Source organism: Notolepis coatsorum (assembly GCF_963971535.1).
Source record: "Notolepis coatsorum genome assembly, chromosome: 8".
Classification (NCBI taxonomy): Eukaryota; Metazoa; Chordata; class Actinopteri; order Aulopiformes; family Paralepididae; genus Notolepis; species Notolepis coatsorum.
Genome location: NC_140172.1, coordinates 128383834 through 128518546, shown reverse-complemented (window position 1 = coordinate 128518546; position 134713 = coordinate 128383834). Strand labels below are relative to the sequence as shown.

Here is a 134713-nt window from a genome sequence, read left to right as displayed (position 1 = left end):
GACAAGGACCGGCAACGTCACAGGACAGTGGGTAAAGAAGACTCTTGTGGAAAATCTTATCTTATGATCAAGTCCGGTGAGCGTGTACTGTAGACATTGAGATAGAGTCAAGGCTATTTCCAAAGAAAATTGTTTATTTCTGTGATCACTAGAGGTTTCCTCCGTTCCAAAGTCAGAGAGCAGACATGTACATCATATGAGCGTCTGACCAGAAATGAGACATCATTTCTGGTCATCACACCCACTATTATACACAATATACACAAGACCAAAGCAGACTACAAAGAGTGACACGTTCAGCCGAACGCACAATTGGAGGGGGGCTCCCCACCCTCCAGAACATTTACTACAAGCGTTGCAAGGGCAAGGCTAAGAGAATCATTAAAGACTCCAGTCACCCGAACAACTGCCTCTTTGAACTGCTGCGGTCAGGCAAGCGATACCGGAGTCTCAAGGCAAGCACAGAAAGACTCAGAAGAAGCTTCTATCCCCAGGCCATCAGGCTGCTAAACGAACAATGAATGAACACTACACAACAACAACCACCAAACGCACATAGCACACACATCCACACGCACACACTCACTTTAAACAAACACACTGTAGCACCCACTCCACACACTTATAGCACACACCCACTTTAAACAAACACACTGTAGCACCCACTCCCCACACTTTATATTTATGGATGAAGGATTGCACTACAACTCGTACACCTTACTGTAAATTGTACCTAAAATTGTACCTCATCCCATTTCTGCTTTGCACTAGATAGTACTGTACATTAGTACACTGCATAGTATTGTGTATTGTATATTATATGGTAACTCAGAACATTGTACATATGTCTATACCGAACACTGACCTCATTTTCTTCTTCTAAATTCATGCTATATTATGTTATTATGTTATTTGATACTATCTTGTCTAGCACAGTCTCTGGAGCGTAACAGTAAGAAGCATTTTGTATGAAAGTATCCTGTACTTCTGTATGACAACTATTAAAGAACTTGAACTTAAAGAACTTGAACTTGAGCTTCCCCCACCTCTACAAACACAGAATCACAGAATCCCTGTTGCTATTATCTTTTTTTCCTGCCTGTACCTCCCCTCCCCCCTCCCCCATTCTGCTATGACACCTGAAATGGGGATGAATAAAGGAACAGTCGACTTGACACCTGACTCGAGAACCTTTTCTGCTGTGTCTCCGTGAACTCGTATCCCTCGCTAACCTGCATCAACCTGATTATTCCTACCGTCTCTCAATACAGAAAGAAATCCCAGAGGAGACAAGACGTCCCTACTCTCTAAGAAATACAAATGTATCATGCTGTGTGATACAGACATAAGCTTAAATGTGTGACAAAACCAAATGTTTTAAAAACCAAATCAGTATCCAACATTTTAACAAGACATCCGCAGGTACTTATGAGCACAGATCTGAAGTTGCCGCCATAATCTTGTGACACAGAATAATCAAATGTATGCAGTGCAGAATTTCCTCTACATTCATTCTGCCGTCGTGGTGGACCAGAAGCGGAAGAGCACTACCTCCACAACTAGATGAAAGAGGAAATTAACAACACATTATGATCCAGATCAATTTATCTCATAAGGCACTTACAATTACAGGCCCAGTGTTTTAGAAGTAACGCTTTAATCATAATCAAGTATCCCAATATGGACTGTATTAACGCTACAACCTGCCAAGTCAGAGCAACAGGGATGGATGTAGAACAAGCACCACTGCTATAAAACAATTGACCGGTCTCAAACCCTGCCCCCTTTTCTTGATCCTCCAATCACAACTGTTGTTTTCCTGTCCGAGGAAAGCAACGTTTGTGATTGGAGGGTCGAGAAAAGAGGGCGGGGTTTGAGACAGGTCAATTATTCTACCGTAATTGTCTGCCTGTTAATGTCGGCACCAAACGACCAAATCAAATTCCTTGTGTGTGTAAACTACTTGGCAATAAAGACCTTTCTGATTCTGATTACAGAGGAAAACACTAAACAACCTTATTAATATGACCTCTATTCTCTACAACACAGAAGGAGCAGACATCAGTGGTCTCTCTCTCTCTCACCGTAAGACTCTCGCACTCCGATGACGAGCTGGGAGTCGAAGGCCTCGCCCAGCCTCTCGGCGTGGAGCAGCTTCATGGCGCTGTCCTGCAACCGGCTCTTGATGTTGGAGAAGATGGACTCGTTCCATGTGTCCAGCATCAGCTATACAGGCACAGCAGAGGGGGGACAGAGAGGAGACGGCATCAGCTATACAGGCACAGCAGAGGGGGGACAGATAGAGGACAGCATCAGCTATACAGGCACAGCAGAGGGGGGACAGAGAGAGGATGGCATCAGCTATACAGGCACAGCAGAGGGGGGACAGAGAGAGGACAGCATCAGCTACACAGGCACAGCAGAGGGGGGACAGAGAGAGGACAGCATCAGCTATACAGGCACAGCAGAGGGGGGACAGAGAGAGGACAGCATCAGCTATACAGGCACAGCAGAGGGGGGACAGAGAGAGGATGGCATCAGCTATACAGGCACAGCAGAGGGGGGACAGAGAGAGGACAGCATCAGCTATACAGGCACAGCAGAGGGGGGACAGAGAGAGGATGGCATCAGCTATACAGGCACAGCAGAGGGGGGACAGAGAGAGGACAGCATCAGCTACACAGGCACAGCAGAGGGGGGACAGAGAGAGGACAGCATCAGCTATACAGGCACAGCAGAGGGGGGACAGAGAGAGGACAGCATCAGCTATACAGGCACAGCAGAGGGGGGACAGAGAGAGGATGGCATCAGCTATACAGGCACAGCAGAGGGGGGACAGAGAGAGGACAGCATGACAACAGGGCTATTAGGGATGGGTACCTTTCACATTTGAACCGATACCGGTACCGGTACCTGTGAATCGATACCGGTACCCAACGGTACCTTTTTCGGTACTTTAGTCTCAAGAAATTTAATTTACCTACCTCAGCCGTAAAAAAAAAATCCAAACTTCAAATAACTACAATTTCGACAGTTTTCGGCTTGTCATTGCTCCGACTGCTTTGTTGTTGAATCAAGTCAAATCCTAGGTAAGCATATATTGTGCGTGTGAACGTTGACATTTTATTTTTTTTTTGGTTTCTCACTTGATTCGATACTCTGTAGTACCGACGTGTTTCGGTTCGGTACCTCGAAAGTACCGAATTCGGTACCGATCCCTACTATTCACAAGTCGGCAGGGCGACGCAGCGGTCAGCACTGCTGCCTCGCAGCGAGAAGGTTCCGAGTTGGAACCCCGACGTGAGGGCTTTGCGATGTTCTCCGTGTCCTCTAGGGGTGGGGGGAAAATTCGATACAATTTGCAAAAAGACATTTGCTTGACAATCCAATTTTACTGCAATATAGATTATTGAAATGAGGTGAACAGACGTTATCTTATTAGATAATACAGATGAGTGGGTGATGGGTTGCAATGCTATACTCTCACCCCACTGCATCAGTCCTGACCAACTGCAATAAATCACCAGCCTTTGCCCTTCACCGTAGTACACGCCAAGGCTGCCCATTATCTCCTTTACTCTTTGCCATTGCAATCGAACCCTTCGCCATTAGCATTAGAAACCACTAGGGCTGTCTTAAATACTTCGAAGCTTCGTTTGATGGGCATGGGATTCGAATATGAAAATAAAATTCGATTATAAAATATATATATATATATATATATTTTTTTTTGCTAAATCAACTCTGCCTCTCTTTGTTAACTACAACAAGCAATGCTGTTTGTTATTTAAGATGAGGTCGGACTCGGCACTGACAGATTTGTGTTCATTGTGCTGCTTTTATAAAGCCTCAAATGACGGCTTACAATATTTCATGAAAGCAAAGTGTTTTGTTTGTCTAAGATTTAAAAAGGCTTAAACTTTACAGCACTGACAAAGTTGAACAAAGTGCTGTACAAGTCCCACAACATAAAAAAAAAAGTATTAAAAAAATGTATACAACGGCATGCAAATTTCTCGATTCTGATTGGCCATTCACACGTCTTTATTGGTAACAATCCACGGTCCTGGGCTCAGGACCCGCCCACAACCAAATCACATAACCCTCCCCGGCTCACTCCGGGAGAAAACAGGATCGCGGAGAACAAATGGTTATGTTGAAAGCACCATAACGACTAAATATGAAGCGATTCTGTCAAGGGGAATGTGTTAGTATTTTAAACAATGTTGGATGATGTAATTGATGGGTCTTGACTCAATCTAGAACAAAAGAAAAATCGCGGATTGATTGATAGATTAATTGATTGATTTAAATTTCTTCCTTCCTACTTTCCGACTGCAGCGTTCTCTCTCACACTGTCCGACGCTGGCGTACCCACAAACACACACATACACACACACACACACACACACACACACACACACATACACACACACACACACACACGCACACACACACTGTGACACACACACACACACACACACACACGCACACACACACACACACACACTCCTGTCTGCAACAGCGGGGGAGTCAGACTGAGAGAGAAGCAGCGCTGTTTTAAGTGAGCATGGTCTATTGAATTGATTGATTGGTTGATTGCTAATTTTATTACTGTACCCCTGGTTTCCAACTGGTTAAGTTTAGGCTAAAAGAAATAAATAAAAAAATAGGGCGAAGAAAACGTTTTTTTCCTATAGGGCAAAGAAAACGTCTTAATAAATTTTCAATCAATCATTCCAATAATACACAGTTGGATGTGTTAGTTGGTTGGATGCACTTCAAGCTGCTTCCACATGAGGCAACTTCTCTCAATCATTCCAATAATACACAGTTGGATGTGTTAGTTTGGTTGGATGCACTTCAAGCTGCTTCCACATGGAGTTGTGGGAACTACTTTTTCTGGCGGATGGTTTTTTCAATAAATCTTCGATTAATGTGTGTTTATTGTATAGAAATAAGGTTGGATGAATCTGGCAGTTGTATAAAAGCTTTACACCACGTGCAGTCGTGATTTGTGACCAATAAACCATGCCTAGGGGGGTCTAACGACCCTCGGCTGCGCCTCGGGCCTAACAACCACCCCTAGGCATGGTTTATTGGTCACAAACCACTCCTGCGTGTGATGTAATGCTTAAATAAAAGATTTTTTTTTTATTAATTTTTCTTTTCCCATCTCGAAACTTCAAGCTCGAATCTCTGCACTGAAGCTTCGAATTCCAAAAAAAATCGAAGGTCAGCCCTAGAAACCACCCTCCATTACACCCGTGAAACTAGGTGTAATTCAGCACTACATTTCTTTATACGCAGACGATGCGATTGTTTACCTGTCACTCCCAGAAGAATCTCTACCGCCTTTATTAGACCTTGTTGAAAGATTTGGCAGACTCTCTGGATACACTATAAACTGGCAAAAGAGTGAATTTATGCCACTTACTGACGGCCTGAATTCAGGATTCCTCCTGAACCTGCCCTTTAGAATTACAGATAAAATTTACTATCTTGGAGTCGTTATTCCTAGGAATCACAAACTCCTGTATAAATTAAACTATGAACCAATGTTAGAGAAATTGAAATGTAGTGTAGAATTCTCCCATTGTCTATGATAGGCCGTATTAATGCAATAAAAATAGTCACTTTACCCAGGTTTTTATATCTGTTCCAGAACCTGCCAATTCTTTTAACAAAAGCATTTTTTAAGACCCTTGACACTCTTATTATGTCTTTCATTTGGGGATACAAAACACAAAGTATTTCCAAAAATCACCTGTGCAAGGCTGCAAGCCTTCAAATATGGGAGGCCTTGCCTTACCCATGTTTCAACACTACTACTGGGCAGCCAATGCAAGAGCTCTGGTCTACTGGCAGGACTCATACCCTGGTGAGACCACCACTACCACCCCTGCATGGCTGGCCATAGAACAGAATGCTAGCAATATCTCTCTCCCAGCACTTCTCTTTGCAACAAAAAGGTCCCTTGGGGCCGCTATAAGAGACAACTTTATGATAAAGAACTTGTTGAAAATATTAGTTCCTTGGACACATTGGAACGCGTCCATGGCCCCTCGATGCATGTGTTGTGCCGGATTATGTCGGGGGCCCGATGGACACCAATACTGGAAATCGCAATCGGATCAGACAATTGGAATATTCTTTTTGGAATACCCCCGATCAAAGGTAAGGACTATCTGACGTCAATTCCACCTTGATCCTACAATGATTTCATATCGATCCAGCTGATCAGCGTGTGTGGTGTTCAAAACTAATGCCGTTGATGATGATCAGAGCATCAAAAAACGACCCCCCCCCCCCACCCCCCCCCCCCCCCCCATTGATGCATTCATGATGAAACATAATACCTATTATATACATTTGATTTGGAAATGGTAATGTGTCCAGGCGAGAAACGCCAACGACTTTAGCTAAATTCACATAGTGCCCTATAACTCAGCTTTTCATGAATTACCCCAGATCACTCCTAAACTATACAATATTTACCACGGGATAACGAGCAAACGTATACATGAAAAGATTATCTCTTTTTTGCATGTTCGATGGGAGAAAGTGACTGTCAAATGACCATAGTATTGTCTCCATAGCTATAATATAGAATATAGATACATCTCTCCAAACATAGTGACGCACAGTGAAAATAGGCTATGGAAAACTGGCGCATTAGCTACAGGGATAAGGGTAATGGCTGGTGCTGAAAGTGTTAAAGTAGGGTGGATTAAACGCAGAACACATTCCAAGGTATATTTTTTATTTCTCATATTCAGATTTAATTATATTGTTTACACTGTTTATTTTTATCTTTACTATGATTTTATTGCCTATATTTATGTCATTTTACTATTACCCTGCCATACCTGTACCTCCCCCATGCTGCTATGAAGCTCGAATTTCCCCAAGGGGATCAATAAAGGGATATGTTATTTTAATCTAAAATTCCCCGCTGAGGATGTTTAGGCATAGGACGGTGATTTATTAGATAGGCAATTTCTGTATGGCAAGTGACAACCTGTATAAGAACGATGCAATTGTCTTTTTATTATTGGTTTCTTTTTTCTTTTTGTTTACTGTATTTTTCATGTATTTTAGGTTATATTTTTGTGTGGTTATATGTAGTCATGTATTGTATGTATGTTTGTATGTATGTATATAATGTTGTTATCTTATCTTATATGTAATGTACTTGGCAAATAAAGAGTTTCCTTTCCCTTCCTATCACTGACAAAGTGACCCTGCACAAAACAAGACTGGATCTGCATCCACACAGAGGAGAATCTGGTCCCATAAACTGCTTGCTCTCCGACCCAGTGAGGTATCAGACACCACCACTGCTCCCACTTTCACTATACTTGGGATAACGATGTATCCCGTCCCAGTTTTGAGGCATTTACCATGTCATACTGACTGTCCTAAGAGGGGCGGACGGGTGCAACATTGTCTCACATGAGACACTACACACTACTGGTCCCAATTTTTAACGACACTTCTGGGGAATGATGTCCATCCACTGCATTCCGTCATTTACAACATTGAATTGGTTGGACAAAATGTGGACGCTAACTTTGTCAGCGAGTAGTGCATCTAATGCCCTACAGGGGGCGCTACTGCGACACAATCTGTTTGCTCATCCCTCATAGACAATATTACAGACACCATGGTCCAACATTTGGGAGAATAATGCATCTTGCCGCTGTGTTCCTGCCAGGCATGCGTTGTTCATGGGACGGGGTAGCACGGTGTGGGACCTCACTCACTATTTGCATATCAATAGCTCCGGTCGTCAGGTGTGTTAAATACGTTCTCAGACACATTCACACCTAACCTTGTTGTGAAGACGTGTTACATTCCATTCGTAGAGGCAATTAGGCCTGTCTTTAGTCTGTGCCCAAGCGAGGGGACATTAAATGCGCATTCGCGGGAGCGCGCGCACGCGCAGGGAGCGCGCGTGCACGTGGTGCGTGTCACCCCAGATGATTTCAATAACGCACCACTGGTTCCTGCATTTAGAAAAGTATACTCATTGGCCAGAAGGGGGGGGGGGGGGGGGGTCAAGGTGGGAACAGGGTGGAAAGGAATCCCAACCCGAGCATGACATAATAGCAAAATGGTAAATTCCTCCTCACCTTGCGCACGATGCTGTCCTCCACACTTGACTTCTTGTTGCTGCCCTGCTTGCCCATGATGGTCATCTCCAGCTGGCAGAAGGGTTTGGGTAGGATGTCGCATTGGGTAAAGAACTTCCTCCATTCCACGACGTAGGCCTTCAGCAGGGCCGTGTCGTCCTGGTGACTCAGTACCTGCTTCAGGGGAGGGATACAGGGTATTGAATAGTCTAAAAGCAAGGAGATAACCGCAGCGATAACAAAATGTGTTGTGGCTGAACAGAAGGTTCTATATCAGACCCTTGATTAAGCCAACTCTGATTATTATGACCCTAGCCTTACTGCTTGTGCTTGTTTGATGAAATCAAGGATGTCCTCTTTCAGGGCTTGGTAGATCTTAGATGGTCCTTTGTCGTCCCACAAACATACTGCATGGACGTCTCTATGGCAACAAGAAAGAGAATCAATCAATCAATAAATCAATGCATATTAATCCCCATCGGCCCCTAAAAGCAGAGCAATGAGAGGCCATAGTTGAATGCATTGCTTTGTAAAAGGGATAGTCCCAATCAATCTGCCAATGAACAACCTGGCCAATATTCATTATGAATCATCAAATCAGTGGTCAACAAGATGGCAACGCATCCTTAGACGAATATATTTTATTTAATGAAATATGTTAACTGTAACAACTGTATTTAGCAAACTTACTTTTGGGCAGTTTTCAATAACATAGCCTGGGAGAGGCCTTGCACGGAATGTTTGTGTAGTTATTTCTTCCAGTATGGCTGTCTGTAACTATTGATAACCACTTTCAAAAGACAATGCCTAATTTCTGTGTAGTGATAGAGTGGGTAAAACGCTGGGAAAGCAAGATATTACTGTTCCACTGTGAATTGTCTACAAGATGAAGATCCAGTAATAAGACACCAAATTATGATGTTTTTGTCCTCATATATCAACACATAGCAACTGTCATTTGCACATAGCAACCGTTGACTCTTCCATTGACACGTACAAAACGATGTTACAGGCAGGCAGCCATGCTGGAAGAAAGAGAACCACACAAACATTTCCGTGCGAGCCCTCTATTCCCGATGCATGACGTCACCCAAAGGCAAAGCACACAAAACACAATTCAGAGACTCTGCCGACATGGTGGCATTCTAGACCTTGACATACAGATGCACATTAGATCGGTGTCAGACTCTGGCTCAGATATTGCTCGCATGCGACCGGTGACTGGAGTCTGCCCGAAGGAGGACGCCTACTCTCCAGGCGTTAGGAGAACAAGAAGAGCTGACTCATGGGGGCGGCTGGGTAGCGCAGCGGACTAAGCGCCTGCCTACCACCACAGAGACACTGGTATCGAATCCAGCTGTCAGCCGGTACCGCCGGCTTGGTCGGTCGTCCATACTAACCAATTGGCAGTGTTAGCGGGTGGGAAGCCGGCGGGGTGTGTATCCTGGTCGTTGTAAACAGCGACTCCTACAGGTCAGTCGGGGCGCCTGCTCAGCGAGGAAGGGAACTGGGGGAAGTAGTGTGAGCCCTCCACGAGTTACGCTCCCCCAGTGAGAGTCCTCGCTGTCAGGTGAAAAGAAGCGGCTGGTTGACTCCACAGGTATCGGAGGGGACAAGTGATCGTATCTATCAATCCTCCCTAGACCGGCAAGTGGGGGAAAATGTGCGCAACGACCAGGAAGGGAGGGAAGGGAATTGGCATAACGACTAAATTGGGATGGAAGAAAAATACAGAAAAAGGGGGAGAAAAAGTAGATAAAAAAAAGAAGAGCGGACTCACGAGAAGAGGTCGAACCACTGCTGCTTGGTGACGGACTCCTGGCGCAGCAGCTTCAACACTATGGGACGCATCAGCTCCCATTTGTCCTCAAACTGGAGGGACCCTTTTTTCTGGGAGAGGAGAATACATTAAAAGGTGCTGTAAGTGGTCTACAACATGTTAAAATAATAGCTCTACATTAATAATAATAATCAGCCATCACTGATATAGCCTATAGTTTGGTCAGTAACATGGGTCTCCTAGTCCCTCCGCTCTGCGGTAAGCACAACATACACTTCATCGAATCAGGAGAGAGAACGCCACACTGAAATAAAACTGTCTGACAAAATTAGGAAATAAGAAGAAATATAAACTAGTTTTAAGCAAATATGTGCTTTAAACAGGTAAAAATAATCTGCCAGTGCAGTAAGCAAATCTGGCCTGGCAAGATTTCTTTAAATAACAAAAAATATCTAGAGTTCTCTCTCCTGGTTGGATAAAGTAGAATGATACCAGAAAAGGATGTCCGTTTACTGCAGAGCTGAGATGTTACTGACCAAACACTATAATTCACAAAAATATAGGCCACAGCACCTTTATATAACCTACTATCTAAGATAGAATATGTGGGGTATAGACTAACTAGGGGTCCAATCACTATGAAAATGTAGACTGTCACTACGGCATTTTCAACAATGTACTCTCTCACAAGTTTCCCGGCTTGGTTTTCACAGAAAAAAAAAACACAGATTTATTTAGTACATAATCTCACACATATCCCAAGGCTCTAAACTGTTTTGCACACATTCATGTAGTTTGACAGTTATTGAGAGTTATCACTATTGCAATCCTTGTCTCTATTCTATTTATCTACCTCATTTAATTTAGCTGTAATTAACACAACATAAGGATTCAGTGTCCTCTGATGACATCACTGGAGGAGATATTCAAAAATATAATCATTAACTCTCAATAACTGTTAAACTAAATTAATGTGTGCAAAAGAGCTATAAATAAATCAGTGTTGTTTTTCGGTGAAGTGCCCCTTTAAAGGTGCCATAGATAACATTCAGCCACTAGATGTCGCACTAGCATGTAATTTATCCAATCAGGTGCATTCCACGTGGGAAATTGGAAGTAGGGAGGGGATACAGATAATAGTGCAACATGTAAACAACAACATTCATTTTGGACCCGCAAAAGGTTTTTTCAATGATAAATTCATTAATAAATCATCTTACGGGGGGAAAGCAATACTTGTATTCCACACTCTGTGGATGTTTTTTTTTTTTTTTTTTATAAATGATTACTCTACATAAACATTTGTATCTATAGCACTTATAAGTTATCTACATTTTAGCCTATATGCACCTCCTCCATGCAACCATAATTTTTCAAAGCAATTTAGTCTTAAATCAGAACCTGACTCTTCCTCTGACAGAATCTTTGTTAACTTCCTCTGAGAATGAGCGTATCGACAGCAATACAGACAACATTACTGTATTTCAGAGGTTGTAGCGAACTCAACTCTAATGCTAGAGCCAAGACTGAGCTAGCATCTGACACTAGAGATCTTGAGTCTATATCAGCCATTTCATGCTAACCTGCCAGGAGATGCTACATGCTAACCAGTAGCCATTTCAATGTGGTGACATTTTGTATACTTTTATTTTTGTATGTACTTGACCTCACTAAATTAAAGTACTTCACTTAGTTGTCTACTTTCATTTGTAGGGATCTTTGTACTTGTATACCCTACATTTAGAATTAAATATCCTACTTTTGACTACACAACATTTAGTCTAGCTGCCTGAACCTTGCCATTTGTGGTTACAAAAAGGTTTGGCAGAATTTAGAAGAGCCAGCCCACTTATCAGGGAATAATTCTACAGTGTGAAAAATAAACGACTCCCAGTGCACACAACGACATGTCTTGTCATCAGTTATCTGAAAAGGTACCAGAACTGTGTGTGTGTGTGTGTGTGTGTGTGTGAGTGTGAGTGTGAGTGTGAGTGTGTGTGTGTGTGTGTGTGTGTGTGTCGAGGAATGTGGGTTATGGTTCAAGGGGGGTATGAGTTTTGATTGATTGATTGAACATTTTATTAACAGATTGCAGAATGGGACAATACAGCTCAATACACACAATTGTTAAGGGGATGCAGACCAGAGAAAGACTTTCGTCTGGTTTACATCAGGGTCCCCGATTTTCAATTCATCATACATATCATCATCATACATACAGTCCGTGAGTCCGTATGACTGAAAAGGCTTGAGCACCTGGTATTATCAATGCATAACAATTAGCTACAGTGGAGTGGAGAGTTCACATAGGCCTGTCTAACATTATGCTGCCTTCAGCATTGCCTGACTGCTGCAGTTACTAAATCGTCCCTACAAAAACACGTAATAATGCCTAATGTTGTGATTGCAGTGCCTAACATATTCAATAATAGCCTGGGCCCAGGAGTTCAAAACTTGTAATCCCTATCTGATTGGATCAGATTTGTATTCATTCATTTCAACTCATTATGAATTGAAAATGGGGGACCCTGATGTAAACAAGACGAAAGTATTTCTCTGGTCTGCATCCCCTTAACAATTGTGTGTATTGAGCTGTACTGTATTGTACCCATTCTGCAATCTGTTAATTCAAATCAATCAATCAATCAATCAATCAATGGGGATTCAATGTTTTTAACTCCTGCCCTGGGCCCTGGTGTGTATGTATCCCTTATCTTATCTAACCTCTGTTACCTACTATAACGTCAGTCGCTGTGCACCACATCATTGATTGTGGCATTGAGCTGTAACCAGGGTAGCTACCTAACAACCAAGCTAACCGCCCAGCAGTCAGCCGTGGCTCATCATTTTAATAATAGGACATATATGACTGTCTTTCTTTCAGTTCAAAACAAGTCGGCAGCAGACCGTTTGTGGCGACATTGAAATGAAGCTAGGACGCTGGTGAAGACCAAAGTTAACATTACACCTCTGTCTCTCGTCTCTACCGTAGTATCTCCACTACTATATCTAGCCATGCTATCACGGTGAGCTAACGTTAGACTAACCAGATAACAACATAATTGAATAGTGGCTACTGTGTGTTAGCTGCTGTGACGTTTGTGTTGGCAAGCTTAGAGGCAATCCCTAAAAACACTGCAAAGTGAAAGACATCTGTGGGACAACAATGCTATTTTCATTCAGGTTAGACATAACGTTACATGATAACGTCAGATTTGGACATCGTCGCTTTGTCAAATGTTACCGGAATCATTGAATTGAATCGAAGTGAACCCTACCTTAAGCAAATTAGACGTCGCCATATTCCCTGAACTTATTCTCTCGCACAATCTCGCGCGAACGGTTATCTCTCTCTGGCCAGCCGGGACACGCCCACAAAACGACACATCCTTTTTCTTCTTGTTGGGTTGGGTCCAATAGTATCCAGCTGCAGCCGGGGCTTGTATGTGCGTCCAATAGTACCCAGCTGCAGCTCCGGAGACCAGCGCTTACAAGCCCCGCACATACAAGCCCGCACATAGCAACCCCTCGCTTCCATTGGCTGATTTTGGTCACGTGATTTTGGGTCACGTTGCACGTTGCACTGCGGGATTGATTGATTGATTGATTGAAAACTTTATTAACAGATTGCCGTATGATTTGGGTCACGTTGCACTGCGGGATTGATTGATTGATTGATTGATTGATTGATTCATTGATTGATTGATTGAAAACTTTATTAACAGATTGATTGATTGATTGAAAACTTTATTAACAGATTGCCGAATGGGTACACGTGACCACAGGCCCTGATTGATTGATTGAAAACTTTATTAACAGATTGTAGAATGGGTACACGTGACCTGACCGATTGATTGATTGATTGATTGATTGATTGAAAACTTTATTAACAGATTGCAGAATGGGTACAGTGACCGATTGATTGATTGATTGATTGATTGATTGATTGATTGATTGATTGATTGATTGAAAACTTTATTAACAGATTGCAGAATGCAGTACAGCTCAATACACACAATTGTTAAGGGGATGCAGACCATGCAGTACTGTTACATTTGTGACATACAGTAAATATATACAAGGGGGAGGGAACTGTACATTTATGATGAATTGAAAATGGGGGACCCTGATGTAAACAAGACGGAAGTCTTTCTCTGGTCTGCATCCCCTTAACAATTGTGTGTATTGAGCTGTACTGCAGATATATTTCAATTGCCTTACTTATTTACATAAGTATTATAGGCCTACAGCAGTATTGTACAGACAGTCTGTGTGAAGTCTGTGTGGTTCTCCAGCTGCACAAAGGCAGAGCAAGAGGCTCTACAGAGGGTGGTGATGATAAAGCCATAATAAAGACCTTCAATCAGCTGAAGGGGAATCCCTCCAAGCTGCTGTCAGCGCTACACACCTTCGGCCGCTCTGGTATCAGCCATGCATCAAAACGTGCACACGCACTCAGGCGAGTCGCTAACCGTGCTGGGCCAAGTATAGCGGCTCAACCCACCTCTGTTGCCCGTCGTAAAATGAAGCTCGGGGGTCGACGACGGCTCGCTGCGGGGAGGCCGAAGAAAAGTGTGGTGAGCACAGACCATCGCTATAGTTTCCCAACAGGAGTAAAGTCTGGAACGCACCACAGCCTGTCACAAGCAGTAGAGATGTGTCGTAGCAATCCGAAGTGACATTGACCACCAATATAGCATGTACATAAAGACCCAGTGCCTCATCCGTAGCTAATATTGCACTACCACAGGACCTAGCATGTCCTACCATGCTCTGTAAATAACTTATGTACATATACCGATATGCCCTACTCTGTTTACTTGTTTTATTGCACAATGTCGTTCTATTGGATTCTATTATATGTTATTACTATTGTATTATGCACATCTTTGCGGGCACGACCACCCGCATTTAATTTTTTTTTTTTTTTTTGATATTTTTTGCACAAATCTCTCCAATATTCAAAACATCTCTTTCCACATCACCATATGCAACTTCCAAGATTTGCCTTTTTCTTTTTTGTAAGAACATACAAAACATGTAAAGGACTCATACAAATACATTAACAACTCAAGTTCAAGTTCAAGTTCTTTAATAGTTGTCATACAGAAGTACAGAATACTTTCATACAAAATGCTTCTTACTGTTACGCTCCAGAGACTGTGCTAGACAAGATAGTATCAAATAACATAATAACATAATATAGCATGAATTTAGAAGAAGAAAATGAGGTCACAGTGTTCGGTAAGCGTCCCAGACACATGTAGGTGTGCATGATAGCATGCATGCATGTGTGTCTCCAACATATGTATGTGGGTACGTGTATTGATTGATTGATTGATTGAATTGATTGATTGATTGATTGATTGAAAAGTTTATTAACAGATTGCAGAATGGGTACAACTGACATGGAAAATAAAAAAGACTTACGAAAAAAAGAAAAATACTATACTATACATTGTGCGTATACATCCCTGATATATATACTTTGCATGTAGACCGATCTACCTGCGAGCAGGTATGTGCTGCATCCTCTATCGGGATGCCACCCTTCTCCATATTGCATGTGAGAGAAAGCGTCCCAGACACATGTAGGTGTGCATGATAGCATGCATGCATGTGTGTCTCCAACATATGTATGTGGGTACGTGTATTGATTGATTGATTGAATTGATTGATTGATTGATTGAAAAGTTTATTAACAGATTGCAGAATGGGTACAGTACAGTACATCTCAATACATACAATTGTTAAGGGGATGCAGACCAGAGAAAGACTTTCATCTTGTTTACATCAGGGTCCCCCATTTTCAATTCATCATAACATATATGACATACATGACATACAGATAGACAGTACTGCTACATCTATACATTTATGACATATCAGATTTGCAAATACAGTACTGTTTGTGATACAAAAGTGTCCAGAAAAGGAGTGTATATACATTTGGCGTAGAAACTGTACATTGGAGGAGGTTGGTGGGGTGGGGTTGGGTGGGTTGGGTGAGGGCTGTGTACGTAAGCATGTGTACATGCCTCACATGTGTGTGTGTGTGCATCTTCCAGGTATGCGACTGTACTCCTATCTCTTGTGTGTGTCTCGTATCCATGTGTGCCTCCGCCCCCTATGTGAGTGTATATCTCAGGTGTGCATATATATGTGCGTCTCAGCTACGTATGTGTGTGTCTCCTATGTACATGTATATCCCCCATATGTGTCAGTGAGAGCCTATACCTCAACTATGTGTATATGTAGGTGTGTGTATGCCTATTTCCTATAAGTGAGTATGTGCATGTATGTGTGCCCCTGACATGTATAACTTAGCCTTGTGCATATGAGTGTGTGTAAACCTATTATGTACACATACGAATATGTGTATCCTAGATACTTGTATGCGGCTAAACATGCACATATGAGAGTGTGATAGAGACAGTGACCATTCCATAGATATACCATCCGGACATAAAATCCATGTACATACATATATAACACATTATAAAGTACAAGTACCATCAGATCAGATCCCCTTTTTCATATTCATCCTTGATATCATTGTAACCCCACCTTAATCATTTGTCCCCAGACCGTTCAGTCAGGTGTAGAAAACTGTCCCATAAACGTGTATGCAAATAAACAACTTGTGACAAATAAAACTCTTGACTTGACCACCAGCCTCTCTATCTAAATGTTATATTGTTAACTGTCTAGTTAGGCATTAACTGTGTTAATCTAAATGTTATATTGTTAACTGTCTAGTTAAGGCATTAACTGGGTTAATTAATCTAAATGTTATATTGTTAACTGTCTAGTTAAGGCATTAACTGGGTTAAGTGGGGAGTGCGTCATGGTACAGTTTCAGTAAGTGGGGAGTGTAAACAAGTTGAACGCGTCACGTGAAATAACGTTACGTGAATAAACATATAACGTTACAATGTACAGTTTCTGACAGCTGGCTGTGTTGTGAAATGTGCATAACGTTATGAATAAACCGCGAAGTCACGCGAAATAACGTTATAAACGCGAATCTGGTAGTATATTTATTTGTATCTTCTTGAGATGATAACATTAACATCCACATTTTACCGCATGGCGAGCTAAACCAATCAGAGAGGGGCTTCGCTCAACCAATCAAAGAGGGGGCTGCAGAAATGGAGCCCAACCAATCAGAGAGGCGTCTGCAGAACTTCAGCCATTGGGTGGGACCCAAATCACGTGACCAAAATCAGCCAATGGAAGCGAGGGGTTGCTATGTGCGGGCTTGTATGTGCGGGGCTTGTAAGCGCTGGTCTCCGGAGCTGCAGCTGGAAGCATCTCCGGGGCTTGTAAGCGCTGGTCTGAACGGCTGCAGCTGGATACTATTGGTCCAGCCTGGCTCTGCGGCTCTGCAGATACCCCCTACTCGTCCTGTGATTGAAATTGATTGAATTGATTGAAAAGTTTATTAACATATTGCAGAATGGGTACAGTACAGTACAAGATAATTACAGAACCAGCCAACAGCAGAGTCAGAAGGGGATGCAGACCAGAGAAAGACTTTCGTCTTGTTTACATCAGGGTCCCCCGTGAGAGGGGCAAACTCAGTGGCAGTTAATGTAATTGTATGTATTGAGCTGTACTGTACTGTACCCATTCTGAAATCTGTTAATAAACTTTTCAATCAATCAATCAATCAAAACTAGGAACGCTCCTGGCAGCCTGGCCGAGGCATTACATGACAGCCGCACGTGGCTTAACAAATACAAGTCCGGACGTATGAATCCAGCAGCCGTGGCCCCTCCTAGTTCCTGAACCCGGTGGAGGAATTGTTTTGTTGACACAGATAAAAAGAAAAGAAAAACTCCCTCAGACAAACAACCGAAACCACTCAGACAAACCACGCCCTCACCTGAGCTGCGCGTCCCGGCGCACCCATGGTTTCCTGTGTCGGCGCGCATTAAAGGCTACAGACGGAGAAATGCCATCACAAGTTCCGAACAACACGCACAACAACAACACGCACGGCATGTCCTCGGCACGGAAGTAGACCGGTTGATTATCTCACGGCGCGACAGGAGAGAACATGACAGAAGACGGACAAGGCGTCGGTGGCAACATCTCTAAGGCTGAAAAGGACCAGGTGGGAGTTGTGTTAAACAGTTGTGTTAAACTGTGATTCCAGGTGGATTGGTGGACAGTGGTTATCCGTGTTTATCAGTTTAACACAGAGGGGCTGTTTAAATACTGGTACGGGTGGCAGATATTGAGATATGTGTACCGCGGGGTTTGCGGCTTGATCAACTGAATCACATGCTATTTGCGTACAGCGATTCCTGTTACCGACACAATGACACCGTGGTCTTGAAGCACAGAGCAGGTCGCCTACAGCTGATTCTCAGCCCCCCCGTGCTGTCTTGAACCACAGATCACAGTAGATTCTCAGCCCCCCCCTCAGTGCTGTCTTGAAGCACAGAGCAGGTCGCCTACAGTAGATTCTCAGCCCCCCCCCCCCCCAGTGCTGTCTTGATGCACAGAGCAGGTCGACTACAGTAGATTCTCAGCCCCCCCCCCCCTCAGTGCTGTCTTGAAGCACAGAGCAGGTCGACTACAGTAGATTCTCAGCCCCCCCCCCAGTGCTGTCTTGATGCACAGAGCAGGTCGACTACAGTAGATTCTCAGCCCCCCCCCCACCCAGTGCTGACTGCGCCAAAAGTCAACATGTTGTGTACATAGCAGTTGTGAAACCTGCAGCTATCCAAGTGAACTCTTGAAACAACCCCCCCCCCCCATGTCTTTCAATAACCCTACTACACATGGGGGACCCTGATGTAAACAAGACTAAAGTCTTTCTCTGGTCTGCATCCTGAGCAGTTGTTTGTATTGAGCCGTGCTGTATTGTACCCATTCTGCAATCTGTTAATAATCAATAATTCAATCAATCAATCAAACATATAGGCATATTTCAAATCAGAGTCAGAGATTTAATTCACCATGTATGGATGAATCCACATTGGAATACAGGTACAGAGCAAACACTGTGTGTCTACAACTAATCCAATACAGGAGCAGAGTAGAAACAGTACAGAAAAAAATATGTAAAAACACAGACAGTATAAAAGGACAAATGCTAAAGTTGATATCAACATCCCCTAAAAGTGCATATCATAGTAAAGTGCATAATGCATAGAGGCACAATTTATAGTAGAAGTGCATATCATCAAAGTGCATGATGCACAGACACACAAAAACAGCACTTCCACAACCTGACTAATAACACACCAAATAAAAATAGGATAATGTAAAAATCTAGTCTTTGGAGTTATTCAGGCTGTGCACAGCACTGGGGAAGAAACTCTTTGTAAACCGAGAGGTGGAGCATGTGATAGAGCGGTAGCGTCTGCCCGACGGGAGGGGGACAAAGAGGGTCGTTGTCGATAATGCCAGAGGCACAGGAAAGCAGCCTGGCACCATAGATCTCTTCTAGAGCTGGCAGGCTAACCCTGATTGTCTTGCGTGCGAGACGCACACAATTCTGTTCAGAGATTTCTTCTCCTGGTCTGTAATGTTACTAAACCATATAGTACAGGAGGAAGTAAGAACGCTCTGAATCACACAGCGGTAGAAGTTGTGTAGAATCACCCTGTTATTAGTGAACTCTTTCAGTTCACAAATTGTAGTTTAATCACCTGTACATATTACTGTTGCACTTCACTGTTACATTTGCACTCTGGTTGGATGCCAAACCTTTTTTGTTGTACTGTACTTGTGCTGCATGATGACTGACGATGCATTTGGATCTAATATGATCATCAACATTAGGCTAAATAGCCTAAGCCTAAAAAAAGTTTTACATTTGTTCAGATTCAGAGTTTTATTTGCCACATGGAATCAATACAATCAAAGTTTCTTCATACACAATCATAAATATCATACCATGGACAAAAGGAGCAGGAAGAAGAATAAATCTTATAGTTACCTGCCCCTTATTCCTAAACTAAACAAGTATTTACTTGATGGTTGGCGTACAACCTAATTTACACAAAATAATAATTTATACCATATACAAGAAACAAACAATCCACAGTTTAAACAAGACATTTTTTAATAATAATAATAATAATTAAAAAAAAAGAGATCTCACTATTCAGATCACATTTGACTTTCATACTGACTAAATTCTTATTTTTTTTATAATTCTTTTTGAATTGACAAACACTATTACATCCCTTAAGCTCGCTATGGAGAGAATTCCACAACTTTACACTGATAACTGAAGGACACATTTTACACATTTTAAATTTTTTCAGAGCTGGATCCCCAAAATCTTCAAGAAGAGAGTGTGCACCACCTTCGTGGAGGATTCCTTCAGGTAAGATAGTGTGCACAAGATGATGATGTTACATAATTTACATTTTTGTCATTTACCTGACACCTTTATCCAAAGAGACTTACAAGTTGTGTACGACAGGTCAGCAGCAATGGTACAACTCTGGCATCTAAGTGTCAGTAAGATTGTTCATCTAACAGTGTTGAATCTAAGTGCTACAGTCTTGAGTAGATAGTAGTCTAGACATATTGGCATAGTAGGTAGTAGTCTAGACATAATTATTAGCGTAGTAGGGGTGGGAATCACCAGTTTCATCACGATACGATACGATATTGATTCTTTGGACAACGATAATGATATTTGCCGATATCACAAAGTCTGCCACGATACGATACGATTCAGGTGCCTGCGATCGATATGAGACGATATTATGTGCCCATTTAACACAATCGGTAACATTTAGATCAACTCAAAAAAGACAACGGAAATATCATTTGACATTTTTATTTTTGAGCTCTTCCAGACATTTAAATGAAAAACAATATATTGTTTTTAATACAAATAGACCTCCTGTTCACTATAAAGTGCCACGTTTTGATATATTGAGCTTTAAACTTTAAGTAAATTTCTTTGGAACTCAACACGCAACCTAAAACCCCTTCCTCTCCCAAACCGTTCCTACAATTGTTTTATGTTGCATGATGATCATGAATACATTTATTATGTATTGTATTTTTTATGTTTAAATATCAACATTATCTGTCCACCCTGCGTGAATATTTTAGGCAACCAACTTGTGTTTAGCGTTTCTCTGATTGGCCACTACGCCCATGTGACCGCGAGAGAGCTGCAGCGCGGAAATAGGCTGTCTATTGCCATTCTCTAAGACAAACTCTAACCTTAACCAGCTCCGAAACAGCGCCTAAACTTAACCCTTCTAACCTTAACCAACTCCGAAACAATGCCTAACCTTAACCCTAACCTTAACCAACTCCGAAACAATGCTTAAAGTTAACATGCCTAAACGTAACCGGCGAAAGAATGCATGTTAAAAAAAAAAAAAAAAAAAATTTAAGGGAATCGAACTTGTCACCAACGGACCGCCGGATCCACAGCAAGGCAGCGCTACCAGTTGAGCTAGTTGTCGATGTTAAAAGAGGGGGGATTACTGCTACATAATGCTGCCGCGACAGAGCTCCGGGGGCGTGGCTAGACGCAAGTTGGGCGTGGCTAGACACAAGTTGGTTGCCTTTAATATTTAGGCGTCCACCCTCAGTACATTTACTATCAATATAATATACTCGTCTGACTTAATCTGATCTTTCCAAACGCACACACACAGAAAGGGAGAATGCCTGCCCCCCCCCCCCCCGCTAACGTAACGTTAATTTCGGTCTTTAACGCGGCATGGGCATAACGGAATGGCGAGGATTGCAAAGCATGTTAGATGCATTTGACCCGTTGCGGAATAAAACAGCAGGGACTTGTTTTGGGTCGCAAAATAGGCACACTATGTAGCCTTGCTCTGTTGTAATGTCCACGTTTCAGACGCTACTGCCGTGCTGTAGAGAGGATACGACTCTCCGCGGGATTTTCAAAATAAGAGTATCGCAATATGAATAGATCTTTTTACGTTGCATCGATCCTATTGGATCATTGATAATAGATAGGGATGCTCGATATTAGCTTTTTTACCTATATCGATATTGTCCAACTCTAATTTCCGATACCGATATCAACCGATACCGATATATGCAGGGTCCCCCCCCCCCCCCCCCCCCCCCCCCCCCAAAAACGGAATAATTTCAGGTAATTAACATTACATATCTCTTGTTGTGGAATTAACACAACATTATGCATACTTTTGACAATAAATAAAATCAGAATTAGTTCTTACTTGCTTGCCTGGTTAAATAAAGGTTATAGAAATGTAAAAAAATAAATATATATATATATATATATATATATATATATATTTTTTTTTTGAAAACTGAGACCGATATTTTTCTATATCACATTTGAATGCCAATATCGGCCGATAATATCGGTAGGCCGATAATATCGGACATCCCTAATAATAGATCGATATATCGATCTGGATCGATGTATCGTCCCACCCCTAGTAGGTAGTAGTATAGACATATATTAGCATAGTAGGTAGTAGTATGGGCAAGGTCGATTACTAGTAGCAAAGTGCATACTAGTAAAAGACATTTGGTACATATAGTAATATTTATGATAAAGCTGATGCTGTTGGAGATTAATGTCAAGCTGATAGTGATCTTACTGTCTTACCGTGTCTCAGTGATCTTACTGTCTTACCGTGTCTCAGTAATGGCAGGCTGTCTCAGTGATCTTACTGTCTTACCGTGTCTCAGTAATGGCAGGCTGTGTCAGTGTGGAGGTGCCCGGGATGCCCATGCCTCGGTGGCGCTGGGGGACTATTTCAGCACTGCGATGGTGAACCACTGGGACAGCGCGCAGCACTCCTCGGAGTACCCCACGGACGCCTTCGGAGAGCTGCAGTTTGCAGGAGCCAGCAAGAGACACAGCTACGTGAGTCTGACGGAGCCTTTCATCTGCTTCATAGAGCATCGATAAAGATGCTGGAAGTGCTTATTATTATTATGGAGTTTTATTTGTCACATACATACACAAGACATGTAGTGTAGTGAAATGTAGGTGGCCATGCCCGCCTAGATTGTGCAAAAATACAGATTAATAAATTTGTTCTTACATGATTGGATCAACAGGATTGACTAGCTACCATCTGTCCTTTCATGTGAGCTTTGAAAGTGTTTAGCAGCATAGCTCTACATTCTGACAGCCATCACTGATATAGAGTGTCTGGTCGGTAACATGGGTCCCTCAGTCCCTCTTGCTCTGCAGTAAACAGCCATCACTGATACAGAGTGTCTGGTCAGTAACATGGGTCTCCCAGTCCCTCCACTCTGCAGTAAACAGCCATCACTGATATAGTGTCTGGTCAGTAACATGGGTCTCCCAGTCCCTCTTGCTCTGCAGTAAACAGCCATCACTGATACAGAGTGTCTGGTCAGTAACATGGGTCTCCCAGTCCCTCCACTCTGCAGTAAACAGCCATCACTGATACAGAGTGTCTGGTCAGTAACATGGGTCTCCCAGTCCCTCCACTCTGCAGTAAACAGCCATCACTGATATAGTGTCTGGTCAGTAACATGGGTCTCCCAGTCCCTCTTGCTCTGCAGTAAATGGCCATCACTGATATATAGTGTCTGGTCAGTAACTTGAGTCTCCCAGTCCCTCCACTCTGCAGTAAACAGCCATCACTGATATATAGAGTGTCTGGTCAGTAACATGGGTCTCCCAGTCCCTCTTGCTCTGCAGTAAACAGCCATCACTGATATATAGTGTCTGGTCAGTAACATGGGTCTCCCAGTCCCTCCACTCTGCAGTAAACAGTCATCACTGATATAGAGTGTCTGGTCAGTAACTTGGGTCTCCCAGTCCCTCCACTCTGCAGTAAACAGCCATCACTGATACAGAGTGTCTGGTCAGTAACATGAGTCTCCCAGTCCCTCCACTCTGCAGTAAACCGTCATCACTGATATAGTGTCTGGTCAGTAACTTGGGTCTCCCAGTCCCTCTTGCTCTGCAGTAAACAGCCATCACTGATACAGAGTGTCTGGTCAGTAACATGGGTCTCCCAGTCCCTCCACTCTGCAGTAAACAGCCATCACTGATACAGAGTGTCTGGTCAGTAACATGAGTCTCCCAGTCCCTCCACTCTGCAGTAAACCGTCATCACTGATATAGTGTCTGGTCAGTAACTTGGGTCTCCCAGTCCCTCCACTCTGCAGTAAACGGCCATCACTGATACAGAGTGTCTGGTCAGTAACATGGGTCTCCCAGTCCCTCTTGCTCTGCAGTAAACTGGAAATACATGTTCTAGAATCCCTTCCCACTTTAACCAATACGGAGAGAGAATCCTGGACCCTAGGTATATTATTTAACTTATTTCAAGCACACATTTGTTTTTAAAACTAGTTTTTAGACAGAGTGGAGGTAATGTAATGTTAATTATTACAAATGGTAACTGACGTTTTTGATTGACAATAGGTATTAAGTGTCGAGTATAACGTTATTGCCATCGGGAACGGGAAGGATTGATTTGTTTTTAATCTTTATTTCGAACATGTAAATAAATACAAACTATAAAATCAAAACAAATCATTGATCTCAAGAAATTAAATGAGAAAAATAAACAAAAGCAAAACATAACTCAATTTACATGTTCGAAAAGGAGTAGGAAGAAGTATACACTTATACTTAAAACTACCCCTTTTCCACTACTAAAATGAGTGTACTAATTTAAAACCTTACAAAACAAATATATATATATATATATGCAAAACAAAAAAAAACTATAAACATGAAATAAATAAAATAAAAATGTAAACACCGGTGAATGTCAAAATCCCTTCCTCATCCCTGTACCTCGTGAACATCACTTCCTTATAATTCAGTTTGAATTGTCTCATGTTTGGACATTGCTTTAGCACCACATTCAGACTGTTCCACAGTTTCACTCCAGCTGCTCGCTGCCCTCCGTTTCAGGTTTACATTGCATGTTTTCTTATTAGCCAATAATGATATATATGATGGGCCAAAATGTATTTTTTCACAAACTAGTTTATTATATTTGAACGGCAGCGTGCAGCCCTACAAGAATATATCATGTGTATCATGACCACATGTAACCTGGCCCACCCAGCCCTACAAGAATATATCATGACCACATGTAACCTGGCCCGCCCAGCCCTACAAGAATATATCATGACCACATGTAACCTGGCCCGCCCAGCCCTACAAGAATATATCATGTGTATCATGACCACATGTAACCTGGCCCGCCCAGCCCTACAAGAATATATCATGTGTATCATGACCACATGTAACCTGGCCCACCCAGCCCTACAAGAATATATCATGACCACATGTAACCTGGCCCGCCCAGCCCTACAAGAATATATCATGACCACATGTAACCTGGCCCGCCCAGCCCTACAAGAATATATCATGACCACATGTAACCTGGCCCGCCCAGCCCTACAAGAATATATCATGACCACATGTAACCTGGCCCGCCCAGCCCTACAAGAATATATCATGTGTATCATGACCACATGTAACCTGGCCCGCCCAGCCCTACAAGAATATATCATGTGTATCATGACCACATGTAACCTGGCCCGCCCAGCTCAACCACTCACTACTAGAGGAATGCAAGTTAACTTGTTATCTCACTGCATTGTTTCCTCTGGGGTTTAATGAAAGTCTTTAACTCTGTTGCCTCTGACCTCGTCAGGTGTGGCTGGAAGTAGGGTTGGGGGCGATATGGCCTAAAAAGAAAATCTCCGATTTTTTCACACCACATCCGATTTACGATTTTAATCAAATCTTTTCTGTAAAAAACTAGAAACACCAAGGAAATCATTCAAATAAGCTTAAATAATATTAAGTGAATAAAATAATATATATATAATAAAAGGTTACTCTTGATCAAACAAAGATGATAATCCCTATTGGGATTAATAATAGTGCAATAACTTGCTTTTTCACCAAACTTCACTTAAAACAAATAAAAGGTGCCTCTTGATCATCAAACAAGAATGAATTTAATGAAGTGCAAATCTAACTTTCACCAAACATCACTTTTTGTAAAATAAAAGGTGACTAATAATAATTAAAAAAATGTATTTCTTTTTTTGAAATCGTCCTAAATCACGATTTAGAATTAATCGCCCAGCCCTAGCTGGATGTTACCAACATGTTCCTGTTTCTGATTGATGTTAGTGTGTAAAACAGTAGCTCTCCTGATTACCCTCTGTTTCTGATTGATGTTAGTGTGTAAGACAGTAACTCCTGATTACCCTCTGTTTCTGATTGATGTTAATGTGTAAGACAGTAACTCCTGATTACCCTCTGTTTCTGATTGATGTTAGTGTGTAAGACAGTAACTCCTGATTACCCTCTGTTTCTGATTGATGTTAATGTGTAAGACAGTAACTCCTGATTACCCTCTGTTTCTGATTGATGTTAATGTGTAAGACAGTAACTCCTGATTACCCTCTGTTTCTGATTGATGTTAATGTGTAAGACAGTAACTCCTGATTAACCTCTGTTTCTGATTGATGTTAGTGTGTAAGACAGTAACTCCTGATAACCCTCTGTTTCTGATTGATGTTAGTGTGTAAGACAGTAACTCCTGATTACCCTCTGTTTCTGATTGATGTTAATGTGTAAGACAGTAACTCCTGATTACCCTCTGTTTCTGATTGATGTTAGTGTGTAAGACAGTAACTCCTGATTACCCTCTGTTTCTGATTGATGTTAGTGTGTAAGACAGTAACTCCTGATTACCCTCTGTTTCTGATTGATGTTAATGTGTAAGACAGTAACTCCTGATTACCATCTGTTTCTGATTGATGTTAATGTGTAAGACAGTAACTCCTGATTACCCTCTGTTTCTGATTGATGTTAATGTGTAAGACAGTAACTCCTGATAACCCTCTGTTTCTGATTGATGTTAGTGTGTAAGACAGTAACTCCTGATTACCATCTGTTTCTGATTGATGTTAATGTGTAAGACAGTAACTCCTGATTACCCTCTGTTTCTGATTGATGTTAATGTGTAAGACAGTAACTCCTGATTACCCTCTGTTTCTGATTAATGTTAATGTGTAAGACAGTAACTCCTGATTACCATCTGTTTCTGATTGATGTTAATGTGTAAGACAGTAACTCCTGATAACCCTCTGTTTCTGATTGATGTTAGTGTGTAAGACAGTAACTCCTGATAACCCTCTGTTTCTGATTGATGTTAGTGTGTAAGACAGTAACTCCTGATTACCATCTGTTTCTGATTGATGTTAATGTGTAAGACAGTAACTCCTGATAACCCTCTGTTTCTGATTGATGTTAATGTGTAAGACAGTAACTCCTGATTACCATCTGTTTCTGATTGATGTTAATGTGTAAGACAGTAACTCCTGATTACCATCTGTTTCTGATTGATGTTAATGTGTAAGACAGTAACTCCTGATTACCATCTGTTTCTGATTGATGTTAATGTGTAAGACAGTAACTCCTGATTACCCTCTGTTTCTGATTGATGTTAATGTGTAAGACAGTAACTCCTGATTACCCTCTGTTTCTGATTGATGTTAGTGTGTAAGACAGTAACGCCTGATTACCCTCTGCTCCTTGATATCATTGTAACATAATTGATTGGTTGAGCAGCCCCCTACATAATGAACTCAGTTGTTATCTTGTGCTCTGAGGAGAGTGATGAACAGTACAGACTAGGGCCAGGCGGTTAATCCAGTTCCAATTACCATGGTATGGTGTCTTCTTCCCACCATCAGGAAAACAAGATAATCAAGAAATTCTGTCATTTTGTCTTGTGTTGTAAATGCAGCGCACCCATCCTTCACAATGGTGCACTCTGCCCCCCCTGTACTGTATGGCTGTACTGTATGGCTGTACCGAATGTCATTTTTTTTTTACTGATTACCCTCTTCGAATGTTTGTCATCATATTTTATGACGTAATCCAAAAAAATATGTATAATCCTCAACAAAATCTTCAATTTCAATAAAGTGATTAACCCATTCAGTGCCAACCACAAGTATAGTCAGGTTAACTCGCCATCGCTTGAGTGCCAATCGAGTATAGTCAGGTTTTAATCGTTATTTCTTTTATTAGCGATATCCATTCATTTTCATCCATCCAACCTGATGTTATCGTTGGGAATGGGTCTGAGCTCGCAAAAGGGCAAATACCGCCGCCTACCGTCTCCCGGATGGTATTGCACATCATTGGATTGGATTGGCTGGGACTGTGCATCAGGAAAAAAAAATCCCTTCTCGGGCAAGCAGTATCGTGTTACCACATTGACTGGGGAGGCTGGGAGCAGCGTCGATTATGTGTTTTGGACTATAACGTTGGATCAATAAATGCGATCAATATTTGGAATGGCGATCAGGAATTGGATTAATCTTTTTGCAGAACATCAGATGTGAGGTAAGGAATCTATGTTACCAGTATTGGGTTAATCAGATGTTTTTTTCACAGCGGTCACAACGTGTGTGTGTGTGTGCGTGCCGTTGACGCGGAGCAATGCACGGATAAGCGATTTTTCAGCCCGCTTCTCTAGCGTGCATAAGGACACATATACTATCGATAATCTAGCGTTTATTTGAAAACTATTCATAAATCAGCCGAAAAATGATATTCCACTAAAGGGGTATTATCGCGTCTTTCTCTGGAATTACTAGAAATCTCAAACTATACTCGTATTCAAAACGGTATAAAACGGAAATGTACAGATGAAAAAACTATCCGTTTCGTACATGTTGACTGTCCTTGATAAGCGACGGGTGTATTAGACCCATAGCCATAATTTAAGATATATTTTAAGCACTCGCAAATTTCCCCGTCCTCTCATTGATTAAAGTTCTGGCATCCAAGCCCTAATTTGGTCATATCCGGCCTGCTCTGAATGTGTTAATCTGATTAAATTAGTCTTTAAAAAAAATGTAATCTACTTTCTTTAATGAATATAACGTAACTAAGGTTATCCTATAACCCTAGTTATATGAGTATAGCGAGCGCTCTGCTCTATTTGGAACTATCCCTTTATCCACTCTAATAATGAATAAAACGTTCACATGCACACACCTATTACCTCCGCCTGGCCACACCCACATCCGCTCCTACATAAGCGGGGTCGTGGCCACACAATCGGCTCCTTCCCAAGTCTTTCACCACCGAAGGCGAAGACCACGGGGTCCTCAGTGAGTCAGAGCAGAGCGCTCGCTATACTCATATAACTAGGGTTATAGGATAACCTTACGTTTATAGATCGTATAGCTTCATGCTCTGCTCTATTTGGAACACAGGAGCTGAGCAGAGCGAGAAGCTCGACAGATGTACCCGCTGAGGCCCCCTACAACCATCAGAACAGGGGAGGACCCGAGCCCCCCGGTCCTCCCTAGGAACGCACAGGGTGAGCAGACCGTGGGATTTACCTTCGTTCAGAAGGACCACTCGGGCGCGCATCCCACACGCCACCAGGGAACGGACGGAAACAAAACACCCCAACATCACGGGGTGAAGGCCAAGAACCCAACCCCGTGGCAAGGCTGCAGCAGCGGAGCGCGGAGGAGGTCCCAGCCCTAGGACAACCTAAGGGCTAGGACCCCCTGAAAAAAGGGGCCTGGTGAGGCCAACAAGGCCGCAGCATCGGGACCCCACCAGACATCACTGGTGACATCACCCCCCACATCGCCAGCGTATCGGACAGGGCCCAAACCAAGAGCAGGCCCTTCCCCCCTTGGCACGCCGCTCTGAAGCACTCTTCAAGAGGCTACCCCCCCACAACACTGCGGGGCCAGCCGGCGTGCCGGGGAGACAACCCCCAAGGAGGTTGATCCCTCAATCCAGGCAACAGGCCCCAAGAGCAGAACTCGACCTGTGCCCGGAGCACTGTGGACTAGACAGGCGCCTAAAGGGACTACTGCGAAAAACAGTATCCCGGTGGAAGGGGTGTTCGGTATGCTGTGCACCATGTCATAACCTCCACAAACCCGATCCCCCAATCTAGCGGGGTCGAGGTTCAACATATGGTTATACATATAAAGTGAGAGATTAGGGGTTAAAGGCCAAGTTGAAGAGGTGGGTTTTGAGCAGGTTTTTGAATGAGTCCAAAGTTGGGGTGGTGCGGAGTTCTGCAGGGAGGGAGTTCCAGAGGGTGGGAGCTGCCACACTGAAAGCTCTGTCCCCGAAGGTCCGCAGTCTGGTTCGGGGGATGGAGAGCTGACCAGTGTCCGTGGATCGTAGGGACCGTGACTGAGTGTAGGGGTGGAGGAGGTCAGTGAGGTACTGAGGTGCCAGAGCGTGAAGGGATTTGTAGGTGAGCAGGAGGGTTTTGTAGGTGATGCGGGATTTGATGGGGAGCCAGTGGAGGTGGATGAGGGTGGGGGTGATGTGCTGCCAGGGTTTGGTGCGGGTTAGAACCCTGGCAGCTGAATTTTTAACATACTGGAGCCTGTCCAGGGTTTTGCTTGGGACCCCGGACAGGACCCCGTTGCAGTAGTCCAGGCGGGAAAGTACAAGTGTTTCAGGTCAGGACTTCCTGGAAGAAGAGATCTTGTATCTCAATGGGACATTCCTGGATAAATAAAGGATAAATAAAAAAATAAAAAATAAAAACACAGCGCAAGGTACAACACAGTATGGACCAAGCACGTCACTGTTAGGGGTAACTCGTAGTGGCATACACATGACACACATCCATGACATCAATCCCTGCGACGCCCGGGCCGACCAGACATTTTCCCCCCGGAAAAGCACAAAGTCCTTCAGGGTACCAAAACAGCAGATCTGCGCCCCGGCGGACAACGGGTTAACTGACCTGGTCCGGCGCGACCAGAACCAGTTTCGCGTCCCAGTCACGCCGCCATCCCCAGTCCTAAGAGGGGGGTAGGTGCGCGTGTCGATCCAAAACATCACAGAGGGCGCCACCAAGATGGTCCGTACGTGAATGCACTGCTCCTGGTGGCCCACCTCACGGGCGTGAGACCCCTCCGCCAATGTATTGATCTACTCCGTCATCTCCCGCCGGAGATGTACGTGAGCCGCCGAGTCTAACCTAGTGCACTGGCGCTTGGTAGAGACAAAATCTCTAAATCCTGTGACCCACCCATCCTAATATGGAGTGGAACCAGGGAACCCCTTCCCCCTCCCTGTGACGCGCTGACCCCACAGCTCGACAGGGAGACTGACTGACAGGAGGGCCAACCCCCTGGCCAATCAGTAAAGGGGGGAGGGGTTTATCAGTTCACCCCATATGACCCCTCACCCCTGATACGATGTAACAACAAGCAGCGCCATGACACCAGTCGTTAGCACGCTACATGAAAGCGCATATACCTGCTAGGGTAATAGCTTTACATACTGCACGCCAGCCACAGACTATAAACTCGTTTGTGTAAAAAACGGGTTTTATACAAGGCTTAGGCTCATGTGCGAAAACTTGCCACCTGCATTTTTATACCTTTACCCTAAAGTAAAGAAAAATAACAGACTCAAAGAGAGGGTCCAAGGACCTCGGTATAATAGCTATAATATATGTAGCCACTTCTGCAGGCTAACACTCAACCCAGCTGTGGACTCAATGCCACGTTTACCTAAACGTAGAACATGAACCACACAACCCCCTTCATACAATAAAAAAGGCAAAAAATTCACTCTTACTACTGCAAGAAGAATGTCGTCTTTTATGACGAGAGAAGACACAAGTCCTCGACCAAGTGTTAGCCACAGGCCTTGCTAAGCACATACACAATAGCGACCAAACAATTTTCAAAGAAAACTGCCCCACTCCCTAAGCAAGAACACAACCCCAACAGTAGTTGAGGGTTTACATCGTATCCCCAAATATATACTGAATAAACACGTTTTGTAACAAAAAACAGTCCCTCACCAGGAGGGACCCTTTATTTAATAACAAAAATCCTCCTCCTCCATCTCCCTGCAGACTGCCGTCATCTGCTGCATGGCCGATCCGAAAAGTCCAGCATCGGAGAGGGGGGCCGTGAGCAGTGGAATCCTCCTCTGGTCCGGCACCCGCGCCTGCTCCAGCCAAAGGTGGCGCTGGTTGAGAGTGGCCAGGGCGCGCTCCTTCCCGGCGGCTATCGCCTGCAGCTGGGTCAGATGCAGGATGGCTCCAGCCGCCTGGGCGTGGAGGTACCGTTGATGGTCATCCAGTACCGCCCCGCCCGCCATCAGCCCCGACATGTAGCGTGCCAGCTGCGCAATGTTGGAGGTTGCAGCCAGGCTCTGTGTCGAGGCGATGTACCCCTGGTCACTCCACGAAGCCAACTGCCTAGCCGACTTCCCCAGGGGAACTGGCTTTCTTAACGGCTCCCACACCATCTCGGGGCAAAGGATAGATGCCATCGGGTTATCAATTCGAGGCACCCCGTCCTTTAGCCCCTGGACCAAACCCACCACCCGCGTGACTGGCACGTAGGCGGGGGTAAGGCCAACGATGCGGGATATGCCACGTAAGCCTCCATTGCTGGGAAGAATGGGCAGACAACGCCGGTCTCTCACAGGACGACGTTGCCAGAGATGACCTATCATGTCATCGGGAACAGGTGCCGGCAGTGGCTGCGGCAACGCCACGGCATTGGCGGCTACGGCGGCCGCCATGAGCTCGGGGAACAAGGCAAGCAACTCCCCTTGCATACCTTCTTCCACGTCACTCGCATCCCTTGCGCACGTCCGACGCGGCAGATAGCTGGGTATCTCATCTCCGGGGTGGAGATCTTAACCCAGCCCCAGAGTACGAGGGTCCCCAGGGAGACTCGGCACTCCCTGCCACTCCCTGAAGGGGAGAGTGACACGTCTCCGCTGGGCCTTCGAACAAGAGAGCCCCCGCCCCCTCCATGTAATCCTCAGTTTCCATCGGATATGGAGAAGAGGCGAGAGAACCCTCGCTCGGCTCCAGCACAACACTACCACCAGGCCGTTCACCCCCGCTGCTCGCCGTCTTACGACGAGAGCGAGCCGAGGCGAAGAGTCTGCGACGCAAATCCCCAGCCCCCAGAGGAACTGTCTGCCTATCGGCCGACTGCCCTCTGGCGGGGGAACCAGGGCCGGAACTCGGCCACCTCACAGGAGATGGGAGCTCAACGGCCCCTCGGCTAAGCACACTCCTCCGGGCACCGACCGTGGAATCAGAGACGCCCCACGACGCACAGAGAACGCAGCGATAGTGAAGCGCTGGTGGAGGGTAGCGTTGTAGTCGTCTAGACCCTCCGACGGTGAAGACATTATCTCTTTGTTTTTTCGTAAAATAGCGAGAGAGAAAAAACAAAGATACAATGTCAACGAAACTCCTCTCCAACAAACTACTTCTGCACTAAACTTAAAGTGGTGTGTTACAGACACTTTCGGTGGTGAAAGTAGGGAAGGAGCTGATTGTGTGGCCACGACCCCGCTTATGTAGGAGCGGATGTGGGTGTGGCCAGGCGGAGGTAATAGGTGTGTGCATGTAGAGCTGCCGCGGTATTGATCTTTTCCTTACCGCACAAATTTGCGAAATATTTCGTACCGCGGCAATAACCACAAAAAAAAAAGTTTGAAAGCATTTTATTTTTTTTGTCTACTCTTTATAGCATATAGCCTGCCTCTAGTCTAATGGCGCTTTTCCACTGCATAGTACCTACTCGACTCAACCCGCTTTAGGTACCTGGTACTTCGTTCCTTTTCCACTGCAGGTACTACTCCGTTTGTCTCCGTGTGGGGATGCAGGCGGGGAAAGCTCCGTGAGCATAGCTCCGTGAGCATAGCTATGTCCGAGGGCTTGCAGCAAGCCAGAGTTTAACACAGTTTCAATCAATCAATCAATCAATCAATCAATAACAACATTAACCAGACTCTCGTTGTGTCTATTCTGCTAAAGCTAACGTTACCTCTCATTGTGTCTATTCTACCAAGCAACCCGGGTTTAACGTTACCTCTCGTGTATATCTGCTGACGTTAGTGTTAGTATTGGGCTAACAACAACAAGCTTAACACATCAGCGATCTTGTTGTGACACTAAACTCTCCGCTCTGTGGTAAATTGGGTTGATGTCGGTTTTGTTTCATCAATAAATGAGGCCGAATACACAGTGAATCCATCCTTTTTTGTTTATTGCACTTGGTGCTGTTGCAAACAAATCCTGAATGAAATGCATCCTTAGCGAGGCAGTAAAGATGGCGGCTTTCTGCTTTTGTGCAGGAGGCTCCAACGTGTGACGCGTCTCTCTTCTGACCAATCAGTGGTCTGCAGTGTTTCACGTGACTTTTCTGGTACCACTTCTACCCAATAGGGTCGCTTGGAACCGAGTAGGGTATATCTGCAGAGCCGCAAGCCCAACGTCTGGGCGCTACTTTATTATTATTATAAAAAACAGCTGTGATGCGGTATTCAGCCTAAAGGCCTCTGCATGCTACAGAAACTTCAAAGCAACTTCAACACAACATCGACAAAGCAACGGTGTTGCAGACACATTACCTTTATGCTTCTGCAAAATCAACGCGCAGCCTATGATATGATGCAACAAAATGTACCCCGGATGTGCGGCTCGAGCGCGCCCAGCCCGCCTGAATACTTTGGGCAGCCGAAGGTGCGCACTCTAGCAATTACAAACGGATTTCCCTTCTCAACCATACATCGTTAGTATAATAATAGCCCTGTTTATGTTTGTTTTCGCTTGTGTTCTTGTATATAGTGTAATATAGTTATATCGCCACATCAACCCAGTCCATCCCCATTGTTTCCCCAATCTCCTTCCACGGATTCATCGTCATAATGCTATCCTTGTAGTCTTTAGACCCGCTATTATATAAATGTTGGTACTTTCGGACCTCCTCTGCAATACGTTCCTGCATTTGATTCATTTTAAACAAACAATTAAACAAGTGTAATGAAACAATACACTAGCTATCGAGCTCCTGTCAGAAAGTTTTCTTTTGGTCTCGAGCTCCTGTCAGAAAGTTTTCTTTTGGTCTCGAGCCAGGAAAACACTAGAAGTGACAGACAGCCCCGCCCCCATTCACTACCAACCAATCACTGCTACGCAATACCAACGCAACGGGTCTTTAGATTAGATTTTGGAGACAGGTACGCAACGTCCTCGCAACACAGTCTACAAGACTGTCTGCAACAAGCGCGCTGAAATCGCGCCGATGTTGTGTTGAAGTTGCTTTGAATTTGCTGTAGCATGTAGAGGCCTTAACTCTGCGGTGGGCGTGATACAACAGTGATACCGCGGTAATGCGGTTATCGCAGCAGCTCTATGTGCATGTGGATAAAGGGATAGTTCCAAATAGAGCAGAGTGTGAAGCTATACGATCTATAACTCGTCAGTTTCGTCAACATGAATAATCCAATACGGGCACGGTTGGTACGAAAGTGATGGTGACGTCTTGATGGAGCGCCAAGCGGATGCAGATAGGCTACATCTATGATAAATGTTTTATTTTAATTTACTGTTTCTCTGTCTGTTAGTTCCTGTCTGTCTCTCAACATGCTCTCTCTCTCTCTCTCTCTCTCTCTCTCTTAGTTCCTGTCTTGTCACTCAACATGCTCTCTCTCTCTCCCTCTCTCTATGTTTGTTCCTGTCTGTCACTCAACATGCTCTCTCTCTCTCTCTCTCTCTCTCTCTCTCTGTTAGTTCCTGTCATGTCACTCAACATGCTCTCTCTCTCTCTCTCCCTCTCTCTATGTTAGTTCCTGTCTGTCACTCAACATGCTCTCTCTCTCTCTCTCTCTCTCTCTCTCTCTCTCTCTCTGTTAGTTCCTGTCATGTCACTCAACATGCTCTCTCTCTCTCTCTCCCTCTCTCTATGTTAGTTCCTGTCTGTCACTCAACATGCTCTCTCTCTCTCTCTCTCTCTCTCAGTTCCTGCGTCTCTCCTGGGACACCTCTGCCTCCATGGCCTACACCCTGATGACGACTCACTGGGGCTTGCCCACGCCCAACCTGGTGGTGTCTGTGGTGGGTGGAGAGGGCCGCGCCCCGGTCAAGACATGGGTCCGAGAGGTCCTCCGCCAGGGCCTGGTCAAGGCCTCGCAGAGCACAGGTGGGTGCATGACCTCCGACCTACAGGTGGAGCAGAGTAGAGCACTGCCTTTGCCGCACTGTAGCCTGGTAGTTACTGCGTTATAGCCTGGTAGTTACTGCGTTAACACTACTCAACCAGTAGGGGGCGCTCGGGTTCCACCAGGTTACTTTTGGTCTCTAGTAGGGATGGGAATTGATAAGATTTTATCGATACGATTCCATTATCGATTCTGCTTATCGATTCGATTCTTTATCGATTCCTGCTACATTTATAATTTAAAGAAATTGGAAATGCAACAGAACTAAGCTGGTTAGAATAACAACATGCAACTTGACATTTCTGATTGTCATTTATTGTTGAGCCCCCATGTCAGAAAAATACAAACTGTAAAAAAGAAATTAACTATACACTTAAATAAAATAATGTATTTGAGAACTAATTTAATCTATTGAACTGTAGTTGCATTCAATGCAATGAGCATGGCTATTTAGCTAGCTAGCGGCTAACGTTACATTACCATGTAAATTAATGACTAGGATGCAAAGCACCTTCAGTTTTCACTGCACACACAAAAAGGTCGCAATATCGAGCCCTTTAGGTTTTCCTAGTCAAGGAATCAAATAGTCTGCTATGGCTGCATGCGTGGCGCTAACGTTATTGTTTTTAAATGCGCAACTGTCGGAAAAACATGGCATCGATAGTCAGAGGCATGCGATTCCAGGAATCGGACAATTAGGAACCGGTTCCCAATGGATTCCGATTCTCGATTCCCGTCTCTAGTAAAGGGGAGTGGAGGAGGGGAGAAACAGCCAAGGGTTCTTACATTGCTCCGTTTGAATGGCGTTTGCTCACAAAATGCTTAAAATGTTAAATATATGATTTCGGATTTAGTTTTTGTCCTATCCACTATTGTTCATTAACTCTTTGATGGCCACCAGCTTTCGCCATCTGCACTGTTTGGCGCCAGCGTTATTGACCATGTTAGCGATGTTTGCAGACACATCGTGTGTTCTGTATTATAGCTATGGAGTCTATTACTGATTAAATAATTCATTTCTACACTAGGGCTGACCTTCGAAGCTTTTTTTGGCAATCGAAGCTTCGGGGCCGAGCTTCGATTTTAATTCGAAGCTTCGGGGGGAAATATATATATATATATATATATATATTAATTATAATATATATATTTTTTACATTTTTTTATCTTATGTTGTGGGACTTGTACAGCACTTTGGTAAACTTTGTTGTTTTAAATGTGCTCTATAAATAAAGTGGATTGGATTAATTAATTAAGTAGCCCCTTTCGTGACTGTGACGCAGCCAACAAGGTTTCACTCGGCTGCGTTGCCTGGGTGCAGTGGGGCTGCTCTCACAGCCAACGACATGACATTACATAATTATGTTGCAACCTTCGTCTATCAAGCAAACAATTATATTATTTATAATTTATAATTATATCAGACAATGCACCTACAAAAGCAGATGATTACAATTAAATTAGCCAACTTGGTAACACATTAGTCATAGCAGCATAGGCATAGCCTTATTAATGTTTTGTGTGGTGTCGCCGTCGTGTACAACGATACTTACGTTTTTTAGGTGATTTGACAAAGTTGTTGTAGAGTTGTGATATGCCATTTTCTTCTGGCATATCTGGCACTCGGCTTTTTGGGCATTGTCTTTGCATATTTTAAAGTGTAACCACACGTCTGATGACTTCTTCGTCGACATGTCTGCTGCACATGTCCTTGTTGTTTTCAACACGGATAATCATCCACATGCTTGTTGTAGAGAGGTGGAGTCGAGGCACCGCTTACTTTCGTTTCATTGGAATGGAGGCGGGAAGGCGCCGCTTACTTTCGTTTCATTAGAATGGAGGCAAAAGATTTTGGAGGCAAAAGAAAAAAGCTTCGAAGTATTTAAGACAGCCCTATTCTACACACTGTTGTGTTCATTCATAGTTAAAGACAGTAGAGGTTGAGTACTTTATTATCTAAAGATGGTAAGTTAGTGTTGTGTTCATTCATAGTTAAAGACTGTAGACCCTACCTGACTGACCTCCTTCTCCCCTACCGCCCCACCCGTTCCCTCCGGTCCTCTTCCACTCTTTCCCTCACTGTCCCGTCATCCAAACTCAAAAGTTTCGGTGACCGGGCATTCTCACGAGCTGCACCCCGACTCTGGAACTCCCTCCCTCAGACCATCAGAGACTCTCCCTCACTCTCCACCTTCAAATCCAGACTCAAAACCTACCTGTTCTCCCAAGCATTCAACCTTCCCTACCCATAACCACCCTCGCCACCATTTCCCCCTGCCCCACGTTCTCTCCTCTCCTGCCCCCCCCACCCCCCTTGGTTTTCCCTTACTCTCCTCCCGAATGTCTCCCCTACTCACTCCCGCATTTGTTATCCGTTACTCGTGGTTTTATGTTTCCTGTGTATTCTTATTGTCCTCCGTTTCCCTCTGGTTTTGTTTTCTTTTTTTTTTGATCCACTTTTTCTCCCATTTTCTATATTTTTCTCCCATCCCAATTTCGTATCATCCAATTCAACCCTCCCCTGTCACGAACGCTGTTTCTTGCCTCCCACAAGCCGGCTGCAGTGAGGACTAAGTCATACATAGCACAAGTCCCCTCCGGTACTTGAGGTAACAGCAGTCGCATCTTTTCACCTGCGCAGCTCGACCTCTCAGTGTCGAGGAGTAACGCGTGGGAGGCTCACGCTGCCCCCGACACTTCCTGATTCTACTGCGCAGGCGCACCAACCGACTTGTAGGAGTCGCTTGTTCACAACGTTCGATCCCCACCCTTCAGTTTTTCCCTCCCCGTAATACGGCCAATGTGTATTACTGCGGACGACCAGCCAAACTGAAAAACAATGTGGAGAGCTGGATTCGAACACGCGAATCCTAGCGTCTCCACACTGGTGGCGAGTGCCTTAGACCACTACACCACCTAGCCGCCCCCTCTGGTTTTGTTTTCTTTGTTTCTTTTTTGCCTATTGTCAGCGACTTTGGGTCTTTGAAAAGCGCTATACAAAATAAATGAATTATTATTATTATAGTTCTTCTGTGTAATTGTTACAAGACAAATAAATGAAAAATAATCTAATCTTAGACACTTTCAAGGAATTGCATGATCCTGCTAAAGGCTGTAAGTGTCTTGTTCCCGTGAGAAGCGGAGACATCAGGAAGCTGGTGTTGAGGGTTAGGGTTACAGCGGCTGTACCTCCTCACCTCTTGGGTGGAACCACAATGGACCGTTTCCTCCACACTGCTGTGCCAAGGCCAGGTGGTACAATACTGTCTGTGGTCACGCCAACCACCCACCTCTCCTCTCCCCTGCTCCACACGAAGAGAGATAGACTTGCATGCACACACACGCATACATACACATACATAGACATACACGTGAACGCACACACATAAACAAGTACTCGTTTTCATTTAATTTAATTTCTTAAACTCCTGTCTGTCACTCGAAAGGGTCAGGGTTAGAGGTTCAAGGGTTATTCCTGTAGGTCGACGTACAGGAATAAGCACAAGAGAAAATAAAATCATAACCGAGACAATAAGACGAGGCAAAGAGCAAGATCTATTAAAACACGTACAACATAACAAAGGTTGGAGATCAAGGTTTTCAACTCTGCAACGGAGGGGAGAATCTCGAGCTTTAAAGGGGAACTATCTTATAAATGGCCTTTTTGAGTGTTTAGCATTGTTTCCTAGCTATGTGAACTTATATTAATATGATCTATGTCTCAAAATTCTCATATTGGCGCATTCTTCCAATTCTCCTCTCACAATATTCACCCTCACTGAACTGAGTCGTTTGAAAATGTGCCTATATGTGATGTCATAAAGTCACTGCTGCATGTTAATGTTCAGGGGAACACGCCGCTCAGCAGGCACGGCGCAGTGGTTTAGGAGCCCAGGCTCAAAACAGCTCGAAATCTTGAGGTAGAAAAATGCTGTTTTTGAGGACTTGATTAGAAATACAAAACAATGAATAAAAAAAATATATATATTACAGAGGTGTTCCATAGACTCACAGGAATTGTGTAAAAGTGCCCAAATAGTGAAAGAAATAGTAAAATAGTTCCCCTTTAAGGACCGTTGGAGTTCATTCTATGAGCTAGAGGCGCATCGTAGTGAAATGCATATTTACCCTGTTCAGAGCAAACTGGATCTTAACCTTCTGTAGTGTGGTAGTGAAAGGTTAACCTTCTGTAGTGTGGCAGTGAAAGGTTAACCTTCTGTAGTGTGGCAGTGAAAGGGTTAAGAACTCATCATCACTGTAGTGAGTTCACACACGCTGGGCGTCTGCTTCACTAGCGAGATTCATGGCTGTTGCGCAAGGGGGCGGGCAGTCCCGGCGCCATGGGCGGGCATTAGGGGGCCGGGCCCGCCCACTGAGTCAGCTGTGCCCACCCTGGTAAATTTTTTTTTTTAGTTTTTTGTTAATCAAAGTCAACTATCCAAATCCTTAGTCGGGGACAGCCCTAGTGGGCACTGGTGTCAACAACAACACTACTGAAGCTAGCACGGCACTCTGTGAGAATTCATTTTCTACCCTCAAGAACGTCTTTACAGAACATCGCCTTAGTATATGCTTCATCGACGCAACTAAGGCCAATTTAATTCAGTTGGCATTTGAGAAGGACTTAACAAAAAAGTTCAGGAATGAGTGGAGGGGCAGTGTTTTAAGAAGATTTCACTCTGTCCCCAAACGCTGCTTGCCGCTCTACTAATGATGGTGAGTAGCCTGTGGAGGAATTTTGTTTGCTTTTTTATGCACCTTATTTTTGTCAGTTCAGTTCAGTTTGTCAGTGAATTCAGAAGTGTTGAATAAATGGAGACTTTTCAAAGATATAGAATAGAATAGAAATGTATTATCCTGAGGGAAATTTGACACTGCAAATCACTCAACATTAAACATTTAGACAGAACAAGTCACGAATAAGAATAACAAAACAAATGGCCTAAGAATAGAATAAAATGAAATAGAATAAAAATAGAATAAAAGATACAGTAAATAAATACAGTAAAAATATACTGAAGTCTACAGTAGGTGTAATAATGCACAGTGCTGTTTAAAAAGTAAGAGTCCAGGAAGATGGTAATTGTCACTCTGTGCTCAGTGATGCAGTGAGGCACAGTGATGCATTGTATAGTCTGATGGCTGTCGGAATGAAGGACTTCCTGTGCCGTTCAGTGCTGCATTTAGGTAGTGTGAGCCTATAACATGCTCCTCCTGTCAGCCAAGTCTGTGTATAGTGGGTGGGAGGGGTTTTCCCTGATGGCCTGGAGCTTAGCAAGGTTCCTCCTCTCCGCCACCCTCGCTAGAGTCCAGCTCCACCCCAACCATGCTACTGGCCTTCTTGACCATCTTATCCAGCCTGTTTGTGTCCCCTGCTCTCAGTCCGCTGCCCCAGCAGGTCTGTTATATATATCCGTTCAGTCTGTTTTTGTATAAGTGAACGTTCTTAAGATGGAGAGAAATTAGATTTTTCAATTGCCTCTCTGCTGTTTAATTCACCACCGTGGGCAGCGCCAAGCAAGCCACAGCACCGCTGTCCCAGCTGAAACGTATAAAAGGGAACCTGTGTTGAAAAACCATTGTGCCCCCCCGAGAAAATGTTATGCCCCCCCACTAATTTGTTTCTGCAGCCTGGTCTGGGGGCGGGGCTTGTTCCAGTGTTCTGTGAAAGGGGCGGGGCTTGTTCCAGAAAAGTCCCCCGCCGCTTCCTTCCCGCTTCTCTCTTCTGTGGAGGCTGGTAAATATAGATTCTCGGGGCTGAGAGACACAAGCCCCTGTTTGGACCATGAGTCCGGGTTGGTCCGGCTGGGGGGGTCCCAGAGGGGAGGGGGTGGTCCCAGAGGGGGGGGGGGGGGGGGTCCAAGAGGGGGGGTCCCAGAGGGGGGGGGGTGTAGTCCCAGAGGGGGGGTCCCAGAGGGGTGGAGAGGGGGGGGGGGGGGTTCTGAGAGGGGGGGGTCCCAGAGGGGTGACACCATGACACTCCACTTCAAGTCCAGTCCCGAGTCGCTAACCTCCCTGCTTCAAGTCCCCAGATCTCAACGTAGAACACAGTTAAGCCCAAGTCGCTAGGAACAAGTAAGAAAACTGAATATCTCTACATTTTCAATTAAATAATAATCGTAATTGTTTATTTTATTCAATACAAATGTGGAGATGAAAGAATTATAAAAATAATGAATAAAAAATGTAAACGGGTGATTCTCTTGCTTGCAGCTACTGTAGTGCATTTTGAAGTCAAGTCTCAGTTCATTCCCCTACGCTTCATCCTTTTTCTTACTCGAGTCCGTCTCAAGTCTCAAGTCCCCACACCTGGTTCAGGTGACTGAGTGACTGAGTGACCTGAGCTCACTCTGGACGACTCACTCTCTCACTCTGGACCCTCAGGGGCCTTTCTCACTCACGTATTGGGATCGAATCACTGCTCCCGAGAACGGGGGGGGGAGTGTTCTCACTCAGACGGACACACCCCTTTTTGGGATCGAACCGCGCTGATTCGTTTTACCCCCGCTGAACCTGGGACAGTTGGATTAGGTGGTCTCGGAATCGGGCCGTGCGGGTGCGGGGGGCGTGACACACACAACGTCATTACTGTCATGCTTGCTTGAATTTTGGGCAGATAACACCACACAGCAACAACTGGAGAATACCCACAAAAACGATATTTATGGGCAATTTGAGAGTTCAGACCTCAACCAAAAACAAGCATGTGGAACCTCACAGCTCAGTGGATGAAAACATGAAGCCACATTTCAAAGCACAGCACTTCTGGCTCGCATTAGGCCTGGCAATTTTAGTTTGCCATGCTATTTCTATACATTAGTTTCTTGTTTGAATGCATTTATTTCTATTAGACCAGTGGTGCCCAACCAGTCGGCCGTGGTCGACCAGTAGATCAATGACATGTAATATAATTGCCACGAGCGATGGGATAATGTTAGCTGCTGGACAGGCTAAGCTAACTAGCGTTAGCCGTTAGCTTAGCGTTAGCCATTGCTGTATACTATACTTTCTTGTTCGAATGCATTTATTTCTATTAGACCAGTGGTGCCCAACCAGTCGGCCATGGTCAAGTAGATCAATGACATTCAATATAATCGATGCAGCAATGTTACTAGTAAAAGGCTAAGCTAACTAGCGTTAGCCGTTAGCTTAGCGCTATCGTTAACCCTGCAAAACGCTCAAAAGCGGACTCTACAACACCATCCATTCGTGATAAAATGGGGTGGGTTATATTGACAAGGCTTGACAACAGAGGTTCAAATATAACTTCATATTTATTGGTTATTTATTTGTTCATTTTATATCAGCATCCAGTCTCCGCAGTCATGTTAAGACACTTCCTGTTTACATTTTCGAACGTGACATCATCGCCTACGGCAAGCGTAAACGCTCAAAAGGCAAACCGTAAACAGAACCCGAAGCGAACCAAGACTGCAGTGTGTACACAAACTAGAGGGGGGAGAGGGAGGGGGGAAGTTCGCATTACATCTCGGAACGGGCTAGAACGGAACGGAATAGAAACGAATAGGTGAGTGAGAAAGGGCCCTCACTCTCACTCTGGACCCTCACTCTCACTCTGGACCCTCACTCTCTCAAACACACCCCTCTCCTCTCACCCTGACCTGCAGGCGCATGGATCCTGACGGGGGGGCTGCGTGAGGGGGTGGGCCGGTGCGTGGGCGAGGCGGTGAGGGACCACGCCACCGCAGCCTCCTCCCTCTCCCTCAACAAGGTGGTGGCGCTCGGCATCGCCCCCTGGGGGCTGGTGCACAACCGAGAACAGCTGCTCAACCCCCAGGTACACACACTTCACTGTGTCTCTGTCCCTCTGTCTTCTCTGTCTCCACCGTCTCTTCACTGTGTCTCTCTGACCCTAACCCTCTCAGGGCAGCTTCCCTGCCAAGTACTACGTGCAGAACATGACCAGAGACTCCTGTTGCCTGGACAACAACTACAAGGCCTTCCTGCTGGTGGACGACGGCAGCGTTGGACGTCGGGGAGGAGAGACGGGCTTCAGGGCCAAACTGGAGGACTACATCTCCCACCAGCGCACGGGCATCTGGGGTGAGAGACACTTGACCCCTAACTGCTCCCGATGAGCAGGTTGGCACCTTGCATGGTCGCCTCCGCCATCGGTGTGTGAGTGAATGGGTGAAATGTGAGGAACAACAAAATTGTAAAGCTATAAAAATGCACCATTTACCATCTGGGGTGAGAGGGTGAGGGGTATCTGTCTGGGGTGAGAGGGGGCATCTGGGGTGAGAGGGTGAGGGGTATCTGTCTGGAGTGAGAGGGGGCATCTGGCGTGAGAGGGTGAGGGGTATCTGTCTGGGGTGAGAGGGGGTATCTGGGGTGAGAGGGGGTATCTGGGGTGAGAGGGTGAGGGGTATCTGTCAGGGTGAGAGGGTGAGGGGTATCTGGGGTGAGAGGGGGTATCTGGGGTGAGAGGGTGAGGGGTATCTGGGGTGAGAGGGGGTATCTGGGGTGAGAGGGTGAGGGGTATCTGTCTGGGGTGAGAGGGGTATCTGTCAGGGTGAGAGGGTGAGGGGTATCTGTCAGGGTGAGAGGGGGCATCTGTCAGGGTGAGAGGGGGCATCTGGAGTGAGAGGGTGAGGGGTATCTGTCAGGGTGAGAGGGGGTATCTGTCAGGGTGAGAGGGTGAGGGGTATCTGTCAGGGTGAGAGGGGGCATCTGGGGTGAGAGGGTGAGGGGTATCTGTCAGGGTGAGTGAATGAATGAATGAATGAATGAATGAAAACTTTATTTAACAGATTGCAGAATGGGTACAATACAGTACGGCTCAATACATACAATTGTTAAGGGGATGCAGACCTGAGAAAGACGTTTGTCTTGTTTCCATCAGGGTCCCCCATTTTCAATTCATATAGACATATATGACATACATGACATACAGATAGTCAGTACTGCTACATCTATACATTTATGACATACCAGATTTGCAAATACAGTACTTTTTGTGATACAGAAGGAGTCAAGAAAAGGGAGTATATACATTTGACGTGGAAACTGTACATTGGAGGAGGTTGGGTGGGGGGGTTGGGTACATTGGGATATTGACAACCATACTGGGTAATTTACATTGGAGGTGGTTGGGGGGGGGGGGGGGGGGGGGGGGGGGGGCACACTGTATAAACAAGTAACACTGTACATTGAGGGGGGGGGAGGAGACACTGTACAAACAAACACAATTGTACATTGAACTATTGACAACCATACTAGGTAAATGACTGTACATTGGAGGGGGTTGGGTTAGGATATTTACAGGGGCCAGTTTTGAATTGCAGTCTGTGAGGGGTATCTGTCTGGGGTGAGAGGGGTATCTGTCAGGGTGAGAGGGTGAGGGGTATCTGTCTGGGGTGAGAGGGGGCATCTGGGGTGAGAGGGTGAGGGGTATCTGTCTGGGGTGAGAGGGGGTATCTGGGGTGAGAGGGTGAGGGGTATCTGTCTGGGGTGAGAGGGGTATCTGTCAGGGTGAGAGGGTGAGGGGTATCTGTCTGGGGTGAGAGGGGGCATCTGGGGTGAGAGGGTGAGGGGTATCTGTCTGGGGTGAGAGGGGGTATCTGGGGTGAGAGGGTGAGGGGTATCTGTCTGGGGTGAGAGGGTGAGGGGTATCTGTCTGGGTGAGAGGGGGTATCTGTCTGGAGTGAGAGGGGGCATCTGTCAGGGTGAGAGGGGGCATCTGGGGTGAGAGGGTGAGGGGTATCTGTCTGGAGTGAGAGGGGGCATCTGTCAGGGTGAGAGGGGGCATCTGGAGTGAGAGGGTGAGGGGTATCTGTCTGGAGTGAGAGGGTGGTGAGAGGGTGAGGGTATCTGTCAGGGTGAGAGGGGGCATCTGGAGTGATAGGGGTATCTGGGGTGAGAGGGGCATCTGTCAGGGTGAGAGGGTGAGGGGGTATCGGTCAGGGTGAGAGGGTGTATCTGTCGGGGTGAGAGGGGGCATCTGGAGTGAGAGGGTGAGGGGTATCAGTCTGGAGTGAGAGGGGGTATCTGGGGTGAGAGGGGGTATCTGTCAGGGTGAGAGGGGGCATCTGGGTGAGAGGGTGAGGGGTATCAGTCTGGAGTGAGAGGGGGTATCTGTGGTGAGAGGGGGTATCTGTCAGGGTGAGAGGGGGCATCTGGGGTGAGAGGGTGAGGGGTATCAGTCTGGAGTGATAGGGGTATCTGGGGTGAGAGGGGGCATCTGTCAGGGTGAGAGGGGGCATCTGTCAGGGTGAGAGGGGGCATCTGTCAGGGTGAGAGGGGGATCTGGGGTGAGAGGGTGAGGGGTATCTGTCAGGCTGGAGGTTCAACTCGTCTATCCTCTGGCCACCTCAGACCCACTCCTATCCGAGCTCCGGGAGGGTCGCCTATCCTCGGTCCTCGCTCCACAATGATGGAACAAACTTCCCACCACAGTCGGAACAGACGACCAATCTTCCGCTGTCGACTAAAAACACACTTCTTCAATCAATATCAATATATATATATATTTTTTTTAAACGAACCCTCTTACTGTCTTATACTATCATGCTCTCTTCCTACTATACTAATATGTGACGCGGCACAGTGTAGGTTGGATTCTGGCGGCAGAGACGATTCTTCAGAAAAGACGAAAACGTTGCGCAATTCAGAAATAAGTCGAAATTTAGGTAATGTTCTCTATCTGTTTCCTTATTTAGATTTAAATTTAGGCAATGTTCTCTATCTGTTTCCTTATTTAGATTTAATTTTAGATAATGTTCTCTATCTGTTTCCTTATTTAGATTTAAATTTAGACAATGTTCTCTATCTGTTTCCTTATTTAGATTTAAATTCAGACAATGTCTCTATCTGTTTTAAATTTTAAATACAGTAGTTATAGTAAACACAGTAGTTATATAGTAAACACAGTACGGTGACGGTCATTCATTGGAATGTCAGCACACACAGTCAGTCCTTTTGGAGCATCTAGTTCTAGTGGCTGCTGTGTGTTACTGCGGGCTATATCTGTGTACAGCACACGCCAGCCCCCCCCCCACGCCCCCCCCCAGCCAGCCCCCCCCCCCCCCCCCCCCCACGCCAGCCCCCACCCCACACACCAGCCCAGGCATCTGAGACGGACAGATTCAACAAGTCTAGTCGAGACCAGTGCTTTCATAGAGAACATTCTTAATACAGAACATTCCAAGCTGTTGTTAGAGGGGCCTGCAGTGGGAAGCTATACCTGCCATGTTTGTTAGTACATAGTGACGATGATGTACAGTATTTAAAGGGGACATGTTTTAATATGGGTATTTGAGGACCCTAAAGCCCTAGACAATGTGTTTCAGTCCTGTTGTCATTCTATCAGCCTCTATACCTCTCTGTTTCAGTCCTGTGCTCATTCTAGCAGCCTCTACACCTCTGTTTCAGTCCTGTTCTCATTCTATCAGCCTTTATACACCTCTGTTTCAGTCCTGTTCTCATTATAGCAGCCTCTATACCTCTCTGTTTCAGTCCTGTTCTCATCCTAGCAGCCTCTATACCTCTGTTTCAGTCCTGTTCTATCAGCCTCTCTACCTCTCTGTTTCAGTCTTGTTCTCATTATAGAAGCCTCTACACCTCTGTTTCAGTCCTGTTCTCATTCTAGCAGTCTCTATACCTCTCTGTTTCAGTCCTGTTCTCATTTTAGCAGCCTCTATACACCTCTGTTTCAGTCCTGTTCTCATCCTAGCAGCCTCTATACCTCTGTTTCAGTCCTGTTCTATCAGCCTCTCTACCTCTCTGTTTCAGTCTTGTTCTCATTATAGAAGCCTCTACACCTCTGTTTCAGTCCTGTTCTCATTCTAGCAGTCTCTATACCTCTCTGTTTCAGTCCTGTTCTCATTTTAGCAGCCTCTATACCGCTCTGTTTCAGTCCTGTTCTAATTCTAGCAGCCTCTATACCTTTCTGTTTCAGTCTGTTCTCATTCTAGCAGCCTCTATACCTCTACACAGAAAATACATTTATGTACGAGCCGCCATTTATACACATGCATTTAAAAATGTTATCTTCACACATTATTAACTACGGTGATTGTGGCTGCAATTCTGAATGTCTGGTTTCAAGAGGGAGGGTTCTTGTCACAGCTGAACTGCAGAAAAGGCACAATGTACATATTTAACATGTTCTCAGTGTTGACAACCTCTCATTCTGTAGAAATGATGCAACAAGAAAAGGCCATTTTCACAATGGGTCCTTTAAAGGATAACTCCACTATTTTGGGAAATTAGCTTATTTAACATCTTCCCTGGAGTTAGACAAGAAGATGCATACCTTTTTTGTCTCCGTGCGTGCATTTTAGCTTTGGGAATAGATGCTCCGTTAGCATAGCTTAGCTTCATCACTGGAAGTGAGGCAGGACAGTAGCCTTACAGTGCCTTACAGTGTATTGCAAGGTCTGACATTGACCAAACTTGATATGCATGACCTTGGTGGGCTCTAGGTCAACTCCTGAAAAGGGGGTCAATGTCAGACTTTGCAATCAAAAGTTAGGGGGCTAATAACCCTTGCCATAATTTCAGTGCGCCCCTAACTTTTGATTGCAAGGTCTGACATTGACCCCCTTTTCAGGAGTTGACCTAGAGGCCACCAAGGTCATGCATATCAAGTTTGGTCAATGTCAGACCTTGCAATACACTGTAAGGCACTGTAAGGCTACTGTCCTGCCTCACTTCCAGTGATGAAGCTAAGCTATGCTAACGGAGCATCTATTCCCAAAGCTAAAATGCACGCACAGAGACAAAAAAGGTATGCATCTTCTTGTCTAACTCCAGGGAAGATGTTAAATAAGCTAATTTCCCAAAATAGTGGAGTTATCCTTTAAGAGCTGTTCTCACGGCGAGGTTGTGGTTTGATATAATCCTTGTCTTTCTTTACAGGCAGCGGCAGCATTGATATCCCTGTCCTCTGCATGCTGGTGTCAGGAGAGGCGGCCATGCTGGAGGTACTTTCACTATCATTACAGCCATTAAATGTACTTTCACTATCAATATAGCCATTAAAGGTACTTTCACTTTCAAAAGGTCCGCCATTTTGGATCGGATTGCAACGTGGATTGTTGCTAAACGTTCACAGAAGGTAGACAAACTAACTGCGCTCCAATCTATGCCAATAACGTTCAGTTTTGTGATAGATAATCCAGAGAAATAAGACAGTGAATAACACCATGCAAAAAATTACCAGACATGAAAAACTGCCACTGAGCTCGTTCAGCACCTTTTGAGATAATGTGTACAAAAAATCTAAGCAAATTAATAAAGGGAAGATTATTAAACAGAATGCTTTGTAGATACAGTACTGAATTATACTATCCGGACACATGCAATTTGAAATATTATTATAGAATATAGAATACCAGGCCTATATATGACCTTATTATAGCCAAATCGCACATCTATGGATCGGGCCAAATCTCTTTCAAATGGCAGAGTTAAATTTAGATTTAGTATCTCCAGGCGTGCAGCAAGAACCGTGAATGAAATCTACTGTAAATACAGTCCGTTTTTTACTTTTGAGACAGGTCCGCCATTTTGGATCGGATTGCAACGTGGATTGTTGCTAAACGTTCACAGAAGGTAGACAAACTAACTGCGCTCCAATCTATGCCAATAACGTTCAGTTTTGTGATAGATAATCCAGAGAAATAAGAGAGAAAAAAAGAAAAAATTATACACGTCATTTGCTTGCATGAAGCTGGAATTGGCTAGGTAATGTAGTTTTTCCAAAAATGTCAACGCTCATTGAGGGCTCTGGATGCCCTCTTCTCATATGACCACAAAACGCGTAGCAACGTGAATTCAAAATGGCGGATATTTGCTAAATTATGAACATATTCCATAAACTAAAATCTCACTAATAACACTTTACCTCTCTCTCCTCTCTATCTCTGTCTCTCTCCTCTGTCTCTGTCTCTTTCTCTCTCTCTATCTCCTCTCTGTCTCTCTTTGTCTCTATCTCCTCTCTATCTCACCTCTCTTGCTCTCTCGCTCCCTCTCTCTCTCTATCTCACCTCTCTGTCTCTCTCTCTCTCTCTCTCACCTCTGTCTCTCTCTATCTCACCTCTCTCTCACACCTCTCTCTCTCACCTCTGTCTCTCTCTCTCTCTCTCTCTCTCTCTCTATCTCACCTCTATCTCACCTCTCTCTCTCTCTGTCTCTCTCTCACCTCTGTCTCTCTCTCTCTATCTCACCTCTCTCTCTCTCTCTCTCTCTCTCTCTCAGCGGGTGGATGTCTCTCTGAAGACCTCCATGCCCTGGCTGGTGCTGGCCGGCTCGGGGGGCGTGGCCGACCTCGTGAGTGACATCCTGGAGAGCCTGTCGTCCGCCCCGGCCGCCCTGTCCTCCAGCGAGGGGGACGGAGAGGCGGGTCCCAGTGACGACCTGAGGGACAAGGTAGCGGAGCGAGTCAGGAAACACTTCCCCAGCGAGACGGAACCGGACAAACTAGTGGAGCGGGTGAGAATTATAGACCTCTCAGGACCAGACAGGAGACGTATAGACCTCTCAGGACCAGGAGACGTATAGACCTCTCAGGACCAGACAGGAGACATATAGACCTCTCAGGACCAGACAGGAGACATATAGACCTCTCAGGACCAGACAGGAGACATATAGACCTCTCAGGACCAGACAGGAGACATATAGACCTCTCAGGACCAGACAGGAGACATATAGACCTCTCAGGACCAGACAGGAGACGTATAGACCTCTCAGGACCAGGAGACGTATAGACCTCTCAGGACCAGACAGGAGACATATAGACCTCTCAGGACCAGACAGGAGACATATAGACCTCTCAGGACCAGACAGGAGACGTATAGACCTCTCAGGACCAGACAGGAGACATATAGACCTCTCAGGACCAGACAGGAGACATATAGACCTCTCAGGACCAGACAGGAGACATATAGACCTCTCAGGACCAGACAGGAGACATATAGACCTCTCAGGTCCAGGAGACATATAGACCTCTCAGGACCAGGAGACATATAGACCTCTCAGGACCAGACAGGAGACATATAGACCTCTCAGGACCAGACAGGAGACATATAGACCTCTCAGGACCAGACAGGAGACATATAGACCTCTCAGGACCAGACAGGAGACATATAGACCTCTCAGGACCAGACAGGAGACATATAGACCTCTCAGGACCAGACAGGAGACATATAGACCTCTCAGGACCAGACAGGAGACATATAGACCTCTCAGGACCAGACAGGAGACATATAGACCTCTCAGGACCAGACAGGAGACGTATAGACCTCTCAGGACCAGACAGGAGACATATAGACCTCTCAGGACCAGACAGGAGACATATAGACCTCTCAGGACCAGACAGGAGACATATAGACCTCTCAGGACCAGACAGGAGACATATAGACCTCTCAGGTCCAGGAGACATATAGACCTCTCAGGACCAGGAGACATATAGACCTCTCAGGACCAGGAGACGTATAGACCTCTCAGGACCAGGAGACGTATAGACCTCTCAGGACCAGGAGACGTATTGACCTCTCAGGACCAGGAGACGTATAGACCTCTCAGGACCAGACAGGAGACATATAGACCTCTCAGGACCAGGAGACTTATAGACCTCTCAGGACCAGACAGGAGACATATAGACCTCTCAGGACCAGACAGGAGACGTATAGACCTCTCAGGACCAGGAGACTTATAGACCTCTCAGGACCAGACAGGAGACATATAGACCTCTCAGGACCAGACAGGAGACATATAGACCTCTCAGGACCAGACAGGAGACATATAGACCTCTCAGGACCAGACAGGAGACATATAGACCTCTCAGGACCAGGAGACATATAGACCTCTCAGGACCAGACAGGAGACATATAGACTTCTCAGGACCAGACAGGAGACATATAGACCTCTCAGGACCAGACGGGAGACATATAGACCTCTCAGGACCAGGAGACATATAGACCTCTCAGGACCAGACAGGAGACATATAGACCTCTCAGGACCAGGAGACATATAGACCTCTCAGCACCAGACAGGAGACGTATAGACCTCTCAGGACCAGGAGACATATAGACCTCTCAGGACCAGACAGGAGACATATAGACCTCTCAGGACCAGGAGACATATAGACCTCTCAGGACCAGACAGGAGACATATAGACCTCTCAGGACCAGACAGGAGACATATAGACCTCTCAGGACCAGACAGGAGACATATGTCTCACTACAGAGCTAGCCTTCCTCACCAGCTTGTTCAGTCTGACTACAGAGCTAGCCTTCCTCACCAGCTTGTTCAGTTTGACTCACTACAGAGCTAGTCTTCCTCACCAGCTTGTTCAGTTTGACTCACTACAGAGCTAGTCTTCCTCACCAGCTTGTTCAGTCTGACTCACTACAGAGCTAGTCTTCCTCACCAGCTTGTTCAGTCTGACTCACTACAGAGCTAGTCTTCCTCACCAGCTTGTTCAGTCTGACTCACTACAGAGCTAGTCTTCCTCACCAGCTTGTTCAGTCTGACTCACTACAGAGTTTGATTGATTGATTGATTGAAAAATGTATTAACAGATTGCAGAATGGGTACAGTACAGCTCAATACATACAATTGTTAAGGGGATGCAGACCAGAGAAAGACTTTCATCTTGTTTACATCAGGGTCCCCCATTTTCAATTCATCATATGACACACACGACATACAGATAGACAGTACTGCTACATCTATACATTTATGACATACCAGATTTGCAAATACAGTACTGTTTGTGATACAAAAAAAATCCAGAAAAAGAGTGTATATACATTTGACATAGAAACTGTACATTGGAGGAGGTTGGGGGGTGGGGTTGGGTGGGGCTGTACATTGGAGGTGGGGGGGGTTGGGTAGGGGGGGGGACACTGTACACTGTACATTGGAATACTGACATACATTTGACATAGAAACTGTACATTGGAGGAGGTTGGGTAGGTGGGGTGGGGTTGGGTGGGGCTGTACATTGGAGGTGGGGGTGGGGGGGGGCTAGAGGGGGCTAGAGCTAGCCTTCCTCACCAGCTTGTTCAGTTTGACTACAGAGCTAGTCTTCCTCACCAGCTTGTTTAGTTTGACTCACTACAGAGCTAGTCTTCCTCACCAGCTTGTTCAGTCTGACTCACTACAGAGCTAGTCTTCCTCACCAGCTTGGTCAGTTTGTTGGTGTCTCTTGAGTTGATGTTACCACAGACTGGTAAAACGGCTGCAGTAGCCGGCTGCATACAGTATGTTGAAAGTCTCCTCAGGAAGGACAGTCTGCTCTGTCCCTTCCTTCCTGCAGAGCCTCTGTGTTGTCATGCTCTGTCCCTTCCTGCAGAGCCTCTGTGTTGTCCTGCTCTGTCCCTTCCTGTAGAGGCCTCTGTGTTGTCCTGCTCTGTCCCTTCCTGTAGAGCCTCTGTGTTGTCCTGCTCTGTCCCTTCCTGTAGAGTCTCTGTGTTGTCCTGCTCTGTCCCTTCCTGTAGAGCCTCTGTTGTCCTGCTCTGTCCCTTCCTGTAGAGTCTCTGTGTTGTCCTGCTCTGTCCCTTCCTGTAGAGCCTCTGTTGTCCTGCTCTGTCCTTTCCTGTAGAGTCTCTGTGTTGTCCTGCTCTGTCCCTTCCTGTAGAGAGCCTCTGTGTTGTCCTGCTCTGTCCCTTCCTTCCTGTAGAGCAGGGGTGCCCAACCGTTTTTGAACCAAGATCTACTTTTTAATTTACCACCTAGCCGAGAGCTACCAGCCAAAATTGTATATTGTAAGCCGTCATTTGAGGCTTTATAAAAGCAGCATAATGAACACAAATCTGTCAGTGCCGAGTCCGACCTCATCTTAAATAACAAACAGCATTGCTTGTTGTAGTTAACAAGGAGAGGTAGAGTTGATTTTGCACAAAAAAATTAAAAAAATAAAAAATTATAATCTAATTTTATTAATCGAGATCTACTTGAAATCAGCCCGCGATCTACCTGTCGATCGCGATCGACTGGTTGGGCACCACTGCTGTAGAGCATCTGTGTTGTCCTGCTCTGTAGAGCCTCTGTGTTGTCTAACCAGTCCAGCAGTAGCTCTACAGGGTGATGTCATGATTACAAGTCCGGCTGGTGACCTTTGACACATCTATTTGACCAGCTGTTATATACCGGTAGATATTGTAGTTATGAAGTCCTGACCAGCTGTTATATAGATATTGTAGTTATGAAGTCCTGACCAGCTGTTATATAGATATTGTAGTTATGAAGTCCTGACCAGCTGTTATATAGATATTGTAGTTATGAAGTCCTGACCAGCTGTTATATAGATATTGTAGCATCTGAAGTCATGACCAGCTGTTATATAGATATTGTAGATATTGTTATAAGTCCTGACCAGCTGTTATATAGATATTGTAGCGTCTGAAGCAGGGAACAAAATAACCACCCGCCAAGCGCCAATGGCCTGTAGATTTAAGGTTTGGCGACTAACAATGAGAGGTCTGCCCGCCATCTGGCGTGTAGTTCATATGGATACTCTTATTTTGAAAATCCTGTGCGGCTCTCATTTCCGCCCCAAGCGCAGCATACATCTGATTAGTATTGTATATTACTATTGCACTTTACTGTTACATTTGCACTCTGGTTGGATGCCAAATGTCTTTGTTGTACTGTATAATGACAATACATTTTAATCTAATCTAATTAGACTGTTTTATCACTCTGGAATGGATGGGGGATACCACTTCATTCCCTGTGGGGGTCTCTTGCATTGGCCAGGGACCTGTTGTAGGTATAGGTTGCAGACCTCGTATTTCTCAACACCTTCTGAGAAGGAGTGTATTTGTGAAAATTTTTCATAGCCTCTATGCCTCGCCGATTGGTCATGATGACTGACGTCGCTTTTTCCTCCGTGTGCGACATTGAAATCAGTGCGGCATAATTTACAAAAAGCATAGAGTGTTGAAACGTTGCTTTTTGTGAGGTACGGGAACGTCTCCTCCCACTTGGCGAGATATTTGCAGCTCTTCTTGGCTTTCTTAGCTGGTGGAACCGCACAATCCTCTCAAGTCCATCGTAGAATGTAATACATTTCTAGCTAAACCCCTCCTTTATCCGGATTCCGGTCGCTGTTCTTCTTCGGGTCGCAACCGTCTTCCGGTCTGACTTCCTGTGCTAACGTTCTAATCTACACTGCTGCCACCTGTCGTCACGGAGGGGAATTGCAGCCATTTTGTAAAAATTTATAAAAAAAAATTAAAACAGGAAGAATACGTGAACCGGGATGAGGGCGGGAAGGAAGGTTGAAATACGTGACAATCCCGGGAAAAACTGGATGGTTGACAGCTATGCTCTGCACTGACAGATTTGTGTTCATTGTGCTGCTTTTATAAAGCTTCAAATGACGGCTTACAATATTTCATGAAAGCAAAGTTTGTCTGTTTTGTTTTGTTTGTCTATGATTTAAAAAGGTTTAAACTTTACAGCACTGAACAAGTTGAACAAAGTGCTGTACAAGCCCCACAACATAATTTTTTTTTAATTTAAAAAGTTTAAAAATGATTTATAATTATTATATATATTTTTTTAATTGAAGCTTCGAATTAAAATCGAATATCGGCCCTGAAGCTTCGAATTCCAAACAAAATTCAGTTTGTTCAGTCAGTTCTAGTCTGAAGTCATGACCAGCTGTTATATAGATATTGTAGCGTCTGAAGTCATGACCAGCTGTTATATAGATATTGTAGATATTGTTAACCCTAACCCTGACCAGCTGTTATATAGATATTGGAGATATTGTTAACCCTAACCCTGACCAGCTGTTATATAGATATTGTAGATATTGTTAACCCTAACCAGCTGTTATGGTAGATATTGTTAACCCTAACCCTGACCAGCTGTTATATATATATTGTAGATATTGTTAACCCTAACCCTGACCAGCTGTTATATAGATATTGTTAACCCTGAGCAGCCCAGACGGTCTCTCTGTCCCCTGCGTCCTCCAGGCTCTGAGTATCTACCAGAACAGAGAGCTGATCACAGTCTACCACGGAGAGCAGGAGGGTCCGGACGACTTCGACACCGTGCTGCTCAGGGCGCTGGTGGGAGGTACATAATATGAGTTATATTACAGCAGGTACCTAACACTAATACATAGACCGTATCAGAATAACCCACAATGTCCAAGTGCACTGATAATATTTGTGTCCTTTAAACATTGTCTTTATGTGGACATAAATAAATATTCTAAATGTGTCTCTGTGTGTGTGTGTCTCTCTGTGTGTGTGTCTCTCTGTGTGTGTGTCTCTCTGTGTGTGTCTCTCTGTGTGTGTGTCTCTCTGTGTGTGTCTGTGTGTGTGTGTGTGTCTCTTTGTCTCTCTGTGTGTGTGTGTGTGTGTGTGTCTCTCTGTCTGTGTGTGCAGCCAGCAAGCAGCGAGCCTCTCTGGACTCCTCCCCCTACACTGAGGAGCTGAAGCTGGCCGTCACCTGGAACAGAGTGGACATCGCTAAGAGTGAACTGTTCAACGGAGACGTGCACTGGAGGGTGAGACACTGACCAGAGAGAGTGACCAGAGAGAGTGAGACACTGACCAGAGAGAGAGACACTGACCAGAGAGAGAGACACTGACCAAAGAGAGAGAGAGAGAGACACTGACCAGAGAGAGATACCAGAAAGAATGACCAGAGAGAGTGACCGGAGAGAGTGATCGGAGAAAGTGACCAGAGAGAGAGTGACCAGAGAGAGAGACCAGAGAGAGAGACCAGAGAGACTCATCATCGGGTCATTGGACAAAAATTATTGAGATATATTGAGAGTTAACGTGTCATACATTTTGCAAATCAAGTCACTTTGCTTTGATTTCGGGCACGTTTGGTATCGGATTCAGTATCACAGAAATGTTCTGATACCAATATAGTGTTTTAGTCTGGTATCAGACCAATATCCAATACCAGTATCAGTATCCCTATTACAGATGTATTGGATCTTATTATACCTTATTAGCAAACACATGCCGCGTCACATATTGCTTCAGTTTGGATGTCCGTCCGTGTCCTGCAACACACAGAGCTGGGGGAGTCCACAACTCCCCCAGCTCTGGAGATAAATGGCCAGAAAATAGAGCGTGTTGAGGAGTATAAATATCTTGGCACCACCATCTTCAAGACCAACACAGATAACATCCACTCTAAGTGCCAACAGCGACTGTTCTTCCTCAGGAAGATGAGGAAGCTTCAGGTGCGACCATCAATCCTGCAGGCTTTCTACAACTCCTTTGTGGAATCGATAATGTCCTTTAACATCACATCATGGTTTGGAGTGATGCGTGCCATCAACCGGAAACCTCTCGACAGGGTCGTTAAGATCAGCGGCAAGATAATTGGGAAGGACCAGGAGCCACTCAGCAGCATCCACAAGAAACGGACAGTTAAAAGGCCTCCCAAATAGTTGTAGATAACACACACACCCTTCACACCCATTACAAACGAATGCCCTCAGGCCGTCGATACAGAGCTTCATCACTGAACAAAAGGGGCTTAGGTAGCTTCGTGCCAACCTCCATCAGACTGCTGAACACCTAGGTCTGGTGGAGGCCGGACTGCCCCCCCCCCCCCCCCCCCCCCCCCCCAAGGACTTTGGACTACTTAAAATAGACTCCCCCTTCCACCTGATGGACACATACTATGTACCTGTACTACTATTATTTATTATTTATATACATACAGAACTGCTCCACATGGTTTTTAATATATCATGCTTTAAGTACTGTAGTTTTAATGTAGTTGGTGTTTTTTTATAGTGGTCTTTTTATTGTAGTTTTTTTTCTTTTTTTTTTTTTTTTCTCTCTCCCTTTTCCTCCGATTTTCTCCCCATCCCAATGTTAGTCGTTATGCCAATTCCCAATCCCCTTCCTGGTCGCTGCGCACTTACCCCCCACAGTCGGTCTGGGAGAGTGTAGGCTACCACGTGCTTCCTCCGACACACGTCCAGCCAATCAACCGCTTCTTTTCACCTGGCAGCGCGGATTCTCACTGAGAGGGCGTAGCGTGTGGAAGGATCACACTACCCCCCTTAGATCCGCGCTTAGCAGGCGCCCCGACCGAACTGTAGGAGTCGCTGTTTACAACGACCCGGACCCACCCCGCCAGCTTCTCCCACCCTCTAATACTGCCAATTGTATTAGTGTGAACGGCCAGCCAAGCTGGTGACAACCCCGGAGCTGTGAGCTGGATTCGAACAGGCGAATACAGCCGCTCCGGGTTGGTGACGAACGCAATCTCCGTTACGCCACCTGACCGCCCGCCTTTTTATTGTAGTTTTAACTATTTCTTTTTTTTATATATAGTGGTGAGTGTATGTATTGTGATTGTATGTTTGTCTTTCAACCACTGTACAAATGAAGTTCCGAAAGGAAAATAAAGTAATTTGAAGTTTGAAGTTGAAGTTGATGAAGCCCTTTCTTACACTTTCACACAGTCTTTGAAGTACATGCGGATATCACAGGCAGAATAACCTCTGACCCCTTTGACCCCTGCCAGTACCAGGACCTGGAGGACTCCATGACGGACGCGCTGGTGAACGACAAGCCTCAGTTTGTGCGCCTCTTCACGGAGAACGGCCTGAACATCCTGGACTACCTGACGTACGGCCGGCTGGAGGTCCTGTACCGCTCCGTGGCCGACGGGGCGCTGGCCTACCGGCTGCTGCAGCGCTACCTGGGGGAGCGGCAGGGTACTGCATGCTCCACTCGCTCGCTGGCCAACGTGCTGGACCCCTCGCCCTCCAAGATGGCGGAGGCGAACACACGCAGTGGTCCCAGGGAGATCAGTCTGTTTGAGGTGAGAGAGGTTATAGAATAGAAGAATAGAATCGAAGTTGGTTAAGGTTAGAGTTTGGAATCAGGGCTGGTGTTCTATCGCCCTGCTCTAAGACAAACTCTAACCTTAACCAACTTCGAAAGAGTGCCCGTCGAAAGAACTTGCCGTCACACGATTAGGCGCACATGTCACATGACCAGAAACGTCAGTGGCCAATCAGAGCGCAGAAGGCGAACGTGGAACTGGAAATGTATTGGGGAAAGAATTCAGGCGGAGGGGACACGTGATGCAAGGCTTCGTCCACATTGCAGCCGGCTTGTGGGAGGCATGGCCTAACAACGTTCGAGACAGGGGAGGGTAGAATTGGACAATGCAAAATTGGGGACGGGAGAAAAATTGAAAAATGGGGAGAAAAAGTAGATAAAAAAAATAATAATAGATGTTCTATAGATCAGTCTGTTTGAGGTGAGAGAGGTTATAGAATAGATGTTCTATAGGGATGCAGTGAGACTGATACTGATATTGATACAGATATGATACTGATATTGATACAAATATTGATACAGATATTGATACAGATATTGATACTGATATTGATACTGATATTGATAGAGATATTGATACAAAAAAAGTTGCTTTTCATTTATCTATTTATTTAACTATTAAACAATATAAAACGAATTGGCCATAATATACTGAGCAAACTAATGCTTACACCTGTAACCTACTAATAACACTTAAGTAACTCTCCATGTCGTCTCTACTCTCCATGCCGTCTCTACTCCCAGGTGTCCCAGCTGTTGGAGATGATCATGGGAGACGTCTGCCAGCCGTTCTACTTCTCAGTGCTCGGTCTGGGTGGCATCACCTCCAAGAGGAAAGCACTGCGGGTACCGTTCTGTTTTACTGTCTTTACTGTACTGCTCTGTATTTACTGTGTCTTTACTGCAGTACTGCTCTGTCTTACTGCCTTCATCACACCTTACTCTGTCTTTACTGTGTATTTACTATGTACTGTGTCTTTACTCTCTCTGTCTCTCCCTCCCCCCCTCTCTCTCTCTCTCCCTCTCTATGTCTCTCTCTCTCTCCCTCCCCCCTCTCTATGTCTCCCTCCCCCTCCCTCTGTCTCTCCCTCTCTCCATCCCCCCTCTCTCTGTCTCTCCCTCTCTCTGTCTCCCCCTCTCTCTGTCTCTCTCTCTCTCCCTCCCCCCTCTCTATGTCTCTCTGTCTCCCTCCCCCCTCTCTCTGTCTCTCCCTCCCCTCCCTCTCTCTCTCCCTCCCCTTCTCTCCCTCCATCCCTCTCTCCCCTCTCTGTCTCTCCCTCCCCCCTCTCTCTCTCTCTCCCTCCCCCCTCTCTCCGTCCTCTCCCTCCCCCCTCTCTCTGTCTCTCCCTCCATCCCTCTCTCTGTCTCTCTCTCTCTCTCCCTCTCTCCCTCTCTCTGTCTCTCCCTCCCCCCTCTCTCTCTCTCTCCCTCCCCCTCTCTCTGTCTCCCCCCTCCCTCTCTCTCTGCCCCCTCCTCCCCCTCCCCAGCGTGCCAGTAAGCTGCTCCGTGGTGACTGTCTGTACCGTGCGCAGCGCCTGCCTTCACCCCTGGGCCTCTCTGTTCATCTGGGCCGTGCTGCAGAACCGCAGTGAGATGGCCGAGTTCTTCTGGGAGATGGTGAGCAGGGAGTACAGAATGTTCTGTTCTAACCCCAGAGGGTCCAGAATGTTCTGTTCTAACCCCAGAGGGTCCAGAAGGTTCTGTTCTAACCCCAGAGGGTCCAGAAGGTTCTAAATAGGGAAACTCTGGGAATGTGGGAGGTTTTCCAGTGAAGTCATGTAGTAAAGTTACAGGGAAGTCCCTTCATGGTGAGTTTGACGAGCTTCCATCTGGAAGGCACTATAGAGTTCCCATAACCCCCAAACATATTAACAATTTAACAAGTCTTTCATCCCACAAGTCATTGCTCTGGTGAATTATTAGCTCCTCATTTTAACCACAGTACTGGTTTGGTACCTGAAGCTGTCTGTGTTGTGTTGCTGTTGTTTCTCTTTGATCTATTGTATTGGGCTCTCCTCATATCTCCTCTCATCCCTCTCTCCTCTCCTCCTCATATCTCATCTCCTCTCTTCCTCCTCTCCTCTCTCCCTCCTCTCTTCCTCTCTCTCCTCTCCTCCTCATATCTCTCTCATCCTCTCTCTCTCCTCCTCATATCTCCTCTCGTCCTCTCTCCTCTCCTCCTCTCTCTCCTCTCCTCCTCATATCTCCTCTCATCCTCTCCTCTCCTCTCTCCTCCTCTCTTCCTCCTCTCCTCCTCATATATCCTCTCATCCTATCTCTCATCTCCTCCTCATATCTCCTCTCCTCTCTCTCCTCTCTTCCTCCTCTTCTCTCCTCCTCATATATCCTATCTCTACTCTCCTCCTCATATCTCCTCTCCTGCTCCTCTCATCCTCATATCTCCTCTCCTTCTGCTCTCTCTCTCTCTTCTCTCCTCCTCTCCTCCTGCTCTCCCTCTCATCTTTCCTCTATCCCTTCCTCCTCCTCTCTCTCTCTTTCCTCTCCTCCCTCTTTCCTCTCCTCTCCTCCTCTCCTCCTGAATTAATGAATGAATTGTTTAGTTAATTGTTTACAACAAATCAAAAACACACTTGTGGGGACTTACAAATGTACATATTCAAAGTAAGCTCACACACAAAATCTCAACTCAAAGACAGAAAAAAGGAATAGGCTGAAGCACATGTGTTTTGCCTATCCTTCACAATTCTTAAAACAAAATATATTAAAGAAAATATATATATGCTGCATGATAAGACAATTAAATATATATTTTTAACTTTTTTGAAGAAAGAAAAGTTTGATGTTTTACTCAAAACTGTACTCCTGAATTATTTTACTTTTTAACACATTCACGGCCACTGGGATCCGTCTAATCTCACTCTATAAGGCCAGCTTATCATAACAACCTTTCATTGTGCGTGAGGCTGTTGTAGAGCTAAATCTATACTTTATATTATTGCTATCTGTCCATTGTCATTGTCAATTGACACTATAAACTGTCCTTCAATATGCCTTAAATAAATATTTTTTTCATCATACGTTCCCATTTTATAGCGTCGTGAATATGAACGTTATACCGCATTGGTCTGGGGTATTCCTGGAAGGCGAGATACAGGGCTAATAACGTTAAATCGAATGGCGTTTCGGCTATACACAAGCTAGAGCTAAAACTCAAAATGCATATTATCTGTATCATGGTCCACCATGAATGCATTTGAAAGGGGGGGGGGGGGGCGGGGACGTAGTTTCTGATTATTGATACCAATAACGGCATTAGCCTCATTCGCTGATCGGCTGGTTGGCTATCAAAGCAAGGCCTGATCAGCATGAAATTTACTTGAAAAAGCTCTTACCGTGGGCCGGTTGGATCCCAAAAAGGATTTCCCAGTTATCGACCGCCATCTGGTAGATCGATATGTCCATGTTACTGCATACTGAATTCAGCGTCCCAAAAAGTATTCCAGGCTACATGCTACAGGCATAGCTTCAGGCTAACAGGAAAATTCACTGCAGGATGAAAAAAAACTTCATCCATTCTGCCACAGGGAACACTGCATTATCGAGACAGCGCCCCTACGAGGATCTGGCCGGTAATGCACTTTTCCGAATCCCAAGAGTAGGGTAAATCTGCAGTGCCGCTCGGTGACATTGAGTAGGATATTAAAATGGAATAAAAGCCAAAACAACCTTAACACGTATTTATACGTGGTTGGTCCTCAAGCGTTGGATCCAAAACACGTATATATACGACATGGTTGGCCACGAATGTGTTAAGGCTTTTTTTTTTTTATCTCACCTGAGAAGTACACAACTTCAACCCGTCACTAAGGCTATTCCATAATTTAACTCCCAAAATTGAAACCCATCTAGCTTTTACATTAGTTCTTACTTTTTTACATGTTTTAAGAATACATAACCCTCTTAAATTATACTTTCCTTCTCTTGGTTGAAAGAGACATTGAATACAAACTGGTAGGCTTTTACTCTTAGCACAAAAAATTATTTCCAAAGTTTTTATGTACACCATATCTACAAATTTGAATGTGCAGGACTTTATGAATAATGCATTTGTCGATTCTAGCTTTGTTTATTATTCTAATAGTTCTTTTCTGTAGTTTAATAATATGATCTATATTTGTTTTATAAACATTCCCCCAGACCTCAACACAATATGACATGTATGGCACAACAAGTGAAAAATACAATATTGTACTGATTGTAATGGTACATAATTCACCCACGGAACTATTGTTAGGAACATTCTAGAACATTAGTCCCGCCCGAACATTCTGGAACGTTTGTGATGATGTCATGGCAGTACATTCTAGAACCTTAGTACTGCCCGATCAATCTGGAACGTTCGTGATGATGTCATAGTAGGACCTTCTAGAACCTCTAACAGTCCTATTTAAGCCTGCCACCGGCATTCTGTTTAGCTTTCTAGTAATGTATTGTATCTTGTAGTTGTGCTGATGAATATTAAAGGAGTTACCTTCGACTTCAGGACATCGCCTCAGACTCCCGTCTCTCGGCACTACACTGGTGACCTTGACGTGGACATTAGGCTGAAGAGCAGCTCAATCTGTCACATTCAGCTGACGTCGGAACATTAAATCAAAATGCCTGGACCAGCAGCAAGTGCTGTCGGGGCTTCCAGCCGGTCCCTCAGCAAGACCGTGGCCCCCCGGGCAGCCGGCTCCACAGTCAGACAGAGGAGAGCCATGAGCAGTGGCACCCGCAGCTCCACAGTCAGACAGAGGAGAGCCATGAGCAGTGGCACCCGCAGCGCCACAGTCAGACAGAGGAGAGCCATGAGCAGTGGCACCCGCAGCGCCACAGTCAGACAGAGGAGAGCCATGAGCAGTGGCACCCGCAGCGCCACAGTCAGACAGAGGAAAGCGACGAGCAGCGGCACCCGCAGCACTGGCAGGACCACGGCGTCGGCAGGGACGGGAGGCATGTGGCGCTTCTACGCGGTCCAGTTCTGGTGCTGGTTATGAGTCTACTCTTCATTGCCTCCGTCTTCATGCTTCATATCTGGGCGAAGTACACCCGCTCCTAAATTGCTCCTAAATTATGACCCCCCCCCCCCCCCCCCCCCCGAGCCGCTTGGCCTCTTAACACATCGGACTTGGACCAAAACAAACGCCACCCTCTTCTCCCGCCCTCGGACAGTCCCTGGGCCTTGCCGCTGCACATCGTTCCTAAGCCGGATGGAGACAGACGCCTCAACGACGCTACAACGCCAGACCGCCACCCAGTCCCCCACATCCAGGACTTCTCAGTGCACCTGGCGGGTAAGCGGGTCTTTTCAAAGGTGGACCTGGTACGTGGTTACCACCAGGTGCCGGTACACCCCTCTGCCTCCCACGGAGTCACCGGCGACCTCACCGATGTCAGTGCCCCCGGGTGTCGGGGAGGGCGAGAGCACTTACGCCGCTCCTCCCTCCCCGCCCCCGGTTTTCCGCATGCGCCGAGGCCGGGCAGTTGTTCCCTCCCCCGCCGGGGGGATTTTGACTATGCTGGAACGTTGGTGATGTCATAGTAGAACCTTTTAGAACCTCTAACAGTCCTATTTAAGCGGTGGCAGGTTTAGCTTTCTAGTAATGTATTGTATCTTGTAGTTGTGCTGATGAATATTAAAGGAGTTACCTTCGACTTCAGGACATCGCCTCAGACTCCCGTCTCTCAGCAATATGCAAACATTTCTGATTCAACAGCTCCCTTGTTTTGTACAGAATGTCAACAGATTTGGCTAATTTACTTTTGATATATTGTATAGATCTGTTGTGATCTATAATCACACCTAAGAATTTTGTTTCACTCTTTCAATTTCAGTTCCATTTAAATTCTGTTTAATTTCACAGTCGGTAGGAACACCACCAAATACCATACATTTAGTTTTGTTTCCATTAAGAGACAATTTATTCCTATCAAACGATTTCTTTAACTTTATCAATTTTATAAAATTATTTTGTTTGGTAATAAAGAAAATGCATCCGGATACTCGAGTAGAGATATGCATAGATAATGTTCATCTTGAAAGAGTAAATGAATATACTTGTTTGGGTGTCGTGATAAACTGTGAGGCAGTGGTGGTACCACTCGGTACCACGCCATCCTAGCAGTTCGCTGAGCAGAAGTGCGCGCACGGATGTGCACGCGCGCGCACAAAAAAATGCGTTCACAACTTTCACTCTACTGTCGCGCCATGCGCCAACTACCCGGCATGTGGGGGGTTTGCTTGAGCTGGTCTGTGCACATGCGAGGGAACATGTATGCGTGTGCGCGGGAGCGCGCAGCGTCCAGGCAGTTCTGATATTACGACTGCACCCCTGGTGATGGACCAACACCTCAGCTGGAAAACTCATATTAACTACCGGTATGTAAAGAAAAAAACAGCGCGTAGCTGTAGGTATCTTAAAGGGGAACTATTTTACTATTTCTTTCACTATTTGGGCACTTTTACACATTTCCTGTGAGTTTATGGAACACCTCTGTAATTATTATTTTTTTAATTCATTGTTTTGTATTTCTAATCAAGTCCTCAAAAACAGCATTTTTCTACCTCAAGATCTTAAGCCGTTTTGAGGCTGGGCACCAACCACTGTGTGGTAACTGAGTGGAGTGTGTGAGTCTCAACATGCAGCGGTGTCTCTCTGACATCACAGATCAGCACATTTTCAGATGACTCAGTTCAGTGAGGGTGAATATTGTGAGAGGAGAATTGGAAGAATGCGCCAATATGAGAATTAGAGACATAGATCATATTAATATAAGTCCACATAGCTAGGAAACAATGACTTGGGCTTTCATGACCTTAAAACAGCAGAGATAGTTTTTACCGCTAGAAGTTATCAACTGCCAAGTAATTTACAAATTTTGTTTAAAGAACGAGAGGTGAGGTATAATTTAAGAAGAGCACTCAATTTCAAACAGCCTAGAGCTCGAACCACACTTAAAAGTATGTCTGTGTCAGTTAACACTTTCAGAGCCGTTGCTTAACCTTGATTTACCCGTTGAATGCCACTATCCACTTCAATGTTAGCTTAAAACCGCCTAATCTATGATTTAAATTATGGCTATGTGTCTAATCTGCCCGTCGCTTTATCAATGACTCGTTTGCAGTCAACATTGTCGAAGCGGATTGTTTTTTTATCGGTTCATTTTCGTTTTATAGCATTTTGAAAAGCCCTCGTTTTCAAGGAAAATATAAAGATTCCATGATAAAAGACATTTACTGGAATCGTTTTTCAAATAAACGCTAGATTATCGATAGTATATGTGTACGTATGCACGCTATGGACGCAAGCTGAAAAATCGATTCTCTTATTTCCTCATCAGCGATCGCGCACACAGACACATCACACATAGGGCAAACGCTGAGATCTCAGCGAATACAACTCTGATTATCCCAAGACTGGTAAAATAGATTCCTTACCTCAGATCAGATGTTCTCCAAAAAGATCATTCCAATTCCTGATCGCCATTCTAAATATCGATCACGCTTATTGATTGAGTATTGGCTGCTGTGAATATATATTCCAGGCTGATTCCCGTCCCGCGATGACTTCCATGTTGATCAGACTTTTTGCCAGCACAAGGAACCAGCTGGCTCCGCCTCTACATATCTACAGATCCCAGGTCAGTCTAAGCGACTGACCTGCAGTTACACAGGGATAGACTATAGGGGGCGCTTTTTTCCATTCTGAGAACGGGAAACTCGGTTGATGAAATATGATTTCAGATCGCTAATAAAACAATAAAACTATATTTGTCGTCGTCGGCACTCAGTGGGGGGGCTAATAAAACGAGATATGTCGTCCGTGGCACTGAAAGGGTTAAATGAGTGAAACTCTGGAACAATCTACCTGGATGAAATAAAAAAAACAGCAGGAGTATTTTTAAGTTTAAAAAGATGTTTAAAAACAGGGTTCTAGAATCTTATAGTCAAATCTAACCTAGAATCTGTTTTCTCTACCATGTAACTCGGGTATTGTAGATTAAGTATTGATTTTCCTATGTTGGCTTAACTCATTCCGCGCCGGACCCGAGTATAGTCGGGTTAACTCGCCGAACGTTCAGCGCCAGACCCGAGTATAGTCGGGTTTTGGCCGTTATTTATTTTATTCGCTATTTCCATTGATTATCCATCCAGGGAGCCTGATGTTATCATTGGGAATGGGTCTGAGATCGCAAACGTCCAATACCGCTACCTGCCAATTTGCGGCCGGTATTGCACATCCTTTGAAACTCTCTGGCTTTGGGGAGCTCCCGTAGCTCACCGCATATCTCGGCGCTATTTCTGCGTCGGGGAAAACCGTGCTCGTCACGGATCTGGGGGACACGAGTTCGATTCCCGGACCCGCCGTCATTTCTCAGAATGTCTTCCCCTGCTCTACATCCCATTTCAACCTGTTTCTGTCGGCCATGCTTGACCAGAAAAGCGATAAGCGCTAAAAAAAATTAAGTTTTAAAAAAAGAAACTCTCTGGCTTTGGCTGTGCGTCAATCTAAAAAGTCTGGGCCGTGTTTTCCTTGTCGGGCAGGACAAGAGTTTATAACACATGGATTGAGGAGAATCAAGCACTCCCGGTTCATGTTCTTTGGTGGATTATGTTGGCAACACGATCAACATCAATACTTGGAATGGCGATCAGATAATTGGAATATTCTTTTAGGAGTACATCCTAGTCAATGTAAGGGGTATAATATATTATTATTACATATTATGGTATCAATCTTGCATTGATCCAAGAATCCATTCACTGTGATCCGAGCGTATGTGTGTAGTGTGTGCGTGTAACATATTCCGTTGGTGACGATCAAAGCTTAGAAAAACGCTTTCATGTATTCATGATGAAACATAATACCGATAATATAGCGTTGATTTCAGATTGATTGTTGATACAGGTGAGAAACGGCACGGTTTTGAGTGAAATGCACGTATTGCTGCATAGCGTCGTTTTCTGGGATTAAGACAGGATTACTCTAAAACTATACTGATATTCACCACGGTATAAAACGAGAATGTATGGATGAAAAAATTATTTCCTTTTCACAAATTGAACGATAGATACTCGAGGTCAAATGGGCAATAGTATTATATCCATAGCTATGATATATAATATAGTTTGAGCCCTGCAAACACTGCCACGTATTCGTATACTTTAAACGGTATCAGTAACAGTAAACAGAGCCCTCTGGCGCTGAAAGTGTTAATGTTCTTTTCGGGATCGGTTTTTGTTGATTGTTTCATTTTGCAAACTTTAACCTTTTTGCAGAATTGGCCTTTGTTTTTGAATTAGGTGTAGGTTGTTCTATAAGCCACTTGGCTTCAAACTAGGGATGTCCCGATCACGTTTTTTTGCTCCCGATCCGATCCCGATCATGTGATTTTGAGTATCTACTGATACCGATCTTTCCCGATCCGATAAATATTTTTTTATTTTATTTTTATTTTCGTATTATTATAATTTTTTTTTATCCCAATTTCTCACATTACATTCACCCTGAATGTTGACGTTATCCAGGTGAAAAGTTAACTTCATTCAAGCGAGGCATTGCAATCCTTGACATAAATCATTTGATGTATAATTAAATCAAAGGAAATGCGTTTGGATCTGAGAGTGTGGCTGGTCTGCCGTTCTGCAGCTGGATACTATTGGTTTGTTTTGGCAAAATTCTTCTGCTCTGTGTGACAATAAATAAATGAATGATGATATGCAATTTAAAACCAAAACTAAGGCCTCAGTATGAGTAAGACGTGAACATGGTCATGTTTGTTGAATAATAAAAAAAAAAAATCCCTATTTTTTTTTTGCCGATCCCGATCTTCAGAAAATCACATGATCGGGGCAGATCACGTGATTTTCTGAAGATCGGGATCGGCAAAAAAATCGGATCGGGACATCCCTACTTCAAACCTATCCTTTCGCTTGTTTATTTGTAATCATTTAGAAAAATATTTGTTTATTGTATATTTGTAAATATTCGAAATAAAGAATTCATTCATCCTCTTCTCCTCCTTCTCTCTCTCTCTCTCCACTCATCTCCTTCTCTCCTCTCTCTCTCCTCTCCTCCTTTCCTCCTCTCTCTCTTCTCCTCTCCTCTCTCTCTTCTCCTCTCCTTCTCTCTCCTCTCCTCTCTCTCTCCTCTCCTCCTCCTCTCTCTCTCCTCCTCCTCCTTCTCTCCTCTCTCTCTCTCTAGGCAGGCGAGTCGGTGCTGAGTGCTCTGAGTGGCTGTAAGTTGTTGAGAGAGTTGTCCAAGTGGGAGAGTGAGACGGAGACCAAGCTGTCCATGAAGGATCTGGCTCAGAGGTTTGAGAACCTGGCGCACGGTGAGACCATGACATTAACCCTGACCCTGGATCAGTTTACACACACTACTATCATGTCATATTACTAGGGCTGACCCCTATTAGTCGATTAGTCGACTAATCGGTCGAAAGGAGCCGTAGTCGACTGCCAACCTTAGTCGAAGACAAAAAAAAGAAAAAAAATTATATTAAAAAAAAATATATTTTTTTATCATTCTTTCCAAAAGAAAAGAGGCCTATACGCGTGGCTAACGCTAATGGCACGCATACCAGAGGCTAACTGCCTACGAAAACAGGCACAGAGGCACTGAAAGAGGATTTCACCCATCTAATGAACACACTAGACTAGACAAATATCAAGATGTATCCATCAGTGGACCAATTGCATGCTTTTGCAGAGGACAAGAAGCCTTCAGTCGGCTCCTTCAGACATTAAGCACCCCTCACAGCCCAAATGGAATGATAAAAAAAGAAAATATAAAATTTTTTATTTCTTTTTTTTAGTCGACTAACGGCAAATTTTGGCCAATCATAGTCGACTATCCAAATCCTTAGTCGGGGACAGCCCTACATATTACATTACATTAGATTCAAATGGATTGTCATCATACAGCACACAAGTACAGTACGGACCACTTCCTAGTTGAGACTCGACACCATTTAGTTTGAAAGCCCCGTCTTTTATTGAGAGATCTGACTTGGTAAAGACGGCTCTTCCCCTCTCTGTGGATGCAGACGTGTTCAGCTCCTGCTACCAGAGCGACGAGGCGCGCTCCTTCACGCTGCTCATCAGGAAGTCCCCCGTGTGGGGCGGCAGCACCTGCCTGCAGATGGGCATGAGCGCCGACGCTCGTCTGTTCTTCAGCCACGACGGGGTGCAGGTCTGTCTGTCTGTCTGTCTGTCGCCGCCACGCCTTTCTCACGAGTCTAGTTGGTCTGTCTGGAGTCATGTCGTCTCCACTTACAGGAACACGTTATGGGCTCATGGGCTTACATTATGGTATTACATTATGGTCTTACATTATGGGCTTACATTATGGGCTTACATTATGGTCTTACATTATGGTCTTACATTATGGTCTTACATTATGGGCTTACATTATGGGTTTACATTATGGGCTTACATTATGGTCTTACATTATGGTCTTACATTATGGTCTTACATTATGGTCTTACATTATGGTCTTACATTATGGGCTTACATTATGGTCTTACATTATGGGCTTACATTATGGGCTTCCTTTATGGGTTTACATTATGGGCTTACATTATGGTCTTACATTATGGTCTTACATTATGGGCTTACATTATGGGCTTACATTATGGTCTTACATTATGGTCTTACATTATGGTCTTACTTTATGGGCTTCCTTTATGGGTTTACATTATGGGCTTCCTTTGTGGTCTTACATTATGGTCTTACATTATGGTTTTACTTTATGGTCTTACTTTATGGGCTTACATTATGGTCTTACATTATGGTCTTACATTATGGTCTTACATTATGGGTTTACATTATGGTCTTACATTATGGGCTTCCTTTATGGGCTTACATTATGGTCTTACATTATGGGCTTACATTATGGGCTTACATTATGGGCTTCCTTTATGGGTTTATATTATGGGCTTACTTTATGGGCTTACTTTATGGTCTTACTTTATGGGCTGACATTATGGGCTTACTTTATGGGCTTACTTTATGGTCTTACTTTATGGGCTTACTTTATGGTCTTACTTTATGGGCTGACATTATGGCCTTACTTTATGGGTTTACTTTATGGGTTTACATTATGGGCTTACTTTATGGGCTTACATTATGGTCTTACTTTATGGGCTTCCTTTATGGGCTGACATTATGGCCTTACTTTATGGGCTTACTTTATGGGTTTACATTATGGTCTTACATTTTGGGCTTACTTTATGGGTTTACTTTATGGGCTTACTTTATGGGTTTACTTTATGGGCTTACTTTATGCCCTTACTTTATGGCCTTACTTTATGGGTTTACTTTATGGGCTACCACTTACCGTCTTCTCCAGAGTCAGACGACAAGATGGATGCCAGTTTCCTCTACTGTGCGTTCAGTAGAAAGCTATCTGGCTGCAAGCTAGCCTAGCTTAGCACAAATTAATGGAAGTAGATACAGATCAGCTAGCATAGCTGTTGGCCAAAAACACCTCTCCCGGAGTTTTAAGCTAAGCTAGGCTAGCTGATCCGTACCTGCTTCCATTAATTTGCGCTAAGCTAGGCTGAGTTATATGGCTTATATGCAGACGGCCATTGTACTTGTATATAGTGTATGTGACAAATACACACTTAGACTTTGGCTTGAGATGTTTTAAGATAACCTGCTCCTCCTCCAGTCTCTACTGTCTCAGATCTGGTGGGGTGACATGAAGAGGAGCACCGAGGTGTGGAAGCTCCTCCTGACCTTCTTCTGTCCCGTCCTCTGCTACACCAACCTCATCTCCTTCAGGTTAGCTCCTCCCACCTCATCTCCTTCAGGTTAGCTCCTCCCACCTCATCTCCTCCAGGTTAGCTCCTCCCACCTCATCTCCTCCAGGTTAGCTCCTCCCACCTCATCTCCTTCAGGTTAGCTCCTCCCACCTCATCTCCTCCAGGTTAGCTCCTCCCACCTCATCTCCTTCAGGTTAGCTCCTCCCACCTCATCTCCTCCAGGTTAGCTCCTCCCACCTCATCTCCTTCAGGTTAGCTCCTCCCACCTCATCTCCTTCAGGTTAGCTCCTCCCACCTCATCTCCTTCAAGTTAGCTCCTCCCACCGCATCTCCTTCAGGTTAGCTCCTCCCACCTCATATCCTTCAGGTTAGCTCCTCCCACCTCATCTCCTTCAGGTTAGCTCCTCCCACCTCATCTCCTCCAGGTTAGCTCCTCCCACCTCATCTCCTTCAGGTTAGCTCCTCCCACCTCATCTCCTCCAGGTTAGCTCCTCCCACCTCATCTCCTTCAGGTTAGCTCCTCCCAGATCATCTCCTCCAGGTTAGCTCCTCCCACCTCATCTCCTGCAGGTTAGCTCCTCCCACCTCATCTCCTTCAGGTTAGCTCCTCCCACCTCATCTCCTTCAGATTCGCTCCTCCCAGATCATCTTCTCCAGGTTAGCTCCTCCCACCTCATCTCCTTCAGGTTAGCTCCTCCCACCTCATCTCCTTCAGGTTAGCCCCTCCCACCTCATCTCCTTCAGGTTAGCTCCTCCCACCTCATCTCCTCCAGGTTAGCTCCTCCCACCTCATCTCCTTCTCTCTGTCTCTGTCTGTCTCTCTCTCTCTCTCTCTCTCTGTCTCTCTCTCTCTCTCTCTCTATCTGTCTCCCTCTCCTCTCTCTCTCTCCCCCACCCCCACAGGGAGGACGAGGACAGTCAGGAGGACCAGAGACCCAGTGAGGATGCTCCGGGTCGGGACAGCGACAGCACCTACGGCACCACAGTGTTCTCCTTCTCCGACATGAAGCACATGTAATGTTCTCTCATATAAACTACATCAAGCACATGTAACGTTCTCTCATATAAACTACATCAAGCACATGTAACGTTCTCTCATATAAACTACATCAAGCACATGTAATGTTCTCTCATATAAACTACATCAAGCACATGTAACGTTCTCTCATATAAACTACATCAAGCACATGTAACGTTCTCTCATATAAACTACATCAAGCACATGTAACGTTCTCTCATATAAACTACATCAAGCACATGTAACGTTCTCTCATATAAACTACATCAAGCACATGTAACGTTCTCTCATATAAACTACATCAAGCACATGTAACGTTCTCTCATATAAACTACATCAAGCACATGTAACGTTCTCTCATATAAACTACATCAAGCACATGTAACGTTCTCTCATATAAACTACATCAAGCACATGTAACGTTCTCTCATATAAACTACATCAAGCACATGTAACGTTCTCTCATATAAACTACATCAAGCACATGTAACGTTCTCTCATATAAACTACATCAAGCACATGTAACGTTCTCTCATATAAACTATATCAAGCACATGTAACGTTCTCTCATATAAACTACATCAAGCACATGTAACGTTCTCTCATATAAACTACATCAAGCACATGTAACGTTCTCTCATATAAACTACATCAAGCACATGTAACGTTCTCTCATATAAACTCCTAGAGATTCCTGAATGCAGGCAGTACTGCATGATATACTCTGCATTTTAATAGGCCTCTTGTAGAGATGCAGCTACTGTACTGTATGAGATGCAGCTACTGTATGAGATGCAGCTACTGTATGCTGACAACGGTATGGTATACATGTCCAATACCAACCACCATGTGGAAGATTTGATTTTGATTTTATTTTATTATGGATCCCCATTAGCTGGTGCGATAGCAACCAGCTAGTCTTCCTGGGGTCCACACACAAAAAAACATACAAAAACAATCACTATTGCAAAAACAAAATTATTAAAAGTCAGTACACACAATGCATAATGAAACTACTGTAACAATTAAGATAGCTACAATTACATTAGTGTAAAACAAAAACAAAAAATTACTTTACACTATTTAAAAACAATTTAAGATTCTTTTTAAAAGTGAATCTACTGTAAATGCAGCAGAGGTTCCGGGGCAGGCCATTCCAAAGAGTTAATGCTCTAAAAATAAAAGATCTCCCCAAAGCACTGGTTCTAGGACCTGGCAATTCAAGCTGTCCACTACTGGAACCTCTAGTGAGTCTACTGTAATTCTCGTGCACAGTATTACTAAAAACAACCTGATTATGTATAAAAACATGAGTTTTACTGCTCATGACCAACTTGAACAGTTTCGAGTTTCTCGAGTTTCTTTAATATATTAAAAGACAATCTATTTTCAACGTTAAGCCAAGAGAGGCGGGCATGCATACGGCTCACATTAGACCTTAGTGAGCAGCCCAGTACCAACATGATGCATGATGACATTAGATTGTTAGATCTCTCTATCTCAGTCATTTGTATCCAGTTACCTGATGGTCTGGGAGTCTACGCCAGTGGTCGGCAATAGGCGGCAATCATTTCTGGCCCTTCAGATTATTTTGAGAACATTCTTTTATTTAATTCTTTTATGTTTTTTATATCAGACCGACTAGGCTATATATTAAGCTATATTGTCCAAACAGAGAAACTACCACCACCTAAAGAATGCTTATTATTATACTTAGTTTTATCCATGTTGAGAGGGTAGGCAGCGAGGTGCAATGTAGGCTCGTTCAACTGGAAAAAAGTCGGCGGACAAAATTCCTATCGTTTCTCAATAGTCCAGTGCGCTCCACAGAACGGGCCGTCAGATAGACGCATTGGTTGCGTGTAGTGTAGGATAGAGAGAGAGAGGAGCTTGTCTCTGGTTTTATAATAAAAAATGGCAAAAAGACAAAGGTATGTAATTTATGGAATTACATGTCTGCAAACATGTCGTTTACAGTTTATTATGCCACCTATGCAGCTCGTTTATTTTTATCCATTTTCTGCCTATGCCACAAATGTATGTCTCAGTTATAAGGTGGTCTGTCACAGAGGTTAAAAAAACTTTTCACTATCAATATATTAAATTAGCCATTGTTTTTGATTCTGGCCCGCCATATAATGGCTTGGAAGAAATGTGTCCCAAGGCCAAACCCTGGTCTACACTGTTCTGAAGTAGTGAATTTGATCGGTACTCAAATAGATTCGATTAGACTAGATTACATTATATTGATGTAATCTCAGTATAATTTAATAATTTTATATTTGTATATATATATATAATTTTGCTTCTTGGAGAATGCCACATTGTGAAAAAAAACAGCCCCCGGTGGGCGGTCGTTAGTGGTTAACACAGCCTACACAGCCGTTCGGTACGGTACACACTGAAACTTGTTCGGTACGGATACGTGTACCATTACACCCCTAGTAATATACAATGTACAGGTGATTCAACTGGGTATAAAATATATAAATACTGCTGAGTAATAGTGATAAACAGATATATGTACAGAGTTGTAGTATTACTATGTACAGTGATACAGGTATGTTTATGTCGATGTGATCACATAATACCATGTTGTCCATTCTTCATCTTTCTTTTCTGTTCTCCCAGCTGTTACCAGAATGTTATGCAACCTGGCTAGCTAGTGGGCTGCACCCAGAATGCCGTTCAGCGGTGTAACAGTTAATAGTGTCCCCTCTCGATACACTACACAGTGTAACAGTTAATAGGGTCCCCTCTCGATACACTACAGTGTAACAGTTAATAGGGTCCCTTCTCGATACACTACACAGTGTAACAGTTAATAGGGTCCCCTCTCGATACACTACAGTGTAACAGTTAATAGGGTCCCCTCTCGATACACTACAGTGTAACAGTTAATAGGGTCCCCTCTCGATACACTAGTGTAACAGTTAATAGGGTCCCCTCTCGTTACACTACACAGTATAACAGTTAATAGGCTCCCCTCTCAATACACTACACAGTGTAACAGTTAATAGGCTCCCCTCTCAATACACTACACAGTAACAGTTAATAGGCTCCCCTATCAATACACTACACAGTGCAGGCACGTTGGAACTATAAAACGGCAGGGGGTGCTGGGGGGTCGCCAGATGATAACATTTTTTTTTTTTTTTTTTTTGCGGTCAGGCCACTGAACTTAGAAGCAGGCCAGGCCAGTGTTTCTAGTTGCACCAGCACAATAGTTAGATAACCTAGGTGGGGAACAACCAGGAGATCACTGCAACTCACACAAGTTGGAGAACTATCTCTCTCTCTCTCTCTCTTGCTCTCACACACACACAAAGGGAGCCGCATGTGATTGGTGGAGGCGGGATCCTTACGAAAAACTGCTATCATTGACACATGCTAGCCTGTAATAATCCCGCCCAGAAAAATGTACTTTGCATTTGATATATTGCAAATATATGCCATCACACACACTGGCATTTAAAGGGTTAGAATTATAAAATGAATATGTGGTGTTATGATCAGGGCTGAAGTTGAATAAAATATTGTATTTATCAATTACAAAAAACTGAAAATCCATAAAAATCTGTGTTGTTGCTAATCATACATATGCTAGCCTGTTTTTTAACAATAATTTGTGATGCCATCACAAACACTGGCATTTAAAGGGTACAAATAAAAAAAAATGCCTGCACCAGAATGCAGGAAATGAAGTCTTTGTAACAAAAAAAATCCTGGTGGGGCACTGACTGGGGCTATATTTCCTGGCCTGAATGATTTCCCCAGTCCGGCCCTGGTTAAAAGCCTCCAATGCTTATTAGTGTGTGTGCGTTTGAACGTTTGCATGTTTCAACCATACATTTCCATTTAAAATATTTTTTTTTACCTCCTATAATAGTGGGGGTCGCGGCTCTCTGACACCGTTTTTTTTTGGGTTACGGTCTGAAAAGTTTGGGAACCCCTGGTCTAGCCTGTACCCCCCAGACATGTTGCTGGCCCTGTCAAAACAGTATCCTATCAGCCTCTCCATGGGCAGGTCGAGGCGTAAAAGTATTTTATACACAAAAACAGCGTCTCGGCTGTTGTGTCTGGGCCGGGCATTGTAAAAAACCCAAAAGAAATTCTGAGCTTCCAAGTTGTCATCGGCGAACTGTATATTACACGAGAATTGTTCTTTTCCAGTGAGTGACATCAGTGGTTCCGTCAGCGCTCAAGCCAAAGAATGGGCTTTTGGATGCTTTGCCTCTAATTTGTCGCTGAATATCATGGGCAAACAGCTGTAAGATTTCGTTTTGGATGTTGTTGGACATCCAGTTGTCTCTCTTTTGGAGCCAATTCTTCAACTCGGGATCAGACTCGGTGCGCACTCTTTCCATCATGAGCTGCCATAACACCCCATCCCTATTTGCATCACCCCTCAGTGGAAGCCCCTGGCGCCCGAGGGGGGGTATAGGGGAACAGACTCAGTTAACTCTTCAATACCTGATGCTGAGGCTGAACCTGTCGTCTCTGTCTCTCTCTGACGTTTATCAGATTTAGTGGGACTGTCACTGGGACCGGCGGGACGTTTCGAAAATAAATCTGATATTTTTCTTTTCTGCGAGTGAGACATTCTGTGCTAGCAAAGTCTGACTACTAGCTCAAATCGACTGACTGCGCAAGCACTGTATCACAGTAGCTCAGTGGTTCGTGGCGCGTGGGAAGGGCGGGAGACGGGAGGTGAATACAATTAGTTGTTTCACCTGTCATTCAATCAGTCTGTGACAGTCTGTCATCACTCGAAAATCTACTCGGTTTTACACGTATGATTGTGTACATACAGTAGTGTAATGAATGAATGAAAACTTTATTTAACAGATTGGAGAATGGCTACAATACAGTACGGCTCAATACACACAATATTAAAATGGTGAAGTGCTTTGAGCAGGATAAACTTATAATATACAGTATTACAGTTATACAGTTACAGTATATACAAATATATAAATACTGTCATAAAAAAAACATAAAAACAACGTCCCTGACACAGTGTAACAGTTAATAGGGTCCCCTCTCGATACACTACACAGTGTAACAGTTAATAGGGTCCCCTCTCGATACACTACAGTGTAACAGTTAATAGGGTCCCCTCTCGATACACTACAGTGTAACAGTTAATAGGGTCCCCTCTCAATATACTACACAGTGTAACAGTTAATAGGGTCCCCTCTCGATACACTACAGTGTAACAGTTAATAGGGTCCCCTCTCGATACACTACAGTGTAACAGTTAATAGGGTCCCCTCTTGATACACTACACAGTAGTGTAGGTCAATACACTACACCAGTGGTCACCAACCTTTTTAAGCCCAAGATCACTTTTTTTTTTTTTTTGGTGAACGCAAGATCTACCTATTGAAGCGTTGAGAGAAAAAGACAGCCAAGATTGTACTTTAAACTAGATGACTTTTATTTGCCTGTATTCTAATTACATGCAATGCTTTGGTCCAACATTAAAACGTCAAAGTAGAACTGTAATATGTACTTTCTCAGTCAGTGCTAAGTGCAGTCATCTTATGCAGCATCACTTTTCACATCAAAACAAAAGTAGAACTGTAATGTGGACTTTCTCATATTATTAACATTGACAAACATATTTACAATTAGCATTTTATAAAGTAGAACTGTAATGTGTACTTTCTCAGTCAGTGCTGAGTGCAATCAGTGCATCACTTTTCACATAAAAACAAAAGTAGAACTGTAATGTGGACTCTCAGGGAAAGATCTAAAAAAAATATATATATATATTATTTTATTTATTATTTTTTTCAGGGAAAGATCTACAGGGGAAGTCTCAAAGATCGACCAGTCGATCGCGATCGACGGGTTGGTGACCACTGCACTACACAGTGTAACCGTTTTTTTTTTTATCCACTTTTTCTCCCATTTTCTACATTTTTTTTCTCCCATCCCAATTTCGTATCATCCAATTCAACCCTCCCCTGTCACGAACGCTGTTTCTTGCCTCCCACAAGCCGGCTGCAATGTGGACTAAGTCATACATAGCACAAGTCCCCTCCGGTACTTGAGGTAACAGCAGTCGCATCTTTTCACCTGCGCAGCTCGATCTCTCAGTGGCGAGGAGTAACGCGTGGGAGGCTCACGCTGCCCCCGACAACTTCCTGATTCTACTGCGCAGGCGCACCAACCGACCTGTAGGAGTCGCTGTCCACAACGCCCGATCCCCACCCATCAGTTTCCCACCCCCTAATATGGCCAATGTGTATTAGTATGAACGACCAGCTAAACTGAAAGCAATGTGGAGCGCTGGGCTCTAACAGGCGAGCCCAGCGTCTCTGCATTCGTGGCGAGCGCCTTGCCCACTACGCCACGTAGCCGCCCTACAGTGTAACAGTTAATAGGGTCCCCTCTCAATACACTACACAGTGTAGGTGCCAGTAAAAATTAGGGAAAGTATTAACGTCACGGTGACCAAGTGCGTCCACATTTTTATAGGATTCTATCACATTTTCATAACAATAGCGAATATTACTTACCCTGCACCGTTTTCATTGAGGTTTCTTACAAATTAACGATGTTTTATTTGTCCTTTATGTGGATAACATTCAAATCTTAAATTGTACCATTATGTTTCCCTTTAGACAACAAACTTAATGCTAATGATGCACTTTTGTTAAGATAATTAGTTTACCATTCGCGGTCACTGTACTGAGGCGTTTACCACTGTTCAGATTACATCGAAGAATGGACACATCCCAGTGACATGTGACCTGTGCTAACGCTCTTGGGAAATGTATTCATGTAGTTTTCAACATTTTCACCTTTTAATTTTAAACCAATGCTGCCATCTACTGACAACAGAAAGTGTTGTCTAATCGTCACCTTGAGAGTCACTTCCGTATACAGCGTCGCCCAAAACCCATTCTAGAGATTCCCACTTTTTACTGGGAATGGGGCGTGGCCGTATTTGGTCCCAGACAATAAGAGTGGCTGCGATTGGTCTACGTTCCGTTAGATTACTGGAATATTCTGAAATCGATGCCCATGCCGACTGTTAACTGAAACATCTGTTCCTCTCAGTGAAGCGGAGGCTCACGGCGCCAACAGTCCCCGGTCGGCCAACATCAAAGGTGAGAGATATCTAAACATCTGCTCACCGGCTTCTCCAGAGAGAGACGAGAAGATAGACACCAGTCTCCTCTCTGTGCGTTCAGTAGAAAGCTATCCGGCTGCAAGCTAGCCTAGCTTAGCACAAACGGATGGAAGTGGATACGGACCACTAGCTTAGCTTAGCTTAGCACAAATTAATTGTGGATGTCGGCGTTGCCTCCGGCTTGGGCCGGCCATCATACTGGCTCAATTGGCAGAGTCAGCGGGTCGAAGTCGATGGGTGGTAATCTGGACGTTGTGGACAGCGACTCCTACAGGTCGGTTGGGGGACGCCTGCACAGCAGAGACAGGAAATAGCGGGGGTAGTGTGAGCCTCCCACACGTTACACCTCGCCAATGAGAGTCCGCGCTGGCAGGTGAAAAGATGTGACAGGCTGCCTCCTCGTGTACCGGAGGGGACACGTGATGCAAGGCTTCTATCCTCCCTACGACCGACCTGTGGGGGGCATATGCGAGCAACGTTCAAGACAGGGGAGGGGAGAATTGGAAACAGCAAAATTGGGATGGGAGAAAAATAGAAAAATAAGGAGAAAAAGTGGATACAAAAAAAAAGCTAGGCTAGCTGATCCATATCCACGTCCATTCATTTGTGCTAAGACTAGCTATGTAGCTTAATAGCCTTCTATCTTCTTGTCTGACTTGAGCGCATTTCCCATAATGTTGCTGTGTTCCTTTAACAAGCAGCAATTTATATTTCTTCGCTCTGTATTTTCTGATTCAAGTTTTGTTTTATTTGTGACATTTATAAGGTACATTACAGTGAAATGCTTGGTTCTGTACGAGCCTCTTGAGATTGTGTTTCAGTTCATACAGTAAAACTTAAAAGAATAAACACTATACAAAATATACAATATAAGGGGCGGCTGGGTAGCGCAGTGGACTAAGCACTTGCCTACCACCGCAGAGACTCTGGGATCGAATCCAGCTGTCAGCGGTACCTCTGGCTTGGTCAGTCGTCCCTACTAACACAATTGGCAGTGTTAGCGGGTGGGAAGCCGGTGGGGTATGTGTCCTGGTCGTTGTAAACAGCGACTCCTACTGGTCGGTCGGGGCGCCTGTTCAGCAGGGAGGGGATCTGGGGGAGGTAGTGTGATCCTCCCACTCGTTACGCTCCCCCAGTGAGAGTCCTCGCTGTCAGGTGAAAAGAAGTGGCTGGCTGACTCCACATGTATCGGAGGAGACATGTGATAGTCTTCACCCTCGCTAGGCCGACAGTAGGGGGAAAAATGCGCGCAACGACCAGGAAGGGAATTGGCATAACTACTAAATTGGGATGGGAGAAAAAATACGGGAAAAAAGTGAGGACAAAAAATAGATAAAAAAAAAATACATATATACAAAACTAAAGTACAAAATGCTCAAATGTACTGTTGTACTGTGTGTCTTTACCCCCCCCCCCCCCCCCTCAGGCGTCCCCAGCTCCCCCGCGCCGAGCCGGCGCCCCTTCCCTTCCCGGTGGCGTCAGTTCTGGTACGCGCCCGTCACCGCCTTCCTGGGCAACGTGCTGATGTACTTCCTGTTCCTGCTCCTGTTCGCCTACGTGCTATTGGTCGACTTCAGGCCGCCGCCCCCCGCCGGGCCGTCCGTGGCCGAGTACGTGATGTACTTCTGGGTGTTCACCATCGTCTGTGAGGAGATACGAGTGGTGGGTGCTGTACTTCTGGGTGTTCACCATCGTTGTATCAGTGCTTTAAAACCTGCCGTTAAAGCTGCTATAGGAGATATGAGAGGTGGTCAGAGAGACGTATCAGTGCTTTAAAACCTGCCCTTAAAGCTGCTATAGGATTTTAATTTGAAATTTGAATTTAAAAACCTTTATTTATCCCCGAGGGGAGATTAAGATGTCCTTTACAGCATAAGCAGCGTAACAGCAATTTAAAAACAGCAATTAACAAACAGTTTATACATAACATACATGTGTTAAAAACAAGATGGACAAGTACACAGGGATAAAAATAGCTAAAATAGGACTAAAAAGAGCTAAAAAAGTGGTGAAAAAGAAACAAGTCCAATCATGAATGTGTTGTTAAATAATTAAATTAATTTGTTACAGTCCACAACCCAGCTCGTCCAGTTCACAGCAGTTGGCCCGTCCTGGCCCTGCTTGGTTGTGGAGCCTGATTGCCACCGGCACAAAGGACTGCCCAAAGCGCTTTGTGGTATGTCGAGGGGGGATGAGTCTGTGGCTAAACGTGGACCGCATTGCAGTCAGCTCATCATAGAGGGGGTGGCAGGGGTTCTCAAGGATAGCATGCAGCTTCCTCCTCGTCCTCCCCTCTGCCACCACCTCCAGACGGTCCAGGTCCGCTCCCACCACAGAGCTTGCTTTTTTTACCAGTTTGTTTATTTTGTCTGTGTTGGTGTTGCCCCCCCAGCATACCACAGCGAAAAAGAGGGCACCCGCCACCACAGACTGGTAGAACATCTGCAGCAGTTTGCTGCAGACATTAAAAGACCTGAGCCCTCTCAGGAAGAACAGTCTGCTCTGTCCCTTCCTGTAGAGGGCCTCGGTGTTGTCCGTCCAGTCCAGTTTGTTGTTCATGAGAACACCCAGGAATTTGTAATTCTCCACCCTTTCCACCTCCACCCCCTGGATGATGATGGGAGTTGGGGGCTTCCTCTTGCTCCGCCGATGGTCCACCACCATCTTCTTTGTCTTGCTGATGTTGAGCTGTAGGTGGTTTTCCTTGCTCCACTCTGTGAAGCTCTCCACCACAGCTCTGTACTCCTCCTCGTTGTCGTTGGTGATGTATCCAACGATGGAGGAGTCATCAGGAGATACGAGAGGTGGTCAGAGAGACGTATCAGTGCTTTAAAACCTGCCCTTAATGCTGCTATAGGAGATACGAGAGGTTGGCAGAGAGACGTTGTATCAGTGCTTTAAAACCTGCCCTTAATGCTGCTATAGGAGATACGAGAGGTGGGCAGAGAGACGTTGTATCAGTGCTTTAAAACCTGCCCTTAATGCTGCTATAGGAGATACGAGAGGTGGGCAGAGAGACGTTGTATCAGTGCTTTAAAACCTGCCCTTAATGCTGCTATAGGAGATACGAGAGGTGGTCAGAGAGACGTTGTATCAGTGCTTTAAAACCTGCCCTTAATGCTGCTATAGGAGATACGAGAGGTTGGCAGAGAGACGTTGTATCAGTGCTTTAAAACCTGCCCTTAATGCTGCTATAGGAGATACGAGAGGTGGGCAGAGAGACATTGTATCAGTGCTTTAAAACCTGCCCTTAATGGGAGCTCCAGTAGCTCACCACGTACCGCGAGTGCTATTTCAGCGCCGTGGACAACCGCGCTCGCGCGGATCTGGGGCTGAGCGCGTTCGAATCCCGGACGGCAGCCGTGCCTTTCCCAGAGTGTCTTCCCCCCCATCTGAACCCTTTCAGCCTGCTTCTGTCGGTCGAACTTGACCAAGTTTGAATGCGAAGAAAAAGCGATAAACGCTAAAAAGAACCAGCTGACTGGTCAAAGTTTAAAAAAAAAAAAAACTGCCCTTAATGCTGCTATAGGAAATACGAGAGGTGGGCAGAGAGACGTTGCATCAGTGCTTTAAAACCTGCCCTTAATGCTGCTATAGGAGATACGAGAGGTGGGCAGAGAGACGTTGTATCAGTGCTTTAAAACCTGCCCTTAATGCTGCTATAGGAGATACGAGAGGTGGGCAGAGAGACGTTGTATCAGTGCTTTAAAACCTGCCCTTAATGCTGCTATAGGAGATACGAGAGGTGGGCAGAGAGACGTTGTATCAGTGCTTTAAAACCTGCCCTTAAAGCTGCTATAGGAGATACGAGAGGTGGGCAGAGAGACGTTGCATCAGTGCTTTAAAACCTGCCCTTAAAGCTGCTATAGGAGATACGAGAGGTGGTCAGAGAGACGTTGTATCAGTGCTTTAAAACCTGCCCTTAAAGCTGCTATAGGAGATACGAGAGGTGGTCAGAGAGACGTTGTATCAGTGCTTTAAAACCTGCCCTTAAAGCTGCTATAGGAGATACGAGAGGTGGGCAGAGAGACGTTGTATCAGTGCTTTAAAACCTGCCCTTAATGCTGCTATAGGTCGCATTTTTACCTTATAATAAAAGTATTGGGTGTATCTATGGGCAGTATTAGAAAGGATGGGGTTAGGAAAAGGATTCATTGATATGATTAAAGTATTATACAAAGACCCATCGGCCATGATTACAACAGGCACAATCACCTCCGAAATCTTTCCGGTATCACGTTCTTCCAGACAGGGTTGCCCTCTTAGTCCCGGACTATTCGATCTATCATTAGAGCTTTTAGCACAATATATAAGACAATCCCAATCCATAGAACCAATCGTAATCAAGGGCACACAACACAAAATTTGTTTATATGCGGACGACGTAATATTGTTCATGCAAAACCCCAACACCGCATTGCCTCATCTTCTCAAGTTGATTGAGGACTTTGGAGATTTATCGGGATTTAGGATAAATTGGCCGAAGTCGGCCTTCCTCCCACTTAACGCCCCTGCAAAAAGAAATATAACCCTCCCAGAAAAGATACCGATGGTAAAACACTTTAGATGTTTGGGAGTTGAAATATTTCCTACCATAAGCCAAACGGTGAAGCACAATTACATAAAAATCCAAAACAAAATCAAATACGACCTTGTCAGGTGGTCAAAACTTAAAAACTCAGTACAGGCACGGATATCAATAGTTAAGATGGACGTCCTACCTAGAATCAACTTCTTCAGCTCAATGCTACCTTTACCCCCTCCAAAGGGTTACTGGAAAGAATTACACTCCTCCACATACAAATTTATTTGGAATTACAAACCACCACGTATAAAAAGATCCACCGCACAGAGAAACAAAGCAGACGGTGGTATGGCATTTCCAGATTTCTACCACTATTTTAAGGCGTACACTTTAAGACCACTAACAACATGGTTTGATCCCCAAGCATCAGTATCCTGGAGAAATTTAGAAGAAAATATAGTAGCTCCATATAGGCTGAAGGACATAGTATACACCAAATTATCAATTAAGCAATGCGAACGGAAATTTGGCCCCATAATCACTCATGCGATCCGGATATGGCGTGAAACACAAAAAAAAGATTCTATCCCACATAAATGGCATAATCATACTCCCTTATTCAATAACAATGCACTCTTGATTGGAAAACAACCTATAAGATTCCCTAGATGGGAAAAGCAAGGCATACACTCATTAGGAGACGTTTTCAACAAACAGGGTTTTTGTAGTTTCGATGAAATACGCAAAAAATTTAATCTCACTAAGTCCACATATTATTTTTACGCGCAGTTATTGGCATGTTTGAAGGCTCACGGTGTTCCATTAACGATACCAATTGCACACCACAGATACCACAATTTCTTCTATGAAAGAGAGACATTGAGAGGTTTTGTATCAGATTTTTATCATCAATTACTAACGGCCTCGTATGAAACCCTCCACCTAGACTCTATTTGGAGGAGGGATATACCAGACCTGGAAATAGACTTTGAGTGGCAAGAAGCCTGGGCAAATGTTCGACTTGCATCAAGGAACCCGGACCATCAACAAATCAATCTTAACTATATCCATAGGACATACTTGACTCCTATAAGACTGAACAGAATGGGTCTTAAACAAGACTCCAAATGCTCCTTATGTACAAATGGGGATGAGGGGACATTTATGCACATGTGCTGGGACTGCCCACCAGTTAAGATATTCTGGAAAGAAGTGACCCAGCAATTATCAAATCTCTTAATTCTGAATATACCTGTACACCCATCTGTATTACTGCTGAATGATGTTTTTGAGTATGCAGAACATCCACAGCGAAAGAGATTGGTTTTATCTGGTATCACAGTGGCTAAAAAGCTGATAGCATCACGATGGTTTCAACCGGAAAAAATGTGCCGGAAGGTCTGGATTCTTACATACTTTGGGTCTCAATGAATCCAAAATGACTATGTGGTTAGAAGTGGTGGAGAGAATAAAAGCTAGCATATAATGGTAGTGTATGGTTAGGAACAAGTTATAATGGTTGGATTATCCAATGGGGGGTCCGGGAGGGGGGGGTACGAGCTAGAGCATAATACATATGTGTATAGGTTTTTAGATAACAGGTATTAGGGGTATATCCTGTATAAGACAATTAACTAAATGCTGATTTCATTGGATGTGCACTGTCAACTAATGCTTGTATATCTTATCGTGTGTTGTCATGTTTGTTTGTGTTTGTTTAAAAAATAATAAAAAAAATAAAATACAAAAAAAGAATAAAAGTATTGCTTTTCCCGCCCAAAACATTATTGTTGAATGATTAAATGTTTGCGGGTCCAAAATGAATGTTGTTGTTTACATGTTGCATGTCCTCCCTACTTCCCATTTCCCCTCGTGGAATGACCTGATTGAATAAAATATGACATGCTGGTGCTCTAGTGGGACATCTAGTGGCTAAATGCTAAACTGCATGTCTGTTTTCTTCCAGACGGTGTTCATCGGCACGATGACGTGGCGTCAGAGGACGAGGCAGTACATCCAGGATGTGTGGAACAAGTGTGACCTGTGTGCCATCCTCCTCTTCATCACAGGGTTGTGCTGCAGGTAAAACACTGTGCCATCCTCCTCTTCACCACAGGGCTGTGCTGCAGGTAAAACACACTGTGCCATCCTCCTCTTCATCATCTACAGCTTGTCATTACTGTTCCTAATTTATGCAAATGACATGTCGTCAGCTTGTGACTGCAACTTGTTCCTGTTCGCGGACGACTCAGTTGAGGGTTGAAAAAACCCTCAGCTCTGAACTTGGCAGAATCTGCACCTGGCTCGCTGATAACAAACTATCATTACACCTGGGTAAAACAGAGTCCATTCTCTTCAGATCAAATAACAAACTCAGCAAGGCCAACGGCTTCTCTGTTACAGTGGGTGACAATATTGTCACATGGAAAGATGAAATTACTAGGGCTGAAGCATTCAAATAAATTAATCTAGATTAATCTATGGAGTGAAACATCTTCAATGTTAGCGCCGCGGATATAAGAAAGAGGTCTAGCTGAGTCAATGTTGATGGTTTTTTTGAACATTTGTATTCAAAGAAAGCTATTAAAATAGTCTTTGGATCTAAATATACTTTCTTTGTTTTGATTTTACATTAATTCTATGATTTTACTCAAGTAAATATCTGTTACAAGCTTCGGTCTTAAGTAGAAAAATGCTATTTTTTATCTAGATTAATTACAGAATTTTTTAAAATCTATTGACGGCACTAGAAATTACATACCTGGGTTCCATCCTAGAGGCAAATATTTCCTGTGACAAAATGTGATTTAAAAAAAAAGTCAACCAACAAACTCGATTCTTGTACCGGATCTCCTCTCTGGTAAACAAGAATACCCTGAAGACTCTGGCAGGAGCACTCATTCAGGGGTTTTACGATATGCGTGCACCTCATGGTACCAAAGCACCTCAAAGGCACTAAAAACAAGGCTACAAACATCACAAAACAAACTGGTCAGACTACTGCTTGACCTTACTCCTAAAACCCACTTCACCCTGCCCACTTTGACAACCTAGGATGGCTTAGAGTAGATGACAGAGTACAGCAACTTGCAATGGGCTTGGTCTACAAGATGCACTACACGACCAAGGTACCCATGTACATGTCAAAATACTTCCCAAAGGTCAGTGAATACCACGCCCACAGCACCAGAGGGAGTTCCATAAATCATGTTCAACCCAGATTCGGCTCAAACAAGGGACTAAACACGTTTCGCAATTATGCCACATCAATGTGGAACGCCCTACCCACAGCCGTAAAGGAATGTGAATCACTACCCACTTTCAAAACCTCTCTAAAAGAGCACCTACAGGAGGCTGCAATTAGAAACTGGCCCCGGTAAATGTCCAAATCCCCCCCCACCCACCCACCCAACCCCTTCCAATGTACAGTTTCTTCCCCCTCGAATGTATATATTTTTCTTATGATCTCTTTTTCTTAAACAGTACTGTATATTTGTATGTCATAAATGTCTTGATGAATTGAAAATGGGGGACCCTGATGTAAACAAGATGAAAGTTTGTTTGTGTGTATTGAGCCGTACTGTATTGTACCCATTCTGCAATCTGTTAATAAAAGTTTCAATCAATCAACACAATACATACAATACATTTGAATGTAATGTAATCTACATGTCGACCACCGGGCGGCGCTCTCTGTTTTGTCAGGATGTTTGAGTGGTCCTATGAGTTTGGCCGGGCCGTCCTGTGTGTGGACTACATGGTGTTCACTCTGCGGCTGATCCACATCTTCGCCATCCACAAGCAGCTGGGACCCAAGCTCATCATCGTGGGCAAGATGGTGAGAGGTCGTGGGGTCAGGGTCAGGGTTACATCCACAAGCAGCTGCTTTTACTTTTACTTTTTTTACTTTTACTCTTTAGTATATATTCAGATTAAAATCTTTTATCGCCTATATTTATTGTTTTTTTATTTATTGACCTCGTAACGCGTCACATTCGCTCCTCTTCGCAGATGAAAGATGTCTTCTTCTTCCTCTTCTTCCTGGGCGTGTGGATCACGGCGTACGGAGTCGCCAATCAGGCGCTGATCTACTCCTACGATCCCCGTCCCGACATGATCTTCCGCCGGGTCTTCTACCGGCCGTACCTGCACATCTTCGGACAGATCCCCGTGGAGGAGATGGACGGTACGAGTGTGTGTGTGTGTGGGTGGGTGTGTGTGTGCGTGTGTGCACGTGCATGTGTGTCGTATGGATGCGTGTCCATGTGATTTCTTTGTCTTAGTTCTGAGATAACTCTGTACTACAGTCCTATGCCTACTACCTAATATGCCTATACTACTATCTACTATGCTAATATGTGTATACTACTATCTACTATGCTAATATGTCTAGACTACTATCTACTATGCTAATATGTCTATACTACTACCTACTATGCTAATATGGCTAGACTACTATCTACTATGCTAATATGTCTAGACTACTATCTACTATGCTAATATGGCTAGACTACTATCTACTATGCTAATATGTCTAGACTACTATCTACTATGCTAATATGGCTATACTACTACCTACTATGCTAATATGTCTAGACCAGTGGTTCTCAACTGGTCTAGCCTCGGGACCCAACATTTTCCTTAGTCATTAAGTCGCGACCCAAAATTTTGAACCACTATGATTTATGTAAAAAAAAAATATTTGCAGTAATACACAATCTTTCAAAACATGAAATAAACACAAAAAAGTGCAACAAAAGTGCAACTATTGCTAAAAACCCAATGAAATAAAAGAATAATAAATAATATATGCTTCTTAGCAGATTTCTTAGCTTAACATAACAGACCTAAATTTGGGGGAACTAATGGGATAACTGAGTTTGCAACAAAAGTGCAACTAGGGCTAAAACCCAATGAAATAAAATAATAATAAATAATATGCTTCTTAGCAGATTTCTTAGCTTATCATAACAGACCTAAGTTTGGGGGAACTAATGGTAAATGGCTGCTTTTTTATATAGCGCTTTTATCCAAAGCGCTTTACAATTTGTTACTCACATTTTACCCATTCACACACCGATGGCGGAGGCAACCATGCAAGGTGCCAACCTGCTCATCGGGAGCAATTGGGGGTTAAGTGTCTTGCTCAAGGACACATCGACACGCTGCCTGGGAGGAGCAGGAATCGAACCGGGAACCTCCGGATTGCCAGACGACTGCTCTACCTCCTGAGCCACTGTCGCCCCTAATGGGATAACTGGGGTTGCAACAAAAGTGCAACTAGGGCTAAAAACCCAATGAAATTAAATAATAATAATAAATAATTATGCTTCTTAGCAGACTTCTTAGCTTAACATAACAGACCTACGTTTGGGGGAACTAATGGGATAACTGGGATTGCAATAAAAGTGCAACTAGGGCTAAAAACCCAATGAAATAAAATAATAATAAATAATATGCTTCTTAGCAGATTTCTTAGCTTAACATAACAGACCTACGTTTGGGGGAACTAATGGGATAACTGGGGTTGCAACAAAAGTGCAACTAAGGGCTAAAAACACAATGAAATAAAATAATAATAATAATAATAAATAATATATCCTTCTTAGCAGACTTCTTAGCTTAACATGCAGGGAACTAATGGGATAACTGGGGATGATGTTTGCTCCTGACAAGTCTCAAAGTCTGGGGTGATGGTAGACAAAGCAACTCTGAGGTCATGATCAATGTCCAATCTGTTCCCCCGCTTTGTCTTCAGCTGGACCAGAGCTGAGAAGCCACTTTCACAAAGATAGGTAGTGAAAAAAAAAGAAAAAGATTTTTTTTTTTTTTTTTACACACACATCCGCGACCCACTCAAAATGGCCCCGCGACCCACTTTTGGGTCGCGACCCACCAGTTGAGAAACACTGGTCTAGACTACTATCTACTATGCTAATATGTCTAGACTACTATCTACTATGCTAATATGTCTAGACTACTACCTACTATGCTAATATGTCTAGACTACTATCTACTATGCTAATATGTCTAGACTACTACCTACTATGCTAATATGTCTGAGGACATGTTGATGAATGAGACCCTGTGTCCTCCAGTGGGGAAGCGGTGGGACATGCCGTGCACTGACAACATCACGCAGATAGAGGGCGGTGCTGAGCCGTGCAGGAGCCAGTACCACAACTGGCTGGTTGTCATCCTGCTGGTGGTCTACCTGCTGGTGACCAACATCCTGCTCATCAACCTGCTCATCGCCATGTTCAGGTAGAGGCTCCACCCCTCTGTCTTTCTCTGTCTCTGTCTGTCTGTCTCTCTCTCTCTGTCTCTCTCTCTGTCTCTGTCTCTCTGTCTCTGTCTGTCTCTGTCTCTCTCTCTCTCTGTCTCTCTCGATGTGTGTCTCTCTCTCTCTGTCTGTCTCTCTCTCTGTCTCTCCTCTTTCCTCTCTGTCTCTCTCTCTGTCTCTCTTTCTCTGTCTCTCTCTCTCTCTCTCTCTCTCGATGTGTGTCTCTCCGTCTCTCTCCTCTCTCCTCTCTGTCTCTCTCTCTGTCTGTCTCTCTCTGTGTCTCTCGCTGTGTCTCTGTCTCTCTCTCCATCTGTGTCTGTCGCTCTCTGTCTCTCGTGTTCAGCTAAGTGACTAAATGTAAGTCTCCCTCCCTCCTCCCCTCCCTCCCTACCTCCCTCCTCCCTCCCTCCAGCCACACCTTCTCCAAGGTGCAGGAGAACAGTGACGTCCACTGGAAGTTCCAGCGCTACAACGTGATCGTGGAGTACCACTCCAAGCCCTCGCTGGCCCCGCCCTTCATCTTCCTCTCACACCTGCACCTCTTCATCAAGAGGAACATCCGCAAGGTGCCGTCAGTCAAGATCCTCCACTTCGGTCAGTATGTTTCAACCAGGGCCCCTTCCCCCACACACAGGCTCCATTATACTGTATACATATACGGGTGGAAGAGGTTAACATCTAGTGGCTCAGTGTTGTCTAGAGCAGTGGTTCCCAATCGTTTTAATCGTTATTTCTTTTATTAGCAATATCCATTCATTTTTCATCCATCTATCCAATCCAGTCATTGGGAATGGGTCTGAGCTTGAAAAGGGCAAATACCGCCACCTATTGTCTCTCGGATGGTATTGCACATCATTGGATTGGATGGGACTGTGCATCAGAGGAAAACTCCGGTCCTGGGTTTTCCCATCTCGGGCAAGCAGTATCTGTTACCACATTCACTGGGGAGGCTCGGAGCAGCTTTCGATTATGTGTTTTGGTGCTATAACGTTGGATCAATAAACGCGATCAATATTTGGAATTTGATTAATCTTTTTGCAGAACATCTCATCTGAGGTAAGGACTCTATGTTACCAGTCTTGGGGTAATCAGATGTTCCTATCACCGCCATCGCAGCGCGTGTGTGTGCGTAACGTTAGCCGTATCCACGGCATGGATAATCGATTTTTCAGCCCGCTTCTCTAGCGTGCATAAGTACATATACTATCGATAATCTAGTGTTTATTTGAAAACTATTCATATATCAGCCGAAAAATTACGACGTGTTTTGTGTATTCCAGTAAAGGGCTATTATTGCGGATTTCTCTGGAATTCTCCCAAATCTCAAACTATACTCGTATTCGAAACGGTATAAAACGGAAATGTACCAATGAAAAAACAATCCGTTTCATACATGTTGACTGCAAGCAAGTCATTGATAAGCGAGGGGTGTTTTAGACCCATAGCCATAATTTAAGATATAGTTTAGGCGTTCGCAAATTTTCCCGACCTCCCATTGACTTCCTTACTGGCACGCTAGCCCTAATATGGTCAAAGGGGCGTGGCTCTGAATTAGTTAAAAAAAAAAAAAAACGTTGCGCATATAGATTGCCCTTCCAACTGAAAAATTTCAGGATAGAATAAAAATATTAGGTAAAGAGAGAGAGATGCCCCGTATTCCATTGCAGTTTGCACAGCCTCCTCAGCATGCCTCTCCACGGACCTATATATTATATCCATAGCGTGGGTGGTGATGATGATGATGATGATAGAAACCGCTGTGGCCCATACAGTTGAATGCTGGTATTACACTCACTGAGGGACACGAAGAAGTCAAGTCCAAATCGGGATTGGAATAAAAAAGTAGGGATGCCCCGATCAGGTTTTTTGCCACCGATCGTCGTGAGCCATATCGGCCGATACCGATCCGATACCGATCGTCTTTGATTAAAAAGAAATTAAAAATTATTTTATATAATTATTTTTTTATAAAATATATATATATTATATAATTAGACTTGTACTTGTATTATCTGCGAGACATCGCCACCACGCAACAAGTCAAAATGCTCGCTATCTGCAAACAGCTCCACTGTCTGTGTGTACTCTAGTAGCCTCCAGCTCCAAAAAGGATTCTCCTGTGCTGCAGCTGGACCCTATTGGTAACGTTACTGTGCTTTGGTCATATCACATTCAGCAAGCCCTCAGCTCGAATACGCATTGAATCAATGTTATAAGACATTGATATCAGGAGCTATCTGTAGCTACTGCTAGCCGGCTAGATGACGTTAAGACAGAACTTTTTAGTTCAATGGGACATTTCGTTTTGAACAGTGAACTAGCGTCAGCTAACGCAAGCTAACGGAGGTATCAACATGGACTACTAAACTTGCTGCAGCATTTGTTGATATCAGGAGCTATCAGTAGCTAGCCGGCTAAATACCGTTAGACAATGCCTACTAAAAGTGAATAGTTGACTGGGTAATTTTGTTTAAACAGTAACGATAGCTAGGTAGCTAACGTTAGCTCAGGTCGAATGCACTATAGCATAGGTGTCAAACTCATGGCCCGCGGGCCAAATGTGGCCCGCCCAAGAGCTCTGGTAAAAAAAAGAAATAAAATAATTTTTTTTTTTACATTAATCTTGGGTTGAAAAATAGCGGCGTTAAATTAATTGTGGGTTAATGCGTTAATAAAGCTTTAACTTTGACAGCCTTAGTTATTAGACATTCTTACACATACATGTATGTTGAACATCTGAGGTATTGATGAAGTAACAAAGGAAAAAAGCCAAAAGCACTTACTCCTCAGACATTCTTTGACAATTTTACAGCCCAAAATACAAAAAAGATCCAGGCGGAATAGGTAACAAAGGGTTGAAGAAATATTGTCTGAACTGTCAGATGCAAACTGGCTGTGTGACATAACCGAGCATCTCGCTCAATTGAATAAGAAGCTGTAGGGACGCAAACAAGTCCCACCCAAAACTTGATAGTTGTGAACTGAGACAACCCTTATTTTGTTATTTTTGAGTACAGTTACAGTTGTGTGTTCATGCAGACACATAATAGCAATTTCATTACGAATTGAAAATGGTGGACCTTGATGTAAACAAGTCGAAAGTCTTTCTCTGTTCTGCATACCCTTAACAATTGTGTCATAGCTTGTATTTGATGATCTTCTTCTTTGTTATTTACTTGAATGGTTTGATCATTGATTAATGGAGTAATATGGGGTTCTGATCAACTAAAATTATTTGTTAAAATAACATAAGCTAACATATATTTTTACATCTATGCAAATACATATGCAATATGTATAACTTGAATAAGTAATAAATACAGAAACAACATGTTTAACAATATGTAAATGAGTAGCTACATTTATTTTACATTACATTAACATTTATACGGCCTTTGGCCCATTGAGGGCAACCATAATGCTGATGTGGCCCTCTGTGAAAATGAGTTTGACTCGAGCAGAGGAGCCGCCTCTCAGTCCTCTGTGTTTACAAACTGTACACGGGTGCGGGCAGGGCTAGGGAGGAGGAGCAGCGGCAGTTTGCAGGTCCTGTGTGTCTGAGACAGACAGCGAGTGAGATCTCCGCTTGATCAGTTTCCGCGATCGGCGAATATGACTCATTATCGGAATTCGCCGATCGCATATTTATACTGATTATCGGTCGATAACGATCGGTGGCCGATCGATCGGGGCATCCCTATAAAAAAGGCATTTATATTAAACAATACAGAATATACAGCACTTCTTGGGGTCTGTAGGTTAAGCACTTATTCCCTCCCCCCTGAACATTTATGGAGATGTATGGGCCTTTTAAGTCAGTGATAAAAGTGTCTTTCAAGGATAAGTGAGCTCCTGCACTGATTATTATAGTTCAATATTTTATCACCAAAACCCCCCAAAAAGCAGAAAAAGGGGGCCCCCCCACCCAAAAAGGGCCCCCAAAAATCGGTCTTGCACTCTTTGCACGCTTGGTTATAACACACACTGGTATAGTGCCATTTTCAGCCTTTGAGCACCTGCCCCTCTAAAGTCCTGTGCACGTCCCTGCCTAGTTGCACTTTTGTTGCAACCCCAGTTATCCCATTGATTGCCAGCCATTGTACCCATCAAAGTACCCAGTCTGCCACCGTTGAAAGCCTATGGAAATGTTTACCTTTTTTGCAGGGCTATAACTTTTTAAATTGTATTGCTATATTGACATTACTATGGCCCATTCAACATCGATTATCTATCGTTCAGGATGTGGGAACGTTATATTTTTTCATTCATACATTGTTGTGTTACTAGCGTCGAGAATATAAGTATGTTTTTAATCTTTTCTGCTGTAATTCCAAAAACAGTAGTTATAGGCCCTGAAGCATAATAGATTATCGATTGGCGTTTCTTTCCCATACACGCTATATTAAAAAATTAAAATTTATATGATCGGTATACATTATGCTTCATCATGCGTGAAGGAAAGGGGGGGGGGTCGTTTATAATTCCTTGATCGTCAGTAACGGCTTTATTTACTATGGCTTGATACGTTGATCAGATGGTTTGCAGTGAAATGATTAAACAATCGGGCTGAAAATAACGTTACTGTCCTCTTACCGTGCGCCGATGAGACTGGATGCGAAAGATCCCAATTATTTGACGCCGATCAATTTCCGGTTTGTATGACGCAATAAACGCCGAAATCATATCGATTATTGCATTATGGCAGCGATCCATATGCACTATAGTGTTTGTCTGGATCCACGTAACAAGATGTGACTGCCGGAGAAATTTCCTCGACGCACCGATCACACCATCCGGTTTTGAGAGTGTAACTCGCCCAACCATCCACCAGGCGGCGGTATTGAGGCGTTGCAGTCTCATTCAGGGTCCCGCTGGAGCACCGGAGGTTGGCTGGATGAATTATGAATGCCATGGCGAAAAAATGAAATATTGATCTAAGAAACGCTGTACAGCGTTGTTGGCGTTCAACGCATGGCGGGCAATAACGCTGTACAGCGTTTTTTGGATGTGTTAATGACTAAGGAAAATGTTGGGTCCCGAGGCTAGACCAGTTGAGAACCACTGGTCTAGAGCACCACTCAGTGTTGTCTAGACTCTAGAGCAGCTTTAACCCTTTCACTGCCACACTACAGAAGGTTAACCCTTTACTATCACTCTACCGACGGTTACCGTAAAATTATTAACCTGCTGTTGTGTGGCAGTGAAAGGGTTAACCTTTTTCCCCCACTGCTCAGTGTTGCAGTTGAAAGGCAAAGTGGCCAACCGGCTGATGACGTGGGAGACCATCCAGAAGGAGAACTTCCTGACCGCCCAGAGCAAGATCCATAGAGCCAGCGACTCAGAGAGGCTCAAGCGGATGTCCGTCAAGTGAGTGGACACGCCCCCGCCCCCTCCCTGACAGTTCAGTCCTATCATCATCAGCTGTTTACTTTGTGAGTTGTGTGTCGTGTTAAGCTTCCTGTTTCCTGACAGAGTGGACAGTGTGCTGAAGCAGCTGACTGAGACCAGAGACGTGGACCACCGGCTGAGAGCTCTGGAGAACGAGGTAGAACCTGTTAGAACCTGACCTGAAGCTCTCTGTTAGAACCTTAAAACGAACCCTTCTTTCAAAGGTGCAATGAGTTAGAACTTTTGTTGTCGCAGGCTACTTAAATAAATAAAACGTACTGCTCTTCCTTCTCAGATGGAGTTCTGCTCCAATGCTCTGAGCTGGATCATGGAGACGCTGGTTCAGACCAGCACCGCCAAGCCCAGCCGACCCCCCCCCCACCTTCAGGAGCTTCTCCGTGGAGCCACGCCCCTCCTGAGCCCCGCCCCTCCTGAGCCCCGCCCCTCCTGAGCCCCCCCCCCCCCCCCCCCCCCCCATCCTGACCCTAGCCCGTCCTGACCCTAGCCCGTCCTGAGCCCCCCCCCGTCCTGAGCCCTGCCCGTCCTAAGCCCCCCCCCCCCGTCCTGAGCCACGCCCCTCCTGAGCCCTGCCCGTCCTGAGCCTGTAGACGGCCCTATAACATACAAGGCACACGCTACAGCCTGGAACATACAAGACACACGCTACAGCCTGGAACATACAAGACACACGCTATACCCTGGAACATACAAGACACACGCTATACCCTGGAACATACAAGACACACGCTACAGCCTGGAACATACAAGACACACGCTACAGCCTGGAACATACAAGACACACGCTATACCCTGGAACATACAAGACACACGCTACAGCCTGGAACATACAAGGCACACGCTACAGCCTGGAACATACAAGACACACGCTACAGCCTGGAACATACAAGACACACGCTATACACTGGAACATACAAGACACACGCTACAGCCTGGAACATACAAGACATACGCTACAGCCTGGAACATACAAGACACACGCTACAGCCTGGAACATACAAGACTCTCTGTTTCTCTCTCTCTCTCTGTGTCTCTCTCTCTCTCTCTCACTGTCTCTCTCTCTCTGTGTCTCTCTCTCTCTGTGTCTCTCTCTCTGTCTCTCTCTCTCTCACTGTCTCTGTCTCTCTCTCGGTCTCTCTCTGTCTCTATGTCTCTCTCTCTCTCGCTCTGTCTCTCTCTCTCAGTACTGAGTAGATTAATTGTGTAACATACTGATATATTATACAATGTATTATATACAGAATGCAGGTGTAGGTATGTGGTTGTTTAATATATATATATATAATGTGATGTAATGGTTACATGTGTTTACAGTGTTGAGGAAAGCGTTCTCGCTGCACTTTTGAACCATTGTCTTGCACTGTGTATTTGAATGGTTATTAATGATGTCACAATGGAAAATTACTTTTCTACTGTTTACATATAAGGTGCCTATTGAGTGATTTTTATTTTTACAGCTGCCAACTTTTGAGACCATTTTAGTATGAATGTTTGTAACGGCATTGTCTTATTCTGTCTATTAAAGGGTATATATTTAATATTTACATTCAGTCATTTAGCTGAACACTTATCCAAAGAGACTTCCTGCTGTACAACAAGTCAGCAGGAAGGTTCTGTACAACAAGTCAGCAGGAAGGTTCTGTACAACAGGTCAGCAGGAAGGTTCTGTACAATAGGTCAGCAGGAAGGTTCTGTACAACAAGTCAGCAGGAAGGTTCTGTACAACAGGTCAGCAGGAAGGTTCTGTACAACAAGTCAGCAGGAAGGTTCTGTACAACAGGTCAGCAGGAAGGTTCTGTACAACAGGTCAGCAGGAAGGTTCTGTACAACAGGTCAGCAGGAAGGTTCTGTACAACAGGTCAGCAGGAAGGTTCTGTACAATAGGTCAGCAGGAAGGTTCTGTACAACAGGTCAGCAGGAAGGTTCTGTACAACAAGTCAGCAGGAAGGTTCTGTACAACAAGTCAGCAGGAAGGTTCTGTACAACAGGTCAGCAGGAAGGTTCTGTACAACAGGTCAGCAGGAAGGTTCTGTACAATAGGTCAGCAGGAAGGTTCTGTACAACAAGTCAGCAGGAAGGTTCTGTACAACAAGTCAGCAGGAAGGTTCTGTACAATAGGTCAGCAGGAAGGTTCTGTACAATAGGTCAGCAGGAAGGTTCTGTACAATAGGTCAGCAGGAAGGTTCTGTACAACAGGTCAGCAGGAAGGTTCTGTACAATAGGTCAGCAGGAAGGTTCTGTACAACAAGTCAGCAGGAAGGTTCTGTACAACAGGTCAGCAGGAAGGTTCTGTACAACAGGTCAGCAGGAAGGTTCTGTACAATAGGTCAGCAGGAAGGGTTCAACTCTTATCAGCCGAGTAACAATGTTCATCAATCAGTGCTGAAATTTGAGCACTACAGTTTTGAGTGCATAGTAGTAAAGACATTAGCATTGTAGTGTAGACATATTAGCATAGTATAGACTATTAGCATAGTAGTATAGACATTAGCATTGTAGTATAGACATATTAGCATAGTATAGACTATTAGCATAGTATAGACTATTAGCATAGTAGTATAGACATTAGCATAGTAGTATAGACATATTAGCATAGTAGATAGTATAGACATTAGGATAGTAGTATAGACATATAGACATATTAGCACAGTAGATGGTAGTATAGACATATTAGCATAGTAGTATAGTCATATTAGCATAGTAGATACTGTAGAAGTGGAAAACCCCAGTTTAAAAAATGCCTGTGTATGTGTGGACTAGGCCTCGGTCAAGGTAATTGGACCTGGGAGCAGGGATGGCTGCACACCTGTTGTGCATCGAGGTAATTGATGCACACAGGTTAAATCAGCCATCCTCACACACACACACACACACTGGAGAGAGAGCCTCTGCCATGACAGCATTCCCTTAGCTCTGGCTTGTATAACATCTAGCCAACTCTCTTCAATAAAGTGGACTGTTTTGCGACATCTCCCTGTGACTGATATGCATGTCGGAACAAGGCCACCGTTCAACCCTGCTGCGTGGGAGAGGCATGTGCCTCCTCCTCCCCAGCCCACGAGGGAGGCATCCATCTGGACAGATGTAGGTCATTATCCTGCCAAGGGGAACCCCTGCACAGATGCTGGACGTGCTCCACCAGTGAGACAGGTCTTCCACCACTGAGTGGGGCACCTGCTTTCTCTTTTTCAGATGGACTACATCCACTCTGAGGCAACCGGACCATCTCAGGAGGCGTAATACATTTACATTTAGTCATTTAGCCGACACGTTTATCCAAAGCGAGTTCTGCACAACAAGTCAGCAGGCAGGGTACAACTCTGTCAGCTCAAGGTAAGTAATATTGTTTGTCAAATAGTGTCGAACTTGGGGGGTGCTACAGTCTTGGGTGCATAGTAGTATAGACATAACATATTAGCATATTAGGTAATAATATAGGCAAGGTATATTCCTTGGTAGTAAAGTGCATAATAGTAAAAGACAGTAAGTTATTCATTTCAGATATTGATTCAAGAAATGTGTCTAAGTGAAACCGGTCTTATTTGACATGCCCTGAGTGGGAGTTGAACCCGGGTCGGCCACACCGCGGGCAACATCGCAGACCACTATACCAAGAGGTGAATTTACGTCTTGGTAATGTGTCTGGATGCCTTTTTAAGGGGGAGTGAGTTTACTTGCAGTACCGCTACGTGCCACAGTCACTTCACAACACATGAAGTCCATCGTGGGTGGGGGGGGGGGGGGGGGGGGGGGGGGTCGATATGTAGTAGTATCGCGATACTGTATCGATATTTAATTATTCATAAAAAAATATATATATATATTTCTTTTGTATAAGGAAGTTGCATTGTTCATTTCAATACCTGTAATAGTATAGTAGTCCACACGCACATGTGTGCATTCCGGTAAGTTGGAATATGACTGTAATACAAACATGGAGCGGCTTTGGCTCAGGGGTAGAGCGGGTCGTCCAAGGGTTGGTGGTTCGAATCCCACTCAAGCCCATGTCCATCCCATCGCCGTTGTGTCCTTGGGCAAGACACTTAACCTACTTGCCTCGTATGAATGTGTATGCATGTGAATGAATGTTGGTGGTGGTCGGAGGGGCCGTAGGCGATGATTATTCACCACGCTTCCGTGAGCTCTGGCTGCAATTGTAGCTTACCACCACCGGTATGACTGTGTATGAACGAATAATGGACTCTGTGAAGCTCTGGGTGTCATGAAGAGCGCTATATAAATCCAAGTCATTATTATTATTTATTATTAGTTCAGTTTGTCAGGTACATGCAACCCAGATTACAGTGTTGACATCTGTCTGCTTGAGAAAATACCATGTTCTGCAATAAAAATTATTGAAGTGAGATGAACAGACTGAACTTTATTTTATTAGATAAAACATGTTGACAAAGTTTTACTTTGCAGTTGAAAAAAAAAGTTATGTATCGCAATATTAATATCGCAATTACTCAGCATATCGCAATATATTTTGTATCGCAATACTATCGTATCGTGACTCAAGTATCGTGATAGTATCGTATCGTGAGGCCTCTGGTGATTCCCACCCGTGGATATACTCGCGGTACCTCCGTTACATAAGCTCCAATCAGACCAAGAGGTGAGATGCTGACGTGAGGCCTAATAGGCACATGACCTCCATGGACTGTGGCGCCTGAATGCACCCTGCTCAAGGCTCCTCTTAGATCCTGCTGTCAGACGTCCATGAACCTTGATGTACTGGAGGCGTGGCCAAGCTGCACGTCTAGATACTCAATCTGACGACTCCAAGCCAGGGTGCTTTTCTCCAATTGATGTTGTACCCTTCCTGCTGACTTGTTGTACAGAACTTGTAAGTCGCCTTTGATGAAAGCGCCAGCTAAATGACTAAATGTAAACCAATAGCCCAGGAATGGGAAACACAGGAATCAATTCTAGCATCTGCATGTCAGTCGGGGCCCTTTGGGAGGGAGGGGCTGCTTCAATTGAAACAGGTGACATATAGGCGGTCAGGTGGCGTAGCGGAGATTGCGTTCGTCACCAACCCCGGCGATGCTGGATTCGCCTGTTCAAATCCAGCTCACAGCTCCGGGGCTGTCACCAGCTTGGCTGGCCGTTCACACTAATACAATTGGCAGTATTAAGAGGGTGGGAGAAGCTGGCGGGGTGGGTCCGGGTCGTTGTAAACAGCGACTCCTACAGTTCGGTCGGGGCGCCTGCTAAGCGCAGATAGGATCTAAGGGCGGTAGTGTGATCCTTCCACACGTTACACGCTCTCAGTGAGAGTCCGCGCTGCCAGGTGAAAAGAAGCGGTTGATTGGCTAGACGTGTGTCGGAGGAAGCACGTGATAGCCTCCACTCTCCCAGACCGACTGTGGGGGGTAAGTGCGCAGCGACCAGGAAGGAGATTGGGAATTGGCATAACGACTAACATTGGGATGGGAGAAAATCGGAGGAAAAAGGAGGGGGAAAAAGATCAACAAAAAAAAAGAAACAGGTGACATATAGCTAAGGGGGCGGGGCCCCCGAAGCTGAAAGGGAGCCGGAATGAAAAGGGTTTGGAACCAGATGATCTGTCCTGCTCCACAAGGAGAAGGATGGCGGCCCCCATAGACATAGCCGCTATCACCCCACGGTCATTTAGGCATGGGGGACTGAGTTTGTAAGCCGTAGTCGAGACTGCAATAACATGGCGACAAGATTCGGGGAAGAACATTTTGCCAGCAGACCCAAGGAAACCTCGTCCTAGCTTGCTGAAGGTGAAAACATACCGTAACAAGTAACAACTATGGGTTTTCCATGTTGACAGTGCCATGGTTTGCTTGTGTTCATTCATTCTTAGCAGAATGGGGGCGTACATCTCAAGTTAAAATGTAACGCAAGTCACCACCGATACAATGGACTGGCATTCGCTTGTGCAAAATGGGGGAGATTAAAGGCCGAAAAAGTTGTGTGGCGCGGTGCAACTCCATAGGGATTTTACTCTCTATGGCCGCTCTCCACTGCTCTCTCCTGCTCCTCGCTCTTCCCCATAGAAATTAAACCTGGACTCTTTTCACGTCGCCAATAGGCCAATGTGACCCTGGTGTTAGGGGAGTTCAGCTGTTGAGCTGTGTATGAGACTGACTGAACTCCAAGCAGCATCATATGGTGCAGCCCATTCTTCGCATCAGCATTCAAAGAAACTTAGGGCCAATGGTGTGTCCATGCCTTTAGGTTGTGATTGAAGCCTTAAAGGAACATGCCAACATTATGGAATGGAAGTGGATACGGATCACTAGCCTAGTGTAAAACCCAGAGAGAATACATAAGCTAGCTGGTCCGCATCGGCTTCCATTAATTTGTGCTAAGCTAGGCTAGCTTGCAGGTGGATATCTTTCTACTGAATGCGCAGAGAGGAAATAATATGGGCCCGGCAATGGGCCTGGTCTACAAGATACACTACACCACTAAGGTACCCATGTACATGTTGAGGTACTTTCCAAAGGTCAGTGAATACCACAACCACAACACCAGAGGGAGTTCCACAAATCATGTTCAACCCAGATTCGGCTCAAACAAGGGACTAAACACGTCCCGCTCTCAAAGAGCACCTACGGGAGGCTGCCATTCGAAACTGGCCCCTGTAAACAGCCAACCCCCCCTCCAATGTACAGTTTCTTCCCCCTCAAATGTATATACTCTCTTTTAGAAACTGTCTCTTAAACAGTACTGTATATTTGTATATCATAAATATCTGGATGTAACAGTACTGTTTATCTGTATGTCGTGTATGTTACGATTAATTGAAAATGGGGGACCCTGATGTAAACAAGACGAAAGTCTTTCTCTGGTCTGCATCCCTGTAACAATTGTGTGTATTGAGCTGTACTGTATTGTACCCATTCTGCAATCTGCTAAAGTTTCAAATCAATCAATCAATCAAATTGGTATCTATCTTCCTGTCTGACTCTGGAGAAGACTGTATGTGAATTTGCCATAATGTTGGCGTGTGTAGTGTACCTTTTAACACTGGGAAAATATTTAACCTACAGCCATGTATTTTGCTTTTTACATGGCAGCACACCTTGCTCAAAATAGGCTAGGTCGACCTGTCTCACCTAATGAATGTGGGTATTTTCCAGCAAATATATATTTTTTACATTAAATTAGATGAGTGTACTTGGTGTAGTGAAATGCAATACTATTTTTTTTCCAATTTAAAAATCTAGATACTTCTTTGAAAAATGACAGCAAAAATCTCAAATATTTGGTTGTACCCCTACTCTCCACCCACCCAACCGAGATGCTTCCAGCTGCAGCCGTTCAGACCAGCGCTTACAAGCCCCGCACATACAAGCCCCGCACATAGCAACCCCTCGCTTCCATTGGCTGATTTTGGTGACGTGATTTTGGGTCACGTTGCACGTTGCACTGCGGGATTGATTGATTGATTGATTGAAAACTTTATTAACAGATTGCCGTATGATTTGGGTCACGTTGCACTGCGGGATTGATTGATTGATTGATTCATTGATTCATTGATTGATTGATTGATTGATTGAAAACTTTATTAACAGATTGATTGATTGATTGAAAACTTTATTAACAGATTGCCGAATGGGTACACGTGACCACAGGCCCTGATTGATTGATTGAAAACTTTATTAACAGATTGTAGAATGGGTACACGTGACCTGACCGATTGATTGATTGATTGATTGATTGATTGAAAACTTTATTAACAGATTGCAGAATGGGTACAGTGACCGATTGATTGATTGATTGATTGATTGATTTATTGATTTATTGATTGATTGATTGATTGATTGAAAACTTTATTAACAGATTGCAGAATGCAGTACAGCTCAATACACACAATTGTTAAGGGGATGCAGACCATGCAGTACTGTTACATTTGTGACATACAGTAAATATATACAAGGGGGAGGGAACTGTACATTTATGATGAATTGAAAATGGGGGACCCTGATGTAAACAAGACGGAAGTCTTTCTCTGGTCTGCATCCCCTTAACAATTGTGTGTATTGAGCTGTACTGCAGATATATTTCAATTGCCTTACTTATTTATATAAGTATTATAGGCCTACAGCAGTATTGTACAGACAGTCTGTGTGAAGTCTGTGTGGTTATCCAGCTGCACAAAGGCAGAGCAAGAGGCTCTACAGAGGGTGGTGAAGGCGGCAGGCAGGATTGTCGGGACTCCTCTATCAAACATCACCTCCGTCTTCACCTCCCGCTGCCTCCACCGCTCCAAGTGTATCATCAAGGACCAGTCTCACCCAGCACATCACCTCTTTCAGCTCCTTCCCTCAGGGAGGAGATACCGGTCCATACATGCCAAGAGTTAAATATTTAAGAACAGCTTTTTCCCCCAAGCAGTCAGACTGTTAAACGCTCATTGACTGTCCCCTCACGTGCACCATGCACTTACCTGGACTTGATAATCACTGTTACCACTCATCATGCACTTTATTTAAAATATTCTGTTATGTACAGTGTTATATGTGTTTCATGTATGTATATATTGTACTACGGTCTGTGGGAGCTCCCCTGAAATTTCACTCACGGTCATATAAGAGTTTTAATGTAGAAGGTTTTATTAATGAAATGTTGGGTATAAACTGGGAGGAGGTATGTTGTGAGGATGACCCAGAGGTTGCACTGGACTTATTTATGTCAGAAACAAATCAGCCCCATGGATAGATAGTAGCTTTTAATGAATTTTAATGAATGAGAGAGACATACTGTAGCCAAAAAAGCATCAGTGTGTTCCAGTTCTGCAGATGACAGACAAAAGTACCGTTCCTTACGTAATCAAGTCACAAAGTTAAATAAGGTGAGAAAAAGGGAATATTTTAAACCATGGTTATATGATGTGAGAAATGATGGTAAAAATCTATGGAATGTTTTAAATCAAATTATGGGTAGAAAATCCAATGTCTGTACATGGTACATTAAAACTCTTATATGACCGTGAGTGAAATTTCAGGGGAGCTCCCACAGACCGTAGTACAATATATACATACATGAAACACATATAACACTGTACATAACAGAATATTTTAAATAAAGTGCATGATGAGTGGTAACAGTGATTATCAAGTCCAGGTAAGTGCATGGTGCACGTGAGGGGACAGTCAATGAGCGTTTAACAGTCTGACTGCTTGGGGGAAAAAGCTGTTCTTAAATATTTAACTCTTGGCATGTATGGACCGGTATCTCCTCCCTGAGGGAAGGAGCTGAAAGAGGTGATGTGCTGGGTGAGACTGGTCCTTGATGATACACTTGGAGCGGTGGAGGCAGCGGGAGGTGAAGACGGAGGTGATGTTTGATAGAGGAGTCCCGACAATCCTGCCTGCCGCCTTCACCACCCTCTGTAGAGCCTCTTGCTCTGCCTTTGTGCAGCTGGATAACCACACAGACTTCACACAGACTGTCTGTACAATACTGCTGTAGGCCTATAATACTCATGTAAATAAGTAAGGCAATTGAAATATATCTGCAGTACAGCTCAATACACACAATTGTTAAGGGGATGCAGACCAGAGAAAGACTTCCGTCTTGTTTACATCAGGGTCCCCCATTTTCAATTCATCATAAATGTACAGTTCCCTCCCCCTTGTATATATTTACTGTATGTCACAAATGTAACAGTACTGCATGGTCTGCATCCCCTTAACAATTGTGTGTATTGAGCTGTACTGCATTCTGCAATCTGTTAATAAAGTTTTCAATCAATCAATCAATCAATCAATCAATCAATCAATCAATCAATCAATCAATCAATCAATCAATCGGTCACTGTACCCATTCTGCAATCTGTTAATAAAGTTTTCAATCAATCAATCAATCAATCGGTCAGGTCACGTGTACCCATTCTACAATCTGTTAATAAAGTTTTCAATCAATCAATCAGGGCCTGTGGTCACGTGTACCCATTCGGCAATCTGTTAATAAAGTTTTCAATCAATCAATCAATCTGTTAATAAAGTTTTCAATCAATCAATCAATCAATCAATGAATCAATCAATCAATCAATCAATCAATCCCGCAGTGCAACGTGACCCAAATCATACGGCAATCTGTTAATAAAGTTTTCAATCAATCAATCAATCAATCCCGCAGTGCAACGTGCAACGTGACCCAAAATCACGTCACCAAAATCAGCCAATGGAAGCGAGGGGTTGCTATGTGCGGGGCTTGTATGTGCGGGGCTTGTAAGCGCTGGTCTGAACGGCTGCAGCTGGATACTATTGGACTTGTCTGGGTGATCATGATGTTAGAAGCAGCACCACCATCTGGCCAACTGGGGTCATATTTGTTGAGATGCATGCATGCACTCTCTCTCTCTCAATTAAATTCAAAGGGGCTTTATTGGCGGTTACATTGTCAAATCCAGTGTTAAAACAAACAAAACAAAACAATCAAACAGAAATCAGTACGGTGCGGATAGTGCAGGAATATTTGTGCGTTTGACAGTCTTTATGGTGGTTGTATTCCGTTGGATGTCCTTTTCTTGTCACAACAGCTCACAAATCTTGCTGCTGTGTTTGCACATTGTTGTACTTCATAGTAGGGGGCAACAGGGGCGACAGTGACTCGGGAGGTAGAGCAGTCGTCTGGTAATCCGGAGGTTCCCGATTTGATTCCCGCTCCTCCCGGGAAGCGTCTCGAAGTGTCCTTGAGCAAGACACTTATCTGCTCTCAATGAGCAGGTTCGCACCTTGCATGGTTGCCTCCAAAATATGAGGAACAAATTGTAAACTGCCTTGGATAAAAGCACTATATAAATGCAATCCATTTACCATTTAGTAGGTATTTTCTGTTAGTTGCCATGTTTTCAAAGTCTCTTTGGGTGTTTGCAATTTGTGGGTATGTCTGATGTCTTGGTACAGTGCAGGTTGTTAGGAAGTGTAGCTCGGTTTCCACCTTGTCTTGTGTGCAGTGGGTGCACAGTCTGTCTTCTCTCGGGAGCCAGGTCTGCCTATGGCAAGGCTGTTCTCGCTGAGTCTGTACCTAGTCAAGGATCTCCTTAGTTTTGGATCAGTCACAGTGCTCAGATATTGTGTACTCTCTTTTGGATTTTGATGATTAGTGGGTATCTTCCTAATTCTGCTCTGCATGCATTATTTGGTGTTTTCCGTTGGTTTGCTAGTGGGCCCCAGACCTTGATTGATTGATTGATTGAAAAGTTTATTAACAGATTGCAGAATGGGTACAGTACAGTACAGCTCAATACATACAATTGTTAAGAGGATGCAGACCTGAGAAATACTTTTGTCTTGTTTCCATCAGGGTCCCCCATTTTCAATTCATCATATGACACACAGGACATACAGATAGACAGTACTGCTACATCTATACATTTATGACATACCAGATTTGCAAATACAGTACTGTTTGTGATACTAAAAAAAAAAGAGTGTATATACATTTGACATAGAAACTGTGCATTGGAGGAGGTTGGGTAGGTGGGGTGGGGCTGTACATTGGAGGTGGGGGGGGGGGGGTTGGGTAGGGGGGGGGACACTGTACATTGGAATACTGACTGACATACATTTGACATAGAAACTGTACATTGGAGGAGGTTGGGTAGGTGGGGTTGGGTGGGGCTGTACATTGGAGGTGGGGGGGGGGGGGGGGTTGGGTAGGGGGGGGGGGCACTGTACATTGGAATACTGACAAAGCCATGCTTGGTCTTTATTGTACAACTGGGTTAGGACATTTGTAGGGGCCAGTTTCGAATTGCAGTCTCCCGTAGGTGTTCTTTGAGAGTGTTTTTGAAGGTGGGTAGTGATTCACATTCCTTTACAGCTTTGGGTAGGGCGTTCCACATTGATGTGGCATAATTGCGAAACGTGTTTAGTCCCTTGTTTGAGCCGAATCTGGGTTTTACATGATTTGTAGAGCTCCCTCTGGTGTTGTGATCGTGGTGATTGTGATTCACTGACCTTTGGGAAGTATTTTGACATGTACATGGGTACCTTGGTCGTGTAGTGTATCTTGTAGACCAGGCCCATTGCAAGTTGCTGTACTCTGTCGTCTACTCTAAGCCATCCTAGGTTGGCAAAGTGTGCAGGGGTGAGGTGGGTTCTAGGAGTCAGGTCAAGCAGTAGTCTGACTAGTTTGTTTTGAGATGTTTGTAATTTGGTTTTTAGTGCCTTTGAGGTGCTTTGGTACCATGAGGTGCAAGCATAGTCGTAGTACCCTTGAATGAGTGCTCCTGCCAGAGTCTTCAGGGTATTCTTGTTTACCAGAGAGGAGATCCGGTACAAGAATCGGGTTCGTTGGTTGACTTTTTTTATTACATTGGATGCCATTTTGTCACAGGAAAGATTAGCCTCTAGGATGGAACCCAGGTAGGTAATTTCATCTTTCTGTAGAAGGGTGGATTATCCCTGCTTGTGGGAGTAGTAGTACACAGACACTGGGTAGTAGGATACTATAGTATTGGACCTATAAGTACCCCCGTCCTTGGCCCGGAACGTCGTACTGGAGGGCTTGCAGCTGGAGTGGATGGGGCCCAGGATTTACTAACCTGGGGACTGGTACTCTGGTCTCCCTCGCCTTCCAAGGCGGTCAGCAGTAGCTCCCCACACACCCTCACTCCCTCAGTACCTCCGACAGCCCTCCCACACCCAGTGACTGTCAGTTCAATAGTATTATTGGGCTTCCCTTTAGTACCCTTCCTTGACCACCTGTATAGACCCTTCAAATGCTATTCTGTAAATGGGGTGTAAGGGTTAAATAATTATGCAGACACAATATTTACCCAGAGAATAAAGTAGCAAATGGAACTCAAAGAAACAGACACACACAATGGTCCCGATTAGATCTACTTTTAGTGAAGCCTGGGCAGGTTCAAGTTTCAAGTTTCTTTAATAGTTGTCATACAGAAGTACAGAATACTTTTATACAAAATGCTTCTTACTGTTTCGCTCCAGAGACTGTGTTAGACAAGATAGTATGAAATAAAATAGTATAGCATGTAAAATAGAAGTAAAAATAGAGGTCACAGTGTTCAGTATAGACATATGTACAATGTTTCGATGCAGAATAGAAGTAACTGAGTTACCATACAATATACTATGCAATGTACTAATATACAATACTATATAGTGCAGAGCAGAAATGGGATGAGGTACAATTTAGGTACAATTTACAGTAAGGTGTGCGAGTTGTAGTGCAAATCCTTTACCAATAAATATAAAGTGTAAAGCGTGTTTAGGTGTTCTAAAGTGTGTAAAGTGGGTACATTACAACGTTAATTGTTACAAAGGGTCAGATTAAACCGAATATATATATTTATTGCTTGATATCCCTTGTATAATATTTGTATATCGTTTGATATCCCTTGTATATTATTTGTATATATACATGGAATATCCCTTTACCTGTGTACAAACCAGAGTAATATTTGCTCTCCTATTGGACAGCGACCCCTAGGCGCCAACGACCAAGCCCCCAACGGCAAGTTCAAAGGCAACTCCGGGCATGTCGCAACATGCCCAGAGTCTGCGCAGTAATACGAGACAGAACTGAGGTTGGCACTAGATAATTCACCTTACGTATAAATACGGCGCAGGTGTAAACAGCAGTAGTCTTACCAAAACCTTAATGCCTTCACCACGAGTCAACGTGCAGTGAAGTGAGCAACCTTGCATCTAAATAGAGCGTTTAGAACATGTGCGAATAGGATAGTAAAAGTGTCAGAGTTTAGTGAAGTAACGTCAAGTTCGACCTAGTTTAATGTGAAGTATAGTGCACAGGAGAATCGGCACCGGCGATTGCAGAACCATTTCTGGTTGGATTATATTGCTTTGGGACCATGACCGTTGGAGAAGAGAACCGTCGATCCCACTGTCGTTTGGGATTTACCCCCGTGAGGATCATCACTCGGGCCCTCCTCTAGGAAGAGGCTGGCTAGCTGTCGTCAATGCTATTCGAGCATACTGGATTATAGCTGTTGCTTTGTCTGCTGATCAAGGGAGTACATGCACCGGCTCCTGTATCTGGAGCCTCGTTATTCCTCGTTGACCCAGACTTTGTACCCGAACATTCCTCTACCCCTACCGGCCTTACACCCCGGAGGGAACCCCCCAGTGTCTCCAGCTGGTACCGGTGTGGCCCATATAATTGCTATACCACAGGTGGCATCAGCTTAGACCCATCCTAGTATTCATATTATTCTCATTGACTTACGCTCTTGACTGACTTTACGTGTGTTCTTCGCCATACAAGCGCGAGCCTAATTCTCAATCTGTAACCTAACGTTGCTTAATAATAATAAATACCCTCCAAATAGAACTTTATGTGTCAATGCCGTATTCTTGTGTGGGTGTTCACCATATATATTAATGTACTGTATGGCCAGTAATTAAAGTACATAACTAGTAGTGGTTTAATATATCACAATCTTTAATACAGTCAGGGAATTGTACCCCTCAGTTACATTAATGCTTACTCATATGGCACCGGGTGCTCTTGTTATCAATGTAGGGGAAGCTCTTCCCACCATAGGCACCGAGTGCTCAATACATTAAACCACCCCGCTTGTACTGGGGGAACCCAGGCATAGAACGTAGACACATGGAATTTCAGAATCAAACAGTCAAATAAACAAATCACAAAATAACCAATAAATGTGGGTCCACGTTATCAAAGAAAACCTAACCTAAGCCGGCTTAAATTGTTTGGGGTACCCCTTAGACACTGATGGTTAGCGTTCACTTCAATGGACGTTGCTGTTGATACACGTGGTACCGTTAGTACTTAGCCAAGATGGCGGACCCACTCTTGTCACCGCTAGTCCGGATGACAAGATGGCGTCGGCGATCCGCGAGCACAGCCAGCAGGTTGGGCAAACAGCAGGCAGTGGTTAGCGGGCAGAGCTTGCTGTATGGCGTCCTCTGCTGGTGGGAAGAGGCGTCCTCTGTACCGTCTGGGAAACGTCCACCGCTGCTGTTGCTGGCTTGCTTCTGTCGCGCGAGCTAATACTTTGGCTACCTTAAACACAGCTAAGCTTTGGGTCTCGGCGCACCCTCCTGCTATTCGGTTACACTGTTAACGCAACGTGGCTGGCTATACCACCGGTCTCTTCAGCGCCTTGCGCCCGGTAGTCTACTCAAGTCAGACGGAGCCGTTAGCGGCATGCTACTATACCGTAAACAGTAACTACTATAACCCGATAACGTTAGACGTTAGTCTCGTTAGCTCTAGACGTTAGTCCTTGGGTTCGGTTTCTCTTACTCACACACTATCGCTGATACTTCTAGGATAACCCGTCACTAGCAAGTATGTCTCATCACCCGCCGCTCTCTCCGACGGGGCTCCCCTTCACTGACTTCTTCAACGGGGCTATTTCAAAGCACACGCCCGTTGTGGCTGCGAACGTTCACGGCCAAGTCCAATGCCGAAGAGAACTTCCTGTTCCCCTCGCCTCCAGGTAATGCCCTCTTCCTCGTTGCTTGCTTCTCTCCACTGCTCCACCTGCCACCACTGCACTCCGCCCCCTGCTGGCAACCTCCACTGGTCCCACGCAAAGACCGCTCCAGAAAGGGAGAAAAGGCTCAATGTTATTGCTAGTAATCCATACTGCATCTGGAGAAGAGTAGCACCTCACCTCGTCGTTAGACTGGGCGAGCTATCCAAAGGAACACTGTTAGGCTATCCAAAGGAACACTGTAAATCACACGTTATACACACACAGGGAAAGTAACAGTTAGTTAGCACTACTGAATACTTTGTAGAATATTCAGGCTGCTACATTTCCTTGTGACAATATTGTCACCCACTGTAACTGAGAAGCCGTCGGTCTTGCTGAGTTTGTTATTTGAACCGAAGAGAATGGACTCTGTTTTGTCCATGTGTAATGATAGTTTGTTGTCGGCGAGCCATATGCAGATTTTGCCTAGTTCCGAGCTGAGGGTTTTTTCAACCTGTAACTTGTTCTTGTCAGAGACCAGCAGGGCTGAGTCGTCCGCAAACAGGAACAAGTTGCAGTCACAAGCCGACGACATGTAATTTGCATAAATTAGGAACAGTAGTGGTCCTAGTATGCTTCCTTGTGGAACACCACAGTTCACTGTGAGGGGGGGGGGATAGGGTACCGTTTACCTCCACCATCTGTTCTCTCCCCTCCAGGTAGGATTGTATCCAGCTCACTGATAAACTATCAAAACCAATTGCTTTTAGCTTGTCAATCAGAATGGTGTGATTGACAGTGTCGAAGGCCTTTTGTAGATCTAGCATGACCATGCCGCAGTATTTGCCCGCGTCCACCTCTTGCTTGATGTGGTCGTTCAAATAGAGAAGGCATGTGTCAGTGGAGTGGGATGTTCTGAAGCCAGATTGGAATTTGTAGATTAGATTTTTTTCCGCGAGGTACTTTTCGACCTGTTCGTATAAAAAAATGTCCATGACTTTCGAGATGGATGTAAGGATAGAAACAGGGCGGTAGTTGCCTGTGTCTAATTTGCTGCCCTTTTTGTGCAGGGGTGTTACTCTCGCTATTTTGAAGTCCTTGGGGACGTGTCCCTGTTTTATGGAGAGGTTTATTATGTGTGTGATGACTGGGGTGATGGCGGCTGCTGAGTCTCTGAGGAATTTGGAGGGGATGTTGTCATGGCCAGTGGCCTTGTTCGGTTGGAGGGCGCTCAGTTTATTGAGTACCTCATCTGTAGTTACCATTTCCAGTTTGAAATCGTCTTTGTGGACGCCTAGGTTCTTGTAGTATCCTACTATGTGTTCTACCCCATACTGCCCTGAGTGGGAGGGTAGTTTGTTTACCAGTGTTGTGGCTATGTTTGTGAAGAAAGTGTTTAAGTAATTGGCTACATCCAGTTTGTCTGTGATGAGCGTGTTGTCCGTCTTTATGTTTATGTTTGAGAACCTGGTTTTAAGTTTTTTACTGCAGCCTAGTTGATTATTGAGTAATTTCCAAAGTTCACATGGTTTATTTTTGTTTTCCTCAGTTTTGTCATTGATGACATTTTTTTTGCAGTTTTTATCATGGAGTTTACGTCATTTCTTAGTCTGTTTCTTTCTAGTTTGAGTTCAGTCACGTGGGCTTGGAGTTCACTGCTCGTGCTTTTGGTAAGCTTTGACTGACTTTTACGAAACTCAGAGCATTTTTTGTCTCTGGCTTTCATAGCGGTCAGTATTTCAGTGTGCATCCACGGCTCAGTGCAATTTTTTACCCTGGTGGTTCTTAGGGGGGCCATGTTGTTGAGTATTGTTGAGAATTTGGTTTTGAAGCCAAGCCAGGTTTCTTCAACCAGTGTACCATTGAGTTCATCTGACCAGTCCAGGCTCTCCAGTTCAAGGTTAAAGGCCTCGCTAGAGTAGGTTTTGAGGTCTCTAGATGTGACTGTTTTGTGACAGCCAGCCTTTTGCTTTAGCTTTTTGCGGGTACAGAATATCATATAATGATCACTTAACCCGCATGCTATAACCCCTTTATTGGAGATCATGGACTTGTCAGAGGTCAGGATGAGGTCAATGGTAGTCTGAGTTGATTCACATACCCTTGTGGGTTGGTTGATTAGCTGGCTGAGGCCGTGCAGATCACAAAGCCTACTGAAGGCCTTGAAGACGGGTGCTGCTTTACGTAGCATGTCCGTGTTCCAGTCCCCAATAAGGATTTTTTTCTACGCCCTCCACCCCAGCTAAACACCCATCAAGTGAGTCATAGAAGCCACTGTGTTCTGGCGGTCTATAGATTGTGCCTATTAGTACCGATTTCGCCCTTTCAAATAAGATTTCAATCCATACCAGGGGATGTGAGCAGCGCGGCGCGTGAGCGGCGCGGGGAGCGGGCGGTTTTGACGTGAGCGAGGAGTGGGTTTTAAAATGGGTCGGCACGACGTCCGGAGCGAGAGTTCTCCTCCGCTCCAATCCACTCCAGGCCGCTCACAGTGGTTTAACACTGATGTAATATACATGTAGTACAATGCCAAAGCAACAGATGGCGATGTACAAACATGAAGGCCATTTTCAACCAATGAGAAGGGTGAACCTGTGATATCCTGTTCAGGCTTTGTCACTCACATCCTGTTAGAAAAAATTTTGACGCCATTGTTGTTGTCGTTAGCTTACATGCTAACGTTAATGGCAGCGACCATAGCATTGTGGCTAGGCTAGCTATCATCGCTTAATAGAGCTAGTGAATGGATAAACAACGTTATTTAACATTGCAGAATGGGTACAATTACAATGCGGCTCAATACAAACAATTGTTAAGGGGCCCAGGGGGTGTAGACTGTTGTAGTTTGAGCTAATTTACACCATGCTAAAAAAAAAAAATCTGCCGAGCGATGTGGCGCGGGGAGCGCTCGATTCAAGGTGAGCGGTGAGCGACTTGGGGGCGGGGTCAACATGCGCGATTAGCGGAGCGGACCAAGCTTTAAAGAGCGAAGAGCGGATTTCTCGCCTGCGCCGATCCGCTCACGTGGCCTGATCCATACAGTTTCAATCTCGTCATTGGTTAAGGTCAGTACGGTTGAACGATTGACGATTGAATAGTCCTCGATTTCTATCTCTGGATCCTGAACAGATGAGTCAAGTTGTTTCTGTGAAACATAATATATTAGCCTTACCGTTTAAAAACAAATGTCTGATTTCAGCCAGTTTGGGTCTCAGGCTGTTTATGTTTAAGTGAAATATGTGAAGTCCATTTGTGTTTGTTATTTTATTAATGTCGTCTAGCTCAAAGTGATTTTCCACTGTGGTATCTGGTTGTTCTTGTGGCGGTAGGTGGGGAGGGGGGGATGGGGTCCTGTGTCCATTGTTGTTAGGAGGGGGGGTGGGGATGATCCTTTGTCCTCTGCTGGTGTCTTTGGTCGGTGTGAAAGCCCGCGACGTGGGGGGGGGGGGGGGCTGGTCGCTGTCCACAGATGTGTCTGGAGGCCCTCCGTTGTGGGGGAGGGTGGGTGGGTCAGCCCTATGTCCTGGCCCGGTTAGCCTAGCTGTCCTGGCGGGGCTAGCCGAGTCAACCGGCGGGTCCCTGGTGATCTCGTCCCGTGCTGATATGTGTCCCATGTTTGCAAGCTCTCTCTCTCTCTCTCGCCTCTCGGCTCCTCTGCATGGGCTTCGGTGAGGGGATGTCGCCGCCTGCTGGTCGGTTGGTGCATCCGCTGGCTGTTGAGGAAGCTGTGTTTATGTTGTTGACGCTGTCCTCGGCCGGCGACGGTGTGAGGATGAGCTGTTGATTCTTCGCCTGCCCTGTCCTGTCGGCGTGTTAAAACAGGTCCTGGGTTTTGATGAATGTCTCCAGACAGGAGAAAATACAATAGAGCCATCAATTTTCTATCAAACTTGCCTGTCGGGGGTAGTTTCTTGCGGTCCGGGTTCGATGTTAAAACTCTGTGAACTGCTGCTATTCCAATCGATGCTCCGAGTAAAAGTCACAATGGGACTGTTTATTTGCACCTCACAACCATACAGGGAAATGAATGACAGAGTCTAATATTTTGAGCCAGATTTTGATTGGAATGTCTAGCTTGATGTTCCTTTTGATAGCATAAAAAGCCATTCTTGCTTTGTCTCTCAGGTCATTCACAGCTTGGTTGAAGTTCCCTGTGGCGCTGATGTTTAGGCCAAGATAAGTGTCGTTTTTTGTGTGTTCTAGGGCAATTGTGTCTAGGAGGAATTTGTGTTTGTGTTGTTGGAGGCTGGGTCTTTTTTGGAATAGCATAACCTTTGTTTTGGTTAGATTCACGGTCAGTGCCTATGTCTGGGAGAATTTGTGTACAAGATCAAGGTGCTGCTATAGCCCTACTTTTGTTGGAGACAGCAGCACCAGGTGCTGCAGCTTGATCCAATGTTTTTGCCAGTTAATTTCTGTATATGTTGAAGAGGGTTGGACTCAAACTGCACCCCTTCCCAAGGTTGCTGTTGACACAGACCCCACGGTAATTAATGGGGTAAAATTTGTCTTAACTTTTGTGGATCTGTGTTATCAATCCTTGGTTCCAAATATTGGGGAAGATCCTAGAGCTAAGGACAAGGTCTCATTCTCCTCTCTGTCCACTATTATCATGCCCCACCGTAACTAAAACTCCTTAACATTGAGTCTCATTCTCCAAGGACTTTCTCTTAGGGCCATTTGAGACCTTTTCGGGCAAGACATGAATATAGACAATATATTATAATATAATATTAATTATATATGTTTTATTGGGACGGTTGGTGAATCCCAAAATCTGCCTGAAAAGGTCTCAAATGGCCCTAAGAGAAAGCCCTTTTTGTCCTTGGAGAATGAGACTCAATGTTAAGGAGTTTTAGTTACGGTGGGGCATGATAATAGTGGACAGAGAGGAACCCAGGTGTCGACCAAGGCAGGGATAGACAACGGCAGGTGTTTGAGTATTGAAAAGTGAGCAATGCTCCTTTAATGACATAAAGAGTAGCTCAAAAATACAGAGGTAGAGCAATCCTTCTCACAAGCTAATTGCCCTACAAAACAAAAATACTATAAAATAAACTATCCTCCATGACACGAGCGATAGAGACTTTGACAGGAACAGAACATTTACTTACAAAAAAGGTGAACAGCGAACAGCTTGGCAACACATGAACAACACGACAGGAACAAGGTAACATGAGTAATGACGCAACAGGGAAGACAGGGAACTCACAGGCATATATTGACACAGGAGGGTAATTGGTAGGGGTGCACGATATTGATTTTTTGATACCGATAACTTTCTGCTCCTCAAGGTCGATACCGATAACCGATAATATATTTATTGTATTATAATTCTTTTTCTTTTTATGTATATTCCTGTAGTTTTGACCTAACCAGATTTATCATGACATGAGCGTTACTACTATGAACAAAACAAAGCCAAGAGAACAGTTTTGACTCTTCAAATAAAGTGACTATATTTATTTTTCCAAATAAATATAATTTGAGTCAATCACAAAATTCACAATCCGTCAATGTCATTAACAATGTGTTTCCCTGAACAATGAGTGAACTAAAAACCAACAGGTATTGTGCTTTGTCAACAGATAAAACATTTGACGCTATTAGAGAGGAGACTGTTGTGGTCTTGGTCCATGAAACAACTATTACTTGGCATTTATAGGACAGCACGCCTCAAAAGGAATTAAATAAACCAGACAAATCATCTGTCAAACGTCTTTAATTTTGCAAACGCCTCGTCAAACTGCAAGTGTGTTGGTAAAAGACTACACGCCGCCGGCTCATTTGCAGCTGGCTTTGGATTAGCTTAGCCTTTAGCTGCTCGGCGTCGTTGGATTTTAATACACCATCGTAGCGGTGGTGATGTTTCAGGTGACTTATTAGGTTGGATGTGTTATAGCTTGTTGCCCCTTTCCCTCCTCGTGGAACTTCTGCATTTGTTACAAATAGCAAGCAAACTGTTTTCCTCTGAAACTTTGAAAAGGTCCGACGACGCCATCTTTGTTTACTATCCGCTGCCTCTGAATGTCACGTGACTACGTCACAGCCAAGAAAGGGAGCGCTGGATTTGTGAAAAACTCCCTCTTCCTAAACCACACGCCATCAGTCGTACCACAGTACTGGCAAAACGGGAGGAGCCTATAATAAAAACAAGCGCCCTTCATCCCAATCCACCCACACCGGATTTCTTTTAACCAAAAAATGTATTATATATTATCGGAGCTATCAATAATGTTATCGGGTTTATCGGGATGACGTCATAATTGCTGATATCGGCCCGATAATTATCGTGCATCCCTAGTAATTGGGTAATTAGACTCAGCTGGGAAGAACAGAGTGACACAAACATTACAAGGTTAAAATATAAATACACACAATAAAACAACACTAAACCAGATCACAAGACCAACACAGACAGGAGAGACATTAGACCAGGGAGTGTAACATCACAGACAAGACAGACATCAAATGCACAGACAACAAATTGATAATAATAACATGACACAAAATGGTGATCAGGGAACAAAGCTGCACCACCTGAATTAGTCCACAGGATGGCGCAGCAACCTAGGGAACGTTACAGTACCCCCCCCCCCCCTCAATGGACGGCTACTAGACGGCCAGCCAGACCACCCAGGAATGGGCAGGGTGGGGGGGTAGGAAGCAGCCCAGAAGAAGAGGGGCTGGGGGAAGGAGGGACGAGGAAAATGGCCAGTGGGAATTGGGCCGGGGGGAGGGGGTCAATGAGAAGAGCGAGGGAGATTGGAGCGGGGGGGGGGTGGAGAAGATAACCCAGGGGTAGGACCTGGGACTGGAATCTCCTCTGCAGCAGGACCCTGCGTAGGACCCCGAACTGGAGGCTCCACGGCGGCAGGGCAATTGGAACAGGGGGGCGGGGTGGAGAAGATAACCCAGGGGTAGGACCTGGGACTGGGATCTCCTCTGCAGTGGGACCCTGCGTAGGACCCCGAACTGGAGGCTCCACAGCGGCATGGCCCGGCGTAGGACCGCGGTCCCGAGGCTCCTCGGCGGCGAGACCTGTCATAGGACCTGGTGTAGGACCCCTGACTGGGGTCCTCCCGGCAGTGCAATCCGGCGTCACTCTCCGGGCAGATGACACCCCGGTGACGTGGGAGCGAAGGTAGTCCCAGAGCGAGGGATTGCTTCCAGGAACCTCCTCGGGAGGAGGAGACCCTGACCAGGGCGGCGAATGGGACCTGTAGTCTCTGGAACCCCGTCTTGCCCTGGGGCGTCGGGATCCGCGTCCCTTCCCGGAAGTTCCCCTGCAGACCAGGCGACTTCCCTCCCAAGGGTCTGGAACCGGAGTGGCAGTGGGGATGGCACCCATCCTCGTGGCACCCAGAATCATCGGCGCCGCTGGGTTGACAACTCCGTCTATCCTCCTATCTGCTGGGTTGTGGTGTGGTCGCGTCATTCTGTTACGGTGGGGCATGATAATAGTGGACAGAGAGGAACCCAGGCACAGACCAGCAGAGGATAGACGAAGGCAGGTGTTTGAGTATTGAAAAGTGAGCAATGCTCCTTTAATGACAAAGAGTAGCTCAAAAATACAGAGGTAGAGCAATCCTTCTCACGAGCTAATTGCCCTACAAAACAAAAACACTATAAAATAAACTATCCTCCGTGACAGGAGCGATAGAGACTTTGACAGGAACAGAAAATGTACTTACAAAAAAGGTGAACAGCGAACGGCTTGGCAACACATGAACAACACGACAGGAACAAGGTAAGATGAGTAATGACGCGACAGGGAAGACAGGGAACTCACAGGCATATATACAGACACTGATTGACACAGGAGGGTAATTGGGTAATTAGACTCAGCTGGGAAGAACAGAGTGACACAGAAACATTACAACGTTGAAATATAAATACACACAATATAACAACACTAAACCAGATCACAAGACCAACACAGACAGGAGAGACATTAGACCAGGGAGTGTAACATCACAGACAAGACAGACATCAAATGCACAGACAACAAATTGATAATAATAACATGACACAAAATGGTGATCAGGGAACAAAGCGGCACCAACCTGGGGAATAACCAATAGCCAATTGGAATTTTGAGTCTGAATTGTATCATTTAATTTAGGATACCATCCGCGCTGCAGGCCTTCTTGGTTTTAAGTGATTTTATTTTGTCCTGTAGTTCTTGTAGTTTAATTGGGGAGTAGCGGGTTCTGGTAGTCTTTTATGGTTGACTCTAGGCTTTGTAGTTTATCTTGTGTGTATGTGTTTTTGCTGTAATTTTTTTGTATTGGGCTAAAAAGATCTCTCTCTCTCCCACACTATTTGTATGAAATAATGTCTGAAATAACATATGCTACATTTGCATGATGGAGGAGAAAAAAAGGTAATGAACCGAGTACAACCTTTGTTGACATTTAGCTTTTATTGTGGTCTCAAAAAGTACCTGTTACACAGCACAGACAATTGAAGCGTACAAGTGCATTACTTCTAGAAATAATCTTCTGTTGACCTATAGGCTTTAAGAGTCTTCTGTTGACCTATAGGCTTTAAGGAACAGTGGGCTACAGGAAGCCACAGCATGATTATTAGCATGCAGATACTGGTCTCTTTTGTAGGTAGCTTAAAAGCCGTATATACAGCAGCGTGGTTCTAACTCCATCTACATTATGACAGGGCCATGTGGCCTTACATACACTCGTAATAACACAACTATTGTCCTATAAAGAAAATGGTGCAAGGGCGCACCACGACAGCAAAGCAAAAGGAAAACTGAAAACGCGAGCAAGAGATTAAACCAATACTGACATTCACTGAAGTAAACGGCTGACAGAAAAGCGTGGACATTCCGTAAGGAAGAAACGTAACACTAACGTTGTTCCAACACAATCAACAGCGCAAGCATGTCGTCTAGATGATACCATGATCCTGGCTCGTTAGGACAAAGTCTGCGAAAAATGGTGAGCCAGAACAGTGGACGGTTCCAAACCGAGAACAAAAACATGCACAACCTTGGATAGTTTTCCTGCCCCCAGATGTAGAAGAAAACCAACAAATTACTGTGAATAAGAATGGAGGTGTTCGGGTTGTCTGGTGTGTGTGACAGGTGTGGGTTTGAGTTGTCATTCAGAGAGAACTAAGGCTGTGATTCAGAGTTGAGATAGGTCTATGCAGTGAGAATGTATTACCCAAACTAAAGTCATTCCTCAGACGTATTATTTGGTATTAAGCACTCACTGACAGTTGCGCACAGGGTGTTTCCAGGAACACGCACCCCTCATCCCACACAAGACCCCTCTAGGTGCTCTCACATCTATTTTTTTTCTTTTTATATATTTTTCCCCATTCTTTTTCCGTTTTTATCCCCTCCCAATGTTAGTCGTTATGCCAATTCCCAATCCCCTTCCTGGTCGTTGCGCACTCTACCCCCTACCGTCGGTCTGGGAGGGCGGAGACTATCACATGCTTCCTCCAACACATGTGTACCCAGCCCACCGCTTCTTTTCACCTGGCAGCGCGGACTCTCACTGGGAGAGTGTAACGTGTGGAAGGTCACACTACCTCCCTCCAGATCCTTCCCTCGCTGTGCAGGCACCCCGGCCGAACTGTAGGAGTCGCTGTTTACAACGACCCGGACCCACCCACCGGCTTCCCTCCCGCTGACTCTGCCAATCGAGCCAGTATGACGGCCGGCCAAGCCGGAGGCAACGCTGACAGCCGGATTCGATACCAGTGTCTCTTGCGTTGGTGACGAGCGCTTAGTCCGCTGCGCCACCCAGCCGCCCCCACTCTCACATCTTTTAACATCTCAATAGGATTACGAGTCTGGCTTGGAACTGACAGTAATAGAGTAAAGCTGATTTGGGTAGGGGGAAAAAATAAACATTCCATGGGTCTCCAGAATCAGTTTTCCCATTCATTGTCTAATGAGGATTTGATCCAGATTTTGTGACATCACAGATTCACGTGTTACTGTAGCTCCCTCTTTACTAGCACGGTAAGATAAACGCACATGATCAATATAATAGTAACTGTCCTTAACTATGTCAATAACATATCAATTCTTAAATCGAGTGGTGTTTCCCCTTTAAGTCAAGCCAACTCCAAATCAGAGCCTAAAAGAAATACATAGCAAAACAAATACATAATGCAGGCACACGGTGCAGATAACTACATAGTGAGAAATGTCTGTTGAAGTTTTTGTAAATTATTGCTTTGGCTAAGATAACATTGGACAATGATGTCACATTCAATAAAGCAAAAAGACATTTGCACATCAAACAATCATTAATAATAGAAGAACATTCATAAAATAAATTGGGAGCTCAAAAAGACAAAAGTTTTGTACACTCAGGTTCACATTATGGTTTTGCTACCTGGGAGCGGGTGGTGCATTAACATTGAATGTGTATAGTTTTGCACAGATAAATGCAAATCGACACATTTCCATTATTTTGTGCAACATTAAACATTCACAAAATGTGCATCTAATCGTGTAAATCTTCACATTCACAAATCAATATACACCCACAAGTGCACACAGATTTCTAAATCTGTTGTCTTTAATAAGATGTGCCCCGTGTAAAACAAACTGCTGTTAATATTGTGTGTGTTCTCCACATTCTGTATTTTGGCAAAAGGAGAATCCTCGTGTTTGTGTCATGCATCGGCTTAAAAAGCACTCTACAATCTATAGTAATGAACTAATAAAGGGCCAAGGATAATCCATTATATAAAGATGCCTACTTTGCAGGACAACATTTGACTGAACAGTGTCCAATATATTTCAACAGATCAGTTACACCTACACCTTCTCTACTCTTATCCGTGGTTTTATATACAAAAACATTAAAGGGCATCGCTTTTGGCAGCCTTTTTACAATGATATCGGCTCGCCCCGTCCAAGTAGCCCGAACTGTGGCCAAAAGAAACTGGTGCTTAACGACGACTCGCGTTCAAACGGGATAATCGGAAAACAAAGCTTTTGTTCCGTTTTTATAATAATAGAAATTATAACATAACTGGCAACAAATTTCTGTCGTACAATCATATCACAAAGTGTTTAAAGCGACTGATGATGACGTGACGGTGCTGGGGCAGCCTCCACATGCACCCCTACAATCCCTATGGTCATCTGTGATGCAGGAGCTTGACCTATGTGTGTGTGCGTGTGTACCTGTCTGTGTGTGTGTGTGTATGCTGGCTAAGTGAGCTGTTGGCAGTGGCGTGACATGACGTCAGTCGTGGTTAAGAGGTGGGGTGAACAGAGAAGGGAGAGGTCGTCCCCTACTAGACGCGTATATCTCATCGGCGTGATCATCTTCCATTTTGGCACGAAATGAAGGTATTCTGGTAATGATTCTAGGGAGAATCTCCCTCTCTCTCAGGGTTGCTGGGGAGATATGGAGGGTGTCAGGGGTTGAAGAAAGGTTAAAGGTCAGGGTGGGGGTTTACAGGCTGACCAGGCGGAGGTCGGAGGCAGAGAAGTGGGGGCAGAGCGCCATGTCAGGGTTCTTCAGCTGGCGCAGGATCCGGCGGTAGAACTTGGAGCGTACGTGGTTGAACTCCATGATGTCACAGGGGTCCTCTTCTACCCAGAAGCGGTGGAACTCCTGCATCAGGTAACCTGAGAGGAAGGAAGGAAGGAAGGAAGGAAGGAAGGAAGAGGTCAGAGTGACACACAAAAGTGTCCAAACCCTTAGGTGTTTGAAATTGTATTTAGTAAGTGAATAGTTGTCGTTTTTTTAGAGCAACTCGTTTTTTTTCCAAGACCATAGGAAAGCAGAGAGGGAGACACAGGAAGTGATTTTCTGGCGGGATTCAACCCTTGGCCTGGGGGATACATGTGGCTCCAGATAGGGCAGTTTCTGTCTATACGTGGATTATGTGGTTGCATAGGGCCCCCGAAGCCACCAGGGGTCCCCTGCACATTAACATTAGCAAGTAGAATGTGGCTTTGCCAGGAAACATAACAAACAAAAAAAGATAAAGAAATAGCTAGTTATCTTGATATTGTAGTACTGCAGCCATCTTGAGATAGGGGGCCGCTAAACAAGATTTTGCATAGCGCCCCAGAAAATCTAGAATCGGCCCTGGCTCCAGAGGTAGAGGTCTTAAGTCTAGAGTTACTTGCCAACTAAGTTCAAATTATACCATTTCTAAACAATATTCCTTCCCTACTTGACCTACTAAAAATATCTGAATAGAAAACGATAATTGCACTAGTGTCAAACTAAGGTCAGCCACTTCACATCAACTGACAAATTAGCCTTGAGGTTTATCCAAAGTGACACAAACTGGCAATGGCCTTCAACCATTTCCTCTTTAAACTGTCAAAAGCCATAATTTCAACTCACGTTGAAATTAAATTACAAGTTGACATTCTATATAAACAACAGAACTCAACCGGGCCATATCACATTAGCAGTAGAGTTTGATTTGAGGTTGTGTCATTTTAGCCGTACCTGAGCTATAGAGTTATGCTAATAACTTATGCCACTCATACGTTTATTAATGACACTGATCATCATGCATAGGATTCATCCATTCTCGTCCTCTCAGACAGGCAGTCGTGGTAGTACGGTCACCTCTCTGGGAGACTGGCAGTAAAGAGGCTCAACCAGGGCGGTTTCTAGCTTTTTGTGGGCCCTATGCAAAATGTGGGTGGGGGGATTCCAAACCCTCTAAGGTGGGCATGCATTTAACATTTAAATATTATCAATCTGGTGCACTTTAACACTTTCAGCGCCAGGCCCGACATTTCTCGGGTTATCTCGCCAGCGGTTGAGGCCAGAACCCCCGAAAACCCGTTTTCATCGTTTTTTCTTTTATTCGATTTTAATATTCTATACAGTCTCACGGACCTCGGTGTATCATTGGGACTCATTCTGAGACATCGAGATTGCAATGCCGGCCGAATCCTGCTAGGTGACAGTATCGCCTACCCTTTGAAACGTTATTTCACACTGTGTGTTACATTTTATATGGTCCGGGCGGAGAATGGGACCCGGGCAAGTGAAATGCTTCATTCGAGCCACTTGGAACGTGTCCAGCACACTTGATGCACGATGGACATCAATACTGGAAATCGTGATCAGACAATTGGAATATTAATTTTGGAATACCTCCTAGCAAAGGTAAGGACTATATGACGTCAATCCTACTTTGATCCTACAATGATTTCACATCGATCGCAACGATCATATGTCACATACTCCAAAACGTATATGCCGTTGCTGACGATCTGAGCATCACAAAACTACCCCCCCCCCTTTGATGCCTTCATGATGAAACATAATACCTATTATATACCTTTGATTTGGAAATAGTATCGTGTCCAGGCGAGCAACGTGAACGACTTTCGCAAAATGCACATATCGCTCCATAACTCAGCTTCCAGGAATTAGCCCGGATCACTCTGGAACTATACAATATTCACCACGGGATAATACACAAACGTACATGTTGGACGAGAGAGATAGTGACTGTCAAATGAGCCATAGTATTGTCTCCATAGCTATAATATAGAATATAGATATAGCTCTGCAAACATCATGAAACACCGTGAAAATGACCATCTTTTTAAGTGTGGCCACAGGCAGCGCAGATGGGGATTAAGCGTGGCGCTGAAAGTGTTAACAACCTGTTCCACCCCTCTGGGTCGGTACCGACCCCTTTTGCCATTATGATCATAAATCCATATTTTTATGATTGATGGAAATCATTTGCGATTTTAAAATCAACCGTTTTCAAGTATTACCATCACAAATATGTCACAAAAGCATGTAGAATGTAAAACGTTAGGTTGGCAATAGGTTAGCAATAGGTTATAAGTGGCATAATATGGTTTTACCTTCTCGTTTTGTAGAAATTTTATCCGAGCCGGCGACCATTTTGGAAATAGAAAAAAACGCAAATTGTAGTTTCCATTTTGTCGAGGGCACTCATAGACCACTACACTTCCGCGTTACATTGAAATCAGGGAGGAGATTGCGGGGGGGTCAAATGAATGAATGTGGACGAGAGCCGTGATGTAAGTGCTTGCCGATACGGCTGTGGGGGTGCTAGAGACATGATCGAATAGACGTTTATGCGCCTCGCTCTCCTGAACACGGCGTGACCCATAACTAATCGATCAGAACTAAATCGGCAGAGAAAAAGCCCATTTTAAAGCACCTATTCCGCATGGACATGCGCAGAGTGCCCATGGAGTCTGGACGACGCGAGATGACGCTTGAATGAATGTGGACTGTTCTATCAGAGGGGGGAGCTTCGATGGTCATGTAAGTGGCTACAGACCGCTGCACTTAAATATAAACATTAGTCTACCTGGAGACTCAATGAGGTAATTGTAGATGTCGCCATAAGACGCGTCTGGCCATTTAGTGGGATCATTTTTTCATTATCCTGTTCAGCTGAAAGGACACTGGCCATCGAAGCTCCCCCCTCTGATAGAACAGTCCACATTCATTCGAGCGTCATCTCGCGTCGTCCAGACTCCATGGGCACTCTGCGCATGTCCATGCGGAATAGGTGCTTTAAAATGGGCTTTTTCTCTGCCGATTTAGTTCTGATCGATTAGTTATGGGTCACGCCGTGTTCAGGAGAGCGAGGCGCATAAACGTCTATTCGATCATGTCTCTAGCACCCCCACAGCCGTATCGGCAACCACTTACATCACGGCTCTCGTCCACATTCATTCATTTGACCCCCCCGCAATCTCCTCCCTGATTTCAGAATCCCGGAAGTGTTACGGTGGTCTATTGGTGTAGCGTTGAAACTTTTCAAAACTACATTTCCCTTCAAGTTCTATGGGGGTTCAAAGTTCAGAGTTGAATTATGGAATATGTCAATAACTTTTATTATTCTTGATAATAAGCCACAAAAGGTAACGATTTGACAAATATTGAAACGCAGTTAGTTTATCCTCCCTATTGTGAGCATATAGGAACAACTAGATCTGAAATTCGTTTCAAAATGGTTGCACTGTGAGAAAAATAAAAAAGTACAGTCTAGTACAGTAGATATTATTATCTGTTATTATGCATGCCTGGTGATGCTAAATCCAAATTGAACTCGGGCATTTGAAAGATACTATATGTATATATATATAAATGTGCGAATTGGCTATAATAAGGTAATGTATAAGCATATATTCTATATTCTATAATAATATTTCAAATTGCATTGGTCCGGATGGGAGAATTCAGTACTTTATATACAGAACCTTCGGTTTTATCATCTTCCCTTTATTAATTTCCTTAGATCTTTTGTACACATGATCTCAAGAGGGTACTGAACGAGGTCAGTGGCAGTATTTTAAGTCTGGTCATTATTATCATGGTGTTATTCACTGTCAAAGATGAAAAGAAAAATCATAATTCATATTTTCCTTTGTTTCATCACAATTTAAGCAAGCCTAGTAATAGACACAATATTTCTGACACTGAGAATACATTCATTGAGGTCCATAGATGTACCTAGATACCAAGAATATGCAAATAGCCCTTGTAGAAGTGGAGCAATATTCCATTTACCTAGGTATACCTAGGTATACATTTTATGCAGATTTTCACCTGGGGTGGAACAGGTTAAAAGGAAAACAGGCTAGATCCGTGAAAAACTCTTACATCCTTTTTTTTTTTATCCACTTTTTCTCCCATTTTTCTATTTTTCCTCCCATCCCAATTTTCATATCGTCCAATTCAACCCTCCCCTGTCTTCGAACATTGTTTCTTGCCTCCCACAAGCCGGCTGCAATGTGGACTAAGTCATACATAGCACGAGTCCCCTCCGATACTCGAGGTAACAGCCGTCGCATCTTTTCACCTGCGCGGCTCGATCTTTCAGCGTCGGGGGTCTGGGCTTTTGGAGGGGCCCCGCCCCCGTCACTTCTTGATTATACTGCGCAGGCACACCAACCGACCTGTAGGAGTCGCTGTCCACAACGCCCGATCCCCACCCTTCAGTTTCCCTCCCCGTAATACGGCCAATGTGTATTACTGTGGACAACCAGCTAAACTGAAAGCAATGTGGAGAGCATTCGTTGTGAGCGCCTTGCCCACTGCGCCACTCCCTCTTATATCCTTTTTTTTATCCACTTTTTCTCCTCTTTTTTCTATTTTTCTCCCATCCCAATACCACTGTGCCAATTCACCCCTCCCCTGTCTTAATTTTTTGATCAAATTTTTTTTTTTTTTTTACAATACAATAATAATAATAATAATAATAATAATAATAATAATAATAATAATAATAATAATAATAATAATAATAATAATAATAATAATAATAATAATAATAATAATAATAATAATAATAATAATAATAATAATAATAATAATACATAAAAAGACATCCCATGACAATAACTTAACACAACATGACAAGACAATAATTGAGACAGACTGTACAGTGATCATCCTGAGCCCCCTCCATCTCCCTACACAGCAGCCACGATCCCCAACCCTTGAGGACCCCGAGTCCGGCGCCCCAGCGAGGCAAAGCATCATGCCTCTTTAACACCATGACCCGCCGAGTCCACGAACCAGGGGCCTCCCCCCTCCCCTGTCTTGAACGTTGCTCGCATATGCCCCCCACTGGCCGGTTGTAGGGAGGATAGAAGCCTTGCATTACGTGTCCCCTCCGGTACACGAGGAGGCAGCCTGTCACATCTTTTCACCTGCCAGCGCGGACTCTCATTGGCGAGGTGTAACGTGTGGGAGGCTCACACTACCCCCGCCATTTCCTGTCTCTGCTGTGCAGGTGTCCCCAACCGACCTGTAGGAGTCGCTGTCCACAACGTCCAGATTACCACCCATCGACTTCCACCCCACTAATTCTGCCAATTGAGTTAGTATGACGGCTGGCCCAAGCCGGAGGCAACGCCGACAGCCGGAGTCGAACCCGGTCTCTTGCGTTGGTGACGAGCGCAATGTCCGCTGTGCCACCCAGCCGCCCAAACTCTTATATCTTTTAAAATCTTTTAAGCTGATGATTTGTTACTTCCCTACAGGATATATATATAATTTAAAAAAGAATCTTGAGCATATAGGTGCTTTCACTCAACGCACTAGAGTGCTAGGCTACCAAGAGAGACTGATCATTTTAATATAAAAATAGAAATGGCAGCTTAGGGGGCCCCCTGGTGGCTTCGGGGGCCCTATGCAACCGCATAGTCCGCATAATTATGGCAAGAAACGGCCCTGGGCTCAACTCACAGAAGGTCTGCTGGAAGTGCAGTAAGCTGGGCATCTCAGGCGCCACGTTGTACAGGTGGGTTTTCAGGGCTCCGCTCACTAGCAGAGAGTAGGCGAGGTCCGTGATGTTGATGCCCACGATGGCAAATGAGTAGCTGAAGGGGAGACAATAAAAACATACAGTAGGCTACATACATGGTAAGGAATTAATGAAGAGGCTCACAGTAGCGAAACATCAGCGTGTCTGTCACTACATTGTGAAGCAAGCCGAGCCCATATCTTTATACAGACTTCACCGCTCTATACATGATGCACCTACAGTCTACAACGTAGACTGGAATTGCAAGACAGACCAGGGCAATAGCATCCTGGTAAACAGGGTGCTGAACACTGAAATACTGACTGCTACCTCATCCACACACACACACACACACACACACACACACACACACACACACACACACACACACACACACACACACACACACACACACACACACACACACACACACACACACACACACACACACACACACACACACACACACACACACACACACACACACACACACACACACACACACACACACACACACACACACACACACACACACACACACACACACACACACACACACACACACACACACACACACACACACACACACACACACACACACACACACACACACACACACACACACACACACACACACACACACACACACACACACACACACACACACACACACACACACAGACGGTCAAGATGGTCCAGCAGCACTGCAGCAGTAGCAGGAATGCAGTCCTAATCTGCCATAATAAACAGCGGCTGTGCTACGTGTGTGTTGCAGACACTTACCCAATAGCTTTGTCTATGTTCTTCTGTTCCCATTCTGCTTTGCTCATGTCACTGTGAAGGACACACAAGATGAGTAGTTGAGTCAACTGTCAACAACTGAGATAGCACCGTAATGTATGTGGGTAACTGTGTTCCTTTCCACTGTGTGTACCTTATAAACAGTTTCAACTTGACGACAACAAAGAACATTGACCAGCATTCTAGAACTGACTGCATTTGATTTCCTGTCAGTTGCTCATAATGAACACAAACACTGCTGTGGTGCCAAATGTGTTCCACTTGCAAAAATGTGTTATGGCCTACTTCTAGGTCATGAACTAATGAGGATAAAGTTTATATCTTAATAAAAAAATGGCAATGGCAATCTGTCAGTTCATATACAACCATTTCCACTGCATATCGTTTGTCGGATTGATATGACGTTAGCTTAGAATGGTACATGGCTAGCTGTACAACTGTGTAACTAGTTAACTATAGCTAAACTGTAATAGTTAGCTCATTGTTAGTTAGCTTCTCCATCAAGGCAGGTTGTTTGTGTATCTAAGTAACTTACAGTACAAACTGTACAAACTGTACAAATGGATTGTACGTACGACAACAGATAGACGTTACCGTTTTGAAATGCAAATAGCAGTTTTATCATGTTAGTTTCAACCAGGAAGTAGGTCAGAACACATTTTCAAGCCGTAAATGAACTATAGTCCATCCTGGTCAACACATTTCCACAAAAACCATCTATAATTCAAGCTGTTATCCATAGCAACATATGTCTACTAAAACCGTCTAGTAGTTCAAGCTGTTCCCTATACAACACAATTCCACTAAAACCATCTATACCCTACTGCATGTACTACAGTAAATAGAATACATTTGTAGTGAAGCAAATGAGTATCATTTAGTAGCATAGGTTAAAGTTATGAAGCCTTTTTGTCATAAATTGCTATTAAGGGTCAAGATTTTTAAGAGCATGATTATTCAACTGTAATCAAGGATGCCCCAGCAGTTTTCATGCCAGTGGTTTTGTCTGCTAGAAATTGGCACCAGACATGTTTTTTTCTGCATTTGTTATCAGTGCTTCTGTATTGCTATCAGTTCGTCTGTATTGTTATCAGTGCTTCTGTATTGTTATCAGTGCGTCTGTATTATTATCAGTGCTTCTGTATTGTTATCAGTGCTTCTGTATTGTTATCAGTGGGAAATTAAACCCTTTCATCTCAACATTGCATGGATGTCATTTTATTTCGTTTCATAATAATAAAAATAAGCAATAGAACTGTTAGAAATTCATTGCTCCAATTTCCAATGTGCTGCTCCCAGCAGTAGGAACGACGAGATACAAAAGACTTTGAAAATGGACAAATTGATCCTCCTCACTATCGTTGTTTACACACACACACACACACACACACCTGCGACTGTCACCAAGCCTTGTAACTGTAATGTGTCTGTTCTGCTTCATGTACTACATACCATGTCATTTTATTTGGTTGTTTGTTTGATGTGTGTTTTAATTATTTCCCGTACCTCTGTGATGTATGTATCGTCTGTCTCTTTTCTATTTTATTTGATCTTATTTAGTCCCCTTTCCCTGTTACCCTTTGAGAGGCCCCCTTGTCTTGTAAATAAGAATACATTCTTAATTGACATGCCTGGTTAAATAAAATAAATAAAAATAAATAAAGATAGTTTCAGAAGACAGGAGGCTGGTGACAATTCTTCAGGAAACAAAACCCTGCAGCGTGAGAACAGACGTGGCTCGCTTGGCGCTTAGTGATAAGAAAATATGTTTTCCTCTCAATGGAACGAGACAGATGTGCGAAACAGAAATGCATACAAGAGAAAGCCGTGGATTCAGCGCAAAAACATGTGAATGGAAGTGAAATTTAGTACCTTGCCTCTCTGTGTGCGCTCCTACAGTGCACATGGGGAAGAGAGAAGGGATGGACAGAATGGAGGTGGAGGCGAAAAAAGAAAATTGTGTTCATTTGGGATGAAAGGTGCTGGTCAAAACAAATGCCAAAACGCTGTGCAGACAATCAAAAACATTGCAAATCTGAATGACACAAAGCCGTAAGACACAAACAAGATCAAGCAGAAGACGTGAAAGCAGAGAATTATGGATGACAAGAGTTCCACTGAGTTGTGTCAGGCTTCTTGGAACCCGTCTAGTAACCCTTTAGGGTTTTGGGGAAATTTTCTCAGCATTACAATTAAGCTCATTACAATTAAGGAAACTATAAAAGAAGGAAGGGTCATCCAGTCACTGAGTAGCGTGTGAATGCACATTGATGCTAAGTATGGAAACTTTCAGTTTGCATTGAGTTGAAGGGGATCGCCGTGTCCTCATTTATGACCTGTCATTTAAACAGGTCTATAGGGAGGTGTAGTCTGACGTCACTTTAGTTTCCCGCGCGGTCCACCCATATAGGGATTTATCATTGGGAAAATGTATTATCGGCTATTGTAATAATTCTGCCTCATGAACATTGGTAAGCTTTCCAATTTTGCACAAAATTTGTTCCCTTCGATCACTAACATTATTGTTTAAGCATTTTTGGTTGAAATAAAATTATACGTAATTATTTTACGATTAATTGCAAATTGTTTCTGTGAATACACACAGATAGGTACACCATGCCAATGTGCATGCTTTATTTGTTTTAAACGAGACGATTTAGAAATGTGTCCATTGGAAATACATTGCAATTTCAAGTGAGGTGGACCGGCCGGAAACAACAATGACGTAACCACTACACCTCCCGGTTACCTGGGATGTCAGAATCATCTGCAATTCTTTAACTAGCTAACATTTGATATATTGGTTGATGTATATTTCCTCAGCTGGCTTGTATATTTAGAATTTTATATTTTATTAGTGAGCTTGGCACCAAAGTCTGGCACCAATGCAGAGCATAGAACGCTGGTATTCTGACATGATAACCCTTCCTTCTTTTATAGTTTCCCTGATTACAATGTCTCAGACGTCTAATCTCACATGGTTTAGCGTTCAGAGGAACAGGGTCAACAACATACTTTTGTTTGGGCTGAAGAGAGTCGTGGAGCACCTGCAGAGCGGTGGCCTTGTCGTGCTCCGCAAAATACCTATGGAGACGGGTGGAGGAGGAAACATGTTATTGGGTAAAGATATCAAAGAGAAACTCTATATTCCAACATTCAGTTTAGTTTCAGCTTTTTATTTTGCACAGTTTAAAAAATACACAAAAATAACATACAGTGCAGGGAGAGGCAGAAAACCCAAAGGGCTTATTTTGAAGCCTCCACCTAAACAATGTTAAACGTTCATAGTGTTGTATAAAAATACAAATAAAAAGAGAAAGAATAATAAATAAAAGACTATAAAAATGACTAAATATGATGAAAATGAAAAAGGAGCATTTGACACATGACTAAGACTAAAACTAAAATTTAAATAGCTGCCCAAATTAACACTGTGCTAATGTACTCCCTATGTTTCTGCTATCGGTCCTATGTGCTCCGCAGTATATTTAAATGTTCTAGTCTAGACCTGTTCCCAGTTTGTGTTTTGATATTCTTGTTTAATCCTTAGTGTCTGTCTCCCCAGCTGTCTCCCGTTAGTAATCAACCTCTGTATTTATGCCTGTGAGTTCCTTGTCTTCCCTGTGGCGTTATTGCGTTTCCTGCATAGTTCTGTGTGTTTGGTTCTTCCCGTGGTCTGTTCCTGCCGTTCGCGGAACAGTGTCTTGTTTAACGTTTTTGCACCGTGCGCCTTTTCCAGCCTAGCTGTGTTTTGTTCTCGTTTGTTTTCTAGTTTCCTCAGTTTAGTGTCGCTACTGTTGTTTTGCTTTCTTTATTTTATGTGTCTCAACTGCGAGTATATGCAGCACCGTCGTGTGACGTGTTTATTGTTTTGTACGTTTTGGAGACTTGCGTTCTTTTCATTACCTAATTACTCTAATTAAAGGAGCAGTGCTCAAATTCGAGAATCTACATCTACCTCTCGTCGTGTCTGTTCTGCGTTTGGGTCCTCCGCCAACACAATCCCTAACATAATAAACAAACTTGAAACTTGAACTTGAACTAAACAGTGAGAATCTGGAGTTTCTGAAATAGAGGAGCAGATGAGCTGTGTGACTTTGATCGAGTTGCAATCCTAAAAAAGCGTTTCTGGAGGACCAAGAAATTTGTGGAGAGTAGTAGGAAAAATACTCACCCAAACTATATTACAATATGAAAGGTAACATTGACAACACAGCAGCGGTTGGAAGAGGATGTACAAGGGCAAATAAGAACATAAAAAATATAAATAAAACAAGGTAGGAGATAGAAATACAAGTTTATAGACAGGATTCCCTATTTACATACTGACACCTATCAGCAGATATTATTATTATTATTGTGAATAGAGTTTTGTGAGTGAGATTGAATTGTACGACTGTATAAAGACACACAGTGCCTGTGTGATATTATTGTACAGAAATATGTATCCAGTGTATCCATAAATATAAGCTACTGTAAAACATTAACTATGGCTTTATCTGTGGATTATGTAGGTTAGCCTATTACACCCAGAGCCGATTACCCCCCTTCCCTCGCTGGTGCTTATTAGGCAACACCGACCTCTTCTTAGGTAACAATTGTATTCATATTATTATTAATATTATTATTCATAATGTTGCTACTCAGTGACTTGGTCTTCATTTACCTTTTTATTCACAAATCTTTGTGAATATTTTTTTTAAAGAGCTTTTCTCAGATTTTTTACCTAAATTCTATCGTTCTGTAGTGAGGAGGACATGTGATAATCAGACGTAAAACATATCCAACCTGTGAAGAGCAGACACTCTAGTGAACTGAAGACACAGTTTTCTCAACAATTTCTCTGACTGAGTATTATTGACAGTAATTGTTATTGCCAAGAGAAAGAATAGACAACAGTATGTGATACGACACAAACATACACATTGCACACTGTGCAGTCTCTCTGTCAGAGACACTCAAGCTCACTGCCTCCCTCAGAGGTTTGCTCTCAAAGTGACCTCTCTCTCTCCCTCACTCTCTTTCTCTCTCTCTCTTCTCTCTCTATCTCTTCTCTTCTCTCTCTTCTCTTTCTCTCTCTCTTCTCTTCTCTTTCTCTCTCGCCTCACTCTCTCCCTCACTCTCTCTCTTCTCTCTCTCTCTTTCTCTCCCTCTCCCCTCACTCTCTCTCCCCCCTCTCTCTCCCCCCCCTCTCTCACTCTCCCTCTCCCCCTCTCTCTCTCTCTCTCTCCCTCTCTCTCTCTCTCTCTCTCTCTCTCTCTCTCTCTCTCTCTCTCTCTCTCTCTCTCTCTCTCTCTCTCTCTCTCTCTCTCTCTCTCTCTCCCTGTCTC

General features: G+C 44.3%; 1 protein-coding gene and 2 pseudogenes across 3 annotated transcripts in view; 2 read left to right on the top strand and 1 right to left on the bottom strand.

The window, feature by feature from the left end:
- The first annotated feature begins 17813 nt into the window (after positions 1-17813).
- Positions 17814-96315, top strand: LOC311232946 (transient receptor potential cation channel subfamily M member 4-like; annotated as a pseudogene). Its single transcript, XR_014621071.1, has 27 exons — positions 17814-18034; positions 20202-20263; positions 22600-22777; positions 35721-35901; positions 43549-43718; positions 43807-43984; positions 48800-48864; positions 50141-50374; positions 55876-55978; positions 56293-56414; positions 58409-58708; positions 59476-59577; positions 60219-60348; positions 68940-69069; positions 69784-69929; positions 71412-71524; positions 72409-72519; positions 79595-79644; positions 81094-81329; positions 86159-86274; positions 87898-88030; positions 88204-88378; positions 90291-90456; positions 90888-91069; positions 95710-95842; positions 95948-96020; positions 96159-96315. The product of XR_014621071.1 is annotated as a transient receptor potential cation channel subfamily M member 4-like (transcript).
- On the top strand, positions 63351-63793 carry LOC311232947 (protein transport protein Sec61 subunit beta-like; annotated as a pseudogene). Its single transcript has 2 exons — positions 63351-63459; positions 63616-63793. The product of its transcript is annotated as a protein transport protein Sec61 subunit beta-like (transcript).
- Positions 96316-119732: 23417 nt separating the features above from the next.
- Positions 119733-134713, bottom strand: part of elmod1 (ELMO/CED-12 domain containing 1) — a 34517-nt gene continuing 19536 nt past the window's right edge. The window contains exons 8-11 of the mRNA XM_084319600.1: positions 132399-132467; positions 129366-129416; positions 128525-128658; positions 119733-122931 (exon numbers count right to left, since the gene is read on the bottom strand). Coding sequence (XP_084175726.1) covers positions 122756-122931; positions 128525-128658; positions 129366-129416; positions 132399-132467 — 430 coding nt within the window. The 3' untranslated portion in view covers positions 119733-122755. The remainder of the gene's footprint in view (positions 122932-128524; positions 128659-129365; positions 129417-132398; positions 132468-134713) is intronic.